The sequence below is a fragment of the Pavona decussata genome, unplaced genomic scaffold, assembly GCF_977016875.1.
Source record: "Pavona decussata unplaced genomic scaffold, jaPavDecu1.1 SCAFFOLD_53, whole genome shotgun sequence".
Lineage (NCBI taxonomy): Eukaryota > Metazoa > Cnidaria > Anthozoa > Scleractinia > Agariciidae > Pavona > Pavona decussata.
The window spans coordinates 3,865,001-3,990,000 of NW_028145475.1; the positions used below are offsets into that span (position 1 = coordinate 3,865,001).

The 125,000-nt window shown below is 38.9% G+C and overlaps 8 protein-coding genes and 1 long non-coding RNA gene across 12 annotated transcripts in view; 7 read left to right on the forward strand and 2 right to left on the reverse strand.

The window, feature by feature from the left end:
- The first annotated feature begins 3,581 nt into the window (after positions 1-3,581).
- On the forward strand, positions 3,582-4,295 carry LOC146480567 (uncharacterized). The gene is made up of 2 exons (XR_014864666.1): positions 3,582-3,828; positions 4,155-4,295. It is a non-coding gene; the product is annotated as an uncharacterized LOC146480567 (long non-coding RNA).
- Positions 4,296-26,169: 21,874 nt separating this feature from the next.
- Positions 26,170-27,411, forward strand: LOC146480568 (uncharacterized). Its single transcript, XM_085109810.1, has 3 exons — positions 26,170-26,243; positions 26,380-26,460; positions 26,880-27,411. The coding sequence occupies exons 1-3, from the start codon at positions 26,170-26,172 to the stop codon at positions 27,232-27,234; spliced, it is 510 nt and encodes a 169-aa protein (XP_084965936.1). The 3' UTR covers positions 27,235-27,411.
- Positions 27,412-28,414: 1,003 nt separating this feature from the next.
- LOC146480569 (ATP-dependent RNA helicase DDX1-like) lies at positions 28,415-34,422 on the reverse strand. The gene is made up of 7 exons (XM_085109804.1): positions 34,337-34,422; positions 34,171-34,243; positions 33,235-33,307; positions 32,241-32,283; positions 31,676-31,771; positions 30,616-30,736; positions 28,415-29,325 (listed from the first exon to the last, which is right to left on the reverse strand). The coding sequence occupies exons 1-7, from the start codon at positions 34,415-34,417 to the stop codon at positions 29,204-29,206; spliced, it is 609 nt and encodes a 202-aa protein (XP_084965930.1). The 5' UTR covers positions 34,418-34,422; the 3' UTR covers positions 28,415-29,203.
- A 9,972-nt stretch (positions 34,423-44,394) lies between these two features.
- LOC146480570 (uncharacterized) lies at positions 44,395-49,611 on the forward strand. Its single transcript, XM_085109809.1, has 4 exons — positions 44,395-44,493; positions 48,323-48,402; positions 48,535-48,615; positions 48,974-49,611. Exons 2-4 carry the CDS (start codon positions 48,329-48,331, stop codon positions 49,338-49,340), a joined length of 522 nt encoding a protein of 173 aa, XP_084965935.1. The 5' UTR covers positions 44,395-44,493; positions 48,323-48,328; the 3' UTR covers positions 49,341-49,611.
- A 2,978-nt stretch (positions 49,612-52,589) lies between these two features.
- LOC146480571 (ATP-dependent RNA helicase DDX1-like) lies at positions 52,590-79,228 on the reverse strand. 2 transcript variants are annotated; one of them, XM_085109774.1, is made up of 32 exons: positions 79,195-79,228; positions 78,372-78,423; positions 77,222-77,285; positions 76,333-76,362; positions 75,387-75,489; positions 73,731-73,778; positions 72,793-72,876; positions 72,166-72,249; positions 71,114-71,190; positions 69,343-69,415; positions 68,140-68,216; positions 67,925-67,978; positions 66,815-66,878; positions 66,368-66,441; positions 65,779-65,802; positions 65,573-65,625; positions 64,941-65,001; positions 63,881-63,952; positions 63,266-63,292; positions 62,041-62,130; positions 61,687-61,737; positions 61,486-61,560; positions 61,031-61,090; positions 59,931-59,982; positions 59,259-59,405; positions 58,535-58,626; positions 58,395-58,467; positions 57,624-57,696; positions 56,575-56,617; positions 55,986-56,081; positions 54,944-55,064; positions 52,590-53,500 (listed from the first exon to the last, which is right to left on the reverse strand). In XM_085109774.1, the coding sequence occupies exons 1-32, from the start codon at positions 79,211-79,213 to the stop codon at positions 53,379-53,381; spliced, it is 2,235 nt and encodes a 744-aa protein (XP_084965900.1). In that variant the 5' UTR covers positions 79,214-79,228; the 3' UTR covers positions 52,590-53,378. The 2 variants fall into 2 exon arrangements, with proteins under 2 accessions (XP_084965900.1, XP_084965901.1); XM_085109775.1 differs by having other exon boundaries at positions 66,368-66,438; positions 79,195-79,226.
- Positions 79,229-79,280: 52 nt separating this feature from the next.
- Positions 79,281-91,223, forward strand: LOC146480572 (NAD-dependent protein deacylase-like). Its single transcript, XM_085109800.1, has 6 exons — positions 79,281-79,800; positions 80,976-81,063; positions 81,273-81,326; positions 81,427-81,550; positions 82,399-82,514; positions 89,210-91,223. Exons 1-6 carry the CDS (start codon positions 79,332-79,334, stop codon positions 89,271-89,273), a joined length of 915 nt encoding a protein of 304 aa, XP_084965926.1. The 5' UTR covers positions 79,281-79,331; the 3' UTR covers positions 89,274-91,223.
- A 3,602-nt stretch (positions 91,224-94,825) lies between these two features.
- LOC146480573 (uncharacterized) lies at positions 94,826-97,442 on the forward strand. Its single transcript, XM_085109341.1, has 2 exons — positions 94,826-94,994; positions 96,056-97,442. Exons 1-2 carry the CDS (start codon positions 94,905-94,907, stop codon positions 96,509-96,511), a joined length of 546 nt encoding a protein of 181 aa, XP_084965467.1. The 5' UTR covers positions 94,826-94,904; the 3' UTR covers positions 96,512-97,442.
- A 1,584-nt stretch (positions 97,443-99,026) lies between these two features.
- The window catches only part of LOC146480574 (uncharacterized), a 49,088-nt gene continuing 23,114 nt past the window's right edge, over positions 99,027-125,000 (forward strand). The window contains exons 1-2 of one of the 3 annotated variants that reach the window (XM_085109805.1): positions 99,027-99,178; positions 116,285-116,717. In XM_085109805.1, coding sequence (XP_084965931.1) covers positions 99,089-99,178; positions 116,285-116,717 — 523 coding nt within the window. In that variant the 5' untranslated portion in view covers positions 99,027-99,088. Of the gene's footprint in view, positions 99,179-100,324; positions 100,973-114,951; positions 115,108-116,284; positions 117,036-125,000 lie in introns of those variants that run through there. The other 2 variants (XM_085109807.1, XM_085109806.1) reach the window with 2 other exon arrangements.
- Positions 124,283-125,000, forward strand: part of LOC146480575 (uncharacterized) — a 9,331-nt gene continuing 8,613 nt past the window's right edge. The window contains exon 1 of the mRNA XM_085109765.1: positions 124,283-124,466. Coding sequence (XP_084965891.1) covers positions 124,377-124,466 — 90 coding nt within the window. The 5' untranslated portion in view covers positions 124,283-124,376. The remainder of the gene's footprint in view (positions 124,467-125,000) is intronic.

The window sequence follows — 125,000 nt, forward strand, 5'->3', positions numbered from 1 at the left end:
CGAAAATTGTCCTTCGGAGAAAGGTAATTCTCGAAGCGCGTCCAGTAGGAGCTAAGTTTTTTCTTATCAGTGGCGCTTAAATTCCACGTGGAAACCAGTTCGATACATCGTCCCCCGGATAGCTTATTTGCTCTTCCTCCGATTTTTCTTTCAGCGGGCCGGAGAAGTTAAGTTCACATCGAGCTTTAAACTTCTTGAATGCTTGCGGAGCGTCAGGCGAATGCCAATCCATGGAAGGAATCGGTAAACCAGCGAGTTCCGCCATGTTGGTTTCACGAGCGAGTGATATAGTTTTTTTTAAAACCGACCTGGTTTGTTGAGAATACGGCTGAGATTCTCGATTCAGCACCTCAACACTTCTGACACCATATTGTAGCTCTCGATCAAGAACCGGAGACGTAGGTTGCAAACACACGCACGTTTAATAAAGTAGAAAAAGTGAAGAGAAGCGGAGTGGAATGCACACGCAGGCAAACAACTTTTATACCTACTTACAATGCAGTGGCCTGGGCACTACTGATACGATTACCGAAGGCCGGAACCGGAAACTAAGCGATATAACGACACGCTTGTCGTTGTCTTCCTTTGGTATATCTTTCTCTGCTTAACTATCATTTCTTCAGCTACTACTGAGTCATCTAGTCCAGTGACACTCAGCCAGTCATCTGGGTTCATAATATCACTTTCATCTATTAGCACCCTGGATCTATGGGTGTAGAATTGACATGGCGTGGCACTATAGCCTGTTTCATGATCAAGGCCATCATGTCCTGATCGCCCTCCTGCATAGTTGTTATCCGAGACATTACTTTCTTATTCCTCCATGTTATCAGAATTTGACTCTGACTCATCTGGAACAGAGATGCTGAGGTGCTCTTAAAGATGCTGTGCTTCTGTTTTAGCTAGTTCTGCTATGGTCTTCCTTAGAGTGTGAGCTGTTTCAATAGCATCCATTATCGTTTCCTCTTCACTGTGGATGTTTTCGAATCCATGTAACGCTTTGGCAGCTTTAGCAGACAATCCTATGCTTTTACAAGCACTGTACTTAATCAATAGACGGTCAGCATCTGATGATGCAAGGTTGCATAACGGTGACAGACTTTCTTTTTGGCATGTTAACGTTAAACTCGACCTATCCTGCTTGCATGTTCTGTTATATTAGGAACCATTAAACAACTTTAATGTTTGAGAATGCCAGGTAGTTGACACCAGGGTAGAACTCTGTGACAAAGAGTCGTTGTGATCCTTGGTGCTGCTGCGTAATTTTCTCTTGTGATTGGCTTTTGGTATTGCCTCTTTTGCTTGTTGGTCAGACAACTGGAGTTTTTCTTTATGTTTTACAAACAACTCATTACTTTGTTGACGGTTTCAAATGAATATCTTCACAAAGTTTTGTATCTTTCTTGGTCTCATTATCCTTCGTCAGTTTTTGCCTCCTTACAACCTTGTCTTCTTCAATGTCGTTTTCTGAAACAAATGTCTTTGAGCGACTTTTTTTGTTAACGTAATTGTACCCTACGTCATCAAGTCTCATTCGAGCTAAATCAAGTAGTTTGCCTCTAATATATTCCCCCGCAAGAGCCTCCATTGCAAGCTTGATCCAGTTCAATACCGAGAATACGAATATGGTCTATTAACAAAACATACGTCCGCTCGATGGCCACCTCGGCCCAGTCCAAGCCTTAGTAAGCCGTTATGGCTTAGCCATGTGTAATTTAAGCGGAAGTGAATAAAGGCAAGAGATAATTGGATATGGCCCAAAATAAAACCCCTATCGTGCTATATATGGTGAACTGGCGGTTCTTATGGCAGTGTTTGCTATTTTTAAAGACCGGTTATGACTAAGTAAAAGTTTTCGCTGATGATGCAATAACCTTGACCGAGGACGAGAAGGTAAGCGGTGTAACCTGTTCTAACTTACGCCAAGAGTTGACAGTGCTGTTCAGTGTTCAGTGGTCCTTCTTTGAGGAAAACTGGTAAAAAGGGACATTAATTACTACCTGAGGTAACTATCTTACTTTCTCTCGTATTAAAGAAAAATTCTACGGAAAATTCTCGCAATTTCAGAATACTTAAACTTTTAGCAGTACAGATCAACTGCTGCCGCGGCCCAGCAGTTGTCATATTCCTACAGTCAACGAATAACAAAGAAGTCTGTAGTCTATGAATAATAAAGATTAAGTGAGTGTGTAAAACTAGCACTCCTGTAGTCCTGCAGTCCCGTAGTCGATGAATAATTACAAGTACTGAGCGTTTAAGACGTGTGTTTCCGAAATCTTGCAGACCAGTACTTAACATTAAATGCATCCTTAATCTGTATATTCCATGATCAAAGGTTTTTAAGTTGGTATTTTGAAATGTAGCCGCATTCTCACAGTTGTCGCCTTTTTTGTTTGTTTTGATTGGTCGATGTTGTGGTCGAAGGAAGCAGTACATAACACAGTAAAGTAAATTATATTTAACGTCATTAACTCGGGGAGTGCTTGCGCAATTTTAATAATGTCCCGAGCCAGAGGCTCATGATAACGTCTTTGACAGAAATGCAGATCGAATTTAAATTTGAAAACGTTGGTTTTTGAGGAGAGTGGCAACCGGAGTACCCGGAGAAAAATCTTTTGTAGCGAAGACCAGAACTAACAAATAACTTAACCCACATATGAGGCAGAGTCCGGGAATCAAACCCGGGCCACATTGGTGGGAAGCGAGTGCTCTCACCACTTCGCCATCCCCACTGCCCTCCGTTACACAGTCACTTTTATTAAATAAAACTCTGCTTAGTCGGTGAGCATCAGAAGCTCAATGAATTAAACTGAAGAGTGGATTCTTTGTGTCATTCCTCTTTTTCTTTAGCCAGAGGAATTCGAGTACATTACGCCATAACATTACAGTGCAACCGGTGAGGGTAAAAGGCGGAAAGAGTTTGCGGAATGGTATGTGGAATGGCGTGCGGAATGGCATAATTATGCGAAATACGATTTACGTGGGGAATAAATTAACTGAAGAGCGCATCCTGTTTTCGCGCCAATTTTATAAGAGCAGCAGTTTTTTCGATGTTGCGGACTATTAAACAACCAAACAACAGATCGAGGAACATGTCTGATCGCTGGTTAGGAAGTGACAGTGAAGAAATCGATGAAGTTTCGCATTCAAGGAACTAAGAATAAATTAATTTCTAGTTGACAAAAAGAACGTGGCAGCGAGTAACCTAGACAAAAAGCAACACCAGACTGGAGAAATAACATCAGTCTAAGGCCAAAACTAATATATATATTTAGCCAAGCCTAAAAGCGGAGCTCCAATTTTTTTCATAGCATTTATAGAAATCTGCTTTTCGTATGAGCGTAGTAACCTTACCAGTTCCTCATTCTTTCTGCAGTTATATATATTTTTAGTGCATATGAAGCAAACTTCCCATCGACAATAACAATAATAATGTCTGACAGAAAGCAAAATTATTCAATGCTGATTTGTTGTAACAGAATGCATTTTTTCCTTAATTTTCCTTTCACCGCGGTAAGGAGGAGGTGATGCCCCAGTCTCGTCCCCAGAGCCCCAGCGCGTCAAAAATGGCGGCGGAAGGGGCGAATTTAGTTGTCTTTGGCTCTTTGCTAAGTTGACGAAGAAGAAGAAGTTTTCTAGTTTGGAAGCGATCGAAGTTTTCCTACGCCTCATGTTATTTTTCCTGCGTGACTGTGTGAAAAATGTTCCTTTCTACAGCAAATTTGTTGAGCTGAAGGAAAATTTTTAGTTTGATAAATGTCAAAAGTAGATGGGGTTTTGCTGTGTCGGTGGAAGGCGAAAGGTCCGACGGCTCTGTCAATCAAGGAGGTAAGATAACTTCAAATCTTTATGTATGGATGCACATCTTTGTACTGTTTGATGTTTTTTTTTTTCTGAAGGAAGAGCAATTTGCTAAAAAAATCTTTGATCTTTAATCAAGATAATGTTAAAATGGCAAGCTAATACGGACAATAGTAGGCCAGTGTTGTTATATGAATTGATGTGGTCGGTAACATAATATGCACACTACTAAGAGATCGTTTCAAACTGCGGGCCAATTGAAAATCGAGTCATTAATGGGGATTTACAAAATATTTTAGATTTCCTCGTTTTCTACTCAAATTGAGTGATTTTTTTTTTTTTTTGATGTTCAGGTTCTATTTGAGGGAGATGCACATTGGAGATGTTTGAATACAGGAGAAATATTTCAAGTCAAGTTAGCTTTGGGTCATTTTTCTATTTTCTAATACTGTACTTGTAGCTGATTAATTCAATAAATTAGATTAAAAAGCTCATTTTTTTTTTAATTTGTTTTTCCCAGGTTGATAGCTATTCCTGTACACATGAAGTTGTTTTTTTTTTTTGTTTTTGTATATGTAAACTCGAATTAGGTGCTCAGTTCCATGCCTTTGATATTGATTTAAGAGAGTCGAGATGTCTTTCTTGCTCTCAACTCTTAATCTAAGAATGCAGTATAATTTTCCCATTTGTTTTGGAAGGGATAGGAAAAACATGAACCTTTCATAACTTCCTGTCAATCACATTAATCCTTTTGCTTTGAGAGTGCAAAGTAATACTGTTTTGTTCAGGGAAACCACAGCAGTAATGCATGAGTCAACGAACCCCCCCCCCCCCCCCACCCCACCCCGGGACAAGGTGGGGATCTGGAAAAAACCTTGCTCAAATCTTGAATAATATCCCCACCCCTCGGGATCCTTCATAAACTCAAAGCATTACCTAATATCCCACCCCTGGAGTTTTAGCTAAAACTGTGGGCCCCAAAATTATGTCAAGCACAAAATATGTAACACCTTACACACCTTTTTACCTGTTTCCTACATGTAAATCCGCTAGCGTAGGTGCGGTTTTATGTAATGTAAAATTTATTTTAGTCTTTTATGTAGGTATATATACAGGTCACTTATGTTGTATTGTAAAACTCCCTGACGAAGTGCGGTTTGTCACACGAAACGTGTAGGACAAAATAAGTCGTTTTACAACTGTAAGAGTTCGCAGACGTGCTGCTCACTAGTTTTATCTAAAAAACTCTTTGACATTGCAGTCTGTTCACAAATCCCCACCCCCTCGGGGCAGCTAAATCTACTAAACGCTTCCAATGCCCCACCATCTCGGGCATGATTTTGTATCAAATCCCCTACTATTCCCTTGTAATCCCCACCTTGTTCTGGGGTGGGGGGTGGGTGGGGGGTCAGGGTTTTCGTTGACTTGTGCATAATTGTCTGGCTCTTATTCTTGATATTGCAAAGTCAACATGACAATCACTTGTGCCTTTTGCTACTTTATATACAGTCATTTCAACTAACGTTGTCGGTTCAAAGCATAAAGCTAAAAGACAAGACCGAAAGTTTACGTTGGAATCTTTATGAATAAATAATTCATCAAAATCAGTCATGCCTGGAGAAAACAATAGGTTGTAATTAGCAGTACAATGACCTGCACGTGCAGGGATGATTTTGATGAAATTATTCATAAAAAATAATCCCACAAAACATTGCGGTCTTGTCTTTTAGCTTTTTTATTTTGATCCGACAACGTTAATTGAAATAGCTGTATATGAAAACTAGTAATGATCAAAACTGGATTAGAGAGTGCATTTGTTGACCTCAATCCTTTAAAAGGTTCTCTCTCCTTTGCTAAGTTGGTGATGATATCATCTGCCCCTGCAAAATCTGCAGGGGGTGCCATATACATGTCCCAAGATCCTTTCATTCATGGCAATCAAGGTTGACTCCAATCTGTGTCAGGAGTGCGTTCTTTTGATGTAATTGTTGAATGCAATAAATGTCGTAAGTCTTTAATTTATTCAACAGAAAAAACATGTTTTTGCAGTCCCTAGCCATCTGTAGCTGGTTTTTAAAGTTAGTAAATTGTTTGACATAAAATCAAATGTGCAGTTCCAGAAAATATCCATACTCCCCCCACGGAAGGTCTTTTGTTTTGCACCCCTGCTCCCCTTAGGAAATTCCAGTTTAGCTTCATACTTTGCTTCTAAAATTTTGACTTTTAAGACCCCCCTCCCCATAGGAATTTCCGATGACCTTCTGTGGGGTGGGTATGGATTTTTTTCTGGAACTGCACAATAACACTTGGGTAATTAAATCCTCAACTGCCCCTGTCAAAATCTTTACCAAAAAAATCCATCATGCAGTTAAGGGGTCAGTTATCCCCAGCAGTTTTTTTACACGTTGCTACATGAGAATTCACTTGGAGTAAAGTAAAAAAAAAAAAAACACAACAATTAAGGGATAATGAAATTTTGTGCTGTGCAGTGCTGATCCAACTGGGGAATCAGAGAATTATATCTGGAGTGTAAATTTCTGTGTGTGAAGGAAACCACTTAATAAATTTTGCATTGCCCTAGTGAGTACATTTGGTCAATCAGTGATCAAAATCCTGGGGTATGAATCCTGCCAAGATCAAAGAGTTTTTCTTTAACTTGCATGGACCACATTTCCTTACTGAGGTAATACTGAGAAGAAAATTTAATGGTTTCCATCAGCACAAAATTTACACCGCAGATTTTATTTTCTGGTTTCTCAATTTAGGTACAGACGTTGCTGTCCTTAAAAGCAAAATCCCAATTGAAGAAGTCGATCATTAAACACTACACTGCTGCAGCCTCATCACTCAATCCAGGTTATGGATAGCACCTCATCTGAGAAGTCCCATTCATTTTTACACAGCAAGATACCTACCATGCATCATTTAATAAGCATTCTGTAAAAATATTCCTTACTTTACTTTTCATCCTCTGGTTTTTCGGAGAAAAAAAAAATGGTAGGTAGAAGAGAATGTAGGTAGAGAGTTGAGTGTGCATACAACAGTCGTCTTCTGAATTCACAAAGTGATGAACAACTATTACTTTGCTTGAAATATTGCAAATTAAAAGCATTTTATTACTTCATTCTTCAAAACAATCAGTGGTTTAAACTGTTCTTATACAAATAAAGAAGAGTTTGCATAAACCCAGTGTACAGAATGGAATCGAAAAGGAAAATGATATTAGTGTTTTTCCTTAATTGTTTCTGAAAAAGGTAAACCAGACTATGTTATGAGGTGTAGAAAGCTGTAGCACTGGTTACTGACGTTACAAAACCCATGAAAAATAAACAGTTATTATAGGGTGATCAAAAGTAAGTAAAAGAAAACAATTGACTTGGGGTATAACATTTGTTATAATGATATGTAAATCACTACAGTGGAATACCAATAGTTGTTTTTAACCTCAAAGGGAAACATAATTTTGCTCCAAAAATAGGAGGTAAAAATCTGACTGAAGCAATCCAAGAGAATTTAAAACAACTATATTTGTTCAAAGAATTGGGAGTTTCAAATAACTGAGATTGCACTATAAAAATTAATACCTGTACATATATTTCATAATTCATTACTCACTACCAAGTTTTAAAGTTTTCTTTTAATTAAAAGAGATGGCTGATAGGAAGTTTGATGTTTTATCTTTAATCACAGTTATCAACAGAAGCCAGGGTTTGGTGGCATTAAACATGGCCTGAATATCAGCCACCTCCTCTCCTCTCAATTGAATAGCTATAAGAATAATTGAGTACAGCGCTCTGTTGCTTATAAACACAGCTAGGCCCATGCATCCTGTAGCCAATCTCTGTTGTACTCTGACCATGCTAGAGCAATAGCCCTACCTGGCCAACTAATCAAATCTTTACTCAGTGAATTTTCTTTTGAGTAATAATGAGATGCCCATTCTATTTGGCTTCTGCCATCATAAACATTTTCGAAAAGGTAAGAAATTTAACACACAACTGGATCTATCGATTGGGAAAGTGCACAGAAACGTTCACACAAGAATGCATAATTTACAAGTTTATGAACTGCTTCAACAAGAACGTCCATTAACAAAGTGATTCTTGAGGCGTACAGTGTTTTCATCACATCTACAGGTATGGATCTGTGATGGTAAATAAAAAGCTTACATCAATTTCTTTTTTGTTACAATTTAAACAACAGGTCTTAATTATAAACTCTACCAGAAAAGGTTACACCCGCTGTGTGTGGCTTTTGTGCCAAGGCAGTGGCAGATTCTAAAACAATCCAGAGGGAGGGTACATAATTTATCCAGATGAGGGCCTATGATGATTGTTATTTTTTCCCTTTCATGTTTTGAAAGGCCCCCCTCCCCCTCCCCAACCTGATGATGTTCTAAATATTTTTTTTTCTGGCACCCCCTCATATGATATCCTGTAAGCCATTGTAAAATACCTTGCCCACTCCCTCTATCACCCTTTTTAACTTTAAAACCTCCTCTAAAATGGCTGATACAAGCATCTCTGGAGTATTAAAATTTTATTACATTTGCGAACTTATAATTAACTAATAAATTTCACTTTCAAAAATCCTTTACTAAAAATTAAAAGGATAAGGCTGATATTCACTGCATGACTCTAGAGAATGCAGTGGTGTTATGTTGTAAACCACATAATATCAAGAAATAGCTGTTTGCTTTGCCAAGGAATCATTCTAATATTCCTTCATGCAAATACTTACATCAATCTAGCCCCATATAACCTCACATCATACAAATTTGATTGTAACAAGATATCAATAGATTCTTTTTAGAATTCAATTCTTTTGGAGATGAAATCCAATAACGAACATTTTTTAATGTGGTCTTTATCATAAATACTGCATGCATGGACAGTATTTATGATGCAGTAATTAAGTTAATTTTTTGAGATAATGCTGTTGTCAAGTCAGGTTCAGAGATACCAAATTGTCCAGAATTTGGAACTCTAATTACTGCATCAGGATTCATCGAGCACACAAAGACAGTGGCCAGGGGGAAGCTGAAAGGACTAATTCTACAGTTGGAGATGCCATTATCTATGGCAATTCTATAAAATGGGAATTTATATGTTCTAAGATTCCATGAAAAAACAGACAAAGGAATTTAGAAGATAACTGTGACTAGCTGACTATGAAATCACAAACATAAAGAATGGAGAGCAATGCATGTCCAGAGGCCCTTACCAAACCATTATGATATGGTAATAATATGGGGAAAATGAGAGCCATATATATGGCCCATATATGGAAAGTAACTGGGTATATTAAATCAAAATATGGGTTTTATAACAAGCATGTACTTTCAACTTACTCCAAGTATGGTGTTTATATGGACACAAAATTAAAGACATCAATAATGTGGGAATAACATGGTTGACTGATTCCCAATGTAATAACCACATTATCTTTCATTTTGAGATACAATGTATATAACAGTTATACGGATATAATATGAATGATAACTATAGTTATGTCATACATGTGGAATTTATATGGCAGATGTACCCATGATCACTACATTACAAATATATCATGCCGATCACCTGGTGTCCATGCTAATCCCATATATGGGATTAAGACAAGAAATTAATGCAATCTAGTGTCGGCTGAAGACGATAAAAACCACACTCCGTCAAGCACATATTGAAAAAAAGATCAGCAATGCTTTGAATCATAATTTGTTCAAGCACAATGCTAGGTTTTACAATGAGTTAGAAACAAGAAATTTATATGGTGGAGTCACAACAACAATGTCGGTTGCTCATGACAAAGCGTTGCGCACTGACGATGCACCTGTTCTGTCAGATTACATTTTAAAGGGAATTTGCAACAGAGGGGGAGGAGTAGCCATTATTTTTTTCTTCTTTTGTTAACAGGACCCAGCTAATCATGATTACATGAAAGCATCCAAAAGTTTAGAAAAACATGTCCCCGGCTATAATTATTTTGCTAAAATTTGTGACTATCACTATTATGTCGGAGAGTTATAACTGGAATTTGACAAAGACACCTGCAAGGTTAAGAAAGAGCAGCAATGCGCCTCATGTAAAAATGGTTGGCTGGCTCCACAATGGGCAGAATTCCATGCCCTGTCTCGGATAAAGAAAAATTAAGGTAGGCGTACAAATTAAAGTGTTTTTGAATCTCCGGCTACTTCTTTAGATGGAACAGCACAACCAGTTGATGACCTAATGCCTAGAGCGCAAAAAAAAATCCTTCAATAAAGGAAAGCTGAACACAGTGAAAAAAATTACAAACTTTTCTTCAACAGTGTACCTTTGTGGTTTCTGAGGAGCCAGTTAAAATATACCTAGACAATTTAAAACATCTCCATTTCTCCAATTAGATTTGCGAAATCAAGCAACCGTCGAGAAGCGACGAAACCGAGACCCAATATATTAGTGGCATTAGAGTTACTAGACCTTACTTCTATCTGGAGTTTTAAAATCTCTTTGTGTTTTTTGAACTTGACACTTAAGTTGAGTTACTTGAAAAAACACTCCCTTCCACACACTGAGAAAAAGTTGAAAAATGAAAAGAATGGGCTAATTACCAGTCACCTACAAGAAGCAAAGGAACATGTTTTTGATGAAAATGAAATCACACTAGCTTTACACTCGATTTTAACATTGTTTAAATTAAAAGACTTAATTTCAGCTCAGTCAAAAATACTCCCACGTCTAAATCTTTGCCGTTATACCCTATTATTTTAAGTATTTGTGTTTGTTCTCTGTAAAGATTGTCACAAATAAATGCTAAAATTAGAAATATATAAGCTTATGCCAGAAAAACTTGTCAGTTTATATAAACTGTAAGTTTATGTCAACGACACTGTGTAGCGAGACGTTTGTTTGACTGACTATTTTACCTGAGAATAAAATTTCTTAAATGAAGCAAAATGGGATTAGATTAGAAAATAAAACTCCAAGGAAAATAACAAACATGGACCGAAAAAACGAGTTCAAAAGACTGCTGTAAAGTTAGCAGTAGCTAAAAGTTAAACGAGTTGCATGGTCAACACTGCAAGAAAAACAATATCTTGCAAAACGGGTGTGTAACGGCAAAGTTTTGTCAACAAAAATATACTGTTACATAAATAGATATAAATATACTCGCCTCTTTGGAGAATAAACAGTCCTTTTGTTCCATTGCTGATTTTTTCGTTCGTTTTAAAACGTTAAGTGAGCGAAAAGTTTCACTTCAAGAGGAAAAATCCAACGGTTGGTCGTGTCGGAACAGAGTATAAAATGATTTCTCTTCGGCCGCTCTTCATGATGTAGCGTTTCCGCCGCTAGTCGCCTTGCTCTTTTTCCCACTGATGGAAGGCAAAATTGGACGAGATTAGAATATAACTCCAAGGGAAATAATGAACATGGACCAATAAAATTACCTCAAAAGACTACGCTGGAGTTAGCAGTAACTTATTTTATAGTTTATAAGCTTATAAACTACGTGTCAACACTGCAAGAAATCAATATCTTGCAAAACAGCAAACCAGCAAAGTTTTGTCAACAAAATCACACGAATATACTCGCCTCTTCTGAGAATAACCAGTGCTTCTATTCCATTGCTGATTTTTTCGTTTGTTTTACAACGTTAAGTGACCGAAACGCTCCACTTCAAGAGGAAAAATCCAACGTTTCGGCGCGCCAGATCGGAGTAAGAAGGTGACGCTAAAAGCTGGAAGGGTGGAACGGCGAAATTGGGAATGGCGGAAAATCACCCCAAATTCTAAAGCAAGGAAAGACGGAAAATCACCCCATTAGAAAATAAAACTGCCAGGGAAAAAATCAACATGGACTGAAAAAAAAGATCTCCAAAGACTCCTCTGAAGTTAGCGGTATTTAGCAGCTTCAGCTTAAATTAAACGGCGTGTTAACACTGCAAGAAATCAGGAGAGCAAACCAGCAAAGTTTTGTCAACAAAATTACATGAATATGCTCGCCTCTCCGGACAATAACAAGTCCTATTTATTCCATAGCTAACTTTTTTCGTTTGTTTTACAACGTCAAGTGAGCGAAACGTTTCACGTAAAGAGCAAAAATCCAAGTTTCGTCACGCAGGATCGGAGTAAACTGGTTTCACTTCAAGATTCTGCCAGTCGATTTGTTTCTCCCGCCGCTAGACGTCTTGCTGTTTCTCCCGCTGTCGGTCACATAAATTGACTTTGTATTTTGTTCTCTTCAAAAGATCTTTTTGTTTTCTTAATTAAAGCAGTTGGCGATGCAACTTCCCGCCAAACAAACGCGGGTAGCAGCACGGCTTCACACATCTAAGTTTTCCTGTGGCTGCGTACGGGCGTACGTACGGGCGTACGTACGGGCGTACGTACGGGCGTACGGATGGACAAAAGTGACGTCATAACCAAACCAAAATTTTTTGCATTCGCGGGTTACCAAATTCTCTTAGCTATGGGGCTCCGCACGCACGCCTCCGGCGTGCGGAGCTCCGCTATTATGTGAGAAATTTTAAATTTAAACTCGGTCATTTTATCAGACTCTTCGACGGTTACAATTTGTACAACTCATGGGAAAAATATGTTCTACTTTTTCTCACCTTACATTTTCATCGAGCGACGAGTACGCAAGTCACTGTTGATCGAGCTGCTGAGCTAGCTACCTAGCTATTTAATACGGCGATTCAGGTAGCTATAGTTCAGTTACGCGTTATCGAACTAAACATATCCGTCTTTAATTAAGGTCTTTCAGTAAAGCGAAAAAGCCCTAGAGCAAAAAAGCAGATGGCAAGTGTGGTGTCTAATTATTGACACTGGTTGTTTGAAAGGTTGTGAAACTATTCTTAATTATCACAAATGCATTTTGGTCAAATTGTTGTTCATTTTCCCGCTCATGATAAATGAATCATCGAGCATACGGGGTATGAGAATTGATCTTTTACCGAGGGTTTAAAAGAAAAAAGAAAAAAAAGGTTTATTATTTGCCCCCAGTAAAGGATCAATCTTTTTCCTGAGAAGACTTCACGCTGCCACGTTATTTTTGTCAACCGAAGTCGCATGGAGTAAAGTGAACATGAAATATAATTTACTACGGATTTACTCATAGTTCCTTGAATGCGAAAACTATAAACAGTTTTCATCGCTTTCTTTACCCTCACTTCTTCCAAATCAACAGACGATCAAATCCTCGAATTGTTGTTAATATTTAGCAAGAGTCCGCAGCATCAAAAAAGCTGCTGCTCTTATAAAATTGGCGCGAAAACATGACGCGCTCTTCAGTTAATTTATTTCCCGCGTAAATCGTATTTCGCATAATTATGCCATTCCGCACGCCATTCCACATACCATTCCGCAAACTCTTTCCTCCTTTTACCCTCACCGCAGTGCAACGACTTCAACCGGAGCAACCCGAGGATTTTTAACCAATCAGAAGCCAATTCGTTCACAAAGAATTTCGACTTTGTGGTTTTCAAAGCCAATCAAATTCAATCCTAAAATTAACTTGTATTTTTCGACTGTGGGAACAGACGCAGCAGATTCAAAATTTCATTGATAAATATTTTGACGGTGAGGGTAAAAGACGGAAAGAGTTTGCGGAATGGAATGTGGAAAGACGTGCGGAATGGCATAATTATGCAAAATAAGAATTGCGGAATGACATAATTATGCGAGATACGATTTATGCATAATGACTCACAGAAATACATTAAACTGAAAAAGCGCGCCTCTTTTGGGCGCCAATTTGCAAATACAGCCTTTTTGTAACCATTCAACCGAAGAATGCATCACAAAAACCCAAACGATGGTATCTTCGAATTCAAACTTTTTTCCTTCGATTCTCATCGCATAGCCGTTGATGCAACATAGCAGCTCGTGGACTTTTATCGTTCGCGAGTGAACACAAGATTTGTAATACATTTGCATTAAAGAGGTTTGTTTGTTTACGTAACCTGATTTCCATTTCCACACGATTTACGGGAGATGTATACAACTCAATCGAAGGCTGGTTAAACTTGACATGTTTCAAGCTTTCACAGCGCCTCGCAGGAAAAAAGACGTGAGTAAAGAACCGCTTCTGTTTATTTTTGAAACGATTTATGTCACTTGTCGAGGATTTATCTGGTTATGACGAATGTGTTGTGAAAATACAAAACTGAATGCAAGGCTGGCACTACGGCAAAGGGCAGATTTATTAGTGGCTAATATTTCGACTAATAATGTGTTGTGGTTCGGTCATGCTCATTTCCGTTGTTTTACGTTTTATATTAATCAATTTATCATACACAGCCAAACACACACACACACGCAAATAAATAAATAAATAAATAAAAACGAAAATAAAAATTTAACCGCAATCTATACCGCAGAACTCTTTCCCCGTATTTTGACGTGTAGATTTCGGATTTTTATTTTCGAAGGAAGGATCTTGATGAAACAAATAAAATTTTCAACTCCACTATTTTATCAGAAACAATATCTAAGCAATTCGGGAAATATTTCCGCACAGCCCCATACATTATTTATCCATGCACAATTGTCACACTAACACGACGAGCGTGAGAACAGAGTGTGTGCCAAATGTATAGATAATTATGCATGGGGCTGTGCAGATATCTTGACGCAACTCGTACTAAAAATACTGTAAGAGACTAATGTCACTTGAGGCCTACTTTCTTGTATTGTACTGGTTATCCAAAACCGTAAAATCTCGGTTTTAGAGAGGAAACATGAAATTCAGTCCACTTTGGAGAAGAGAGGGGTAGGGGGAGGGGAACTGCAATAACTGTTGCAACGTGTTGAAATAACACCCATGCCCATTTTTAACCATGAATAGTGCATGTCCCTCTGACTTATAAGTGATGAAATCACCTTCAGCGTGTATACTTTACAGTTAGAAGAACTTGCAAATAAATCATACTGATAACATCCCAAAATATTCCTAAGATAGAGAAAGCTTCTTCACCACTGTAACAACTATCATCCATCACAATGGCTGAACAATCCAGTCACATTGTATTTTATTTTCAAAGTATAAAACGTGTTACCCCAAACATTGTTTATTCTGATCTTTGAAGTGGGTATCTAAGTAGATGTTTCAACATTATGCTAGCTTATAGTGGGGCAAAGCCTTAAAGAATATGTTAGTATTATATACTGGTTTTTCTGCTTTTTTTTCTTCTTATTTTACTTACCATTTTGTCTGATACTTGAACTGTCTCAGACAAATAAAAACTAAAATCGATCAGTTTTTAGAATTTGCTTTTAAATTTTGGCCTAATTAAATGATAATGCATCTTTGTTGTATACTGGCAAGGTTCCACATTAAATCATTTTTTTTTTTGACATTTTACAAACTGTAAGCAAGAACATTACAACATCGCTTTGAAAACGATAAGTTTGTTGAGTTGTTTTCAAATTACATTACATAACTAAGGGACCGATCGTTTATTACGTCCTATGGGGGGGGGGAGGGGGGGGCGGGCGGGCGGTGGTTTTCCAAAAAATCGAGTGTATGAAAACTTTACCCCCCAAAAAATCTTTCAAACAAAAGTTTTACCCCCCACTGCAATGACAGTTTGAAAATTTTAATCCCCCCCCCCCCCCCCTACGGTTGGCCTGGCGGTTGAATTGTTGAGAAATTCCTGGGGCCTGTTTCTCGAAAGCCCTGTAACTTACTGGGCCCGTTTTTCGCCGATTACAGAACAATTACAGACATGGTACTTGGCCAATGTTTTCATAGAATAACATGATTTTAAAATTTAGTTTTCAAAGCTGACAAAAATTGACTTCTGTTAAGAAACATTTGTCACCAAAATTACTTATCGGGCCCGGTAAGTTACCGGGTCTTTCGAGAAACGGGCCCCTGGTGACAACGCTTGGTTACATGCGGAAGTCGCTAGCTCTCTGAATCTGAACTGGCAAGAGAAACAATCAGAAGTTAGGCGAAATTCAAGTAAGGGAACGTACCTTAGAATGATGTTTTGTTATTGCTGGAGTCTATTCTTCACGGTCCTCAAAAGAAGGTACACAGAAGGTCAAAGCAGCTCGGGGTTTGAGAGCAGTACAGGAGCATTTGATGTATGGATGTGTATCAAGGATGTGGATAATTATATAGATTTTGAAGAAGCCTACCATCTCTATTCGTCTTTTGTTCAATTTTTTTGCCCAGAGAAACAAGCCTTCAGACGATTCCCCTTGGTTTATTTTTAGGTCAGTCATCAAGAATCATAAAAATTAATTTTTAAAAAAATTATGTGTACGTAAACAAAAAACAAAAAAACTCTGGTTGTATGGTTGACCTAAAAAAAAGTCATAAATAGTGAACAGCTGGGTATGTATCGGAACATGTATGGAGAATTCATACTTTTGATCCTCTCTTGCTTGTTGTTGTTGTTGCCAAACGTTAACTCCATGTGAACAGTTAGTTATTATTGCTCTACACCCCAAGGGGAAATGGGAGGTCAATTTTAGGGCGATGTAAAAATGCTTGTCCCTGACAGGGGTTGAAAATGTGCAGTTTTGTACCATTGCGGTGGAAATCTGAATCTCTCCTTTCAAAACCTCAAAGGAAAGCTTTTCTGTTCTGTGCAGTGAGGAAACTGCTTGATTATTTCAATATTTTGTTTTGGTAACCCTTAAGGAAACTACATTGGGGCCACACCTATGCCAAGAGAGTCTGGTACAATTTAGAACATTCTGTTCAACATTTTTGACGGCTTGTCCCTTCAGTTTTATGTAAGAGTCCCCCCCCCCCCCCCCCCCCCCCTTCCCTGGAGTGTAAGTGTGGTTAGATTACATGTTTGTAGAGCTACTTGAGTTACTGTTGTTGAGCTACTGAGCAATCCAATCATTTATGGGTTTACCTCTGCGAGACCTGTGATACTCACCAATCAGATAAAACAAGGAAAACCAAAAAAGTCAACAATAGGTTGAGTCTAGGAAAACTTCACAGGCTCTTGTAATGAGGCACAGACCATAATACCGTAAAATTCCGGTTACGGGTGGGGATACGTAAAAAGGAAATGTCAACGGCTTTTTTAGGGGCAAGGGGGGAAGGGGTGTTACGTGTTTATATAAAGATCAAAGATGGGACTATAGGTGGAAGAGTGGTAGGGGTTTATCACGGAATAAAATTTTCGTTTACAAATAGATGGCCCAAAAATCGAGGCGATTTATTAGCAGGGGAGGGGGACTTAAAACCGGGATTTCATGGTATGGGATAACCAGTACAATACAAGCTTATATCGATTTTTTAAAATAAAAAAAAAAGGAAAAAGAAAAGAAAGTAGATAAGAATTACGGTATGGTATTTAAATTACCGAGGCTTCAAGTGACATTAGTCTCTTACAGTATTTTTAGTACGAGTTGCGTCAAGATATCTGCACAGCCCCATGTATAATTATCTATACATTTGGCACACACTCTGTTTTCACGCTCGTCGTTTTTGGAAGTGGGTTAGTGTGACAGTTGTGCATAGATAAATAATGTATGGGGCTGTGCGGAAATCTTTCCCGAATTGCTTAGATATAGTTTCTTATAAAATGTTGGAGTTGAAAATTTGTTACATCAAGATCCTTCCTTCGAAAATAAAAAACCGAAATCTACACGTCAAAATACGGGGAAAGAGTTCTGCGGTATAGATTGCGGTTAAATTTTTATTTTCGTTTTCATTTATTAATTTATTTTTTGCGTGTGTGTGTGTGTGTGTGTTCGGCTGTGTATGATAAATTGATTAATATAAAACGTAAAACAACGGAAATGATCATGACCGAACCACAACACATTCGTCATAACCAGATAAATTCTCGACAAGTGACATAAATCGTTTCAAAAATAAACAGAGGCGGTTCTTTACTCACGTGTTTTTCCTGCGAGGCTTGAAACATGTCAAGTTTAACCAGCCTTCGATTGAGTTGTATACATCTCCCGTAAATTGGCGGACGACTCGTGTGGAAATGGAAATCAGGTTACGTAAACAAACAAACCTCTTTAATGCAAATGTATTACAAATCTTGTGTTCACTCGCGAACGATAAAAGTCCACGAGCTGCTATGTTGCATCAACGGCTATGCGATGAGAATCGAAGGAAAAAAGTTTGAATTCGAAGATACCATCGTTTGGGTTTTTGTGATGCATTCTTCGGTTGAATGGTTACAAAAAGGCTGTATTTGCAAATTGGCGCCCAAAAAAAGGCGCGCTTTTTCAGTTTAATGTATTTCTGTGAGTCATTATGCATAAATCGTATCTCGCATAATTATGTCATTCCGCAATTCTTATTTTGCATAATTATGCCATTCCGCACGTCTTTCCACATTCCATTCCGCAAACTCTTTCCTCCTTTTACCCTCACCGATATTTTGAAGCGATCGCATTTGATTTACCGACTGTGTGTACAGCTTGACTGAGGAAACAGAACTACATCAAATATGTAGACAGAAGTGCACTTGATAAGGACTTACTCGTCCTTAAAAAAGCATTAGTCAACAAAATTCCATTGAACGAAATACAGGCTGAGAATTGCCCTATATTATCAAGCGTTACAAGCGAGCTAATGTTGACATCCTTTCACTAGTGTATAAAATGCAAGACCGCATCATTTATACTGCATAATGTTATGTTGAAATGTTGAGTTTTCAAGTTGTTGCGCTGGGAAAAGTTTGACCGACAATTTTTTCAGCCGTATTTACCGCATAGTAGCGAAGCTTACAAACTGTTGTGAAGTCGGATATATTCGTTGCAGATTTCCCTTTAGATCCACATTTTTCGGCTTCCGTATTTTTATGACATTTGTTACCTTGGTTGGAATAAAGGTCATTTCTTGCTTTCAAATTGTTTATAAAATCGACCGGTCAGTAAATCCTGAAGTTTGGTCGCGGTCGCTTAAGGATACGTGTAGAGCGCTTACCATTTGAATGGAATTTTCGGTAATTCCGGGGAGAATTCAAATGGAACGGTTCATCCCGGTGGAATGTTTTCGGAAAAAAGGTAATACCTTTCGAGGTATTCCCTTTTTCTCGCTTTTACCGGAATTCCCGGAAATTTCTGTACCATTTGTTCAAATTACCAGTGACAGGCTCTTCACGGTCATACTTCGGAGAAAGAATGCTAAAGATCTAAAAGATGGCGGCAGATTTCCAAAACGTTCATCGATGCAATGTGTGTCTAAATGTAATGTTAAATCTATCAGCAACAAGTCGTACGCTCTCGAGCTCCTGATTCGCCATACAACAAAGGTAAATTAAAATTTGTTTCTTTGGTCGATAACATGTCTTCCGAATGGGTTTCCAGCAGGTATATTTGTGATATTTCCCGTAGCCGTACGTGACATGTTGCCCTCTGTATACGACAATGAGCTTTAAATTCATACAGAGAATACGTTGCTATCGTTTGCTCAAAATATCCAAGATTCGATTTAAATTTTTCCTTGCAAATATGGATGCTTCAGAAGACAAAACGATGAAATCGTCGTCTTCTTCTCCAAAAAAATTATTTTCCAAGTCGTCCTCTAAAACGTCTAACATGACGGGAAGTTCAGCCGCCATGTTTCTTGTTGATACGTACCCAGACCCCGGCCCACTGGCATCCGAAATTTCCCATCAAATGATACGGTTCAATCCGCTCCGTTTCCTTAGTGCGAAAAAGTGCAGTTCCATTTGTCCAGAAAAAACTACCGAAAATTCCATTCAAATGGTAAGCGCTCGTATTTTTATAGTGTCTGTTCCCACCACCAAGTTAAATTTAGGAATGAATTTGATTGGCTTGTAAAACTACAAAGTCGAAATTCATTGTTAACAAATCGGCTTCTGATTGGTTAAAAAAAACCTTGAGTGGCCACGGTTGCGGTTGAACAAACTGTTGTGAAGTCGGATACATTCGTTGCGGATTTCCCTTTAGATCCACATTTTTCGGCTTCCGTATTTTTATGAGGTTGTTGGTTGGAATAAAGGTCATTTCTTGCTTTCAAATTGTTTACAAATTTCGGCTGGTCAGTTAATCCTGAAGTTTGGTCGCGGTCGCTTCAGGATACGCGTGTTTTTCATGGCGTCTGTTCCCACCACCAAGTTAAATTTAGGAATGAATTTGATTGGTTTTTAAAACCACAAAGTCGAAATTCATTGTTAACGAATCGGCTTCTGATTGGTTAAAAAAACCTTGAGTGGCCCCGGTTGAAGTCGTTGCACTGTGAGAGGTCCTTTTCGCTTCGGTAAGTTTCATTTACGTACAACCGTATTGATGTTTGGCGATAATTTGTTCTGGATTGTTTGATTTAAAAAAAATTGTTCTGAATTGTTAGAACAAGCCATAAACACATGTATAGTTGGCTTGTTTTCTCTTGTTCGTGTTTATTTACGTTCCCTTCTTTACCAACGACAAGTTTATTTGTGTTTGTTACTTCGGCTGGCGTGCTTCATTTGCTAGTCTCCTCTACTGCATCTTGTTTTCTTTGTTATTTATTTCTGTCCCATACTTCAACAATGGCGTGTTTAGTTACGTCTTATTGCTTCGGCAGGCGTCGTTTAGAACGAGCTATACATGGATGTTGTTTTCTGTTATTTCTTTCAAATCCATGCGTGCATCATTTGCTAGTTGCCGGCAATGTTTTTGTCCGTTCTGTACTGATTCGCCTTCCGTAATTTTTTCATCGAACTATATATCATTTGGCTAGAACGCTTACTTAATAAGATGCAGTTTTATGATACGTAGGACTTGTACTAGGCCTGAACACTTCTTTAATGAGATGCATGCAGTTTCACCACTTGTACGAACAGACTTGGCCGCTTCCTTAATGAGATGCCTGTTGCCAGCACACAACTTCAACTAAAAATAAAAGTCATGTTATTTTCATGAAAAGTATCATACTCACCACTTGCACCAGTCGTACGACGACTACTACAAGGTGCACCAGTTGAATCTTCACTTTCACAAGGGAATTTCGACACCTCAATTAACAAAATATACTACCGTTCGCGATGGCCACCTCGGCCAAGTGCAAGCCTGTGTAAGCCGTTATGGCTTAGCCATGTGTAATTTGGGCGGATATTAAAAAAGGCGAGAGATAAATGGATATGGCCTAAAATCACTACCTGGCGGTTCTTACGAAAGTGTTTGGCTATTTTTAAAGACCCGTACAGATCACGAGACTTTTAAGTCTTTTAAGTGATCATTCTCTTAAAAGAGAATGATCACTTAATATGAAGTCTTATTTAATGCATGAACAATTCCTCCCGGGTACTTCTAAAGAAATGATTTTATGGTGAACAGTAAGGAGAACATTTATTTATTTATTTATTTATTTATTTATTTATTTATTTATTTTCAACCTCTTGCATTGAGCGAGCAAAAGGATGGTTTAAACGGAGTTGTCACGTAAGGGTTTTAAATGATTTATGTGGGTATTGCGGAATCTTTTATGGCATTCTAAGCGGGGGCCGATTACATGGTGAATTTCGGCCCGGGCTGAGATTTCAGCCCGGTTTCTTGAACAAATCTTCTTAAAACGACGTTTGCGATTACATGAATACACTGGCTGGAAATTTCAGCCCGGGCAAATGGGCTGAAAATCCTCATGTAATCAGAATGAAATTTCAGCCCGGGCTGAAAACGCTTTCCAAACTATTTTCAGTTTTTCCAAAGTTTCAATTTTCCAAAGAAAGTGTCATTTTTATGCTATTTGTGCGGAGATGAATTTTTAACGTTAAGTTTTTGTCGATTCCTACGGAGTAAAAAGTTAAGACATCAAGAAAACTTCTTTTCAGCGGAGTGATTTTTATTGTCCTCACAAATTAGCCATTTAAGTAATCTTAAGTCTTATTTGTCTAAATCAAGGAGTCCGAAATTCGGACCCTTGGTTCAACTCTGAATCCGCAGAAAATGCGTTTTTAAAAATAATTCACTTTAATTCCAGGGGTCCGAAATTCGGACCCTTGGTTCAACTAAATCCGCAGAAAATGCGTTTTTAAAAATAATTCACTTTAATTCCAGGGGTCCGAAACTCGGACCCTTGGTTCAACTAAATCCGCAGAAAATGCGTTTTTAAAAATAATTCATTTTAATTCCAGGGGTCCGAAATTCGGACCCTTGGTTCAACTAAATCCGCAGAAGATGCGTTGTTAAAAATTCTTCACTTTCAGTCTAGGGGTCCAAAATTCGGACCCTTGATTCAACTAAATCCGCAGAAAATGCGTTTTTCAAAACAATTCACTTTAAGTCTAGGGGTCCGAAATTCGGACCCTTGGTTTAACTAAATCCGCAGAAAATGCGTTTTTCAACAAAACAATTTACTTTAAGTCTAGGGGTCCGAAATTCGGACCCTTGCTTCCATTAACACTCCAAAAAAATCTATTGTGAAAAAAAAACGCTGCAACTCCGAAGATAGGACAATTGCCTTAAGCCAAACCTCAAATCTCTTTTAAATGACTTGTGCTTACGATGAAAAGTGAGTTCAGTGCTATCCGTCAACAAAATTGCAGGGTTACTTGACACACTGTTTATAAGAGGTGATTCTGCAACATTTAATAACTCTACTCTTTAAGGGAAAAAACTGTTTCCAGTTGTTCAAAGGATGAATAAGGATAAGTCATTTAATTAGACAAAGTTTCTATCAAAATGATTTGCGTACTTCAATCGATAATGATTTATCAAACAGACCACCCTTATATATTCACCCTTTGTACCACCGGCGTCTATAAAAAATTCTAATTAACAATTGATTCATGCGTCAGCGTGCTTCATCGAGATATGAAGCACGCGGGAAGTTTGGAGAGCACGAAAGATGCGTAAGAGTTGCTCGAGGCGTAGCCGAGGATGGGTTCGTTATCTGTTACTGGAGGGGCTCTTATAATAAGGAATGGCGGCCACACACACTTCCTGCACGCAGAGGGTCTAATGAGAACCAGCTCTGGACGCAGCAACTGCCAAAAACCTGTATCAAGTGCTTTGGATTTTCACTGGACGAAAATTCCAAATTGTTACCAGGAACTAAAGCCGTTTTAAGGAAAGCGTACAAGACTAGAGAGGAGAACCTAACAGGGACACAGTGATTAAATCTAATTCTATTTAACAATTAGATTATGAGCTCGAGATTTCTATCGCGTGATAGTTGATGAGGGCGAAGCCCGAATCAACTATCACGCATAGAAATCGAGAGCGAATAATCTAATTGTTTTAGTATAAATCTACTAGTCGTTCAAAACTAAACAAGTAAATTATCTATTTCCTCATCGCAGACACTTCGAAAACGCGAAGAAGCGGGCGCCATTTTGTTGAAAATCGCTACTCACTATCTATCACAGAATAGATAGCGAGTAGCGTAGCCAATCAGAGAACGGCATTCGTGATAGAACACTAGTAGATTTATACTAATGGAACTTAGCACATTTTGCATTATTGATGACATTTGAATTAGTATTCTCATGAAAGTAAATTATCTAATAATCAGTGGGCATTCTGCATCACATGGCAAATAACGTTAATCAAAAGGCACCCTGTATTTAGTGAATTGATAGGCAAGTCACATGCGAGGGTCCAAATTCAGCAATACGGCTTTCTAAATGAATGTATTTCCACATTTGTGGACCCTTGCTTTCCAAAATAAATTAAGATAATTTAAAGCGGAGTCAAATTTCGGACCCTTGGTTTCTGAATAAATTAAGCATGGTGTTTTTTTATTTTTAGCGGAGTCAAAACCAAGGGTCCGAATTTCAGACCCTTGGTTTCTGAATGAATTCAGCATGGTTTTTTTTTTTTTTTTTTTTTTTGATGATTTTAGTGGAGTCAAATCCAAGGGTCCGAATTTCGGACCCTTGGTTTCTGAATGAAATCAGCATGGTGTTTTTTGATGATTTCAGCGGAGTCGAAACCAAGGGTCCGAATTTCGGACCCTTAATTTCTACATAAATTTAGCATGGTGTTTTTTTGATGTTTTTAGCGGAGTCGAAACCAAGGGTCCGAATTTCGGACCCTTGGTTTCTACATAAATTTAGCATGGTGTTTTTTTGATTATTTCAGCGGAGTCGAAACCAAGGGTCCGAATTTCGGACCCTTGGTTTCTACATAAATTTAGCATGGTGTTTTTTGATGATTTTTAATAGCGGAGTCGAAACCAAGGGTCCGAATTTCGGACCCTTGGTTTCTACATAAATTTAGCATGGTGTTTTTTTGATTATTTCAGCGGAGTCGAAACCAAGGGTCCGAATTTCGGACCCTTGGTTTCTACATAAATTTAGCATGGTGTTTTTTGATGATTTTTAATAGCGGAGTCGAAACCAAGGGTCCGAATTTCGGACCCTTGGTTTCTGAATAAATTCAGCATTTTGTTTTTTGATGATTTTAGCGGAGTCGAAACCAAGGGTCCGAATTTCGGACCCTTGGTTTCTGAATAAAGTTAGCATGGTGTTTTTTGATAATTTTAGCGGAGTGATGCATGAAAAATTATGCATGTGGCAATGCCTTTTTTATGGTTGAAAGCTAACGTCTGATTAACCACCTATTATATCAGTTTCTGAGGAACGAATTTCCTCATCCGCTAAAAGAGAAGAATTTTTCATACCTTAAAATTACATTTTTTCGCTATCCGCAAGTTTTAACAAATTCAATAGAGACAAATTTGTAAAAATACTGCAGTCCTCAGAAATAAGAAAATTTGAAAGTCACTTTTAGTGTTTAGTTTTCACCAAGAACGTTAGATAACGTTACTTTTTGCGACATATTAATAGCTTCACGAATTTTTCTATCAAGATATACAGTTTTTGCGGAATGATTACGCAAAAAAGGTTATTAATCTTATTTTCTAGCGGAATTACAGATTTTGGAAAAACTGAAAATAGTTTGGAAAGCAATTGAAAAGCGAGGTCACCTGGGTAGAAAAGTGACGTGGGCATGCGCAATGATTTGTTTTCAATGAAACAAGATGGCGGCTACCAGGTTTCAGTGGAATAACGGCGATAAAATCGAAAATCTTATTCGGTCCTTGGCGAATTACAAATCGAAAATGGACTACCAGAACAGTGACTTCAACGCAGATAAGGTGAAGCAATATGAAGCTGTTCGGGAAGCGATGGCCCGGATATATGAGGAGGAACGACCTTCTTCCTTCTTTTGTTTGTGCTCCATCATCTTGTAAGCTGCCACCATCCTCAAAAAATGTAAATTGAGTGCTAACAAAAGGCTAAATTGCGAGAGAAGCAATGCCCCGATTTTCACAAGTCGAATATTTGACGCCATTTTGATTCCTGTTCACTCTTCCCGCCAAATTTCAAATTTGGCGCACGGGCTGAAATTCGCTATGTAATCGCAAAAAAATTCCAGCCCGCCTACCGGGATGAAATTTCAGCCCGGGCTGAAATTCGCCATGTAATCAGCCCCTAAACTTGATAAAATATATTTAACGAAATTGACTAGCTTGAAAGCGCTGGGGCTGTAGTAGTGTGATTATTTTATATCTGAACAATACGTAAAACCAGGATACGAAAAGCCAGGATGAGTTACAGCTATACACTAATAAGCAAAGAAGAGCTAATAGAACTTTGCTAGGAGTAATGAGTGATAATAAAAAGAAAACAACAGTACACGGACAGTAAGGCGCAACAAACTACTTCTTATTTCTCCGACATTTTTTTTATTATTATTATTATTATTATTTTCTTTTTTATTTTAGTCTGAATGGAAAACAATCCTTTCAGACTTTTTTTTATAAGTATTTTGAAGAGTCAAGATATATATTTAAATTTATGTTGTTTACAACTTTATAACTATGGCAATCACTATATTTCCTCAAAATAATACAACCCATGATGGCATCAGAAGAAAATTGCTAATAATAATAATAATAATAATAATAATATAATTTTATTATAAAACGTACATTCTTTAAATGATCTCATTGGAATATCTGTTGCCGCTTTTAAGAGAAGTATATGATATTTTGAGGAAATAAAGTATTTTTTTTTTTTTTAATTTTTTTTTTTTTTTGCTTTACATAACACAATAATTACAATATTGAACACTGCCTACACTATTTACAATAAATACCATACTTCTCCGACATTTTGCAGAGCGGACGAAAAACACGTCCGACCAGTAGCAGGGCACGTGGTAGTCATGCAGTCAGCTAGTTAGTTACAAGTAACTTCTGGTAAGCGTTTTAGGGGAAACTGCCAAAAAGTTGTTCCGGGGAAATTAAAGGTGAAGTTAGGAGAATGTCTAACGTGTCACTGGAAATAAATAAGTAAATTTTGGTTTCCATAGTCACCAGAAATACTGTGCGCGAATTTTGTGCTGACGCTGATGTTGTAAGTAATGTGGCAATGATACTCTGGCAATGATAAAGACATTCAGGTTAGATTTGACTATTTAATTCTCTTTTCTAGTCAACAATGAACCCAAAGGTGGTACTCGTGGTCTTGCTGTTGGCGATATTCATCAGTCAAGTATTCTCCAACGGACCGAGGTAAGTTTGGAGAAATGATAATAATTTCTGTCCACAAAACCTTGCACATTTGGTTGGCATAGTACCTGGTTGTGGTTGGCTTAGTGACTGGATGGGACTAACAAGCATAATTTCTACTATATCATTTTCTATTAAGTCCTGCAGGGGGTCCGGCTAACAACCCAGACGCAGTGGTGTGCACTTTTCTCAGAGACAACAACATCCTCATTTGCAGAAAGTAGGTGATTTAAAACTAAGTCAAAACAACTGTGTTGGACCTTGTTGTTAGTTATCACAAATAATGTTTTGTAAATTTAAAAACTGGGAAGCATTTCAAACATACTAACAGTCACACTAAAGAATTTTGTTTTCTTACATGTACACAATCAGATAGAATAGAACCACAAGTCCAGTGCAGCGTAATAAATGAACCTTGAAGTGAGTTGCTGTGCTACATTTGATTGCCGTGCTATGTTCAGAAAAAAAAAAGTGAATAACAGGTTACATTTCAGTGTTAAGTGTTTGGGGATAACGTCTGGAATATTTCGACCAACATCACCGCAGCATTTATTTATTTATTTATTTATTTATTTATTTATTTATTTATTTATTTATTTATTTATTTATTTACTTACTTATTTATTGATTTTTCTATTGGGGTAAGTTGTCATGGAGTTGTACTACACAACCACCCATCAAGGAGGCCAGAGATGATCACTTCGGAGGACCTACTTACCTCATTTGCAAAAGGCGTTTTAACAAAGGGATGGACTGGTACGATCTCAGACCCAAGAAAGAGGACAACTCTGGTTACTATCTTTACAATGAGCCTACGGCAAAAGGGCGGTTTGCACTCGGGCTGCATCCCGGAATAGAAAGCTTAGGCTGCGTAACAGTCAAGGCGCCAAATCGCAATCAAGACCCTTGCTGGAAGAAGATTCGTGAGGTTATTGACTGCGGCAATATGCTTTACCGTGGTACAGACCACAGCGGCTTCCTGTTTGTGATATAAAACGTGTTTAAGTACGACTGAAACACGTCTACAAGTAGTTTCGGCATTTGCCATGTAAGGGGAATCTAAAGCGGTTGTAATTTTTTTCCTTTCTGTGCCATTTACGTGAGTGTCACACTTGTAATAGGCTTTGATATGATGTACAAGGCGCATATTAAATGAGAAATAAATAAAACAATCTTGTCTGATGACATGAAAGGTCTTAGTCGTCGTATTTTGAAATGATAGATAAAAATTATTCATTTCTCTCACGCTTTTGTGGTATATAGGTGTTGATGATGGCGTTTCGACTGCTAAACGGCTAGTCTCACAGTTGATCTTCATCAGTCGATGATGTTGACTGGCTGTGTATCAAATACGACACCATCGCCAAATAAAGACCAGCTGTCTGTTGATCGTGAAAAATCAGTGAGAAATCAAAGATTCAGTGATCCCTTGTCTGCAGCAGACAACATGAGTAATTTTGCTCAAGAAATATTGGCTTTATTCGTAGATTTTCCGCTCTTGGGAAGTGCAAAATCTAAAAAGAAATTCCTAATTGAGTAGAACCACCCTGTAAGCACTGCCATTTCCTAAAATTGTTCTAAATGGTCTGCGACCTTGACAAGCAAGCAAACAAAGGTTAAAGGTTTGTAGATTTAGAAGGCAATTTTTTAATCTCTTCAGCAAAAGAAACGAAGGGAAACATTTGAAACAAACAAAACAGGAAGGCATATAAGATCAGGGGCAATTGACTTTGCTCGGAGTTGCATCATTCTAGGTACCCACATTTGTTTTCACAAACTGCTGCTTATGATAAAACCTTGACTTTTGATAAATTTGAGTATAGTTACAAAGTCATAATTTTGCCTCACAATTCAAGAGACTGAAAAACTCAACTTCTTTTGATTCGATAAGAACTCTAGTATGAAGAAACTCTGAAGAATTTAAGAAATTTACCACTTGCCCCAGACGTGTTTTAGACCTTGCAATGCATTACAATGAATGACTGCCAGTGTTTGACAAAAAAAAAAAAAAAACCGAACAAATTGACGAGAGGGCCAACTGCGTAGTCAAGGCAGATATGACGGGAGTTTTTAAAATTTTTCTCTTCTTGACGTAAGAGATTTTTGTTCAAAAGACAAGAAAACGCCGGAATTAAAGAACCGGAACTTTGGAAAGACAAAAGTATACTTGAAAGTTAAGATAACAGAATGTTTATTACCTTTAGTTGAGATAATAAATTTTCATTGATACATGTGTCTGATGTATGTGCCTTTAGGCAAAATGCTTTGATCCTTAACAAACATTTCACAGGACAAGAAGGGATCCAGAGGCTGTTTGGCTGGGACACCATTTCCACCAATTTGAGGCATATGCCAAACGACACTGATCTCCACTAGGAGTGCCTTTTGTCGATAACCCTATTGGAAACTATTCTTCACCATAGCTGTTCCTAACCCACGCATTCGGTAACTTTTACTGAAATTGGCACATTTTATTTCAAGTTTACGACTCACTTAGTTCTCAAAATATAACGCAATGTTCAATAATTTGTGGCAATATCTAATTTTTTTACAAGTTTGATTGAGATCACAAGTCGGTTAATTTACGAGCAAGTAAGAGCAACAAGGGTCTTTTCGTGCCAATAAAGTACACCATCCTTCTGATTAGGCAATATGTTACTGCTAAGGCAAACAGAGCACACCTATCTCGTGATTAAAAGCTGACCAGTGTAAGCTTAAACTCACTTGATTCTTCCTTTGATACACTTACAACTTGTCAATTTTCCACTGCCTTGCTCCTGGACATCACTCTTGTACAACGAGGCGTGAAAGGATTATGGACTGAAGCTCATTCCCCAGACTTTCCTGCTTTTCACTGTTGAAATGCAACGAGTGCATGACCACAAGACATCCTTTTTCACTTGATTTTCCTTCACTTGACGGGTAAAATCCAATTCAAAGCCATTTGGCAAATTATCCCTGCGCTAGTGCTTCATCCAGTCCCGGTGTTGTAAGCTGAGGAAAGATGTCTGGGCTTTGAATTCCATTTCTGCCAGTTCTCTAACGGATGGTGCCAGTTCAGCTGTGTGCGTATCAAACATGGACCCTGAAGAGTGAAAAATAAAAGTCAGAAATATGTGACTTGGTGTCATTTTAAGAAGCACATGGGAAGTTTGTCTTTGTCAAATTCAAACTGAACATGACTGGACACATTTAAAGTGCACAAAGATAAAACAATACAAATAACAACAGTAATAATAATCAATAAATCAATTAACAAATAATGATAATAATAATAATAATAATAATAATAATTTTATTATTCCTATAGCGCAAAATTCATTAATATATGAGCTAAGACGCTTTACCAATTGATAAAATGAAGACTAACTAATAGCACCATTATCTACAATTAATATAAAACTTGTGTAATTAAGAGGAAGAGAATAAAAATAAATAAAGCGATAACGTTCCCACGTCGTGTATCTACTAAAAGTACAACAAAAATATTAATGATATTTAAAATCAATAATGCTGCCAAAAAAAACCTCCCTCAGCTTACTAGCTGCTTATCTTAACAAATACTTTATGACAGCATACTTGTCAGATTTATGGTGGTTGATGTAAAACAATAATATCTTTAAACTGGTTTGTCGAGGCATCTTGAGAATGTTGGCCTTTGAAGAACAGATAATGCACAAGGGCATTCTTTTGTCTGTGCAAGAATTTAAAGCCATACTGGAGGCTTCGTGTTTGAAGGACTCAAGGCACAAGAAACTGACACAAAAGATGACACGTTTCGTTTTTGTTTTGGATCGAACCAACAGAGGAAAAAAAATCCTTCGTACTTTCCTTGAGTTGGCTCAGTTTAAATTTGGAACTCGGTATCTTTCGAAACTCATGCTGATGGCCAGGTTGTCTGTTAAATTAGAAGATATCTGGAAAAATCTGGATTCCAAAGCTAAACTGAAATTTAGGCTCTTTACCCACTTGCTCTTCATTTGTTGTTGCTCACACATTTCTCTCGTGAAGCGATGTCATCATCTGTCAGGCTGCCAAACGTAAGTGTATGCAGTATTGCTGGCTTTAAAAGAGCTTAATCGAACAAAACGCATATTCCAAGAGGACTTTTATCTTCCAAAATGGCAGAACATGATGATGTAATTGGAAAACTGGGGGAAGGGTTGGGGGGGGGGGGGGGGGGGCAGTGGATCATCTGAGTTATCCAGGCTTGGTGATTACCAACATTTTTGTCAGTGGAGTATTTCACACCCAGTGATAAATGAAAACAAGTGGCAGACAAAAGAAAATAATTTTGATATAAGAGTATTTTGCAGACAGATTCCCATTTTCTCAATGATGCTGTTTATGTGTGAAGACTCTATCAAGCACTAACCTTTCCCTCCGCGTTTCTCCCCATAAGCTACTTTACCGTCAAACTCGTTGACGGGAACTTTCATGGTCGGTTGGATGGTTGAGATTGTCTCCCCCAGGTGTTCCTCCACATCAGCTAAGTGCTATTGGAAAAGAAACGTATGGAAACATAGAGTGACACTATGTTGAAAATTGGTTCAGCTCCAAAACCATTACATTTCTAAAGGCTTTGTTAACTGGCCTGGATCAAGTTTCTGTAGCATGAAGTGGTCAAGAACAATACTAACAGCTATACTCCCCTCAAAACTCGCACCCACGTCCATCGCAGGGTTCACTAGTATTCCGGTAAGTTGTCTGTAATGCTTTAATGGTACTTATTTTGAAGGTGGTCCTAGCGTGGTGCAGTCGCAGTACTACAGTCACACTGTAACATTCTTGCACAAAGAGTGTTGCACAGCCTTAGTGTTGCACAGTTGCAGTGTCGCACAGTAGTATCACTATACAGTCAGTCTTGCCAATTGTATCGTTCTGCAGTCATAGCAGTGTGTAGTTCTAGTGTAACACAGTCGTAGCATTGTGCAGTCGCAGTGTTGCCCTGTCGTGGTGTTAAGCAGTCGTAGTGTTGTGGAGTGGTAGTGTTACACAGTAGGAGTATTGTGGTGTCGTAGCATTGTCCAATCGTAGTGTTGCATACTCGTAGCATTGTGCAGTAGCAGTTTTGCATAGTCGTAGCATTGCGTAGTCGAAGTGTTGCAGAGTCGTACATGTAGCATTGTGCAGTCGTAGTTTTGCGAAGTTGTAGTGTTGCATAGTCGTACATGAGGCATTGTGCAGTCGTAGTGTTGCAGAGTCGTAGCATTGTGCAGTCGTAGTGTTGCATAGTCGTATATATAGCATTGTGCAGTCGTAGTTTTGCATAGTCGTAGCATTGTGCAGTCGTAGTGTTGCAAAGTCGTACATGTAGCATTGTGCAGTCGTGGTGCTGCTCAGTGGTAGTGTTGTGCAATGGTAGCATCATGTAGTCGTGGTATTCTGCAGTAGTGAGGTGCATGGTGAGTTGAGATATTCAAATTATTTCCTACCTGTTTCTCGTCATACCAGATGGCACAGCCTCCCTGGTCCTTTAGTCTTGTGTCGTTACATCCTTTACCCCGGCTTGGACACGAGTGATACCATACCTATAGTGAATACAAAACGGATGTTTCAATCTCTGTAGAATCTCCTTTCTGATGAGTGAACAGGCTCCTTACTGGCAAATAAAGTTGGCAAATACTGACAACCAGGGCACACGGCACAAGGGTATACATACTAGGTCCACAGAATCTGCAGCCCTCATCAAGAGCAACATGGCTTGCTCTATTTCACACTTATGAGTATGTTCACAAGGTAACGATAAGAGCCAGCCCCACCTTGTAGTATTTCAGATCAGACTAATTTTGGTGTTAGCAATGGAGTGCTCCGTTACTAACTATCATTTTAGGATTAATTGAAAAAGAGAATGACCGGCGTGGTATGTAAAGGCCTGAAAAACGAAAGACTAACGTGTTGATATGATCGCAGCAAAACGGGTACAAAACAGTTGTTTTTAGCCTCAATAATTCTGTGTAACACGGTGTTGAGCATTGGCATAAATGTGATGAAGGTTACCTTTTCTTTGACAACCGAAACCAGTGATATTGCCAAACCCATCCTACAGGGAGGAAAGCAAAGCTTAGAATATTAATTCCCTTTTAACACACAACAAAACTATAGGAAGCTTTTAACATGTTTGTTGTATCCTACATTTTTGCAGCGCTATGTTAAGTAATTGTGAGTCAGTAATTTCAATATCTTAAATCACTAATGTCAACGTTCAATGTCGCATGACGTTATGCACTGTTGAACATTTCATGACAGATGTATTTTTTCAGTCAGTGACGCAGGCATGTTCGGAAAAAGAAAATCCGAATTCTCCCAACAGGAGTCGAACGTATAACCTTCCGATTATTAGTTCGGATGCTCTACCACTGAGTTACAGGAGACTCGTGGGAGCTAAGGCCATTAAACTAAATTATTCTAACAAACATGCTGCAAGCTGCTAGGATTTGAATGCCGATGCGTAGTATATGTGAATGAAATCTGCCTCATCCTTTCTTGATCTGGTGTTATATTTTTTTAAGCCTGATGAATAAAGGATAGTTGCATTTTTGCAGTCAGTGATACAGGCACAGCCTGACTCGGAAAAAGGAAATCCCAATCCGTCTATCATTTAGCGATTATCAACTGCTGAACAGTATGTGTCATTGGTTCAGAGGTAACGAAATTTGATGCCAGAATTTGCTTTTGCATCATTCATCATATTTTCAAGGATTTCTGGAGATGTAAGAAAAAAAAATAATGGTTGTGTAATGCATACAATAAACGAATCAATGACAAGTAACAAAGACCTGAACTTCTTCACTGCTTCCTCTGGAACAGACCATTATTAATATTATGAGGAGGGATGAAAATGTCTTATTGTCTAGGAAAACGTACTGAAGGCCTCATACACGCAGCTGAAGAATCAATAAACTTATGGCACCCTCCACTTTCATGATCAAAAAGAAAGATGCTCTTAAGATTTTTTACCTGTTTTAAAGTCCACACACATTTCTGACATTACCTCTCTGCTCTTCCAACTCGTCCAATTCTGTGAACATAGTTTTGTTTGTCGTCTGGAAATGTTACGTTCACCACTGAGACGGGGAAAGAAACAATCAAATTGAGTTGTGAGTAGTGACGGGTACATGTATATGTCAATGGTAGGTATTCACTCCCCATGGCATGTTTAAACACGAAATTCCGGTATAAAAGGGGTTTGGGAGCCGTTTCTCAAAAGTTCCGGTAATTTACCGGGTCCGATGAGTGTATTTAGTGAGAAATGTTTCTTGACAGAAGTCAATTTTTGTCAGCTTTGAATACCGTAAATTTTAAAATCTTATAATTATATGAAAACATTGGCCAAGTATCATGCTTGTAATCACTGTGTAATTGACGAAAAAAACATTTAAAAAATAGACTTATCGGGCCCGGTAAGTTACCGGGACTTTCGAGAAACGGGCCCCAGACCTGGCTATTTTCACCTTCAGTTGTCAATAAATCATCAGAGCCTTAACAACTGACAAACAGCAAGAGCCTTTTTCTACGACCCTCAATGATAAAATTGGCTGACGAATAAACCTTGTTACAGTGGAACCCAGGTTTGACGTTCTTCGGTATAACGATATTCCCAGTATAACGGTCAACATTCTTTTACCCACAAATATGTGAAAGGAAGGAGGGGCTTGTCCTTTTATAGAAACGAGAACGTCTTGTTTAAAACTCCATTTATTATTTTTTCATATACCATGCACTTATGACTGACAGACAGATGATGGACGGATTATAAAACTAATTCAATAACTGGTTTACAACCGTGAATGAGAAAGCTTAATGATGGGAATGATCAGTATGATGTATGCGATATCAGGCCTTATGATAGCCTCCCACCGGACGTCCTTAGGGGTTCGTCTGCGTGGGAGGCTAGCCTTATGATTTAGTAACAAAAAGATGCTCTTACCATATGGCACACCGCTAATGTCAATACCTCTTGCTGCAACATCAGTACAAATAAGGAATCTAACTTCACCTTCCTGGTAAAGAAAAGAACTAATAATTACTCCAAGGCTTTAGTCAAGACAATGAAATAACAATATTTGAGCACACCTCCTTAACAAAAAATATACCTTGAAAGCCTGCAAGTTTGCTTTCCTTTCCTGTGGAGATCGGTCGCTATGGAGACGCACACAGGAATACTCGTTGACCATGGCTTTAGGTCGTGTGTGAAGGTACAAGTGAGGAGTACATTATTAATAACATTAGAGTTGATAAACAGTTTCTCAGGATGGTACGTAAACTTGATGCATCTGGCTTAAGCTTAAGCTGCTGAGTCGTGACAATTTTTGGTGTGCCCGCGAATGGTAACTGACCTGGAGAGTCCACAAGTGGCTACCATGTCAAATCTAACGAGAGCGGATGACAGTCCACAAGAACGAACGGTAGTGGGAAAGTTCAAACTCGATCGATTCACAATCACAATTGGAGCGGATTCAAACTCTTTCGGAGCGCAGGAGGGTGCATGAAAGTAAAGAACAAGGAATTTTAATGAACCCTTAAGCAGATTCAACTCAACAACAGCGCTAGGAAGATTCTTGTCATCCACCGACTGCTTAAAATCATTTTGAATTACTAACTGCAGAGAACTATATTAATGCATTAAATACGATTTCGGCACCCGCTTTACTGACATTTATAGGTATGCTGTGCATGTTACTAACTTTTTGGCGAAAAACTGATCAGTTACACCGTTTTAATGTTCTCCATTGATTGAAAAACTGGTTACAGTCAGCTGTGATGCAGCAAGTTCTGAAATGGTATTCCAGTGGCTTGCTTTATTGGGCATTTTTAAATTGTCATGAAACCTTATCTTTATAGCTTACTTAACTTACTTTGTTCTCATTTATGCTTTATTTCCTCACCCTTACCTCCACCTTGAGAGATCAAATAATGTTCCGCATTGTCACAATCCAGTTTTGTGCGACAAAAGATGATGGCTTGGTCCATTTTGTGTTCATTGATGGCCGCCGCTAGATATTCCACCTTCAGAATCCTCACAGCTTCAGACAGACATTCTGATGAGAAAATGAGAACAAGAAACAAATGTTAATAAAAATCATGGAAAGGGTACAGTGACATCAGCGTTCATCTACAGTGTGTAGCTATAAACAAAAACAATTACTTCAGAAGATTTTTAATAATCTGTCTGTGAAATCGAGGTGCAAGTGACATTTCTTGTTCTCCCAAACTTACACGAATGTTGGCATCAGCAGTTAACACTAACATTTTGAAGAAAGCACAAAATTTTGCGCACTTCCGGTTTTGACATTTTTTATCCATAAATGTGATTTGCTGTCTGCGCCTAAATATTCGTGGTATATTTAACAATTATTCCACGAGTGTGCGTTGGATATGAGATGGTAGATAGCCAACGAGGCGCGTAGCGCCGAGATGAATATAATAATCCCATATCCAACAAACGCAGGTGGAATAATTGTTTTATTAAAGAAAATCAAGATCTAGATCTAGATCTTGCTGATTTTGCTTTGCAAGAACTAGCAGAAGACAATTTAATGATCGCTTTTGGTTTGTCATGGTATAATAGGTCATATACCATGTTGGCCGCTAAGCCAATCAAATCCCTGGAATTGCGTTAGACAACAGTCGTGGTTACACACACCTTAGGTTTGGGGCCTTCCGGAGGGTAAATGGCTTGCGTTCGGTTTAGCTCAGGTTTGATGTTACCCTTGGGGATGCGGTTACACAGTAAAAGAACTTCCCTCAGGGTAAAATATAATTAGATATGATTTCACACTGACCATGCATGCAGTTGGGTGGGAAACGTACAGATCGACATGCATAACACAAATCGAGATCTTGTAAGCTTAATTTCGGTGATTTTCCTGCTAATTATTCGACAGTCCTCCATAAATAGAGCAAATTAGAGCATAGAGCAAGTTTTTTTGCGAGAAGACAGCGAAGAAGGCGCAAAGAAATACCCGTTGTACATAGTAGGACTCTTCGGTTTGACTAGCGTTCCTATAAACAGATAAACAAAAAGATTACAACTTGATCAACTTCGAAACTGATAGTCTGAAGAAGGAACTCATGAAAATAAAGAAAGAAATACTCACAGTTATGCACGAAACCCTGCCATGTCACCTTGTGCTACCAGTGCAGTAAGCGCGAAATTAGCCAAGCGTATCAGAGGTCAACTCAGAGCATAGCAGGCGATTTCCTGTGTTAGCTACGTTCTGCATGATGATTGGCCAAGCCACCTCAGGGAGCAGATAAACCGTACTTTTCAGTTCAGGACCTGTCATGGGAAGTTCTTTAGTTCTCTTTGATGTATCCATGGAAATAACCCAAAGGCAGTTTCGGTCTGGGAAAAGCGGTTACACACAAAAACATCCTTACCCGTGGGAAAATGCTAGTTACCCATGGGTAAAAGGGCTAAGTGTAACCACAACTAATAATACCTTTTAATAATCAATATTAGTGCGAAATAAAACAATAATTTACATGCCTGGACTTTTACCACCAGATTTTACGTTGTCTCTAGCATGGTAGCATGGATACCATTCCTCAAAAAAAAAAAAAAAAAAAAAAACCAGCAAGAAATAATTTAGTATAATATTCTGCTCTGGGTATTGTTATTCATGAAACGTACATAAGGTATGGGGAATCGCTCTGGCTTGGGACAAGCCCAAACCAGACGAAGAGTCTGGAAGATAAACTCCAAAAAAAACCCGGATTCCTCGCTGGGTGGGAGGGCGGGTCGCTAGATCTAACCCAAACGGTGGCCTAGAGTAGAGTGCAAGGGGTGGGCCCAACGTGGTCCTTTATATTCATAATTTACATATCCCCAGGGCATATTATTAATATATGCATAGTGGATGGAATTAAAGATCTGATTTAAAGCCCATAAATTCCCCTGAAAACGATAAAATTCTTGTTCTTCCTGCTGACAAAGGAAATGCCACTGTGGTGATGTATAACTGGAGTACAGGGAGCAGATATCGTCCATGCTACAGGACACAAAGACGTATTTACCTGTGACCGATAACGGCCGCAATCCAATTTCTAGCACAGAGACCAAAAAATGTTGGGGCACCTAACGGAGGAAGAGTATTTCAAAATCAAACCCAGTGATCCTGTGCCGGCTGTATTTTATGGCCTTCCAAAGGTGCAAAACGTTCAGTTAACAGTAAAAGACAACCACTACACCTTGGCCAGTCCGTCCACGTCGATACCCCTTAGACCTATCAATAGTAGGATGGGGTCCCTTACGAACATCGTTTTCAAGTACTTAGCGGATTTGCTCAGCCCCCCACGTTCCGATCACAAAAAAAGAAATCGTATCTTTCGACGTCGTATCCCTGTTCACTTCTATTCCTGTCGATTTAGCCTTAGAAGTCATCCAAAGCAAGCTGGACTCAAATTACATCTGGAAGGACAAGACAAACCTGATCAAAAACCAAATTGTGGAGCTGACGAAGTTTGTACTGCACAACAGCTTCTTTTCTTATGAAGGGACCCTGTATCACCAAATTTTCGGCTGCACTATGGGCTCACCCGTGAGCGTTGTTATCGCCGACCTGGTAATGGAACTCGTCGAGGGTCAGGCTTAGTCAACATTCCCGGATGCCCGCCGCTGGTGGTTCAGATACATTGACGATTCATAAGCGTATATAAAGTCGACAGAGCTTGACAGTTTCCATCGCCATCTTAATGCAGTCAACCCACACATCCAGTTCACAGTGGCTATAGAGCGCGCCACACCCATGGGCGGTAAACCCACTACCGCGTTCCTGGATACCAATGTATCCACCCTCCCGAATGTTGAGGTTGAGGTGCAAGTCTACCGAAAAGCCACCCATACGAACAAGTACTTGGCATTTGATTCACACCACCCTGCGCAACATAAAAGATCTGTCGTCAGCACGTTGATGCGCCGCGCTGACGCCATCCCTTCTAACGAGGCCCTGAGAACAGAGGAAACATCCCACGTCCAGGACAGCCGACAGATCAATGAATATCTCACCAAATTCATTGAAAATGCTGCCGAACTAAGGTCTGGTCCACTAAACCACCATCCTGACCCTGCTGGCCTTGTCGTGGTGCCCAATGTGCAAGGGGTATCGGACAGGGTAAAACGCACTATGCAACAGTTCAACATAAAGACTGCTTTTAAGTTAAGCCCATACAAACACTTGCTTCTGTCTTCAAAAAACCGAATGACCGTCCACCGGAAGAGAGAATAGAGGGCATCGTTTACAGGGTTAAGTGCAAAGACTGTGATTTTTCATATATTGGAGAGAAGAAGCGTGTCTGGGCTTCAAGATTTGTAGAACACGATCCCGCGCGTGCCGCAAGTAAAGAGTCGGCAATCCGATAACACGCCGAAAAAACCACGCACGACATCCACCCACGCTACGACGAAATTCTTGAAAGGAATGAGACTAATTAGAAGCGCAGAATTTTTCTGGAGTCTTTACACTCAAACATTGACAAGAACTCTTTCAACATATGTGCCTCTGTTAAGATCTCTTGGGAGCCGAAATACTTAGTTCTGAAACTTTCTTGGTCTCATTTCCTTCGTCAGTTTCTTGCATCTTTACAACCTTGTCTTCTTCAGTCTCGTTTTTTGAAACAAATATCTTTGAGCGACTTTTTTTTCTTAACGTAATTGTACCCTACGTCATCAAGTTTCATCCGAGCTAAATCAAGTAGCTTGCCTTTGTTTCCATAGGTCTGCATCTTCGAGGCACAGTTTAAAGGCAGCATCATTTAATACACTCTTCTGGTATTTAGTCAGCCTATCTCCACCTGTCTCCTGCTCCTACTCCTTGTGAAATAGTCCATTTCCGAGTTGCTTTGAACCTCATTATGAAAGCGATGCTAAGTGCAACGTTTTTATTATGAAAATTAGTTTTCATATGCAAACAAAATTAATTTTCTTATGAAAAGCTTTGTACTAAGCCTCGCTTTCATAATGACGTTCACAGCAACTCGGAAATGGACTGTTCTAAAGTTACTGTTTCATTCATTTCTTGCTGTTTTTTTTTTTTTTTTTTGCGTTCGTTACTTCGGCTGGCGTGGTTTAGAATAAGCCATGCTGCATGTATCATTTGTTAGTTTCCGTTCTGTACTGATTCGCCTTCGGTGATTTTTTCATTTGGCTAGAACCCTTACTTAATAAAATGCAGTTTTATGATACGTGGGACTTGTACTAGGCCTGAACACTTCTTTAATGGGATGCATGCAGTTTCACCACTTGTACAAACAGACTTGGCCGCTTCAACAACAACAATTTATTTTTACTAATCCAGAAAAAAGTTGCTTGTCCCGCAAATAGTCACAAAGCTAGTCGAGGAGAGACAAGACGAGTACGAGAACATAATGGAAAATAAAAATTACAATAAATTACAAAAAAAGCTGGAAAAACGGGAAAGGAAAAAAAAAAGAAACTTATCTTTTACATAATAACGCAGATTTAGATAAGGGTATGCAACAAAATTAAAGTAAATTTAATGTAATTTTTAAATTTACTTTAATATTAAAATATTATAATAGAAAAGAGATGAAAAGGGAAAAGGAGAATCATTATACTAATAAAAGAGAAGGACATGGGTGATCAGTTTTTCATTTGGTCAATTATCGTTTCCACTTCAATATAGGAGTCTACAGTTTCAAGTATATGAAAAAACTTTCCTTTTAGGGATTCTTTAAAAGATTTTTTTGCACTTTTTTTAGAGTTGCAGGTATCCCGTTCCAAATTTTGACCCCAACACGCGAGAAAGCATTTTGTGTGGCATTAATGCGAGATTCCTTTGTATAGAAATGATCAGAGGTAGAGGAACGCGTTTTTTAAGAATGGACACTAGAAATTCGAGGAAACAGATTCAAAATACTTTTTGGGGGCAGTGTTTTCGTTTATATCAAACATGAGGTTGCAAACTGATTTATAATACAAGAATTATACTGGTGACTGATATTTTTGCTTTAACGAAAAATGGTATGGCATGGTCGTTTGTTTCAGCAAAATATATTAGCCGCAATGCGCGCTTTTGAAGGACAAGAATTTGATCAAGGAAGGTTTTACATGCATTGCCCCAAGAGATAAGACCATAAGTTATGTAAGGTACGATTAGAGACTGATAAATATTTAGAAGAGTGCAAGTAGGAACAATATGCCGTAACCTTGCGATTAGCCCAATTGTCTAAGTTATTTTTTTGAAACGGAATTAATATGTGTCTTCCAGGACAAATTTTTATCAACTGACAATCCAACATATTTAATGAAGTTTTTACGTTCAAGAGAAACCTTTTTGTTGTTTTCTTGTTTTCTTGGCAAAAATATAGATCTGAGGGTGATAGTTCGCTTCCTTAATGAGATGCCAGCACACTACTTCAACCCCCCCCCCCACCCCCCCAAAAAATAAATAAACGTCACGTTATTTTCATGAAAAGTATCACACTCACCATTTGCACCAGTCCTACGACTTGTGTGACTCGTACGCGTTGCGCCCGTTCAATATTCACTTTCATAAGTTGAACAAGTGACATTGACTGGAGGTTATACAACTTTAATGATGGAAGAGAGACCTTTATCAGGGAATTTCGACACTTCAATTAACAAAACATGCGTCCGTCCCCGATGGCCACCTCAGCCCAGTCCAAGCCTTTGTAAGCCGTTATGGCTTAGCCATGTGCAATTGAAGCGGAAGTGAATAAAGGCGAGAGATAATTGATTATGGCCTAAAATCGAAACCACATCGTGTTATATATGGTGAACTGGTGGTTCTTATGGAAGTGTTTCGCTTTTTTTAAAGACCCGTTATGATTAAGTACAAGGTTTCGTTGATGATGCAATAGCCTTGACCGAGGAGTAGCCTGAGCATGAGAAGGCGAGCGGTGTAATCCCCAGAGCCGCCTGGTCCTCTTAGCCGCTGGAGGTTGGGCACGAGGACCAAGTGACTCTGGGGACACAGGATTACGGAAATCCTAGAATCTAGGACTTCCGGTATTCATGTATGAAGTATTGAAGTGTCATTAAATTTAGTGAGAATAACATGGCGGCTGCCAGAGGCGATAAGTTGATACTGGCGAATGTTCTGCGTCTTCTTTTTTCAGAATCGATTTCTCTTCGTGAGCAGCTTGGAAACGCAATTAGAATTATTGTCGAAAAGGAGAGGGAATGTGTAAGGTGTCTTTGCCTTCGGCAAATCCTTGATATTTCAGCTTTTGCCCTTTGTTTTGACTCAATAGTGAGCTTACGCAACAGGACGGCTGAGGGAAGGGGACGGTGAAATATCGTTGTGTGACCAACATGACATCTTTGTACCTTCACATTTTTAGGCGATTTTCGACTAAAACTGGTGTCCTCTCATCTGTGACAACCTGAAAACCACGAGCGGTAGAAATGTTACAATCTAGAGTCATGAATACTTGGCCGTCACGTTGGTCACACAAGGACAATTTGCCGTCCCACCACATCAGCCGTCCTGTTGCGTAAACTCGCTAATATGGCTGGAGGTCAGTGACTCCATCATTTTGCAGGGGCACCCAACGACAGGCCTTAAATTTCCCATATCACGAAAGCTCGAGGTGAAAATTCCCGTTAAAACATTGCAGGGGATTAAGGGCCTTCCGAACAAATAATTTACCGAAACGATCTGTTGGGTGCCTCTGATTTTGGTCGCATCGCCGCGGAATCAGGTATCAAACTTGACAGCATGAAATTACCATCTGTAATGATTCTTTGAGGCGAATCGTTAAACTTCTCTGCATCCCAAATGGAAGGAATATTAAGTGTATTTAAGCTTATTTTATTGAACAAAAAATTAGGAAGGTTTTGGACAGTGTTGAGATTAGGGAAAAGATCAAAGCAGCTGTAGTTGATGAGGCACATCTCACTGCAGAATGGCAGCAAGTGTTATTCTACTTCTCATCACAATAAACATATAGATACTCTAGAACTATATACTTTGTGATCAACATAAATCACACTCTACAAACCTGTGAGGGTTAATCTGTCATTATATTTAAGTTGTACAATGTTATGCAAATCATTAATGGGAAAATGACTACAATACGTTCGCATTTTTCGGATGGAACTGGCGTTTTGAGGGCTCAATTTATTGGCTCTCAACAGTGCGTTTTATTCACAAATCACATCCCTTTAGCTCATGAAGATAAAATGAAATAATAATAACTTAAAAACGGGTTTCTTGGAGCAGGGCCCAGTTGTTCAAAGCCCGATTAAGCTAATCCTAGATTAACGAGAACTTTGATTCGAGTTTAATTACTGAACAAAAAAGATTTTTCAAAAAGATTTTTGTCCCTCAGTTTTGACGTTGAATTTTCTTTACCACTAGCTTAAAATTAGATTTTAAAGACATTTTTAACGAGCGAGCTGGAAACCTCGGTTAGCTTTTAATCGGGGATTAGCGTTAATCGGCTTTCGAACAACCGGCCCCAGATCAATAAATGTTAACATTGACAAAAAGAAATGTGATTTCAAAATGGGTGTAATAAATTACTAAATATTGAACTTTGCACTCCACTCAGTTCTATTAACAATTATGCTTTTTAATAATTTTAATACATGAATGCCATAAGAAGGATAATCTGTGCCCATACTGTTATACACAGATGACTGATTATCAGATAAACTAGAAACACTTGTCAGTTCAAGTTCAATGTTCCTCCTAGACAAGAAGTCCATCTCTAGTATTTATACCTGCAAATAAACTACCAACAGATTCATTAGGTTGGATTATACATCTCTGCTATAAATTCAACCATTTCGACCTCAGCACACATCAACTCATTCACTTATTATATTACGCATTGACATTTGTGTGTTTAATCATGTTATGTGTCTGTAGCCTTCAAGAGACTTATTTTGAGTTCATTGGATTCAATGAGTGTTCCAAATATTAAGTAAATTAAAAAGTTGTTCTAAAAAAGACCAAATGTTGAATGTAATTTCTATTATGAAACAATTTTAAGGAATTTTCATATTTTCAGTGACACACTTTTTATGTTTCATAGATAATTCTAGCAGGTATTAGATTTGAAGGGATGACAGTGCACATGTAAATTTTTTGTGTTGCCCTCTTCCACTTTCAATTAGGTAATTTCCCAAATTCCGCCGTCATCCCCTCCCCCTCCCACCCCGAGAAAAAAACCAAAACAATCAGAAAATGGATGTTGCAAAACAACTGCATATTAAACATTATTAATAATTAATAATATTCATAGGGAAATAATTATTTTTAGACCTGTTTCTTGGTATGCTAAGTGCCATGTTTCCTAATGTACCTATAGTTGTACTGACAGTAACAGCAACAGAGAAAACAAGAGATATAATTTCAAATTCCTTAGGGATGGTGGATCCTGTCATCATATCCGCATTGCAGTGAACTCAAACAGAAAGAACATATTTTGCACTGCTGCTAGATACCAACATACATGAAATAGAGACCCTCTTGCCGCCTTAAGACGCAAAGCTAAAGGAGCTGAGAGAGATGTCCCTTACTGTACTTTATTCCAAGTTAGAAATTTGTGGGGAATGCTTCAGCCATTTGTGATCGTCACGTGGGCGAGAAGCAGTTTGCACCGATAGGCTCGGGAAATTTAGCCATTCAATGGCGTAGAACTGCGAGCTCCTTCACTTTTGTCTCAGCCAACGAAAGCTCCTGCGAAGATAGACTCTTTTTCATTAAAGACTGCAATTCGTAAATGTTTTTTATCTTGTGACAGAGTTTTTTTGGGGGGAAATTATCATCGAGCGAAACTCCCCTTCCCGATGAAAACTCTAAAAGACTTTTGCCAACTCCACACCGTGTTTCCTTCACGAAATTATTGACAGAGTGGTTTCTTATTAAAACCGTTTGATTATAACACCCTGACAGATGTTTAAAAAAATGCCAACGGCTTTTTCGGAGAATCGTTAGTGATTTTTTAGCGTCCGCAGTCGTGCTGCATTTCTTTTGTTTTTCGCGCCAGGCCGCTAGTCGCCCATCCACGCTCTGCCGTTAACATTTTCACTTCCGTTTTAGATTTCTTTTGTTTGGAGACTAGCCAATCAAGCCCTGTGTCCCCAGAGCCCCATTTCCCTCGTACGAAGGCCCCGCCGGCTAAGAGGGACAGGAGGCTCTGGGGACAAAAATGGGTGTAACCCGTTTGAACTTACGCCAAGAGTTGTCAGTGCTGTTCAGTGTTCAGTGATCCTTCTTTGCGGAAAACTGGTAAAAAGGGACATCAATTACTACCTGAGGTAACTATCTTATTTTCTCTCGTAGTAAAGAGAATTTCTACGGAATATTCTCGCAATTTCAGAATACCTAACAAACTTGTAGCAGTACAAATCAACTGGTCCAACTGCGGCCGCGGTCCCGCAGTCGTCGTAGTCCTGCAGTCAATCTTATACAATAAAGAAGTCTGTAGTCTATGAATAATAATGAAAGATTAAGTGAGTGTGTAAGACTAGCGCTCCTGCAGGCCTGCAGTCCCGTAGTCGATGAATAATTACACTGAGCGTCTAAGACTTGTGTTTCCGAATTCCTGCCGACCATTACTTAAGATTAAATGCACTTATAATCTGTATATTCCATGGTCAAAGGTTTTTAAGTTGGTATTCTGAAATATAGCCGAATTCTCACAATTGTCGCCGTTTCTGCTTGTTTCGATTGGTCGATGTTGTTGATCCTTATTTGATAAAGGAAGCAGTACATAACACAGTAAAGTAAATTACATTTAACGTCATTAACTCGGGGAGTGCTTGTGCAATTAATGTCCCGAGCCAGAGGCTCATGATAACATGTTTGACAAAAATCCAGATCGAATTGGAGTTTGAAAACGTTGGTTTTTGAGGGGAGTGGAAACCGGAGTACCCAGAGAAAAATCTCTTGTAACGAGGACGAGAACTAACAAATAACTCAACCCACATATGAGGCAGAGTCCGGAAATCAAACCCGGGCCACATTGGTGGGAGGCGAGTGCTCTCACCATGTCACGCCATCCCTGCTGCCCTCCGTTACACAGTCACGTTTATTAAATAAAACTCTGCTTAGTCGTTGAGCATCAAGCTCAATGAATTTATGGAGTGGATTCTTTGTGTCAGTACCCTTTTCCTTTCGCCAGAGGAATTCGAGTACATTTACGCCATATCATTATAGTGCAACGACTTCAACCGGAGCCACCCGAGGTTTTTTTTAACTAATCAGAAGCCAATTCGTTCACAAAGAATTTCGACTTTATGTTTTTTCAAAACCAATCAAATTCTATCCTAAAATTAAATTGTATTTTTCGACTATGGGAACAGACGCAGCAGATTCAAAATTCCATCGATAAACATTTTGAGGCGATCGCACTGATTTGATTTTCCGATTGTGTGTACAGCTTGACTGAGGAAACAGAACTACGTCAAATATGTAGACAGAAGTGCACTTGATAAGGACTTACTCCTCCTTAAAACACATTAGCCAACAAAATTCCATTGAACGAAGATGCAGACTGTGAATTGCCCTATATTATCAAGCGTTACAAGCGAGCTAATGTTGACATCCTTTCACTAGTGTAAATGCAAGACCGCATCATTTATACTGCATTATGTTATCCGGTTGAAATGTTGAGTTTACAGTTTACCTGATGTGAAGACACAATTCAAGTTCTTGCGTTGAAATGTCTGTAACTTTACCTTTAAACGGGAGAATGTCTGGTCGCTAGGAAAGTTTGAACGACAATTTTGTCTGCCGTATTTACCGCCTAGTATATATTCGTTGCGGATTTCCCTTTAGATCCACGTTTTCGGTTTTCGTATTAGGTTTGTTGGTTGGAATAAAGGCCATTTCTTGTTTTCAAATTGTTTATAAATTTAAACCGGTCAGTAAATCCCGAAGTTTGCATGGTCGCGGTCACTTCAGGATACGTGTATTTTTATAGCGTCTGTACCCATCACCAAGTTAAATTTAGGAATGAATTTGATTGGCTTTTAAAACCACAAAGTCGAAATTCATTGTTAACGAATCGGCTTCTTATTGGTTAAAAAACCTTGGGTCGCCCGGGTTGAAGTCGTTGAGCTGTAACGGGCTCAATCATCCCTTTAATGAGAGGTCGTCCTTTCCGCCTCGGTAAGTTTTATTTACGCACAAACGTATTGATGTTTGGCGATAATTTGTTCTGGATTGTTTGATATATAAAAAAATTGTTCTGAATAGTTAGAACAAGCCATAAACACATGTATAGTTGGCTTGTTTTCTCTTGTTCGTGTTTATTTCCGTTCCCTTCTTTACCAATGGAAGTTTATTATTTGTGTTTGTTACTTCGGCTGGCGTGCTCTTATAACGATCCAGACATGCATCCATCATTTGCTAGTCTCCTCTACGGCATCCATTGTTTCCTTGTTTCCTTTGTTATTTATTTCTGTTCCATTCTTCAACAATGGCGTGTTTAGTTACGTTTTTTGCTTCGGCAGGGGTCGTTAAGAACGAGCTATACATGGATGTTGTTTTCTGTTGTTATTTCTTTCAAATCCCTTCTTTAGCAATGGCCCTTTTTTCTGTGTTCGTTACTTCGGCTGGCGTGGTTTATAACGAGCCATGCGTACATCATTTGCCAGTTTCCTGCAATGCTTTTGTCCGTCCTGTACTCATTCGCCTGCCGTGATTTTTTCATCGAACTATATGTCATTTGGCTAGAACCCTTACTTAGTTAGATGCAATTTTATGACACGTACGACTTGTATTAGGCCTGAACACTTCTTTAATGAGATGCATGCAGTTTCACCACTTGTACGAATAGACTTGGCCGCTTCCCTAAGATGCCAGCACACCTGACTACTTCAACGAAAAATAAACGTCATGTTATTTTCCTAAAAAGTATCACACTCACCACTTGCACCAGTCGTACGACGACTACTACAGGTAGTTGAATCTTCGCTTTCACAAGGGAAGTTCGACACCTCAATTAACAAAATATACGACCGTTCGCGATGGCCACCTCGGCCTAGTCCAAGCCTGTGTAAGCCGTTATGGCTTAGCCATGTGTAATTTGGGCGGAAATTAAAAAAGGCGAGAGATAAATGGATATGGCCTAAAATCACTACCTGGTGGTTCTTATGGCAGTGTTTAGTTATTTTTAAAGACCCGTACAGATCACGAGACTAAAGGGAATGACCACTTAATACGAAGTCTTATTATGCATAAACAATTCCTACCGGGTACTTCTAAAGAAATGATTATATGGTGAACAGTAAGGAGAACATTTATTTATTTATTTATTTATTTATTTATTTTAAACCTCTTACATTGAGCGAGCAAAAAGATGGTTTAAACGCAGTTGTCACGTTAAGGTTTTAAATGATTTATGTGGGTATTGCGGCATTCTAAACTTGATAAAATATATTTAACAAAATTGACTAACTTGAAAGCGCTAGGGCTACTTGTAGTAGTGTCATTATTTTATATTTGAATCATAAAAAACAAGAAACACGTAAACGCCAATACGTAAAACCAGGATACGAAAAGCCAGGATAAGTTGCAGCTATACACTAATAAGCAAAGAAGAGCTAATATAACTTTGCTAGGGGTAATGAGTGATAATAAAAAGAAAACAACAGTACACGGACAAGTAAGGCGCAACAAACTACTTACTAACCGAATTAGCAAAGGATGCAAGGAAGCCGATTTTAGCGTAAAAGGGACATTTTTGATTCGTTTGGTTTTTCGCTATTCTTATTCATTTCAATTGTTCAGCTTCGAGCAAAAAGGTGGCTTATTTCTCCGGCATTTTGCGGAGCGGACTAAAAACACGTCCGACCAGTAGCATAGCACGTGATAGTCAGTCAGTCAGTCAGTCAGTCAGTCAGTCAGTCAGTTACAAGTAACTTCTGGTACTGAAGTGTCAAAAAGTTGCGCAGGGAAAATTAAACGTGAAGTTAGGAGAATGTTTAAGGTGTCACTGGAAATAAATAGATAAAATTTGGTCCTCATATATAGTTACCAGAAATACTGTGCGCGAATTTTGTGCGGACACTGATGTTGTAAATAATGTGGCAATGATGAAAACATTCAGGTTAGATTTGACTATCTAATTCTCTTTTCTAGTCAACAATGAACCCAAAGGTGGTACTCGTGGTCTTGCTGTTGGCGATATTCAACAGTCAAGCATTCTCCAACAGACTGAGGTAAGTTTGGAGAAATGATAATAATTTTTGTCCGCCAAACCATGTACATTTGGTTGCCAAAGTAGCTGGCTGTGGTTGGCATAGTTACTGGGGCTAACAAGCATAATTTCTACTGTATCATTTTCTATTAAGTCCTGCAGGGGGTCCGGCTAACAACCCAGACGCAGTGGTGTGCACTTTTGTCAGAAACGATAGCATCCTCAATTGCACAAAGTAGGTGATTTAAAACTAAGTCAAAAAAACTGTATTAAACCTTGTAGTTAGTTATCACAAATAATGTTTTGTAAATTTAAAAACTGGGAAGCATGTTTTCTTACATGCACACACTCAGATAGAATAGAAGCACAAGTCCAGTGCAGCGTAATAAATAATGAACCTTGAAGTGAGTTGCTGTGCTATGTTTGATTGCTGTGATATGTTCAGGACAAAAAATGAATAACAGGTTACACTTCAGTGTTAAGTGTTTGGGGATAGCGTCTGAAGTATTTGGACCAACATCACCGTGGCATTTATTTATTTATTTATTTATTTATTTATTTGTTTATTTACTTATTTATTGATTTTTCTATAGGGGTAACTTGTCATGGAGTTGTACCACACAACCACCCATCAAGGAGACCAGAGATGATCGCAAAGGAGGACCCACTCCGCGTGGAGAGTACCTCATTGGCAAAAGGCGTGCTAACCAAGCGGTCGACTGGTACAATCTCTACCACAAGAAAGAGGACAACTCTGGCTATTATCGTTACAACGAATGTACTGCAAAAGGGCGCAATCAAATAGGACTGCATCCAGGGATACAAAGCTTAGGCTGCGTAACAGTCAAGGCGCCAAATTACAATCAAGACGATTGCTGGAAGAAGATTCGTCAGGTTATTGACCGCGGAAAAATGCGTTACCGTGGTTCAGACTACAGCGGCTTTCTGTTTGTGATATAAACGTGTTTAAGCACGACTGAGACACGTCCACAAGTAGTTTCGGCATTTGCCATGTAAGGGGGGTCTAAAGGGGTTGTATCTTTTTCTTTTTTTTTCCTTTTTGTATCCATTAGGTAAGATAGGCTTTGATATGATGTACAAGGAGCATATTAAATGAGAAATAAACAAAAATCTCTTGTTTGATGCCATGAAAGGTGTTAGTCATCGTGGTTTGACATGATAGATCAAAATTATTTAATTTTCTCACCCTTGCGTAGCATATAGGTGTTGAACATGGCGTTTCGACTGTTAAACAGCTTGTCTCACAGTTGGCCTTTATCAGTCAATGATGTTGAGTGGCTGTGTATCAAAATGTCGACACCATCGTCTGATAAAGACGAGGCCCAGTTGTTGAAAGCCTGATTAAGCTAATCCTGGGTTAACGTGAGCTTTGACTTGAGTTTAATTACCAATCAACAAAGATTCTACAAAGAGATTTTTGTCCCTCAGTTTTGACGTAGACTTTTCTTTACCATTAGCATAAAAACTGGCTTTTAAAAACAATTTTATGACCCAGGCGCAAACCTCGGTTAACTTTTAATCGTGGATTAGCGTTAATCGGCTTTTCGAAAAACCGGGCCCGCTGTATACCGGTCAAACACTTGTGATATACAATCGTGAGACAAACGATTAATTTTCATCTATCAATCTTCTGTCTGTTGATCGTGAATTACTCTGTACTGAGAACACGAAAGAGTCAGTGAGAAATCAAAGATTCAGTGGTCCCTTGTCTGCAGCAAAGAAAAGGAGTAATTTTCCTCACGAAATACTTCCTTTATTGGGAGATTTTCCACTCTTGTGAAGTGCAAAACCTAAAAAGCAATTCCTAATTGAGTAGAGCCAGCCTGTAAGCACTGCCATTTTCTGAAACTGTTTCTAAATTGTCCGCGACCTTGATAAGCAAGCTAAATAAGGTTAAAGGTTTATAGATTTAAAAGGCAATTTTCTAATCCCTATGGCAAAAGTCACGAAGGGAAACATTTGAAACAAACAAAACAGGAAAGCATATAAGATCCTGGGCTTGGCAGAAAATGGGTGTTTGTGACTATTCGACTTTGCTCGGAGCAATTCAATTCAATTCAATTCGATTTTATTTACACTTATTCAACTGAAATACAATATATTTTTCTAATAAGAAAATACACATGCAGAGCATTATATTTAAGTGATTTTACCTTCTAGGGAAGAAGTGCGTAGTGGCCAAAGGAGCAAGGCTTTCGTGTTGGCCACTACCTCTGTGCAGTTACAAAAATGGGGGGAAGTAGAATTTATAAAACTGATTGTAGAGCTCTTGGGAGAGGAAAATGCATCAGTAAGGGAAAAAGTGTTTACAGTATATAGTATACGTTAAATTAATATATATTATTCATGTTTGGCTGTCAAGTAGCAAAAGTTTGTATTTCCTCTTAAAAACATTGTAAGGCAGACACTTAACTATACTATTGGAATTGTCTCCCAGGTTTGTGATGTCACTACTCTAAACCGTGCTAAACCATAATTAGTTTTAGAAAATGGTTTGTACAGGTTTTGACTAGTGGCAAATCTGGTATTATATTTATGGACATCAGAAGCTAGGGAAACGAGATCATGGAGTGCAGGGGTGTTTCTTTTTTATTGTATTGTAACTTATGCACAAGGGAACCAATTTTCAATTACAAATGTTCTCTAGCTTAAGGATTTCTAATAGAGTAAAGAATGGTGTTACATTTTCTCTCTGGTCTGCAAAGAAGATGCAGCGAAGGCAGTTATTATGGCTTATTTTTATCTTTTTTAATTTGGTTTGGCATGCAGTACCACAGCTTTTTAACCCGTAATTAAGATAAGGATATATGCGCGTATAGTATAGCTGTTTAAGCGTATCTAAGTTTGTATAAAATTTCAATGTTTCTTGTTATTTTGTTGTTAATGTACTGGAGCTGGGTATCCCGTCTTAGACAATCATCGATAAAGACGCCCATGTATTTGATTTGAGATTTTTGTTCTATGTCACAAGCCGATACTCGAACATCAACTTTCTTCCTCGGCAAAGCTATTAACATATAATGGGTTTTCTTGAAGTTAATTGATAGCATATTTGCTGCACAGTCTTTTCAAACATTTCCAAGTTCTTCATTTATAACTGTTTGTAATTGTTCTGGGTCTTTTGATGAATAGAAAATATTTGTGTCGTCAGCAAAAATTTCAAAAAATCAGTTTCTTTGAGGATTCAGGTAGGTCATTAATGTACAGCAAAAGAAGTAGTGGCCCTAAGGTGGAACCTTGAGGCACACCACATGTAATGGTTATCAAGCTAGATTCTGTATTACCAACTTTAACATACTGTTTACGATTGGTTATATAGCTTGAAAACCATGCGTGGGGGAGACCTCGAATGCCATATTTACTTAGTTTATCTAAAAGAATCTGGTGATTGATTGTATCGAATGCCTTTGAAAAATCTTAAAAGATAGCGCATGTTATTTTTTCATCGTCAATTGCTGATTTGAAGTTTTCAAGAGTTTCCAGAATGGCATATTCGGTTTTAAATATCCTTTTCGGAAGAAAAATTGGAAGTTAAAAAGCAAACATTGTTTTTCTAAGAAGGACACAAGTTGCTGATATACTAATCTTTCCAGAACTTTACTAAATGTAGAAATAACTGTTATAGGCCTATAATTCCCTAGCTTAGTTACTGCACCACTCTTACATATGGGAGTTACCTTTGATATTTTGAAAAGTTCAGGAACTTTCCCCGTTAATATTGACTCATTATATATTACAGTGAAAGGTTTGGAGAGAGGCTCACTTGCGAGTTTAATTAGCTTGTTGGGAGCTGCCCACATTTGTTTTCACATACTGCTACATATGCAAAAACCTTGACTTTTGATACATTTGGGTATAGTTACAAAGCCATTAATTTGCCTCACAATTCAAGAGACCAAAAAACTCAAGTTCTTTAGCTGGGATAAACTGAATTTAAGAAATTTACCACTTGCCCCAGACGTGTTTTAGACCTTGCAATGCATTACAGTGAATGACTGCCAGTGTTTGACAAAAAATACCGAACAAATTGACGAGAAGGCCAACTGCGTAGTCAAGGCAGATATGACGGGAGATTTCAAAATTTTTCTCTTCTTGACGTAAGAGAAAAAGATGATTTTTGTTCAAAAACCAAGAAAACGCCGGAATTAAAGAACCGGAACTTTGGAAAGACAAAAGTATACTTGAAAGTTAAGATAACAGAATGTTTATTACCTTTAGTTGAGATAATAAATTTTCATTGATACATGTGTCTGATGTATGTGCCTTTAGGCAAAATGCTTTGATCCTTAACAAACATTTCACAGGACAAGAAGGGATCCAGAGGCTGTTTGGCTGGGACACCATTTCCACCAATTTGAGGCATATGCCAAACGACACTGATCTCCACTAGGAGTGCCTTTTGTCGATAACCCTATTGGAAACTATTCTTCACCATAGCTGTTCCTAACCCACGCATTCGGTAACTTTTACTGAAATTGGCACATTTTATTTCAAGTTTACGACTCACTTAGTTCTCAAAATATAACGCAATGTTCAATAATTTATGGCAATATCTAATTTTTTTACAAGTTTGATTGACAACACAAGTCGGTTAATTTACGAGCAAGTTAGAGCAACAAGGGTCTTTTCGTGCCAATAAAGTACACCATCCTTCTGATTAGGCAATATGTTACTGCTAAGGCAAACAAAGCACACCTATCTCGTGATTAAAAGCTGACCAGTGTAAGCTTAAACTCACTTGATTCTTCCTTTGATACACTTACAACTTGTCAATTTTCCACTGCCTTGCTCCTGGACATCACTCTTGTACAACGAGGCGTGAAAGGATTATGGACTGAAGCTCATTCCCCAGATTTTCCTGCTTTTCACTGTTGAAATGCAACGAGTGCATGACCACAAGACATCCTTTTTCACTTGATTTTCCTTCACTTGACGGGTAAAATCCAATTCAAAGCCATTTGGCAAATTATCCCTGCGCTAGTGCTTCAACCAGTCCCTATGTTGTAAACTGAGGAAAGATGTCTGGGCTTTGAATTCCATTTCTGCCAGTTCTCTAACGGATGGTGCCAGTTCAGCTGTATGCGTATCAAACATGGACCCTGAAGAGTGAAAAATAAAAGTCAGAAATATGTGACTTGGTGTCATTTTCAGAGGCACATGGGAAATTTGTCTTTGTCAAATTCAAACTGAACATGACTGGACACATTTAAAGTGCACAAAGATAAAACAATACAAATAACAACAGTAATAACAATCAATAAATCAATTAACAAATAGTAATAATAATAATAATAATAATAATAATAATAATAATAATAATTATAATAATAATAATAATAATAATAATAATAATAATTTTATTATTCCTATAGCGCAAAATTCATTAATATATGATCTAACGCACTTTACAAATTGATAAAATGAAGACTAACTAATAGTACCATTATCTACAATTAATATAAAACTTGTGTAATTAAGAGGAAGAGAATAAAAATAAATAATGCGATAACGTTCCCACGTCGTGTATCTACTAAGTACAATAAAAATACAGTCGAACCTCTTTATTGCGGACACCAAGGGGACAGGAAGAAGTGTCCGCATTATAGAGGTGTCCGTTTTAGAGAAGTAGGCTTTATATGGATTTCGGTCTCTAAGGGACCAAGTGAACTGTCCGTAATAGGGAGGTGTCCGTATTATACTGCTACTACTGTTACTACTGCTCCGTATTATACTGCTTATTTTAAAAAATACTTTATGACAGCATACTTGTCAGATTTATGGTGGTTGATGTAAAACAATAATATCTTTAAACTGGTTTGTCGAGGCATCTAGAGAATGTTGGCCTTTAAAGAACAGATAATGCACCAGGGCATTCTTTTATCTGTGCAAAACTTTAAGGCCATACTGGAGGCTTCATGTTTGAAGGACTCAAGGCACAAGAAACTGACACAAAAGATGACACGTTTCGTTTTTGTTTTGGATCGAAGCCAGCAGAGGAAAAAGAAATCATTCATACTTTGCTTGAGTTGGTTCAGTTTAAATTTGGAACTCGGTATGTTTCGAAAGTCACGCTGATGGCCAGGTTGTCTGTTAAATTAGAAGATATCTGGAAAAATCTGGATTCCAAAGCTTAACTGAAATTTAGGCCCTTTTCCCACTTGCTCTTCATTTGTTGTTGCTCACACATTTCTCTCGTGAAGCGATGTCATCATCTGTCAGGCTGCCAAACGTTAGTGTATGCAGTATTGCTGGCTTTAAAAGAGCTTAATCGTACAAAACGCATTTATTCCAAGAGGACTTTTATCTTCCAAAATGGCAGAACATAAAGATGTAATTGGAAAACTGGGGGAAGGGGGGGGGGGGGGGGGGGCAGGGGATCATCTGAGTTATCCTGGCTTGGTGATTATCAACATTTTTGTCAGTGGAGTATTTCACACCCAGTGATACATGAAAATAAGTGGCAGACAAAAGAAAATAATTTTAATATAAGAGTATTTTGCAGACAGATTCCCATTATCTCAATGATGCTATCAAGCACTAACCTTTCCCTCCGCGTTTCTCCCCATAAGTTACTTTACCGTCAAACTCGTTGACGGGAACTTTCATGGTCGGTTGGATGGTTGAGATTGTCTCCCCCAGGTGTTCCTCCACATCAGCTAAGTACTATTGGAAAAGAAACGTATGGAAACATAGAGTGACACTATGTTGAAAATTGGTTCAGCTCCAAAACCATTACATTTCTTAAGGCTTTGTTCACTGACCTGGATCAAGTTTCTGTAGCATGAAGTGGTCAAGAACAATACTAACAGCTATACTTCCCTCAAAACTCGCAACCACGTTCATTGCAGGGTTCACTAGTATTCCGGTAAGTTGTCTGTAATGCTTTAATGGTACTTATTTTGAAGGCGGTCCTAGCGTGGTGCAGTCACAGTACTACAGTCACACTGTAACATTCTTGCACAGAGTGTTGCACAGCCGTAGTGTTGCACAGTCGCAGTGTCGCACAGTAGTATCACTGTACAGTCAGTCTTGCCAATTGTATCGTTCTGCAGTCATAGCAGTGTGTAGTTCTAGTGTAACACAGTCGTAGCATTGTGCAGTCGCAGTGTTGCCCTGTCGTGGTGTTAAGCAGTCGTAGTGTTGTGGAGTGGTAGTGTTACACAGTAGGAGTATTGTTGTGTCGTAGCATTGTCCAATCGCAGTGTTGCATACTCGTAGCATTGTGCAGTCGCAGTTTTGCATAGTCGTAGCATTGCGTAGTCGTAGTGTTGCAGAGTCGTACATGTAGCATTGTGCAGTCGTAGTGTTGCATAGTCGTACATGAGGCATTGTGCAGTCGTAGTGTTGCAGAGTCGTAGGATTGTGCAGTCGTAGTGTTGCATAGTCGTATACGTAGCATTGTGCAGTCGTAGTTTTGCATAGTCGTAGCATTGTGCAGTCGTAGTGTTGCAAAGTCGTACATGTAGCATTGTGCAGTCGTGGTGCTGCCCAGTGGTAGTGTTGAGCAATGGTAGCATCATGTAGTCGTGGTATTCTGCAGTAGTGAGGTGCATGGTGAGTTGAGATATTCAAATTATCTCCTACCTGTTTCTCGTCATACCAGATGGCACAGCCTCCCTGGTCCTTTAGTCTTGTGTTATTACATTCTTTACCCCGGCTTGGACACGAGTGATACCATACCTATAGTGAATACAAAACGGATGTTTCAATCTCTGTGGGATCACCTTTCTGATGAGTGAACAGTCTACTTACTGACAAATAAAGTTGGCAAATACTGACATCTAGGGCACACGGCACAAGAGTATACGTACTAGGTCCACAGAATCTGCAGCCCTCATCAAGAGCAACATGGCTTGCTCTATTTCACACTTATGAGTATGTTCACAAGGTAACGATAAGAGCCAACCCCACCTTGCAGTATTTCAGTGGTGGTATGTACTTGAAAGCAAGATCAGACTAATTTTGGTGTTAGCAATGGAGTGCTTCGTTACTAATTATCATTTTAGCATTGACTGAAAAAGAGAATGACTGGCGTGGTATGTAAACGCCTGAAAAACGAAAGACTAACGTTTTGATATGATCGCAGCAAAACGGGTACAAAACAGTTGTTTTTAGCCTCAATAATTCTGTGTAACACGGTGTTGAGCATCGGCATAAATGTGATGAAGGTTACCTTTTCTTTGACAACCGAAACCAGTGATATTGCCAAACCCATCCTACAGGGGGAAAGCAAAGCTTGATCAGCCACAAAGCTTAGAATATTAATTCCCTTTTAACATACAACAAAACTATAGGAAGCTTTTAACATATTTGTTGTATCCTACATTTTTGCAGCACTATGTTAAGTAATTGTTAGTCAGTAATTTCAATATCTTAAATCACCAATGTCAACGTTCAATGTCGCATGTAGCCTGTGAGCATCCGCCCCCTCCCCTCAAAAAAATTGGGAAGAGAGTCTCTCTTCCCGATTTTTTCATCTGGTGTTGTATTTTAAGCCTGATAGATGCATTTTTGCAGTCAGTGACACAGGCAAATCCTGACTCGTAAAAAGAAAATCCCAACCCGTCTATCATTTAGCAATTATCAACTGCTGAACAGTATGTGTCATTGGTTCAGAGATAAAGAACTTTGATGCCAGAATTTGAATTTACATCATTAATCATATTTACAAGGAATTCTGGAGATGTAAGAAAAAAAATAATGGTTGTGTAATGCATACAATAAACGAATCAATGACAAGTAACAAAGACCTGAACCTCTTCACTGCTTCCTCTGGAACAGACCATTATTAAAGGCCCACATTCACCCAAGATGTATTGCGCGCCGAGGAACAGTTTTCATATATGAAAACCCTCCCATTTTATTTGAGCGCGAGTCGAATTAGAAAGCAATAAGCGATCACGAATATTCTTTCCCTCCAGCACGAGTCGCCTAGGAAACCCGCATGAACCGCTTCAGTTCGGACAGCCAATAAGATCACGCGTTTGGGCAATACAGCATTTCAAAACAAAAACAATCGACCGCAATGACTCTTGGGTGAAGGTGGGCCTTTAACATTATGAGGAGGGATGAAAATGTCTTATTGTCTGGGAAAACGTACTGAAGTCCTCATACATGACGCTGACGAATCAATAAAGTTATGGCACCCTCTGCTTTCATGACCAAAAAGAAAGATGTTCGCAAGATTTTAATTTTAAAGCCTACACATATTTATGGCATTACCTCTCCGCTCTTCCAACTCGTCCAATTCTGTGAACATAGTTTTGTTTGTCATCTGGAAATGTTACGTTCACCACTGAGACGGGAAAAGAAACAATCAAATTGAGTAGTGAGTAGTGACGAGTATTTAACAAATCGACGGCAATTTTCTACGGTCTATACCCTTATAGACTCTTTAATAACTCTTCAATAAAAAACTGTTTGACATGGCACAGACTAGAGAAGACAAAGGGACGCTGAAGCCAGGGACTGTGACATCCCATTACAACGTTATAAAATGTTCAAAACTCAAGTGCAACCGCGAGTCGCAGGCGAGTGATTTTACTGCCAAGTCTTGAACATTTTATGGCGTCATTTTATGGTCTCTAATAATACAGACCATAGAAAACTGCCATCGATTTGTTTTGTACAATAACATGGAAAACGTATGAGCGGAATTGGGTTTATTTTCCGTTGAGAAAGCGTACGCGTTACATCTGACGTCATTTTTATTGTCTGCACTCTCATAGACAATAGCTACGAGCCAATCAGCGTGCGGTAATTATGACAGTTATTGTGAAAATGTCAATGATCGGTATTGACTCCGCACGACATGTTTAAAACTCCATTATTTTACTGTTCTTTCATAAACAAAACACTTATCACTGACAGCCACATGATGGATGGATTTTAAAATTTTTAAAACCAATTAAATAACTGGTTTTCAACCGTGACTGAGAAAGCTTTATGTTGGGACGATCAGTATGTTGTTTAGTAACAAAACGATATTCTTACCATAGGGCACGCCACTTATGTCAATACCTCTTGCTGCCACATCAGTACAAATAAGGAATCTAACTTCACCTTCCTGGTAAAGAAAAGAATTAAAAATTACTCCAAAGCTTTAGATGATATCTTCTTAAGAAAAAATTTACCTTGAAGGCTTGTAAGTTTGCTTTCCTTTCCTGTGGAGATCGGTCGCTATGGAGACACACACAGGAATACTCGTTGACCATGGCTTTAGGTCCTGTGTGGAGGTACAAGTGAGGAGTCCATTATTAACAAAATAAAGTTGGTGATCAGAAACGGTTTGTCAGGATGGTACGTATATTGATGTGTCTGGCTTAAGCTGCTAGACCATGACAAATTTTGGCGTGCGCGCGAGTGGTAGCCGAATGGGAGAGTGCACGAGTGGTCATAATGTCAAATCTATCGAGGGCACAAGAAAGTCCACATGAGCGTACGGTTGGGTGAAAGTTCAAACTCTGTCGATTCACAAGGACAATTAATTTTGAGGAAAGGGCGGTGCATGAAAGTAAGTAGTCAAGCAAGAACAAGGAACTTAAACAACAGCTCAAGAAAGATTCTTGTCATCTCCTGACTGCTTAAATCGTTTTGAAAAACTAACTGCAGAGAAATATATTAATGGCTTAAACACGATTTCTGAACCCGCATTAATGGCATTTGCACGTATGCTGGGCATATCACTAAATTTTTTTTTATGAAAAACTGGTTACAGTCAGCCGTGATGCAGCAAGTTCTGAAATGGTATTCCAGCGGCTTGCTTTATTGGGCACTTTTAAATTGTCATGAAAACTTATCTTTATAGCTTACTTAACTTACTTTGTTCTCATTTATGCTTCATTTCCTCACCCTTACCTCCACCTTGAGAGATCAGATAATGTTCCGCATTGTCACAATCCAGTTTTGTGCGACAAAAGATGATGGCTTGGTCCATCTTGTGTTCGTTGATGGCCGCCGCTAGATATTCCACCTTCAGAATCTTCACAGCTTCAGACAGAGATTCTAATGAGAAAAGGAGAAGAACAAACAAATGTTTATAAAAAGCATGGAAAAGGTACAGTGACATCAGCGTTCATTTACAGTGTTAGCCTGAAGCAAACACTATTACTTCAGAAGATTTTGAATAGTCTGTCTGTGAAATCTAGGTACAAGTGACACTTCTAGTTCTCCCAAACTTACGCGATTGTTTGCATCAGCAGTTAACACAAGACAAGACAGAATTTGCGCATTTTCGTTTTGACATCTTTTATCCATAAACGTGATTTGCTGTCATTATTGCTTAACGAAACGTCTCAATATTCGATAGGCCATTTTCATGATGGCGTCAATTGACTACAACTACCAGAATTCATTTCGTTTTCCTTTTCAAATTTATATTTTGCAATCCCAGTGGAAAGCAAAGGACAATAGCTCTAATTAGCATGAGAAAACAAAAAACTGAAGGATTCTGGTAGTTATAGTCAAATGACGCCATCATGAAAATGTCCTAATCAATATTAGTACCAAAAACAGCAATCATTTACATACCTGGACTTTGACCACCAGATTTTACATTGTCTCTAGCATGGATGCCATCCGTCTAAACAAAACCAACATGAAAGAATTAAGTGGATGGAATTAAAGGTTTGATTTAGAGCCCATAAATCCCCCTGAGTTTGTATTTCAGAGAATATAAGGGGAATATAACAGTAAAAAGCATTCTATACCCTCACCAGGTGATAATTGCCCCTTTATTGATAGCTTAAGGACGGTGCCTACTAATAAGGAAGTATTTTGTGTGGCTTATAACTATGCGGGGAAAGCAGATCTTAGCAAGGGCTATTGGAATCCAACAAGAAAATTGGGGGTAACCACGCATTTTCTAGAGATAATTAAGCAACAATTATTCTAAAAAACAGTATGATACAAAGTAATGTATTACGTTATATTTCCAAATTGAAGTTTATCATCTCTGAAAAATGCATGGTTACCCCCAGTTTTCTTTTTGGATACCAAGAGCATTTGCTAAGTTCTGCTTCCTCTACATAGTTTTAAACCACGCAAACATAACCTTCTATTAGTAGCAACCGTCTATAATCTAATCACACGTCTAATTCTAATCACATATAAAGCTCTCCATGGCACCGCCCCAAAATATACACGTGACTTAATTACATTGAAGCCCAGTTCGGAGACCGAGCAAGGAACACAGTAGTAGTAATAGTAGTAGTAGTAGCAGTAGCAGTAGCAGTAGCAGTAGCGGTAGCGGTAGCGGTAGCGGTGGTAGTGGTAGTAGTGGTAGTGGTAGTGGTAGTGGTAGTAGTAGTAGTAGTGGTAGTGGTAGTGGTAGTGGTAGTGGTAGTGGTAGTGGTAGTGGTAGTGGTAGTGGTAGTGGTAGTGGTAGTGGTAGTAGTAGTAGTAGTAGTAGTATAACTACCCCGTAAACAACCCAACGAGAAGAAAGAGTTTTAAGGGGTGCCTTCTTAGTCTTATGTCAGATACAAAAGGATAACGTAAAGTGGCCAGTAAATAAATATCATGAACACATCTTCCACATTCAGTGGAAAACACCAGAACAATTGTTAGACAGAATAGGCACGTCTAATAAATTGTTAAGTTATCCCATTAATAAAGCAAACTCAATGTACCTTGACTCTTTTCTTCAATTTTTGCCAAGAAGTGTCCATCCTGGGATCCACGTGACAAACCTACAGAAAAATATACCCAAGCAAAAATGTCAGGGCCAAGAAGGATCCTACAGCAAGGGGAGTCTACGTTTAACGCTTTTTAAGTTTACTGGATTCAAAATAAAGAAAAACAACGCCCATTGATTGTTCGACACTCCCTTGCATTTGTATGACAAGATGGCTAAAAGAAATCTGTTTGTCGTTATTTCTAAAAACCTTTCTGATAATATTATACTTGCAACGTTTGTTCCAATTTGTTGATCGCTGCTGATAGCAATTTTATTTAAAATAGTTGATTTAGTGCCCGCAGTATATTTATTTTATTTTCAGAAGGCAAGGGTGAACGCTTATTGGAGAGGTGGCATCAGTGACCTTCCCATTTATCGTCTATCTGACAAAATACAAGCTACATTTACCACATGGTGAACTGTGTCAGGAACAGAATCTTGTCCTTTGAGATCCACCCAGGTAGGAAAATGCATGATCTTATCCTAAGAGATCAAAATGAAACTCTGTTACACACTGATCAACTAATTACTAATTACCCTAATACCGAACCAAGTGGAGTAAAAAGAGGAACAGAGTTCTGTGCGTATGTGACAGTTCTCGTTACTTACTGCTAGCTTCTTGACTTCAAAAGAATGAAGCGTTGCTGAACAAACGATCATCTGTGAAAGAAGAGGGAATAATGACACCAGATGTTATCAGATAATGAAAATTAATATTGATGAACAGCCAGGTGTGCTTGAGCACACTTTTGTTGTAACTGATCCGTACGAAACAACCACTGTAAAATAACTATATGCTGCATGTTATTAGATTTGCATCACATCAAGAAACGAGTGGCAATTTATTGCGCAGCTTGTCCCTACATGGCTTTAGAAATCCTTCAGTTGTGAAGATCCTTTAGCCTTCATCCGTTTATTCTGATGTCTGGAAACAAACGTTGCTTGCCGTTAGTTTCCACTGACCTGCAACCGTTTGCCATCTGGACTAGTTTTTGGAATCTTGCTGAAGATCTTTAAGATCAGATCTTGGTTTCCTTGCGCCAGTAAACCATCCTGTAGAAAAAGGAAACAAATATTCTTAAACATGACTAACTTGTTAAACATAAGTTGGAAAAAATATCTAACAACAGCTTAGCCTTGTGGCATTCTACACCGCCAGCGACCTTAGGCAAGAGAAGGACAGGAAAAATCAAATCCAAGCTTTTGAAATAAAGTGGTGACAGCATGCTGGGTCAAATACTTCAAGATGGAAACCAATCTGCAACTCCTTGTGGTCTGTTTAGACCGCCTATTTTGAATATATTGGAAGGAAACTTAATTCTGATTGGATAGCTGGGATATTTAGAAAAAACTGAGTCAGATTACGTTGCAAGAACATTTCTGGCATTTCGTTGGACAATGTATGATAACCAACTGCCATTTCTGATTCTGAATATCTTACCGCGTGGGGGAATTTTGCGCCTTCATAATTGAGCAGGACATAACATCTAACCGAGGGGCCGACATGGATGTTATATGATAAGGCGCCTTCACACGGCAAACAAAAGTGGACAAACTCTAAACAATGAATAAGTGAATGACCATCGCAAAACTTTATGTAGGAAACTTAAACTTTTGTACTTGCGAAAAGAAAGTCTGAAAAAATTCAGGCTTAAACATTTCGAATATATTCTCTTCATCCGCAATTCAAATATATGTATCTCATATATACCACTTCCAAACTATAAACAGTTGGCAAACTCTTACTTTCACATGTCAAACCTATACAAACATAATATAATAATAAAGCAAAAGATGGTGTCTCATACGAGCCTCGTGTCGCAGTGGCATGCCAGAAGAATTGCGGCTTCCTGTCTGATATTATATATAAGCTTATATTCTTCAGTGGCAAAAACAAAACAGAGAAAAGGGGAGAAAAAGTTTTGAATCTCACAGATGAACTTAAATGCAACTGTTTACTCATCTTCAGTCACCATCTTGACAGTTCGTCACAAATGGTATAAAATCATGTGACGAGAGCGTGACATTATTTTGATTGGTTAAAAGTGAATAACTCCTAGAGACAAGTTCGATTTGTCGTCAACAGTTTGCGAACTGCTGTTGCAAAGTTCACACGTAACAACTCGAGTTTGCAAACTTTTGTTTGCCGTGTGAAGGCAACTTTCCACTCTACTGTTCGTGTACATACCGCTTCGTCCAGAATGAAAAAGCGGACCTGAAATGAAAGTGGTAATGATATTAATTAGGCATAACTACTGACTAATAGGTTGTAACATTCTCTGCAATATACTGCACCAACTTAAGAAATGGTAAAACAAGCAAAATCGCAGTCAAATTCCGCAATCGAGCAAAATCAAAAGATCCAAATTTCTTCCACAAGTAAATTATGTTAGATGTTATTTGGGCGATCTGTGTTGAACATGTTTTAATTAAAATATTTTGAATCTAACCTAAAAATAGTATAAATTTTGATCCATTAAAAACTTTTAAAAAACTAAAGTTTTGCCTTCGACAGGTGGCCATAATCATACATTAAGAGCAAGGCAACGAATTGTTTTTTCTCCTGTTTCTGGGTAGTGTTCACAATCTGGGTCAACGTCCACCTGTATTTGTTATGAGCATACAGTGTATGTACAACTTTCTCCGGAACAGGGGTGACTTCTCTTATGTGGTGGACTACAAAAAGCATTGAAAACAGCTGACCGTCTGAACTTCAAGATGTATCGCAGGGGGCGGAAAATTTGCTGAGTAAATACTTATTCGAGAAACTATTAAGCCAGAAAAACAAAGTGGGTACAGTTACCTGTGAAAGATTAAGTTTGTCAGTGGAAATAAAATCATCCAGTTTTCCTGGTGTGCCGGTCACTATGTCTACCTAAAGAGAGTGAAGCATACGGGGATTAAACCTCGTCATTGGGGTCAGGGTGAATGCCAGTCTCACAGCAATCACTTTCGAGTTGAAAAAACTGTTTGAATTAATTTTTTCAAACAGACAATGTCTGTGGACTTACAAATATCTGGACATATTTTGGCGTTGTTTACATATCTTTGGGTAATTTTTATCGCAAAAGCCATGTGAGAATAACGATAAATAGGAAGAATAATACGTCTCGTTTTAAACACAATTCGACCCACCGTAAAATCCACGAGAAAACGATGTAAAACTACAAAAACTCGGCAATTCAAAATAATCGAAAGGAATATTCGAAATATTCGAGAGCGAAATATATTTCGAGTTGCCGTGCTTTTATACATGATTTGAAAATTCATTTGATTTTACAGTGAGTCAAATAAGCGGCGAAGACGTGATGTGTTATTCTTCTTATTTACGTTTGCCTAATTGTGTTAAACGAAAAACATCTCCACAGAGGAGCACTGAACATGTTTCACCTTAATTATGTTTTTTATTATTCATATGTCTAACTTGCAATCAGTGGAACTAGCAAATATCTGGACATATTTAGGCATTGTTGTCTACATGATAGAAATGAGTTTGAATCACGTAAATACGAATAAGACATCTTGTCTTTCTCACAGCTTTGACACACTGTCACCTTCATTCTTAATCTGTTTGTTACAATTCATATGTCTAACTTGCCATCAGTAACCACAAAGTCTTCCAAACGGTAACAGCCGACGTGGAAAATAACATTGGATTACGTTGTATGCACAGTTGACAATAAAGCAACTCAGCTCGTAGAAACATCTTAAGGTACCATTTAGGTATGTGCTAACAGCTCCCAGAAGAAATCTAATATTATATTAAAGTACTTAGCCATCTTAAGTATACTTGTAATCAGATGAAAAGGTTTTTACAGATGTTTGCTCAGTAGTTAAGCAAAAAAAAGTGGATGCAGTCTTACCCCATCATTTAACATCTGCACTTGATACTTAACATTCTCTCCACCCATTAGAAGCACTTCCCTAAAAGTTCATAAAGTATCATTTAACATTGTGTACTGACATGTATGGCAGGGATTGTATAATGATTATTATCTGTTTTCAAGAACATTACTGTAAAATTCATTAATGGAGCTTTAACAAACACAGCTTTGATTATGAGGATTTGTCAATTATCGCCACCTTAAGACCTTGAATCCTGGCATACCGCGAAAACTGTTGACGCTGACAATAACTCATGCCCACTCCCTAATCAATACCTTATTCTTCTTAACAAATGTTTTTGACACTTATCACCTGTATTGTACATTTTTGTATTTATCAGTCCTCGTTTCATATTCTCTTCATATTTTATCTGTTGAAGACAACAGGTCGGTTGTCGAAAGCTCATACCTTTTCAATTTTTAACCAGAGAACGTTTTAAAAATTTTAATCATCATGAATCCTGGTTACGGCGCTTCAATTTTCTTAAACACGGCGTTGTTTGCATACAGTCATTTCCAGATTTATACTTGCACAAATTTATGAAAAGCCAGGTTTCGTATAACCAAAGCAAATAGGTCAGCATGATGGTGTATCTGACGGAATAACTTACTTTACTTGTGGGCTTGGCAGGTGCTTCTTGAATTTCGATATCTGATTATGAGTCTAGTTATCAAAAGACAAATGCATGATAGGGTAATTAGAAAATTTATAATCAAGATTAAGACTGAGCTCTAAACCGATTGTAACTGATAATGAAAATGATATCAGTAACAGAAAAAAGGTAAAACAAATCAGTTACATACACCTCAAACCTACCTGTTGAGCAAGTTCTCTGGAAGGCTGGCAATGAAACAAAGAGAAAGAGAGTTCGTGGGTAAAAACGTAAAGTAAAGGAAAAGTAAAGTATTTTATTTATACATGGTTAGATTTAAAGCTAGAAGCTTGTGAGGCTGGTAATCAAACAAATATTTTAAACAGAACAGAAACTCTAGTAAATCTCAGAAACTCTTTGGTAGATAGCTCTTGTTTGGAATCATGTAGTGTATTGTTTCCAACTACTGAAAGCAAAGTATGAATGGGGTGCAGAAGTCAGTACACAGCAAAAGTTCCGTTGTAGATTCCAAAATAGCCCTTTATCTGCCTTATTAAAGAGAGGCAATCTACAAAAATTAGAAACTGCCTTAGCAAAGAAAAAAGAAGGGGAGAAACTAGAAGGCAGTGCAACCAAGACATACATGTAAACAAGTCATCCACTTCCTATAAATTTGAAGTCTCGTAAGATACTGTAATCGTGCTACAACTTGACTGGACACCAACGAGCCAAATGAAAGTTGGTAAATAAGAGTTTTACTTGAGACCAAAGGAAAGAGATGAACAAGAGCTACTACAACATTAAAACACACACCTCCATTATGATTGCTGAGGGGCTGCATCTGTTACTAAACTTGCCAGACTTGGACTGTGTAGGTGCAGATGCTGCTGAATTAGTTGACAGGAGGTAAATAAACAAACAAATTGAACAATACAAAACACAGCACTGTTACATTTACACAGGGCTGTCATTAAGAGGCGGGGGCCAGGGATTTCCCCCGGTTACTAAGAACGTGGCCCAAGGCTATTTTCATAGGAAAATAGAACAAAAATAGAACCAAAACAAATTCCTAGCTGTTTGATTCCCTGCCTACTTGTTGTATTTATCCAGCAACTTGAAATCTTAGTGACAGCCCTGTAATTACATGTCATTTATTAATTCTACACGTCATGACAACAGTGAAATACAATTCAAGTCACACAGATCAGGGCAAAATCACTACAGATGGAAAAACTGTTTTGATACTGCAAAGGCACTGACCTCCTTTGATATTTGAAGTGGACACTGCATTAGACGGGGCTTTGGATAGACCTACATATTCACCCTGAAAAAAAGCAAAAAAAAAAACAAATGCAAAATCATAATTGAATGGTTACTGGGTTACACAGTGATATTATGGAGTAACATACTAAAAAAATGTTGAACTCGATGATCCAAAATTAATACTTAAACCTCTGTCAGTACGTTTTTGGTGCAAATGCTTAATTTCTCGCTTCCCAATCACACTGGTGTATAGTACAATGATTTTTCGTTGTGTACTGGTGTAATTCTGTATTGATGTCCCATATTTGACATTCACAATCAATGTACCATTCTTACATGAGTCAGTCCTTATTAGTTCCAAAGGATGCACAAGGACCCACCATTTCACATGAACGCATTATCATTTTCAATGAACTTGCAAGTACTGTAGAGATTGCATAATGAGCATAATTTACGGTTAATTAAATGAATCTATTAATGATTATTCCTATTAATTTATTTCATGTAAAAATTATTATTGGCCAAATTAGTTACCACAGTAATAATATCATGCAAAATAGCATTGTTTTCTTACTTCATGAGAATCAAGTTTTCAGTAAGATAAAGCAGAAAATTGAGAGAGCATAAAAATCTTGTGGCATAAATTCAAACAATTTTGTAGCCTTATAATTTATTACACCAAAAATTATGGATAAAGACAGACTAGGCCAAGCCTTGTAAAAGCTTGTGGTATTGCATCTAATTCTGGCCTGAGTCAAAAATATGTGGCTATCTTGAACACTCAAAGGAAACCAATTATTATATGGTTTTTTTTTTTTTTTTTTTTGGGGGGGGGGGGGGGTTATATCATGGGTATTTTAAAGCCTTCTTTTTTTAGAAATTGGCAGATTTGAGTTACTGGGATTCAGTGAGTTAAATGTAACTTAGTAATTACTAGACTCTCCTCTATCTGAACAAGTTTATGTACCGTAACTATAAAATAATTATGTTCAGAGATGATGATCTCAAATTCTCACCACTACATGTAATTTTGCTAATTGGCATACAAGTAAATTATCTAAGGATCCTTTTCTGATGACGCACAAAAAAAATTAACAACACTTCTACCTTGGGAGGGTACTTAAATGGAGAATCACCAAAATTGAACAACATCTCTGCATTCTGTTTGAGAAAAAGAAAAAGATGGATCAAGGGAACTGGAGGTAAGACAGAAGCAACATACTTGGTGAAAATTAAACGCTCTTGAAAATATATAACACACTCAATCAAGCCATCAACAAAAGTAAACAATTATAATTACATTATATAGTAATTTTTTTTACCTTCAACACAACTGCAGCAAAAATTGTACTTCCTTCAAGACTATAAGGAATGTCAAAAGCTTTGCCAAAATCAACTCCTATATTGTGAAACAAAAATTTATATATATTTGAAGAAAATTATTTATGTAGACAAATGAACTGAGGACCGGTAAATAGACACGTATTGTAACTCCACTAAGAAGGATTTCATCAAGAGACAGCATGTCATGCCTTAATGAACTTATCATTATAAAGCCATGTGCAGAGGAAGGGGAAGGGCTGGGTATACATGTAGGTAAGGCATTTCAACCTAGGTACATATAACTGGAATTTTCTGTACAAATGCCGCACTCAGCAGGGCATTTGCGAATGTTCAAAAGAGTAAAAAAAATGTCATTGAAAATTTGTTAGAAAGTTCATGAAGTGATCAAAAGTCCCCTTTACAGGCAGAAAATGAAAAGCTTCCCCTCCCCTCCCCAACCAGTGGCTTCACATCAATTGAGACAGCCATGTAGGTGCATCAGTGTCACAGGCTTCACAGCCAGTGGCATTCAAGCTTAACTAACCTATTGTTGAAGGAAATAAAATTAATTAGTCTTGAGCTATTACAAGTGAACTGAGTACAACCTTACCAGGAGTTTTATTACTAAAGATTAAAATTAAGCAGTAGGGATATTCATGGTTTCTATAGGCAAGAAAAAAGTTTTAATGTGGCTAAATGTAATTTAGGCAAGGTTAAAGTCAGCTCAATGCTGGTCAGCGGTCGCCTCTGGTCACGGCTCAGGGGCGACCTTTGTATTCTCTGCTGGGGGGTGCCCCATGGTTCACATCGCATTTGCTTGCTTGCTGGCCTGTGAGATAGGTCATTTTTGCCTGCAGTATTGTCTTCACAAGAATTTATAAACATGGTTGAGATACTTAAAAGTAGTTGGCCAAAAGCATATTGACTGCCAGCCAATTTGGCCACTGCCTAGGGCTTAAAAAAAACCTGGCATGGTGTGGTGTGTAGGGTGCACAGGCTTGGAGCTCCAGGGTTCGTTAATCTCCTTGGTGCAATGGGCCAGATTTGTGTGACTGTTATGATAGTGTATTACTTACTATACTACAATATGTGGGCCTCAATTTCATCTGACTTGTGAATATACAGTTTTTCATGTCAAGTGGTATCAAAAGAAAATCAGTATTATAATAAAATTGTCTTATAACTATCTAATTTGAGTTTACCATTTTTGCTGAATTTCACAGAGCCATTATCCAGATCAAGATAGCATCCAATGGTGTCATTGATTCCAAATGGCTGCCATTTGAAGTAAATCAAATTAAGTTTATAATAATTAGTAACGATTATTGCCTGAATGACTTGTCATGTATGCAAGGGGCAGAGCTAGAGAATTCAAAAACAGGTGGCTGCTGTGTCATACAGTACATGTAGGTGTGATAACCAAGAGTACAGTGTAGGTGTGGGGGCACAGCCCCCCTATACTGTTTACCTACGAAAAAGTAAGGAACAAAAATAAAAGTTCTGATTTGATTAATAATTAATATCTTAAAAAAAAAAAACATAAAACAAACTACAGATCAGAAAATACCATACTACTGACAAAAGTGAGGAGGAGGAGGACAGCCTTCTCCTTCCTTCTCATTCCCTCACCTAAAACTAATCATTCTTAATTTATAGAATGATTCTAACAATGTCCATGTAGCCCACAGGTAGGCTATGTATAGGCCTGGGGTAAGTAACTTGTTAAGTGTGACTGAACACAGTTTTCATATGTTTCATAGGTTCAGTTAGTGATGCTGTTAAGCACACGCCAGGGCTGTGGTATGCAAATACAGCATCGATAAAGCGATCCCTCAATTTTATATGAAATGGATCACAAAGTTAAGTTTTATTCTTAAAATAACTCAGTTTCTCATTTGTGAACCCTTTTTCTTTTATCTCCCAGCAAAAAATGTGAGTTCAGGAAGAGCTAAGCCTTTTTGCACGCTTTTCACATTTGCTGTGAAAACCCAATCAACAGCCACGCATGTCTATTTGACCCATAATTTGTGAATGGTTGTTTTTGTGGAAATTGACTTTTTCTAAGGAACAGCTTGTAAGAATTTTCATGAAATTTGGCAAGGAAGAAGTTCTCTAAAAGTGTTACTCACCTAGAAAGAAAAATCTAAATCTGACAGAGGGTATCTTCACAAAACATTAAAGTGCAAAAACAATAATTACAGCAGATCTCTGTTAAAATTATATGAAAGCAGCATAACTATCCAATGTCAGTATTTTGTGAGTTTTTCTGGATAGAAAAAATGGGAAAAAATAATGTAATGAGTGCATTTTCTAAAAATAAAGGAAACCTGTTATTCATGGACGTTTAATAGCTCGCTGTGTTACCATGGCAATGGTACTTAGCTCAACAAGAAGTATCAAAATACATTTCATTTCTTCTTAGTTAATTTTGCACCATGCTAATTTTTGGAACCCAGAAGTACGTAGTACCCAAATAACATTTACTAACACCTGTATGCTAGAAAACTGTGTTCACCACCTTAAATAATCATGGACTCAGGAAGTTCCTGGTGATTGAAAAATATCTTCAAGGAAGCATAGACATACTCTATCAACCACGTTAACAAATTGCCAGAAATTATCTGGCAAACGTTTATTACAAGACAGTCACATACTATATCTGCCAGTTAAGAATTAACTGGAGATAAGCCTAGAGTTCTTGGATGAAAATCACTCATTGTGATTGACAATTAAATACAAGATTCTATTTCCAGAAACTAAACGAGAGAGCTTGTTAATTTTTCAATGGTTGGGAAGATTAATTCTGCATGCCTTGGACTTTTCCTCTTCAGGTTACTTTCTACATGTATCTCTGTCCAAATCCAATTATTAAAAAATACCATTACTGTACATAATATTCTGAGTTCATGAAAAATTACTTGATACTCCATGTTCATGTTGCATGTAAGTACCAAATATAAGAATGACTTCTACCTCTCCATAAGTGTCAAACTGTCTACCAAATGACTTCTTTCCAGTTCCACCAAACCCAAATCCTTGTTTATCCGTTCCTGAAAATCAGCATCACAATCATGATAAATTAACATGAATACAACAGCCAGGAAAGTACAAAATTAATCAAAATGAAACCATGCATTGTCAGTGTATATAGTTACACTACTTAATTTAGACTCACTAATCATATACTCTTACATTCCTGGGGACATCCAAGGTTGCTATCAACGTTTTGAGGCCCTTTAAGGGTTAATGAAATGCTAGCAACATGCTATAGAAATAATAGAACTACATGCACATGTACTACAGGGATTCACAGGGATGTCACCAAGAGCCGGATGATGGTGAATTTCACCATCTGAAAGAGATCTTATCACTGGCTGAACTTTCAACAGGACACAAATACTTGAGCTAGGTTAATTTTAAAGGTGTACAGTACAAAAGAGCCAGCTGGGTTTAAGAACGAGCCTGTTGAGGTTTTCCTTAACTACATCCCTGGATTCAGGACACTGAGAATAGGCTCTGGGAAATCAAGTGCCAAATACAACCAGCACATTAAGGCCATAAATAAATGTGCTATTCCTAATGGGACCTCATTTTTGGCTTTGAGGGTTTACAGTATCATCATAGGAAGGGTTTTAAACAATTTGCACGTCCTCTACAGAGGTTGGCCTGTCTATAAAGGCAGAAATAATTAATTTTTCTCTTTCTTTACCACTGACAGGTATGACTTTTAAACACAATAACACAGGCTTCTTTCCATCACAAAACTATGGCAAATCATGGCTAAATGAAATTCAGTGCTTAGTTTATGATGATGGTAAGCTCATACACTCTGTAGCTTGTCAGAGTTTTGCAGTAACCCTGGGGCCACCTCCTCTGAAGTACTATTAAAAGATGATTTTAACAACTGGAATTTTGTAATGAGTAGGGCTACTCCTTTGTTCCTTGTATGATTAAGGATCTTGGACCTATTGGAATTTCCAGAAACAGGATGAGCCATACTTTTTGTAGTGATCTAGTCATCTTACCAAGATCCAGTGCTGCCAGATCTGTGGCCCATCCCACACGGCAAAGGCCTTCATCAGTTACAGTAGCCTCATAGTAGTACATTCCTGGGAAGGACAAAGAAATGGTTCATAACATTAACTTACAATGTAATGTTTTAAGACAGCTCGCCTGGGCCCGGTTGTTTGAAAGCCTATTAATGCTAATCTATGATTAAAAGTTACGTGCGGTTTTCATCTCGCTCATTTAAAATGGGTTCAAAGGCCAATGTCAAGGGTAAGGAAAAAAAAACTTTAAGTTTATACTGAAGGACAAAAATCTTTTGGAAGAATCTCCATTGATTAGTAATCAAACTCTAATCAAAGTTCATGTTAATCCAGGATTAGCTTAATCGGTCTTCGAACATCTGGGCCCTGTTGAGCAAGTGAGGATATTATTTGTCTGTACGCAAAACTGACTTTTCCTAGACATGGCAGTAAGATATGATGAGCCCTTTCTTATTTGTAAAGATATCAATTGCCGATCAGAGACAATTATTACCAATCAATGGATCTAGTATTAGTCCACATTTTTGCTATTGATGAAAAGATTGTTTATAATTAATTTTACAAGCAACATACTAAGACTTCTTATATACAGTGTAAACTCACCATGCTTGACTCCTAGGGTGGAGCGACATCCTTGCCATCTGAAATGGTTCCGGGCCTGGCATAGAAGACCTTTCTCATCAATGGCTAAGAAAAGATATAATTATCAACAAGTTCTGAATCAAAATCTACTAATCCTCCTTACATGTATAGTTTCTGTTTTTTGATGAGATACTGTACATGTTAAATTAACAATACATGTATTCTGAAATTATGCATAAAACATTGTATTGTAATATTTCTTTGTGTGCGAGTGTGCGATTTCCTGAAAAGCCTAAAATCTCATTGGTTCCGGGAGCAGAAAGAATTTTCATCTCTCTTGACCACAGTCATGGTAACCAAAACTGCCCAGTATTGAGCACTAGACTGAGCAAAGTTATTTGTCTTCAGTGTAGTAGCATTGTTTGCAGAGGTATTACTGATTTAATAATATTATGAGGCAAATTTTTGGAAACAAAGCAACAATAATAATTGTGATGCGCAAAATTTCCAGTTTAACTTTCAAGTCTTCTCGATATGGAAGTGAAAAAACAGGGATTTCCCCACCTACATGTAAGAATAGAATTAATAGAATAAAAAATTAGCAGCCTACAGCTACCGTAGGTCGGTCCGTAAAGAAAAAATGTGACACAAAGTGACACAGGCATAATTGGAAAAAGGAAATCCAAGAGCTCCTATCAGGAGATGAACCTAAGACCTTCCGATTACTAGTTTGGATGCTCTACCACTAAGCTACAGGAGACTCGTTGGAGCTAAGGTCATTATAGTGAAAAAATGTGCCCTCTATGTGGTGTGGAACACAGCACTGCTTTTACCTATACAGACCTCCCAGATGGTAAACAACCTTTATATACATGTACATGTACCACTTAACAGTATCTTGAAACATTTTGTGCAGAAAATTAAATAATAGCATGCATATAGCTTTGCACTTCACTTACCAAATTCTTGATCTCTATCATAGAGGCTCATTTTGAAAGTTGTTGGTGCTAATGATTAAAAAAAGGAACAGCAGTTTTAAAATAACAACTGTCACAATAACTGTCACCTTTTTAGTTTGATCGTAGTACAGACAGAGTGTTTACAACAAACTTGAAAAATACTAACAATAATTAGTGACATTGGATACAGAGGCTCTGATGTTACTTAACAACTTAAGGGCAGTTTTCTATGGCCTATACTCTATATAGACAAGAAAATTATGTCATATTTAATGTTCAAAACTCAAGTGCCAGTGTACAGACCACAGAAAACTGCCGTCTTGCTGATTTGATTTTAACAATATCACAGAAAAAGCACAAGTGGAATTGGTTTTATTTTCCATCGAGAAAGGGTGTGGATTACATCTGACATCATCGTTATTGTCTCTACTCTTATAGACAATGCCTAAGAGCCAACCAGCACATGGAAATATCGACAGTTATATAATAATTGTAAAGACATGATTTTATTCTTCAGTCTTCTGATAATGGCACTGTTAGCTTAATCCAGTTTAGGCCCATAAAGAACAGTCTAATGATAGCTGTATTTTGTTAACAGTAACACAGGCATACTCAGAAAAAGGAGATACAAATTCTCCCAACAGGAGTCAAACCTACATGACTGAATGACCTTCCAATTACCACAACATAGTAAACAAAACTGTTTGGATGCTTTACTACTGAGCTACAGGAGACTCAAGGGAGCTTAAGGCCATTAAACTAGGTTCATGGGACAAACATCCTGCATTGAGTGCTGATGACTGGTATTTGTGAAAGAGATGTGATGTTACATGCATGTTTTAAGCCTGGTGAATTTTAATGACACAACTTGATGACACATACAGTAGCTAGTTTTCAATAAAATTATGCAGTTTGTTTGTGGTCTGATGTCTAATTGAGATAATACAGTCACACACACTACATTATTAATAACTAATTACTTCCTCCTTAAGCCCAGGGGGAGGAAAGGTGTATTCACTTATGCCTGTATACAACCTAACTGAGACATCAGGTATGTTTGCCTCAAAGGAGACAGTTTCAGAGCCACTTCAGCCTGAAATGAAGTAAAATGTTTTGCTTTGACTTCAAGATCTCATGTAAATATAGATCCTATAGATTTTTTTTTACCTTACAATTACCCCTTTATACCCACATATCAACATGTTTATTTCTGCTCACAATTCTGCAGGCTAATGGCTGGTTCACACTGGCGTTTGAACTGGTTGATCAGAATCAGAAGCAGAAGCAGGAGAATCAACCAATCACATACTGTCAGTAGCTCATTTCCAATCCCTTTGTGTGAGATTTAGAAAGGAAAACACGGCCGCCTTCTGCCATTTTGAACAAATTCAAAGCTTCCATTTCTGCTTCCTTTTTAGTTAGTATTGACTTACACTAGGTCACAAAATTCTTGTGATTCTGAGTCCCATTGTGATTACATTTCTGTTGCTAGTATGAACCAGTCCAAATAACATACAGATAGGACTGAACACTGAAATTAATACCCAACATTTAAGTGGAAACTTCAACTGTCAAGCTAACCACAAGAACACTTCACCTACAATAATTATATTCTTTATGAAATCTAGCTTAGTTTACTTAATTTGAATTTCATACCAATTGGTGCAGCTGCATTAGCTGCAGACCGAGCAGTCTTGTGGCCACTGAGTGTATCTCTTACTGTTTCATGTACAATTTGAATCACTGGCAGTGAAAATGCCTGAAATACAACCAGACATCAATAGTGTTGATTCTCTTCAAGCTTTCAAGACATGCAAGATTTAACTTAATATATTATAAATTAAATAATGATTATTGATTTTAAGTTTAATACAATTGTAAATTATATAATGGACTGAGATGTACATGTAATATAGACAGTACAAGGTTTTGTTAGTGAAATAATGGGCATGCCTGTGGTTTAAATGCAATATTCAAGAGAAGCCCTCCTTAAATCAACAGCTCAAACACATTGATCTAATTAAAACTCTCAGTATATAAGCTCTCTTGTAGAGATGCATTCTTTTATTGTTCTTGTATATAAGTTACTCTTTTCATTTACATTTCTAATACTATTAGTGTTATATATTTATTTTAAATTCAATTCTGTAACTGAAAGAGACCTGTTCTTTACTAAGTGTGGTACATGAGATCAAATGCCAATGTATCCAATGGCTTGGGAAGGTATGGGATGAACCAGGACCGTACCCCCAAAACAGCTCTTAGATGGACTCCACCTGGTAAAAGGAAGTGGGAAAGGTCCAAGATAACCTGGAAAAGGACTTTCATGGTGGAGATGGAGGACTTCTCTCCAAGGTTTTAACTTGGGGCAAGGGCCAACATGTTGCAAAGGACAGGGCCAAATTCAAAGTAACCATCACAGCCTTGTGTCCCACCGAGACGAAGAGGATTATAAGGACAGCTGTAAGTAAGTGAGTTCTTCACTAACAACTCCTCTTTTACACTGTCCCTTCCTATTTTTAAAATGTCTCTTCCTCCATTCCCACCACTATGACTAAAGAGGGGAACAAAATTATTGTTAAAAAACAAAACAAACTCATACCCCTGTCTTTCCACTTCCAGTCTCAGCAGCCTGCGATTGAATATTACAACAACAACAACAAAAAACAACACTCAGAACTGTTATGTTTTGCAGTGACGATTGTTCAGATTATTTAAATTTTCATTAATATAATTGGGACCAGAAAAAGTGTCTGTATTACAGAGTGTCCAAGTTATTAAGTGGGTTAATTTTAAGGTAAATGTATGGGGTAGAACCAAGAATACTGCCTATAATAACAACGTGTCTGCATTAAGCAAGTGTCCATAAAGCAAGGTTCCACTGTACCACACATAACCAACAAAGAAACATAAAAATTTATAAAATAGACAGTTTAGTGAAGCTTGTTAAAGGTCATCATACTTGTAAATAAGGTTGTTACTGACGGCACCGTCCATAAATAACATTTTTATTTAATTTCTTACAAAATGCAACAATTTGTCTTTGTTAGAAGTACATGCATTCAATTACCAATTCTTGCCCCTACCACCCTCCCCCTCTACCAACAGCATGACAACAAAACAGCAGATAGCTCAAAATTGACAGCTCATCATTGTATCACATAGGTGTGGATCATGATTTTTCGACCACTTTACTTCTGGTTTTCAGGCAATGGTGTTGACTGGCTGTGTAACAATACGAGGCCAGTAGCATATCAGTCCAAACATCGCGACCCATACACATACCGACATGGCACAGTCAATCGTATTGTCATTTCAGACCGCAATTTATTACTTACACTTTTAATGACATCAAAACAGGCAAAATAAAAAAATCACAACTGTTTTGCACTGACCCTTCCTACTGTATCCAGAGACTAAGCAGCCAACCAGAGTGTGCAAAAGAACTCTGAATACCCAGGATCGATTAAGGTAAAATAACTGTTTCTTACCATAAGAACATCTCCACCTCCCAGAATCAAAGGAATGGCTTCAGCTTGTACATCAGTTGGCAAACTTGATAAAGAACAAAACAAATTTTTTGTAAAAAAAAAACACAAACAAACCGATGTTTGTCACCTGAACCTTAAGTTTAATGGTTTATCCCCCACAAGTCTCCTGTAGCTCAGTAGTAGAACTAGTAATCAAAAGGTCATAGGTTTAACTTCTGTTGGGAGAACTTGGATTTCCTTTTTTCCAAGTATGCCTGTATGTGTCACCGTCTGAAAAATACATCTATCATTTACTCACCAGCATTAAAACATAACATCACATTTCTTCATGTACATGTATACCACTCATTGAAATTCAAATCCTTGCAGTATGCAGGATGTTTGTCATATAAACCTAGTTAAATGGCCTTTAAGCTCCCATGAGTCTCCTGTACAGTAACTCTAGTCAGTGATAGAGGATCCAGACTAGTTATCAGAAGGTCGTAAGTTTGACTCATGTTTGGAGAACTCGGAGTTTCTCTTTGCGACTATGCCTGTGCCACCGACTGAAAAAAGTACAATGTACATCTACCAAACTGATACTTGTACTTGTACAACTGTAGGTCTAATTTCTACAGTTAAACCTGGACTGCTTCTCGCTTGTAAATTGTTACTGGAGCAAAACAAGGAATATTTAAAGAAAGTGTACATATCAAGGCTGATTTTGACAGTCCACCTTTTGCTTACAACTGTCCTATGCGATTTCTGTAGTGGGTGCTGCTCATCTTAAACAACTTTTGTCATTCAATGCTGTAAACCCTACAATTGTCATATGTTTCAAAATCCTACAACAGTTTATGTGTGGTGCATGTATCTTCACCGTAGCCTTCCTCGCAGACCCTCTTTTGGCTCATCACACAATCTTTCCTCCCTAACAAGTCTCATTGGGGCGGAAAGATTGCCTATGGAGCCAAAAAAGTCTGTAAGGGAGGCTATCTTCATTGCAGTTGCTGGAACTAATAACTGGCTACAGACTATTAAGTGACAGCCCTGAATTATATATAACAGAATCCAAGGGAAATTATGGGTTTCTTCTTCACACAAAAAAGTCTGAAAGTCAGCAATGACAAAATTTTCAAGTTTTGTCTCCATCTAATTTCTGGACACTTACAGCCAGTCCATGTCTTCCACCGCCTTACATATCTCAGGCAGAAGACCAAATTCTGAAGAAAAATAAGTAAAAGGAATGGTTCATCAAATTTAATTATATACCTTTCTCATCATACTAATTAGACTTTTAAGGCTAACGGTCAACGAGTTTAAGTATTAAGGTGGCTGGAACTGGTTTCAAGCACTTCGCAGTACTTATCCTTTGACAGATCAAAACTACCATTCTTTATTAGTAGATACAACAATTATGGTATCAAAACAAATGCCTGTTGATGACGTCTTGACATAAAAAGGTTACCATGGCAACAGTATAGCCTATTAAATGCAACCTTCATTTTAGCTTCAAGTGGTTATAACTCAAAAACAAGCCTGGTGACCCCTATCTTTTATATGGATCTGTGCTCAACATATCGAGACACGAAGTTTTGCAAAGTTAAAGAAAAATCCGTAGAAAGGGTAGGGGTTCTTAAAGCTAGCTTGACATCTGAGACATCAAGGTAGCTTCAGAACCCCTTTGGGGGCCGCTTAGAACCCGATCTCAACAATTGATGCAAAACCCTGCTTTTTCCAAGATTAATAATATCAAAGAATGTGGATGGATTACTAGTAAATAAATAGCGACGCACTTCACAGAACTGGTGATTTCACCACATTTTGTACACGTGTTTCGAATATTGGTGAAAATTACGCTGACATTTGAACAACATCACCTTCAGAGATTTTCAACATACATCTAAATAGTATTTCTTTAAAATCATTGAGCTTTAAAGGTTTCAGTGATACAAGTAATCAAATAATTGTTAAAATCTATTGGACCTGCTTACCTGAAAAGTGACCCGCCATTTTGATTTGAGAAGCGCGCGCAAAGGGAAACTGGACATAGTAGTGCCAGTCTTCCCCTGATTCGTAACAAACGCCTGGCAGAGATGGCAGAGATATCGGTGCAGTCGCTGGGGTGTAAATGATTGGATTGCGGAAGATAAAGTGGACAGGTGGACCGCAGTGGTCAAAAACAATTAACAAGTGTAGAAGTATCATGGCCGAGAGCTCCTTTCACACGACCAGTGAGGATAAAGCAGAATTCCGAGATCTGCTCCACAAAGCTCAAAACGTTGTTGTACTCACTGGTGCAGGTGCAAGCGCTGAAAGCGGGGTTCCAACGTTTCGAGGCTCTGGTGGTCTGTGGAGGACTTTCAGAGCTCAGGAGTTAGCGACTCCCGATGCATTTGCAAGGAATCCATCACTAGTTTGGGAATTTTACAGCTACAGGAGGGAAGTTGTCTTGACAAAACAGCCAAACAAAGCACATTATGCCATTGCAGAATTTCAAAAGAGGATGAAAGAAAAAGGAAGGAGTGTCACTGTTATCACACAGAATATTGACGAGCTTCATCAAAGGGCTGGCACAGAAGGCGTGATAGAACTTCATGGTTAGTTCTATGTTAATGACACTAGGTCCTGTATTATTCCGCGGGTGTTATAATGTTGCATGGTCGAAACACCGATTCGCACAACCAGTGACTCACTAACCTGCGATCAGGTTTTTTTTTATATAATTTCATTTTTTTATTTAACGCAGGTTAGTGAATCACTGATCAAGTGTAAATCCTCATTCTTTTACAATGACATCATGTCATTGTTATTAGACCAATATTCAGAAATTCTGAATTCTCAGTGAATATTTGCATGCACAACATTATGTTCTGCATGCAATAGCAAATAGTCAATTTGATTATAAGTAAAGCCATTTCAAAACATACACTGTATGTAATCAGGTAACTCTCATTATGAACAATATTATACTTAACAGTTATTTAAACCTTCCCAAGTTCAAAATGTAAATATTGAAGTAGCAATATAGTTTTGTAAGAGATGATGTCACCACTAAACAATGTTAAATTTTAATTTATTGGGAAGTCAATCTTATACTCATGCCATTCTTTGATCTGCCTCTTGGTCCTTTTATTTTTAGCATCTTTGTAATCCAACTCAAATTTCAATCAATTCATCTACAATTCAATCAACCCTTGCAAACGTTTACACTGTACATTCAGTAGCATGTTTAATGTTGTGTGCCCTCACTTTTCATTTGGTAAACTGCTTTCATGTACATTATCACCTTTTGTTCTGTTGCAACTGTCAATGTATGAGTCAGGTTACATTCCTTCTCTCTGTGATATGTAATGCTCATTTCAGCCCTTTGGTTTGATTTCTTGGTTGTATCAATTTGCTTTATTTATCAATAAAAAAAAAACTTTCGTTAGTGGCGTGATATTGAAATTGATGTTGAATTTCAACAGTAAGGACCAATATTATTATTAACCCTTTCACACCTAGTTGCGATTAATATATAATTTCTCCTTACTTTATTGACACATTTTCAACCAGGCAGGTGATTGGAATAAAGAAAAACATCAACCAAGTGATCTTGTTTGATGTAACACCAAATTATGTGAACTAACTAAAGCAAAATGTAATTGGCAGTCAGTCAGGAGAATTAGCATTCAGATTGTGGGAGTGAAAGGGTTAATACCCTCCTTACGTAGGCATTGATGTTTAGATTTTCCTTTATTTTTATTTCTTTCTTTGTTTGTTTTTATATCAGGTACACTGTTCAAGACTAGATGCACTGTATGTAGACATGTAGCAGAAGACAGGAACAGCCCAATAGTCCCAGCTTTAAAGGGAAAAGGGTAGGTTGCAGTACTCAAACAACAAACTGCTTGCAGCCTATATCTGTCGATTTAATTCTGTCATCAACAGATCATTCAGTTTATCATTGCCCTATAGAAAGAATTAAATCACACAAACAGAAATTATACGTTAAATGTCATTGTATAAAGTGAACCTCTTTATATATTTTTGTTGTCCTTAATATTCTTAAAATCTTATTTCAACTTAGGGCCCCAGATCCTGATGCTCAAGATGCTAAAATTCCAGAGGCAGAGTTGCCCAGGTGAGAAGAAAGCCATTGATAGCATGATGTATACCCTCAGCTGGCTTAAGTCCTGCAAGATTGATTATGAAACATTTCAGTTATCATTGTTGTACTTCAGGTGTGGACAGCCTAGTTGTGGAGCACTAGTCCGCCCTCATGTGGTGTGGTTTGGAGAGGATCTTGATTTTAATGTACTGACTGAAACTGATGCTGCTTTGGAAAAATGTGATATGTGTCTTTTGGTAAGGATAACATAGCATAACATAAAACATAACATAACGTAATATAACATGCTTCATTCAAAATGCAAGACTAGTATAACACTGAAAAATCTGAAATAAAATAAAAGGAGAGGAAAGAAAAGAAGAAAAGGGCATCTTGAAAGGAAGGATAAGAACTTTTTTCCATTGCAGTTGGGAGCTTAAGTATACAAAAGCAAAAAAGATACTCAGGGCAATAAATTTATTGCATATAATTGGCCAATTACTTTAAAAGAAAAAGTTGAGAAAGGGTCTGTGTAAGCCTTGTCTATGTGAGTTCAAAACATGCCTAGGGCTAGCTCAATAAATTTGTCATTGGTGAGGCTCTTCTGAATGGTGGAGCTCACATGATTGCATTACATATTAGCACAATTTGGAACTGATACTTTTCCTGGGTTGGCCTACTCCTGCTTTGAACAACTTGGCCCAGATGTTTTTTTAAAAATTGTTGCCAGCTGAGAACTGTTGAGAAAAATGTTTCAGAATGGTACTTTTGGGAGGGCGGTCAGGTAATCCTGTAATATGTTGTGCATATATCCATATCTCTCACAAAAAGGTTTTTGCCCTGGATTGGACTCACCCATTCCCACTCCACCCCTCTAGCATTAAGCTTTTGAGCCACCCCCACTCCCCCCTCAGTGAGGGTGGTATGGGTATTTTCTGGAACCACACAATGAGGCAGTATCCCATCTGGATATGGTGAGGAGTACCTTAATAAAACATTCTAACTGGTCATTTCGTGGCTACAACAATCAGGTTTATCTTCGGAAGTGTTGGCCATTTAACCCTAGTCTAACCTTGTGATGAGTACTGTGCATTTTAATCTTCAGGTTGGCACCTCCTCAGTAGTTTACCCTGCAGCTGGATTTGCTCCAATGCTGGCTCTTAAAGGAGTCCCAGTCGCTGAGTTTAATATGGAAGAAACACCATGCACAGGAGCATTCAGGTGAATCAAGTCTCATTCAAACAAACTGCACAAAATTTAAAATTATTGTTTTGAAGAAAATTGTTAAGTTTAATTGAGCAAACCTTACCCACAGAAAGCACTGCTCAGTAAATATTATGGATTTGAAAGGCTTAACAATTTTAAATTCCCTGTGGTTAATGTCTTCTGGCCGGCAAATCTCACTAGTGGCAATATAATACTGATTAACGCGCCTACTGTAGTTAACTTGGCGGCACCTTAAAGGTCTCAAGCAGGTGTATTGCGCAGTTTTTAAAGGTACCTAAAACCTGCAAACTAAAAACATATCTCAAAAATTAAAACCAAATTTTCAACGAATGTTACAAATTGCAAAAAAGCCTGAAAGTTTAGCGTATTTGTTAGCAATCTGAATCTAAAATAATGTTGATGTATAAAGATAAAAAACGGCAATTTTTGGTAAAGATTTCCACATAGAAATACATCATCTATGTAACTCTTAACGGGAAAAATACTACAAGTGATATTTATTTATTTATTTATTTATTTATTGATTGATTGATTGATTGATTGATTGATTGATTGATTGATTGATTGATTGATTGATTGATTGATTGATTGATTGATTGATTGATTGATTGATTGATTGATTGATTGATTGATTGATTGATTGATTGATTGATTGATTGATTGATTGATTGATTGATTGATTGATTGATTGATTGATTGATTGATTGATTGATTGAGCACTGAACCTTATATAAATTACTCATCTTTTGCTTAGAATGAAAAGTTTAAAAACAGTTCTCTAGCCTAGCTATCTACTACTGGCCCTTTAGTTTATAAATAAATCGTTTGCCAAGGTTTACTAAAAAAAACACCCTGCGATCTCAACTGAGGGCTGAAAGAAAGAGAGCGAGAAAGATCCTGTTAAATCAACGGATCTTTAAGTAATTCTGGTCTTCGAGGATTTTCTATTTGCCATCTTATCATTAACAAGCGGCACCAAAGATGTTATCAGCACTGCATGGGGCGATAGTAGTTGCACCCCAGCCGAAAAGTCCAAAAAAGTCATTTGTTTGCCAAGTAGCAAGCAACAAAGATGTCTGTATGCCTCTTATCTTTCTATTTTGTCCGACAAAATTGCGAACGGCGCAGTTTACACGAAATTGGACGGTGACATAGACGCACTGTATCAGTTAACATTTCGATCGTGATCAGTTTGGATGGTGAACAAACATATTTTTTTCTGGCAAAAAAAAAATATGCGCAACCGTCCTATGAAGAGATCACGGGGCACCTGATATATATTGTTAAGTCAAAGTGCACTTGTCAGAATTCGTAACAGACTCCGTTCGATGCGTTGAAGATTTCACTCAACTTGTTATTTGGTTTTGCATCCGACTCTTCCGATGAATATGCGAGCAAGACTCCATAACGCAAAAAACTTTGTTAACCATGCGAGAATTCGAAGTATAAGGCTGGTTGTACACGAGCAAGTTTTTCTTTGATAAGTCTTCTCCATGCTTTACACACGCCGGAACAAGTCAAAATTCTCAAAAAAAAAACTAACTCGTCAAGGAAAACCCTCTCGCGTACAACCAACCCAAAACGTGTAATTGGTAATGTAAAACGCTGGTATACATGTGCAAGCCAAATAAACAAAGATTTCGGACAGGGCTCTTGTTTTGGTTGTTTTGGTCATAGCTAATCAGTGACTGCTAAAAAAAACGCAACTGAGCTGTGTCATGTAAAAGAATTGCGGTAATATAACGGGAGCCGTGATTGGTTAGACACGAGACATTAGAGAATAAACTTCACTGAGCATACACTGTGGTTGCATGAAAGCCATGTTTGTTTAATTATACAGAAACACATTGCACTTCCCTAAAGTTATTTTCTAAAGAACACAGAAAACACTATTATTACAAACAAGTCCTTAGGCTTTTGCGGAACTCAAAACAGAAGCAGAAACGCTTACCTGCGACCGAGCACGTTTCCATCATAGTTTCTTGTTCTCTTTGACATATGCTCATCTTTCTATTGAACAATTAGACGGCAAACTCCAGTTTTCTATCGACCGATAGTTCGCTCCGAACCAACTTTCCGGCAAAGTCGGTAGAAACCGAGAGCGAATCGTCTGATTGTTTCAGCAAATCCCAATGGCCGATCTATTCAACGAAAAAATTCAGGGGAAAAAGTGGTTCAGTTCTAGCCATTTTGGTCTACGAGTTCGGCAATTTTCCTCGCATGCGCTCTTAAGACAGTTTTATATGATTAGATCACCCTTTCATAGGCCATCATATTGCGGGTTTACTGAATAGACGGTCACCAGGTTGTGCTAAACTCTATAAAATGATGACGTTATTTTGTATTTGTTACATGTTACATGTTCACACACTCATTACGTCACGATACATAGTTTTTGTTATTTGTAACTGCTTTGAGTTCACATTTCCTCAATACAAACACCATCGTGTTTGTGCCAAGATATGTAAATACTCAGGGTTTCCAGTCCTTATCAATGACTATTTGGTCTGCCTTAGAGGTCGTGCTGAGCTTTGTGGATCGCTGCGATTAAATCCGACTTAGTACAGCGAGCACTCTGGCGTTACACGGCAATGCGCCTCTTGGTTTTACTTGTCATGTCTCTGCCGTGCCGTACTCAATTATAAGTACATCTAGATCTGTTTTCAGTTGAGTGGACCAAAGTAATTACTCTGGCCGATCACAGCAAACATAAACAGCCGATCGAACCAATCAGAATTCGAAGCAAATATATGTAACCGGCGCCAAGCGCGGGAAAATACTTGCAGGCAAGTCACGATTGGTTCAAATTTGCATCTAATTGATCCAGAAAGTGGCGCGAATTTTGCTGGCCAGTCGCAGTACGTAGTAAAGTAAAACCAAAGCAAACACGAATTACTCTCGACACTCAATTGAAAACCGCTGTAATACACTTTGTTTTGCATTTACTGAATTGAATTTGACGTCGGAAATCAAGTAGCCCTGCAGTAGGGTAACATGTTAGAGACAGCTTGACACGGCAGTAACATGACGGTTGAAATAGACTCACTTATTGATTTGTTATCTAAAGGAATCAAGAACAATAAAATTAGTTGTTTCTCTGCCTTCACAAATAGAATCGTAGATTTTTTACTTTGTTTTAAACCAATGATTTACTATACTTTAGACCAATTTTTTTGTAGGAATTTCGGCAATTAAATTAGAGTATTAAGTTAAAACAGTTTTTAAATAAGTAATTGCAGTATCAGCTCAAGATATCATTTTACCACTAGAAGAGAAAGTCAATGTTCATAATTACATTTGAGTTCGAGATATCGAAAGAGTAAATAACTAAACAAGTCAAACATGTTAAGGGTTCTTTTAGGCCAGCAACTGAATAAGCTGAAGAACTTGTTCAGGCAGACTTTGTAGTTCAGGGAAGAGATCATATTCAGCATCAGACTCGTCATATGAGTCAGAATCAGAGACCAAAGGGACATCATAATCTTCATCTTCAGGTAGCGAAATTGTAAGCTGTTCCATTAGAGACACGAGCTCTGTCATAGAGGGTGTGGTCTGCAATAACTCCTGGTCCGTTTCCATTGACTCTCCAGCTGGTTCCACAGTAAAAGGTGTGACTGGTAATGGTCGCTTGGCATCCATAACTTCTCCTAGCACATTCTGTCCTGTAGCTGATTCTTTGTCTGGAGATTGCAGTGGTAGGCTTGCATTCAACAGTCCTTCGAATGGAATCGCCATTTCCTTTGCTGGCTCTTGATTTGCCACTTTAGAAAGCTCTGGTTGTCCAACGAATCGTGCGTTATGGCGCAGTTCTACCCCGTTCAATTTTCGTTGCCTTAAGATAGTACGCGTACGTGAATGAGGTCCGTTTTGGGATGCCCTTTCCTTGATAATTTTTCTCAACCGTGTGAGCACTGAAGTCTCGCGGTGATGTTGAACTGCAACTCGTTCCTTCCGTGGCTTCTTTGCTTGAAATTCTGACACTGATATTTGATTGGAACAGCCAACGCTCGCGGGTTTGCTTCTTTTCTTTCCTTTCATAGCAGTGGATGATCTCCCGATTTTTTGAGGGGCCTCGACTTTCTTATCTGCGCTGACTTCGTTGGAACAGCCAAAGATTAAAGCTTTGCTTCTTTTCTGTCCGTTGTTGACATCGAAGGATGAATGCTCAATTTCTCGAGAAGCTGCGTTCTTATTTACGTCAATTTGATTGGAACAGGCAATACTCGCAGGTTTCCTTCTTTTCTTTATTTTGCTAACTGCGGAAGAGCGCTCGATTTCTTGAGGGTCCACAGCTTTCTTATCTACGCCGATATGATTGGAGCAGCCAACGCCAGTAGTTTTGGTGCTATTCTTCTCTTTGTTAACATTCAAAGAAGCGCTCTCACTTCCTTGAGGTGACAATTTCTTTGTATGATTACCACCGGCCTTGCTGGCAGAACCAACACTCGCAGCTTTGCTTCGTTTCTTTCTCTTTTCAACGCGCAAGGAAGAGCACCCAGTGTCTTGATTGATGTTTACGTCAACTGTCTTGTCTGCGCTGTTTTGAGGAAGTCCTGTCACTTGGGAGCTTGGAACACTTGTTCCTTCATGCAAATTCTCTTCTAAGCTTGCATTTGTAACTTGACCGGAAACTTGGCGTGTTGCGCGCAGTGGATGACTGTGATCTCGGCTTCCATTTGCGGCTTGAAGTTGGTCAGCGCCCTTTGCGTTGTCATTGGTTACTGGATAAACAGAAGCACCAATCTTGGTGTAGTAATAATTTTTATAGTCCACGCTAGTAAGAGTAGGTTTACCAGTAATCCCAGAAGAGATTCGCAAAGAAGTGTATGGTCTTTGGTGAATGAGGTTTCTGGAGAAAAAATCTCCAATCAATAGACGTTTCGCTGTGGAAGTCGTTCCATTTTCACTGCAGATTCTGGTTGTAGTAGTTGCTTTCTTCCCGTTTTCTGTCTTGGGCCTCAGGTTGTTCGTCTTTTGACGGCGTTCGTGTACATCCTCACCTTTAATGAAGGCCGCAAATAATCCCCCTTCATCCCAGACGGGCCTCTTGTTTTCTTCGTAAATTTCATTGAACAAATCCAACTCGCGGTGAACACGAGCACACAGTTTCTTCACAACACATAGGAGTGTTATCACAACACAAATTACTGCTGTGACAACAGAAATCACGGCACACGGAATCGCTAAAGCTGTAATAATTGCACAGTTGAGTATGATAGACCTTTCACGATCCATCTTCGCATGCTTCCGTACCTGACTTTCTGAACAGACTTTGTTTATCTCCTTTATGACGATTTTCCATTTTGTCTGTTTCGTCATACTTTACAGCTCGCGCACAAATTCGCACGCGCGCGCTATTTGTTAAACATTGTGCGATCAAATTGTGTACCGTTTTTATTTCTAGAGACATTTCGAATCGCGTTTACGGCCAACGACAAATGTGAGATTCGCGTTTGTGTTTACTTGAAAAAAATAGTACATAGATGAAAATAGTGCAAAATAATTGTGGCCTTTCATGCTAATGCAAAACTACTCAGTTTTTCTGAGAAACTGACAACAGCGAGCGGCAAATGAAGGATAAGCAAGGTCCCGTGGTCATTTCTACCGTTTGCCGTAAACATTATTCTAATATCTCTCTGATATTTTAAGTTCTACTGTTAAGGGAAGTGATCCTGCAACATTCGTATCCGTTCAATTTAGACTTGTTTTTAGTCGCAGAAAGATGTCAGTTGTGTGCATGTCGTGCAAGACCAAAATGTACGCATAAATAATTGTGCATACTGTAACAGTGGACTTATAAAATAGATTGTCCAGACACAAGCTTAGATGATGAAGACATTTTTACTGCTACTACTACTACTACTACTACTACCACGACGACGACCACAACCACGACCACGACCACGACCACGACCACGACCACGACCACGACCACGACCACGACCACGACCACGACCACGACTACGACAACGACGACGACTACGACTACGACTACGACTACTACTACTACTACGACGACGACGACGACGACGACGACTACGACGACGACGACGACGACGACGACGACCACGACCACGACCACGACCACGACCACGACCACGACCACGACCACGACCACGACTACGACTACGACTACGACTACGACTACTACTACTACTACGACGACGACGACGACGACTACGACGACGACGACGACGACTACGACGACGACGACGACGACGACGACGACTACGACTACGACTACGACTACGACTACTACTACTACTACTTTAGGAATAGGAATACCGGTACATACAATGATGACAATAAAGCCCTCATGAGAGGCTTTTGGAGAACTTTACTGGAGTACGAAATGGCTCTTGAATTATGGTGTGTCAGCGAATTTACTTCAAAAGATAAATCTAACAGCTATTCCTCTTACTCTTATTCCGGAATAGGGTCAATCAAACGCAACCTATATTACAGTTTTCCCTTCCCTTTCCTATACTTCACTGAGCTCATGAAATCCGTACCCTTTATATACCTCCAGCCTGAAAAAAAGGTACCCCTATTGGGCGAGGTCATCCATATAGTTCATTATAGTATTCCCCGCCCCCGGCTTCCCCATCCCTTAATCTAACCCTTGGGTGTATCTTTGTTGTCTCCTATGTAGCTCTTCAAATTTGACAGGTGTCCTTTCTTTTTTACAGGTTTCACTTTCAGGGTCCAGCAGGTGAAACCCTGCCTCCGTTACTGGCTGACAAAACAGACTAAACAGCTCTTAGGTTTAAGATAATGTTGAGATCTGGTGTGGATAATACATTAATCTGGGCTTTAACTGGTAATTTTTTAACTAAATTACATTCGGCAAAAATTATTATCAAAATTCCAACCCTTCAACCACAGGCAGACCACCCTCTGTTTGTGGGGTGTAATTATTGTTTGGAACTTGATACTTTATATTCACGCGACACGATCGGTTGAAATTTTTTAATGAGTGGAGATATTTACCTTTATGTTGAAATAAAGTCTCAAAAAAATGTTTACCGTTGAACGGTGCTCCCGGCCGAAGGCCGGTACTAGAGAGAGTAACCCTCTCCCTAGTACCGGCCTTCGGCCGGCAACACTGTTGAACAATAAACTCGCCAGAGAAAGGTTTCTACGGCTCGGAATGGCAAAAAAAAAACCACGCGTGACTTAATCAACATTTCCTTGAAACTTTATTTCAACACAAAGGTAAAAGGCGACTTTAAATGTCTCCCGACTCAGTAAAAATTTCAACCGATCGTGTCGCGTGATATAAAGTCTCAAGTTCCAAACAGTAATTACACCACACAAACAGAGGGTGATCTGCCTGTGGTTCATACACGTAGACAGAGAGAATTTTTGCTGCAATGTGAGTATCTGTTCCAAGGGCACACTTCTAGTGATGATCTACCTTAATTAGCAGCTACTACAAAATAATGTTTTAAGATCTGAGATATTTTGGATCTGATTAACCAGAAATGTAACTAGTATATATTATATTACAAGAAAGCAAGTCCGATGTCATATTAGAGACTGGACAGCTTTTATCTCAAAGAACTTTAGCAACTGCCAAAAGGTAATATCCTCTGGCGGAGTCGGGGAGCATAATATTGTCCACCGAGCCCTTCAATTATTGATGGTTTGCATGTGACGTCATGGCGGCCATGTTGGTTGACAGGAAATAATAATAATAATAATAATAATAATAATAATAATAATAATAATAATAATAATTGATTGACTTTGACTAGTCAATTGACTTTCCTTTAGGGAATAGCGTAAAAGCTTCATATAGTTTTTGTATTAAAGAACTTTTATATTTTATGAGATTTTTATATTTTATCGCTAATTTTTTTAACTCAGCAGTTTTCTTTTTATAGTTCCTTAAGATCGCATAGGTTATGCTGCGCGCCCTATGTGGTTCTATTTTACCATACATACGTTTTTTAACTGCACATAATAATGATAATACCAATAATTTTATTATTGTGTCACAAAAGGAATGTAGCTGAGGGGAGAAGTCCCCTCTACTAATAGTGGACACCTAACTAAATAGCCTATTTTAACTCTAGCTGAAAAAGAAAGAACTGCAATATATTGAAATTTACATAGTCAACCATACTAAAATATTAAAAATAAATACATCAATTGTAAAACTCATTTCAACGACAGTCATTCTCGGCATAGGTTGCAACCTCGACAGTCACTGACATTTGCAGCTAGGGCAGTATGGTCCTGATTGCGTATGACTCGTATGACTCTTTTAAATTGCTTCAGAGAGGGTTGATATCTTATTCTAGGAGTGAGATCATTCCACAGTTTAGGCCCAAGGTAACGAAGTGAGTGAGATTTTTCTCCTCTGGGAGTTCACTGCCATCTTTATGCAAACTTTTTGAGCAAATTTTCTTTTGTCTTGTCCACCAACATGACGGCAATGCAAGCCACCTATACTCTAGACTTTTTTGGTTTGTTTTCATAATCACTGCACTGTAATTATTAACCACCTATATTTGTATTACAAATAAGTAAAAACAACTCAATGCATCAACAGTAAACCGGCTGTTTGTCTACAAAACACATGCCACACAACCTGGTGAATGGACAGTGTACCAGTTAGTAATATTGTCATGCCGTACTGCTAATTGTATTTTTGTCCAATGTACATTAGAGCGATTTTCAACGAAGTGTCGAAAGTAATTACTCGTTGCTTTGGTTTTGTATCTCTACACTCTGTGATTGTGTAACAAAACAAGTGCCACTTTATCAACCAACAAAAAGCAAAACCAAACCCAATCGTTACTTGGTCTCGCGCATTTTCCCGCGCTTAGCGCTGGCTACGTGTATTTGCTTCGAGTTCTGATTGGTTCATTGCGCTGTTGGTCAGAGTTGATATTGGGTTTGCGACACTCAATGAAGACCCTTTCACTAATTTACAGCTTATCATAGGTAACCAAAGGCGGATCGGAACACTTTCAGCTTCAGTTGTAGTTCTGAATAGCCTGAACGAAAGCTGTAAAAAGCCGACTGTTCTCGCAGGCTAAGTTCTGAACAGCTAAAAATTATTAATGAAAATAAATCAACTGATGAAACTTTATTTAAGTGATCCAAATGTACCTAAATTAACAGAGGAATGAAACCAATCTTGGCGAATCCTAGTTTTCCTCGATAACAACAGTTCTGATTCGTTAGAAAAACGCCGTCTTACGTAATCCAAACGAAAAAATAAGAAAGAAAGAAGTCAGTAAATAAATAATTTCTTCGTAGACATTCTTGTTGTCGTCGCCGTAGTGTTTTTGTAAGGTCCCTGTTATCTTGGGTAGCGCACTCCAGCTTGCGCCATTCAAGGAGTGAGGTCGAGGATACTCGGTGGGGTTACATAGTGTTTGCAGTGATAACGGAGTCAACGATATGTGATGAGAACAATGACTTCACAATACACCTTTCCACACGCGTTTTGAATAAGCCATTTCCGAGTTCATTTGCTCTAATCGAACCTGATTACGAAAGCGAGACTAAGTTGAAAGATTTTCCTATCAAAGTACTAGTTGTTTTGTTTGCTTAGGAATGAAAACTATCTTCATAATAAATTCTATACACAAAGCCACGCTTTCATAATGAGATTAGCCTAATTCTTTGAGGAAAGTGTAAGTTTGTCCATGTAAGTTTGTTCCATGGCGTTAGTTTCTTTTTTAACTCCGTATCGCCCCGTTTATTTTAGGACTATCCCACAGCCCGCCTAAACATTTGAGCATATCCCTATCCCGCTTGCGAATTTTTTCCTACTTCCACCATGAAAAATCTCTCATCTCTCGTACCCATACCTTAAGGTAGCGCAGGACCCTTGCGTCATTGTTTACGTATTTATTTTAAGATGTCCACGAATCGTGACGACTGATTCCGACAATACTCGTGATATTCATGACAAGATTCTTTGACGTTCTTAATTAATTTATTCAATGTACTCTGTTTCCGAACTTGGAAACAAAAACTGCTTTTCAGTAATACTAGTCTTAGTAGCTAAAACATCACAGTAACGCGTGATCCGACAGCAAAAAGGCCATCGTCATATATTTCCATAATCGGTCAACATTACTAAAAGTTTTCATCACACCGACTTCAGAAATTCAGACATGAAGGAAGTAAGGTTAAGTAATAAACACCGAACACAAAAATGGCTAATTAGTTTATTCATAGGAAAAGGTCCCGCACGACCGTAAGCTTCAAATTCGGCTTCAGATTTTAGGTTTCACCCCGCATCCAGCCAAACCTATGTTTGTTGATCGGAATTCGGGGTAGGTTGGAGTAAATTGCTTTCGTTAGAATAGAGAGACAACTTACAGAGCCAAAAAAAAGCAACACTCCTTTGGTCTGGAAAAGTAAGTTTTTCTAATTATCGAATAGAATACACTAGTTGCGAATTAAGAATTGCCCCCAAAAAAATAAACTTGAGTCGTGCTGAAATTTGATTCTCGCAGGATTCTCGCTACATTTTGGACAGATGGGCGAATTTGATCCGCTCGCAAGGACATCTACTTGTTTGCGTAAGATTGTTTAGTTATAAAACTGCAGAGAAAACGAAAAGCTTTCCTTAATGAAAAATTTATTCAGATGAACCTTTGCTTACGCCTGAGAAGGGAATACGTCCAAATTTCGCTTTGAAGTATGCAACAAGGAACCGGTTCGAAAGAATTACGTGTCAATTATGAAGCTAATTTATTGGCCCGTGAGGCGCACGTTTTACACAAGTTTCGCGTAAAGTTGCTGGGAATACGAGGAATCTGTCAATTAGAATAGTATTACAGTACAAATTCATAATCAAACCTGCAATATATTTTTTGTGGAGTCCCAGAGGTGCTCAAACATTTGCAAGAAAGCTAAATCCGCACCAGTGATTTCCATTGTCGAGCGTTCCTTGGAAGTTCTTCTTTCGATTTACCGATTCATAAAGGTTTGCCGTTTCCTTCAACTTAAACTACACTAGTTCAGTTCATCTTATTAATCCGGGAGTCCCGGGTGTGTGTGTGTGTTTTTATTTTTATTTTTTTTTTCCGATAACGGAGATGCCCGTACAAATACCTGCGTTCTTGAGAAACTGTGGGCTCAGGCTAAATTGTCACGTGACTCACATGACGGTTGCCGCATGTTTGTTCGAACGATTGCACAAGCTCGAATCCGGTCAGTTTATCGCCGCTTTATAAGTGTTTTTTCGAGCCATTTTCCTCTTCAGAAGCCCCCAGTCTGACATCATTGAGCAGGAATGAGGGTAGAGTCAGGTCTCTGAAAGAAAGCAGAGCCGAGAGGTTGTTTCATGTTGACTGAGTCGCCAAATATGCTGTGTAGCAGACATGGAGGCCCACGAGTGAAGTTGTCTCTCTGGCCGTTTTGCGGATAGATTCCAGAACCTTCCAAGGCAATATAAGCGAGTTTGGAGTAGTGAAAATTTCAATGGATTAGATATTTTGTTGTAGTAGTACTGGGTGGCTCGACACTATGAAATGCAAAGAAGAGGAGTTCTACGCTCGCACTATTGCTGAATTACCCAGAATTCTTTTCGCGCGTGAACAAGGCAACTTGAGATACGCAAGACTGGCTCTGATAAAATGGCTTTAGTATAGCCCGCGGAAAACGTTGAGAGGAAAGCTTTCAGTTAGATAGCAAGGTCTCACCTTGAGGTTTGCTGTAAATGTAGACTTCTAGTTTTCGAAAAAATATTTCGACAAAAAATTGACGATAAATAAGTGTAATTTTTGGTGTTGTTCTTTGGCCGAAAACATGTCATTTTGGACTTTGTTACCAAACAAACGACGAAATGCAGCGAAAACCAGGAGGTGTAGTTCATTTGCGTAATTAGTGAGCTAACGAGTGAGTGATACGTAACACACCTGCATAAGAATCCTCACTAAAACTCGTTCCTATGCATTGCATATCCACGAGTTAAAATTGACATCAGATGTAACACGCGCACGTTTTTGTGCGAAAACATTAAGCCACTTCCGTTTGTATTTTTTCCATGTTTTCATAAAAAAAATCGACGGCAGTTTTCTATGGTCTATACATGACAGTGTAACGCCTTGAGTTTTGACCATTTTTTGACGTTATTTTATAATGTATGAGTAGAAAATTGCCGCCGATTTGTTAATTGCAAAACAGTGACTCTGGCTAGTCTCTAGACTCTTTCGACTTGCGCCGGTCACAGCACTCAATGACGTCACTCGCGCATTGCGTCTGTAATGTAGTCACAAACTCTGCTCCACCAATCAAAACGCAAGTTTTACCATGTTAATTGTATAATATCAAACACAATGTCGCTGAGAGCGAGGCCGCTTTGTCGAACTCCAAATTTCCTTTTTAATAGTTGATCTTGCTCGGCTACATAACATGGGAACGAGCGAAAGCAAGCAAGTTAGTCACTCGAAGCGGAGGCCTACGACTTCCTCGGGGTTTCTTGGAAGGGACAGGATGGTCAGGGTAAGGAAAGCATTACTCTGTTACTACAAAATTGTGAAGTTCGCTCGTTTGCATGTAACAACCTTCGACTACGATAGCGGAGCAACTAGGCTTTGAACTGGGTTCCTTATAAACCTTGCACGCCTTCGAACGACCTCATAAAGTTCCTCGGAAAGATTGTTCTGTAACTTTGTTTCAGCAATCATCTGATATGTTCAGTTGGAAACTATACACTTTCTAGCCGGACCATGACAAATCAGGTGTGCCAGTACAATCACTAGCGTCCGTCAAACGATGTTTACTGCCAGCTTTCGGAGGTTCGTCGTTTTACTTGTTTCGGAGAAAACTAAGTGGTTTGTTGTCCTTGCATTTTCCTCGAAATCGTACCTGGAGTTTTAAGCGGGCTAATTAAAGACGAAAAATTAATATCAGTTTTCAGTAGGGGTGAGAAAAAATGTCTGTAAAGCGGGTTCCATATCGCTTTCATTTATATTCCGGTTTTTCTCGGAAATTAACCGACATAGCAAAGTAGTTAAACTACATTCGTCGTTTGCAGTAATCAAACTGATGATATAACTTCAGCTGTAATCTGACCATTTTTGCAGCGTTCTTGTTCACTATAAGTCTTAATCAAACGGCAAACGCAACATACACAGTAGCTGTGTCGTGTCGCAACGATTTGTTTTAAGGCGGTCAAACGCAAAACATGTTATTTTGAAAAGCAACGGTGCTTGAAAAAGCCCCGCGTGGCGCTTTCGCAAACGGAAGCCTTTCTTCCTCGAAATTAAGTGACCCTCAGTTACGAAGCGTCTTCTCGTCATCTTCTCATCGGATTATCCCTTATGCTGGGTTGCCTAAATTTTCCTTTAGAATTTTGCGATAGGCTCGTTCGAGTAATGGTGCTCTCCCGCAGTTTCTATCCTCTAATTTAATGTGCGAGATAAGGAAGATCTTATTTACATGAGGAACACACACTGTTCTAGTAAGAAAGACATCCATGAACATATGAAGAAGTGAAAAGATCTTAATAGAAGAAGGAGGTGGGAAAAAATTATTTTTTCTTATTTAATGATCCATTGCAGCATTATTCTGATGTGATAGAATTAGAAGAAATCAGCAAAGTAGCTATTGGACGAGAGGAAGTCAGTCGATGTGGAAATGAAGGAAGAGCCGGGAGACGTTACAAGGACAACGAAATCACTTATGAAGAATACGAGTCGATTGAAACAACAAGAAAAATTCTTCGCGCTGCAAGGGCATTCATACCAGATGCTCAGGAAGATGGAGCTGACATGAAGAATGCTGCTTTCATCCTGTCTATACCGGGCAGAGATTTTGTGATCAAGGCCGGGAAGGGAGACTGGGAATACGTCTTCGAGGAAGAGGCAGATGGCGTAATATATGGTCGATGCGTACGGCAACATTGGTTACGTTACATGTATAACAAGGCTACGAATGCCTTTGATCGCCTTTTCTCCTTTGTGTCCAAGCATTTGCCAATAAGTGGCTCTAAAGGTCCTCCGGCCCTGACCGATTGAAAACTCAGCTAGGTTAAGTTTGTGCTGTTCACCCTCTTATATTAATTAGAGCCATGATATAGTGATTTGAGGAAATTTATGGCTTTAGCGTAGTATGACGCACTATTACACATACAAAGCACAAACTGTTTAGCCGGTAGAAGCGTATGTAGTTTCATTTAACAATATTATGTGTCACACGAAGTCTTCGGCTTGATATATCAGGGACACCCAACTAACCTAACCATTTCAGCAATATGCTTTAATGTCCTTCCCTGTGTTTCCAGATCATTTTTCTCCCCTTTGAAACACAAATAATACAGATGCTTTTACTGAAAATTTAACTTGCAGACAAATTGAGGGAACGGAATCTTCTTCAGTCCTCTAATTTACTATTTACTAGCTGTCGGTTGGCTTTAGGAAAATGCCAGCTGACCTTTCTTTAGCATTCTTATCGACATACTCGGGAGGAATTACTTTTCCAGTACTAGTGTTACGAAATTTTGAGCTGACATTTTTCCATAGAAAACTTTAGATTTTCTTTATAACTAAAACCGAATTTCGGAGGCGTTAAAGGCCTTCCGAACATATCTCCACCGAAATGAACCCTGATATATTAAAACATTCAAATTTGTGGTTGTAGTCTTTATTCTACATAGGCGACATTCAAGAATGTGTTCTTTTGTATTCAGTTATCGGATGGGTTTAAGCAACAGCCTTTTCCTATTTAATTCTACACAATAGTTGAGTTATGTTCTAGTGCGTGTTGCTTCAGTCTGAAACCGCCGTTGTAATCTTCAAAATTGTCATTAGCAGTGCGAAAACTGTTGTATTTTGAGTTTCAGGAAGTAGTCTAGTTCAGTATAATTATAATGGTCTTCAGTATACCTTGTGAACTTTGAAGTGTCCCGGAAAAATGTGGTTGTTGTAAGTATACTTCACAACGTGAAAAGTCGTGTGTCGCGGTCCTGAAATTCTTCGGCGATATATGCTCCCGTATTCGTGAAGTAAACGAATATATTCGGAGGTGGCGTGCTCCCTAATACGTGACGCGCCCAATGAAAGTCAGGATCCGTATTTTCCCTGATTCGGACTTTGTTCTTGTTAAGGAAATTCGGAGCCTTGAAATCAGTCTCCAGTTTGTCCCGTTTCGCCAAGAACAAGGGGATGTCAGATCGAGAACCCTCTATCGAATGTTAGTTCTTGTCATGTAAATCCACTGCGTTGTCCGTGTAAAACAGTCGGTGAGTTCGACACCACTGAACTTCATCGCTAGTTATCCCATGCTACTTTAACATTGGGGTTTAGTGAACAGGATACCCAACAGTTCTTGAGTACCAGTGTTTTTCCTGCTTTCTTTTACTTTTTTTTTTTTCGCAGAAACGTGATACAAAGGTCTCTGGTATCTCCATCATTTCCGTTCTTTATAGTGAAGTAACGTTAAAAAAAAATAAATGAAGGACTGGGAACATGACCGTCTTATGACGAACTTTGGCCTGGTTTTTCAGTTTGCTCAAAAAGCTACCTGCAAATTTCGAAGCACATTGCACAGTCTTGAAAAGCCGTTTCGTTATAACACCCATTTTGGGTGTGAAATGCAAATTTCAACAACGTTCAGTCGTGGCAACTTGTTGACTCAAGTTGCCCCGACCCATAATATCACCCCACTGCAAAATAAGAGCTTGGTTTTTTTTTTATTAGGCTAACAGGGTTTATTCCAAAAACTAAAAGAATTTAATAGGGCGCGATCCATTCAACCAAAATTTCCGGAAACTCCGCTACGGAATCAAATGGAACGGCAATTTTCGAAAAGGTCATTTCGAAAAATTTGGACAACCTTGTCCTACTTCCCGGAAATTTGGAAATACCTGGAATTTTCTGTTCCACTGGGGATTTCATTTCCGGATTAAAAACTCGCGCAACCTGGCACTTTCTATTCCAGCATTGATCGGCGTTGTTTACAAAATGCAGTGTGCTTCTCCAATTGATCAGTTGACGGGTGAGTCGAAAACAAAGAAGAATGACTACCAGCCGGGAGGAAAGCCGGACCCGAGGAAGCGGCGGAAATCGAGCCTAGTAAAAAACCCGCAATCGCATCGATACTATTTATTGCATGTATTTTAAATCTAAAATATAGTTGGTCGAAAATTCTGTGTCTAACACTATGAAAAAGAACTTAAAATTCTATCGATTCTTTAAAAGAACAGAATCATCCGTCGAGGTCGCGTACGATTACTGGCCCTTTGAAGTGGAAAATACCGTCCCATTAGAAAAAGGCCCATGCATTGTGTCAGCTGTTTACGCTCTGATCTTTTTGATTGACAACTGAATGTGAGACTGGGCAGGGCTAGCTTTCCACGCAGTCGTTTTTAGGAAACTCGTATTACCTCCTCCCCACAACGGAGGTAGTACAAATCCCCTAAAAACGACTGCGTGGGAGGCTAGGCCAGAGCAGGCCCTGTTGTACCGGAATTTCCTGTTTATTAAGTGAATGCCGTAGGTCGAGAGCGAGGCTGCATTAATGAATAAATGAATTATTAATGAATTTTTGTCGACCAAATTTCCTTTTTAGTAGTTGATCTTCCTTGGCTACATAACATGGGATCGAACGAGAGCAAGCCAGTTAGTTACTCAAAGCGAAAGCCTACGACTTCCTCGGGGTTTCTTGGAAGGGACAGGATGGTCACTGTAAGGGATGCATTTCTCTGTTACTAAAAGATTGTGAAGTTCGAGGGTCGCTTACATGTGCTAGGCTTTGAATTGCGTTCCTTATAAGCCCTGCACGCCTTCTATCGGTCTCATAAAGTTCCTCCAAATGTCGTTCTGTAACTTTGCTTTTGCACTCATTTGATATGTTCAGGTTGCGGACTGGCATACAATCTTGACAAGCTGGTGTTGGTTTGCCGATAACCAGCGTCCGTAAAACGACGTTTACCGTCGGTCGTCTGTGGGAACTCTTCGATCATTTGTTTCGTTATATTGTTCTTATTAACTGGTGTTTGTATGAAGCAGGCTGTTGGGAGAGAAAAAATGTTATCAAATTTCATTCGGGGCAAGAAAAACTGACAGAAAAGCAGGACTTCCTTTGCCCTGTAATTTCTATTTCGGTTTTTCTCAGAAACCGACATATCAGAGTTAAGTTAAACTTCAATCGTTGTTTAATTCCAGATGTTTACTGTTAGCCTTGGAAGCTCTTCAATCATTTGTTTCGAAGAAAACTGGTTCTCTACGCCAAAATATTAATATCAGTTTTCAGTTGGGGCAAGAACAACTGCTTGTAAAGCGGGATTCCATTTTCCGTCTTTAACTCTTTAATGTATTCAATTTTTCCCGGAAACCGACACAGCAGAGTAGTTAAACTTCAATCGTCGTTTAAGTCCCGATCAAAGCGGAAACGCAGCATACGCAGTAGCTGTGTGGTTTATACACCGAACCGTTCCAGGGCTAGCCAAACACACGAACATATGTTACTTTGAAAAACAGCAAAAAGGCTTTGTTCGCAGTTGTTCAGCAAATCATAGTGAAGTCTTTCTTCTTAGAAATTAAGCCAGCCTCAGTTACCGAGCGTCCTCTTAGCTTGCTATCTTCTGATCGAGATATTCTTTACAGGGTTGCCTAGATTTTCCTCAGGAGTTTTTCAATAGGCTCGTTCGACTACTGGCGGTGTTTTCCAGTTTTTGCCTCCTGACGGGCGAGATAATGAAGATCTTATTTTGCATGAGGAGCACACTACTGAAAGGCATCAGTACATGAGCATTTGTAGACGAGAACAGATCTTAATAAAAAGAAATAGGTGGGCAAAGACATAATCTCTTATTTATTGATCCATTGCAGCATTACTATGATGCAATATCAAAAGGTAAGGGAAATCAGCAAAGTAGCTATGGGAAAAGTTGAAGTCAGACGATGCGGGAATGAAGGAAGCGCTTGGAGACGTTACGAGGACAACGCAATCACCTATGAAGAATACAAGGCGATCGAAACAACAAGAAGAATTCTTCGTGCTGCCAGGTCATTCATACCAGGTGCTCAGGAAGATGAAGCTGACATGAGGGACGCTGCTTTCATCCTGTCCATAGTGGGCAGAGATTTTGTCATCAAGGCCGGTGATGGAGACTGGGAATATGTCTTCGAGGAAGATGTATATGGTGTAATATATGGTCGATGCGTACGGCAAACGTTTCCCCGTTACATATATAATAAGGCCACCAATACTATTGGTCGCTTTTTCTCGTTTGTGGGCAATTTGTTGTCACTAGGTGGCTCTGGAGGGTTGCTGTCTCTGACCGGATGAAAACCCATCATGGCTTAGTCTTATTGGTCACCATCTTAGAGAATAGCGTTCGAGTAAAACGATGAGTAAGCGGTAGAACATAATTGTTTGTTTCAATTGACACTGACATTAGTAAAAAAAAAACCTCATATTGAGTTGTTGTTTATAGTTTACATCTAAGCGTTTGTAGTAAAAGTGTGTCACACGAATTGAAGTCTTTGGTTTGATATATCAGGGGCACCCAACGAAACCATCTCAGCAAAATACTAAAATGTCGTCCCTATGTTTCCAGATTGTTTTGTACCCTTTAACTTTAACTTGCAGAACGTTTTAGGGAATGGAATTTCAGTTATTCCTCGAATTTACTAGCTATCGCACTGCAAAAATAGTTGAGTTGAAACGCCCCCCCCCCCCCCCCCTTAAATTGAGTAGAACGTTGCATCAGGGCAGGGCTAGCCTGCAAAGCAATCGTTTTCACAACGGAGAAATAAGGAGCTTAAGCAACGGCGACGGCAACGGCAACGCCGCAAAACAATAGGTTTAATAAGCAAAAACAATCGCTCTGCGCGTTCGTTTTACATTTTGGTACATTTCTATACCGTCCTCTGCAAAACAAAAACGTCAAATGACCACATGTAAGGCTCTGTGGAGAACGTGAACGCACGACAGTCCTACAACTACCTCGGGCTTTCTTGGAAGGAACAGGATGGTCAGAGTAAGGAATGCATTTTTCTGTTACTAAGAAATTGTGAAGTTCGCTCCAGTTTGCATGTTTATAGCGAGGTATCTAGGCTTTGAACTGCGTTCCTTATAAGCTTTACACGTCTTCGAGCGGCCTCATGAAGTTCCTCGGAAAGATTGTTCTGCAACTTTGTTTTGGTAATCATCTGACATGTTCAAGTTGCAAACTATACATACCCGAATGGATCATGATAAATGTAGGTGTGCCAACATAATATTTGGCGTCTGTCAAACGATGTTTACTGTCCGCTTTGGGGGGTTCGTTGATTCACTTGTTTCGGAGAAAACTCAGTGGTTTGTTGTCCTTACATTTTCCTCGAGATCTTACCTGGTGTTCGTATTAATCGGGATAATTACAAAGAAAAAAAAAAAATAATATCAGTTTTCAGTGGGGGCAAGAAAAACTGTCTGTTTAGCGGGATTCCATCTCGCTTTAATTTATATTCCGGTTTTTCTCGGAAATTAACCGACATAGCAAAGTGGTTAGGCTACATTCGTCGTTTTGCAGTAATCAAAGTGATGATTTAACTTCAGCTGTAATCTGACCATTTTTTGCAGCGTTCCTGTTCACTTTAAGTTTTAATCAGTCAAACAAACGCAACATACACATTAGCTGCTGTATGGTGTTTGTTGTATTTGACCAACCTCTTAAATGCTTGATAAACTCGACGATTACATGATAACATTCCTTGAGAGAGAATTCCGCTACTCACGACGTACAAGATAAATTCCGCTACATTTAGAAGTAATAGTTCCAGAGTTCCCTCGAGAGTCACATTCAAAATAAGAATCTCTCCGAGAAATCTGATTATAAATGATCACGTGCGAATTTGACTAGTTCCAGTTCCTACTCGTTCTCAACACACTCCCCCCTGATTGACGGGGTCAATCATCAGGCGAAACTGTAAAGATAACTCTTTAAACTCAGTCCAATGTTCAAAGTTTTAATCTGAAAGTTAAGACGCAGTAACCACAACTGGAATATCTTCATCTCTGACTACACAAATGTTCCTCGCTCTGTCACACTGGACAGCTCCCATATCAGCTGCTCCTTCATCAAACACATTAACTTCAAGAGGATAGAGCTTCTGAATTGGACGCTTGATGCGAATCCTGCGTAGAGATTTGTCTACTGTCGCCACTTCAGCGGAGCGAACAACGTCGTCTCTTCCTCGCAACAGCTTCTCTACTTTCCCCATTCTCAACTGCTGTCTAGGTGTTTTGTCTGCATATACGTGCACAAGGTCACCAATTTGAATCGTTCTTCTCGGTTCTCCTTTAAGTTTCTGATACTCTCTGATGCCAGTCAAGTATTCTTTCCTCCAACGATTTCTGAAGTGGGTGAGGAGACTCTCCAAATATTGTTCCCCTCGGGCTAGAGTGCTCGACCAATTACGAGATGAGAAGGTGTTAGTGGAGCTTCTGACAACTCATTGTAAACGTAGGTTAACGGCCTGGAATTTAACACTCCTTCAGTTTCAATCAGGGCTGATTCCAGTTTTTCATAACTAAGCTTTGCATTTCCTAGTACTTTCTTCAGGACACCTTTTCACAAGTTTGACGCAGATTTCGAAAAACCCGCCCCACCAGCTCGCAGTGGGCACATTAAAATTCCAGTCAATGTTCTTGTTAAGAACGAACTTCTAAACTTCTGAATCTTTGAAAGTTTTCCCGTTATCTGAGATGAACAGGTTGGGTATCCCTCGTCTTCCAAAGAGACGTTGAAGCACTCTTAGAAATGACGTGGCGGTCAAATCCGGTGTGAGTTCAAGGTGCACTGCTCTGGTACTTGCACATGTAAACTGAGCAATGTAACACTTGAACATGTCTCCCTTGGACTGGTAGATATTCTTAACATAAAGGGGTTCTCCAAAGTCTACACCAACTTTGGAGAAGGCCAGATCATCTGAGACTCAAATTGAAGGTAATGGCGGAGAAGGTGGGCTACTGAAAGCTCTCCCTTGTATCTTCTTACATGTAATGCACTTAGAGAGTACATCCTTGACAGCTTGTCGTCCTTTGATTATCCAGAACTGTGACCGAGTTTCAGTGAGAGTTTCTCTAACCCCATTGTGTTTCACGTTTTTATGACTTTGTGCAATTACTAATTTTGTGAACTAGTAAGTAAGTAAGTGAACTTTATTTAGACAGGGTGGCCCAATCAGCTACGGGGCTGTTATCCTGAGGGGCCCTGTATACACCTAAAATAATTATTATTATGGTATGAGAAAAAAATTACAATATATATGACTCAAACACTTTTGGGTTAAAATATCATAGGATAGAAAAAATAAATAAAAACATTTGCACACTAAGAAAAAAATCTATGCAAAAACGTGTTTCATCATTAGTCGCTTAAAAGCCTCCAAGGACGCTGCCCGTTTGTATGTTTCAGGTAACGAATTAAATAAAATCGCTCCGGAGTATCTAAAAGTTCTCTTCCCGAGGCTAAGTTTGGGTCTTGAAGGATGAATGTCTTCACGCCGACGTGTATTGTAACTATGGAAACTGTGGTTTCTATTAAAATAATCAGAAAGATACTGAGGCACTAAATCATTAAGACATTTGAAGACTAAGATAGATTTGTTCCTTTTCCTGATAGTTTCTAAGTTAGGCCATCCTAGTGTCTTGAGAGCTTCGCTGGTGTTATCTCGTCTGACAATTATACGTGCAGCTCGATTTTGTAGGCGCTGTAATCTACTCTTGCACTCAACAGACAATTCACCCCAGACCGTGTCGGTGTAGCACAGGACTGGTAACACGAGACAGTTGTATACGCATTTCGCTGCCTTAAGCGTTAAACATGATCGGATGCGGCCGAGTAGACCCAAGCGTTTGTTAACCTTGGTAAACACTTTACTAACATGCTCTTTCCATGAGAGGCATTCGTTTAAGGGTGACCCCTAGGTAGCAAAAATTTCTCACCCTTTCGATGTCCCTGCCATGAAGCTGGGTCTTAAAAGAGTTTCTGTTTAGTACCAAAGAGCATACATTTGGTCTTCGTGAGATTTAGAACAAGCTTGCTGTTTTTCATCCACTGTTCAACTCTTTGGAGGTCTCCTTGGATTTCCGTCATGATGCAGTCTGACTCCGAGCCAGTGGTATATATGACGGTATCATCTGCATACATGCTGATAGTGGATCGCAGTAAGCACTGTGGGAGGTCGTTGATGTAAAGCACAAAGAGTAAGGGGCCTGATAGTGAACCCTGAGGTACATCATAATCCAAGGAAAGGCTAGATGATAGTTCTTTCCCAAATTTTACTCTCTGTGAGCGGGTGCAGAGATAATCCAGGAACCAGTTATAGCTTGGGCCTCGAACTCCACAGTGTTCTAATTTATGGAGAAGGCACTTGTGATCGACGAGGTCGAAGGCCTTTTTTAGGTTAATAAATACAGCCCCTGTCATTTCCTGTTTGTCCATGCGTTCCAGAATGAAGTCTGTAAGATACGTAACAGCAGTTTGTGTAGAATGTTGTTTTCTGAAGCCTGACTGATGTTCTGATAGGACATTGTTTGTAGTTAGGAAGGAGACCAGTTGTACTTGAACCGTACGTTCCATTATCTTTGAGATAAGTGGAAGCACGGAGATCGGGCGGTAGTTGTTTAGATCATCTTTTTCCCCGGACTTGAAAATGGGCGTCACTTTGGCCTCCTTCCATTCCTGAGGGATAATACCCGTCAAGATTGTTAGATTTATGAGATACGCAATCGGTTTGGCTATTTCGGGTGCTGCGTCCTTTAGAACCCTAGCAGTGATTCCATCGAGACCGGTGGCTTTTGATGATTTTAGCTTGCACAGTTCCTGTTTGACAAACGTTGGGCTTACATCCTTTAGAGTAAAATCCCGGTCTACTCTAGGTGTAAATACTCTAGGTATCGGGGTGTGAGAAAAATGCTTACATAAACTACCAGCAATGGTTGTAAAGAACTTATTAAAGTTTGTTGCTGAGAGGTTCTCAGTTTCATTTGTAGTTTTTGATTTCCTTGGCAGGATCTGGCTGAGTGTTTTCCACATTTCTTTCGAGTCCTGTTCATCAGAGAGGCGAGTGGAGTAATATTTGTTTTTCTCTTTGCGGAGTTTCAGATTTACTGCATTACGCAATCTTTTCTATCTGCTCCAGTGAACCTCGTTGTTTGTTTTGATGGCCTTTTTGTGTTGGTATTCTCTCTCTCGCATCAGGTTCTTTATTTCGGGTGTTAGCCACGGCAATGACTTCCCGCGCACCCGGCGCGTGACAATTGGGGCATGTTTGTCAACTACAGTTAAAAACATATCTTCTGCTTTCTCGGTAACAGGATTGGAAACTTGGCTGAGTATGGGAGTGAAGAATTCTGAATCCTTCCCTTGCATCTCAATACTCCATCTTCATCTTTAAAGACTCCTAACTGTTCCCAAGTCGAACTTGATCTCTCCCTTTCATCAAGTTTCCCTTGAACGTCTTTGTACCAGAGAATTTTTGCGACATTCATTTCCTGTGAACTAACATTTGAATGCATTTCTGGAACTCTTTTAATCCGTCTGATGAACTTCAATACAAGGGCAGTTACTCTGATAAGCTTACTGAGACTGCTAAATCTCTCTGGTTAGACGACTTCAGAGATGTTTTCAGGGGCTTGAACCAATACGGTCATTACTTGTGAGATTCCATCTGCATCTTCTTTCTTCAATTTCTTTGTAGTTTCTTCTGAGAGGGTGCCTTCACTAACAGGAAAATTAGGTGGGCTTGGCCATTGATCCTCCTCCTTCTCTAGAAATGGTGCCTCTTTCCACCATAGATCATTGGAAACAAGATCGGGACTCTTGGCTCCTCGCGAGGCAATGTCACTTGGGTTAAGTGCAGAAGGGCAATATCTCCAATGTTTTTTACTCAACAGACTTCGAATCTTTGTTACTCGATTCGACACAAACTGCTTGAATTGTTTTGACTCTCCATTAATCCACCACCATACAATCTGAGAATCAATCCAATTGAACACAGAATCAATCTTGATGGTACAAGCCAATGCCTTGTACACAGCCGTCATCAGGTTTGCTAGAGTCAATGCTGCCATCAATTCCAATCTAGGAATTGTCTCTCCCTTCAAGGGTGCCACCCTAGTTTTAGAGGCTAACAGCTGGAATAGCTGACATTAGAGGTTGTCACCCGAATGTATATGTTTGCACCATAAGCAGTCTTACTCGCGTCTGCAAAACCGTGTAGTTGAATAGACTTGACATCTTCTGCTTCTATCCCAGCTAGGACACAGCGAGGTACACTAATCACTGAAACTCTCAACATGTCTTCTACTACTTCTTTCCACTTTAAACAGAGTTTTTCTGGCAGGGCCTCATCCCAGCCAGTCTTGAGCTGACATATCTCTTGAAACATACACTTCAAGGGCAACATAACTGGTGACAGCAAGCCTAATGGATCATAAAATCGAGCAGTGATGCTCAACAGTTTCTGCTTTGTCAGAGTTCCATCCAATGCTTGCGTAGCAAAGGTTGTAAGATCGAACTTGGAGCTGTCCTCTATCCTATCCCATGGAACTCCCATCACTTTGACAAGGTCTTCTTCGAGAACACTAGACTTTGTCACAGAAGGAATGGCTTCCGAAGGTGTCTGAGTTGATGATGACAGGTTAGCTTCCTCCGTCTCAATCAACTGATTAAGCTCTTCGCTGTTCGATGCCCATTTTCGCATGTTGAAACCTCCTTCTCTGAATCGCAACTTCAATTTTCTGTAAAGTTCGAAGCAGTCCTTTGATGAATCCTTTCCAGATGCAAAGCCATCCACATACAAAGCTCTTACAACAGTGTTCACAAAGTCTGGATCAATGTTCTCATACTTGCTTAAGTGATTTCTCAGGGTTACAATCAAAATGAACGGTGAACAGACAAGGCCAAACACTAGCCGTGTGAATCTAAGGATAATGACTTCGAGATTCAAGGAACTGATGTCACTTATCCACAAGAACCTTAACAAATTTCTCTGTTCAGGATTCACTTTAACATTTAAAAACGCTTTCTCCAAGTCACCAATCAATGCAACTCTGTGGAGACGAAATTGTAGGAGAATGTCAAAGATCAATGGTGTTAAGGCTGGACCAGGGAGCAGACAGTCATTTAGACTTGGTTCATTCTGAGATTTAGCGCTAGCATCATACACTACTCCTAGTTTGGTAGTGGTTCTGTCTTCCTTCAAGACTTCCTTATGAGGAATGTAATGCACAGTTCCTGGTATGACTTCTTGATCACGACTCTTGTCAACCAATTCTACAACACCAGAGTTCAGTTGGTCCTTGATGACGTCATCATACTGTTGTAGTATGTCAGGCGTGGACTTCAATCTTGCTAATGAGGAGCTGAGGTGTTTCTGTGCTACCAAGTAGTTGTCTGGAATTGTAGGGTGTTCTTCCTTAAAGGGAAGAGAAACTTCATAACGGCTACCATTGAACTTTACTTTGGTAAGATAATCTTCATAGAATTCTTTTTCTCTATTCTTCACTCCCAGAGTATTATAGTCCCAGAACTTGTTCAGTTCTTCTTTCAGAGAGACATCAACTGACTTTAAGTCTTCTTCAACTACTTGACACTCTGTCTTCATAACATGCGGCATGTTAACACTTGATGAGCTCTGCAATGCACCTGCTATGTTAATAGGACCACTAAAAATATAACCCAGCCTTGTACGAACCGCTACAGGTCCATGCGACTCCCCCCGTACCACATGGTTCTGGACAATGGACCAGTAATAATCAGCACCAATCATAATATCTACTTCAAGATCTTCATCGCCACGGGAATAGTCAGCAAGGGGTAAGCCTTGTAGATGAGGGTAATTTTGCTGTGCAATCTCAATGGTCTGGTTGGCTATGGGTCCACAAATCAGTTCAACGTCATAAGCATTGAGAAACACTTTCAACTGATCTTGGCATTCCAGTGCAAATTGAACAATGTCACATTTCTTCAACGAGGCTTCATTTTTTCCAAACGTTTTTATCAGAACAGTTTCACTTCCAAATGAGGGCAGGCTTAACTTGCTCCTCAACCGTGTACTTATGTAAGACGTTTGAGAACATGAATCAAATAGAACCCTCACATGGCAAGAATTTTCTCCATTAGGATTTCCGACCCTAGCTCTGGCAGTTTGCAGCAAAACAGAATTATTCTTAACATCTTGAGTGAAATACAAATTTGTATTCACAGTTTGTTCCTGATTGGTTCTTCTTGTTTGCGTGAACTGTGGTGAAACGTTTTGCACGCCGCATAGCGATACATGATGTTTCCCGCCACAACGATAACATCTCGCTTGGCAATCTCGGCTCACATGACCACTCCTCAAACAACCAAAACATCGCCCCTTTTGGCGCAGAATTCTTTTCTTCGCTTCTGGCTCCGTAACAACAGCGCATCTTGCCGAAGGATGCGGTCCACTGCAGAAAGTACACCACATTTCCTTATGTTGTTGAGGCCTGTCGTTGTATGAAACAAGTGTCGACGACGTGGGGGGTCTCTTGTTTTGACCAAACCGTAATCCATATCCAAACTCTCGTTTTTCCTTCGTTTTCGACTGATCAGTCACTGGACCGAGAGCACACCTTTCTCATATCTGTAACTCCTCTGCAAACGACTTTAATAATGTGTCGAGGTCCCACTCGTCGCTCATACCACGACTCAAAATCAAACGCGACTCTTGAGGAATTTTCGCCATGATCACTGGGGTTAGGAATGTTCCGTATGTGTCAATGGAAATTCCAATTCCTTGCAAACTTCGAACAGCCGACTTTGATTTGTCCAACAATTGCCGCAATTTTTTAAGATCACCAGTATCACTCACTTTCGGTAGCTGCATTAACATCTCGATGTGTTTAGAGATGATAACTTGTTTGCTTCCGAACCGATTGTTTAGGAGATCGACCGCATGGTTGTAATTTGAGCTTGTGAGAGGTAAACCAGAAATGGTTTCGGCTGCAGCGCCCTCCAATAATGATTTGAAATTTGTCGACTTCATTCAGATCCTCACTCGTGTGAATTGCGGACGAAAAGCTGTCCCAAAATGTTGTCCATTCTGTAGCATCCCCTGTAAACTTAGGCAACGTGAGCTTCGGTAGCTTTGCCTTGTTTGTGCCCTTCGCGCCATTTTGAGCAGGGAAATTCGCCGATGGCAATGTTACCGTTTCTTCGACATCATTCGCTTCCTGTTTAGGAGACGACAAACATGAGGTTATCAATAAGATTGTTTCTTGTAACGACGTGTTAAACCCGCAGCGCTCCAGGATTTCTTTTTCGATTGCGTCGGCTTGCAATAATTCTGCGATTTCTTGATCAAGGAATGCAATTTCCTTCTGATGTTTTCCCAGGTTGATCTTTTGTGATTTCAGCTTCAGTTGGACGCTTTCTAAATCACCCTTGTTGAGTAACTCCTTCACATCGTTCATAACTTTACGAACGTGAACTCTGAACCCTGAGCGCTCCAGAATTTTCTTTTTGACATCCGACATGGTGAAGGACACAACACACGCGCTCTGTTCTCCTTGCTTTCATTCCCGGGTCTCGGCACCAAAATGTTGTATTTGACCAAACTCTTTAATACTTGATAAACTCGAAGATTACATGATAACATTCCTTGAGAGAGAATTCCGCTAGTCACGACGTACAAGATAAATTCCGCTACATTTAGAAGTAATAGTTCCAGAGTTTCTTCGAGAGTCACTTTCAAAACAAGAATCTCTTCGAGAAATCTGATTACAAATGATCACGTGCGAATTTTGACTAGTTCCAGTTCCTACTCGTTTATATTGTACATACACTAGCTTGGCAAAACATTATTAAACATTAAACATTAAACATCAAACAAGCATGCAACAAAACCTTAAAAAAAAAACAGTGTTGCAACGATTCGTTTTCAGGGTGGTCAAACACAAAACAAACGTACTGAGTCTTTCTTCTTCGAAATTAAGTGACCCTCAGTTACGAAGCGTCTTCTCGTCATCTTCTCATCGGAGTATCCCTTACTGGTTTTCCTAAATTTTCCCTTTTTAGAATTTTTGGTAGGCTCGTTGGAGTTACGGTGCTCTCCCGTAGTTTCTCCTCCCTTATGGGCGAGATAAGGAAGATCTTACTTACATGAAGAACATATGAAGACGTGCAGATCTTAATAAAAAAAGGAAGTGGGAAAAGAATTGTTCCTTTTTATTTGATGATCCATTGCAGAATTATTCTGATGTGATAGTATTAAAAGAAATCAGTAAAGTAGCTATTGGACGAGAAGAAGTCAGATGATGTGGAAATGAATTAGGAAGCGCCTGGTGATGTTACAAGGGCAACGAAATCACCTATGAAGAATACAAGGCGATCGAAACAACAAGAAGAATTCTTCGTGCCGCTAGGTCATTTATACCAGATGCTGAGGAAGATGGAGCTGACATAAAGAATACTGCTTTCATCCTGTCTATACCGGGCAGAGATATTGTGATCAAGGCCGGTTATGGAGACCGGAAATACGTCTTCGAGGAAGAGGAAGATGGCGAAATATATGGTCGATGCGTACGGCAACATTGGTTTCGTTACGGGTCTAATAAGGTTACGAATACCATTGGTCGCTTTTACTCTTTTGTGGGCACTTTGTTGTCACTAGGTGGCGCTGGAGGCTTTCGGTCCCTGGAGTGACCGAATGAAAACCCATCATGACTTAGTTTGTGTTGCTCACCCTCTTAGAGGATAGTATTCGCTTAAAATTATGAGTAAGCGGTTAAGAACATGATTGTTTGTTTCAATTGACACTGGATACTTTTTACAGCTGTCATCCTCTAATGAGTTTTAAGCTTGATTGATGACACTGGAAGACATTGTCTTTGTCTACAAGCATTATCTCATATTTGATAACGGAAAATAATTTCTCAAAAGGCAGCCACTGTGTTGAAAATGTGGCATCCTATCAGCTAGAAACTTACAATCACTCCAGTGGTGAAAATGCTACCCTGAGCAGTGAAACACATCCAGGTAGCTTCCAGCTGCTATCATTGATTGCAAAATACACTTTTGCAAATACTAATGAAAAGGATTTAGACATACAGGATAATTGAACATAAAGGCATAGTAAGAACCTAGCAACCCAACTGTTGCATTCACAAGACTGCTGGTACAAAGGAACAAATAATTTGTTTGTTAGCAGCTAGGTGGAACTCAGACTGGGGGATTAATTTCAAGGCTTCCCTCCTTGATGAGAAAAGAGAGTAGGTGTTCCCTTGACAAGCCCAACTCCCTCACTATATTGATATGATTGCATATCCACGAGTTCAAATTGACATCAGATTTAACGCGCGCACTTTCTTGAGCAAAACCATTAAGCCACTTCCGTTCGTATTTTTCCATGTTATCATATAAAAAATCGACGGCAGTTTTCTTTGGTCTATACATGGCAGTGTAGCGACTTGATTAGGAAAATGCTAGGCGACCTTTCTTTAGCATTTTTATCAACATACACGAGAGGAATTAGTTTTCCCTTGCTAGTGTTACGAAATTTTGAGCTGACATTTTTCCAAAGAAAAGTTTAGATCGGTTCAATACAACTATAACCGAATTTCGGAGGCGTTTAAGGCCTTCCGAACACATCTCCACCGAAATGAACCCTGATATATTAAAACATTCAAATTTGTGGTTGTAGTCTTTATTCTACATAGGCGACATTCAAGAATGTGTTCTTTTGTATTCACTTCAGTCTGAAACCGCCGTTGTAATCTTCAAAATTGTCATTAGCAGTGCGAAAACTGTTGTATTTTGAGTTTCAGGAAGTAATCTAGTTCAGTATAATTAAAATGGTCATCAGTGTACCTTGTGGACTTTGAAGTGTCCAGGAAAAATTTGGTTGTTGTAAATTTACCTCACAACGTGAAAAGACGTGTGTCGCGGTCCTGAAATCCTTCGGCGATACATGCCCCTGTAGGAGGTGGCGTGCTCTCTAACACGTGACGCGCCCACTGAACAGTCGGTGAGTTCGACACTGAACTTCATCGCTAGTTATCCCTTGTTACTTATTGGGGTTTAGTGCACAGGACTCCCAACAGTTCTTGAGTACCAGTGTTTTTCCTGCTTTCTTTTCCTTTTTCTTTTTCGCAGAAACGTGATGCAAAGGTCTTTCCATACAAAGGTATCTCCATCATTTCCGTTCTTCACATGTAGTAACGTTACATTAATAAATGAAGGACTGGGAACATGACCGTCTTATGACGAACTTTGGACCGGTTATTCATTGTGCTCAAAAGGCTACCTGCTTTATTTTAAGGACATTGAACAGTCTAGAATAGCCGTTCCGTTAAAACAGGTCTAACAGCGTCAGCCTAACCTCACCCATTCTGGATGTAAAACGCAAATTTCAACAACGTTCAGTCGTGGCAACTTGTTGACTCAAGTTGCCCCGGAAAAAAATTGCCAGAAGATTTCATAATATCACCACACTGCAAAATAAGAGCTTGGTTTTTTATTCGGATAACAGGGTTTATTCCGAAAACTAAACGAATTTCACAGGGCGCCATCCATTCAACCAAAATTTCCTGAAATTCCGCTACGGAATCAAATGAAACGGCAATTTTTGAAAATTTCATTTCGAAAATTTTGGACAACCTTGCCCTATTTCCCGGAAATTTGGATACTCCGGGAATTTTCTGTTCCATTTGGGAACATTTCCGGATTAAACACCCACGCAACCTGGCACTAGCTCGGCGTTGTTTACAAAATGCAGTGCGTGTCTCTACTTCACCACAGATGATCTAGAATACTTTCTACAAGCTCTTTGCAATCGCATCGATACTATTCATTGAACGTATTTTAAATCTCAAAATAAAGCTGGTCGAAAATTCTGAGGCCTAACATTATGTAAGTTAACTTTTCAAACTCGTTAATAATTCATCAAGCCCAAACAAAGCAAATCACTACCGTGAAGGAAGTTTAGAAATGTGATCTTAATTATCATAAAATTTTGTGAACTTTTGCTTCCAATTTCTCCAAGAATTATCAATAGCTTGAGAAGTAATATCAAACACTCGAAAGAGGGTTTCCTTCTATTTCCAAACACGAAAAGAAACTTCCTTATCAACCAACGATAAATATTTACGACAATGATAAAGTTTCATATTCAACATTAGAATGTAAAGATCATGTGAAATATCTTGGCATACTCATTGACATGAATCTAAACTGGAAAGTTCATATATATTTAACTGCTCTAAAAATTAGCAAGGCCATTGGCATGATAGCTAAATTGAGACATTTTGTACCCTTCTCTATTCTTGTCAAGCGATATCAATCTCTTATTTCCCCCTACCTCATGTTTAAAATTAGTTCGTGGGGTCAAGCTTCTCAGTCTAACTCAGAAAAGCTTCTTCTCCTACAAAAACGAGCTCCTGACGTTTGATGAACTTTTCTACAAAAAGTGAACACGATATTCCTTACTTCGTAAACCTTAACATCTTACCTGTTCATTTTCTCTAGGTCGAATCTGTTTCCTGTTTAATGTATGATATCCAAAACAAACGAGCACCTGTTCATATTCAAATTTATTTAAACAGATATACATTCCTACAACACCAGATCAGCAACCGCCGACAAATTTTACATCATGTCTTCACGTATTGATCAACTAAAGAATTCATTTTCTCGATTTGGCGCACGGCTATGGAATTCTTTACCGGATAATATTAGAAAGTCTGACAACAGAAAATTATTCAAAAAACAAATAAATGAAATACTAATCACGATTTTAAAAAAAGAAAACGCTTACCTTACACCTTCTTCAATTCTTGAAATAATGAAAAGCTTGTAAATTTGTAACAATCCTTTAATTTCTATCAGCTCGCGAATCCTTTTTGCGTCACTTGTTTGTTTACTACTTATTTAACTTTTATTTTAGTCAATTTGCATACACCAAATTTATTTGCATTAAGTTTAGTATAGACATACCTACCCGCCTCGACTAGCTTCAGCTATTTGCGGGTAGGTATATAACCAGCTTGTAACTGTCTGTTTCAATAAAGTGTTGTTGTTGTTGTTGCTGTAAACACCTCGGTGTTTGGAAATCGGAGGAAACACTCTTCCTCGTGTTTGATATATTACTTCAAATTCTATCGATTCCTCGGAAGAACAGAAACATCCGTCGGGGACGATTACTGGCCCTTTAAAGGGAAAAAATACCGTCCCATTTGACGAACAGACATTTCGGAAATCCTAATCGGAAATTTTGGCCTAATGGATTGCGCCCATAGAAAAAGGCCCATGCATTCTGTCAGTTGTTTACGCTCTTACCTTTTTGATTGACAACTGAATGTGAGACAGGGCAGGACTAGCAGTCTTTTTCCCAACTGAGGTAAAACGACTACGTGGGACGCTAGGCCAGGACAAGCCCTGTTATACCGGAATTTCCTGTTTACTTATGTATTAAATAAATGCCGTCGAGAGCAAGGCTGCATTAATGAATCTTTGTCGAATTCCAAATTTGTTTTTTTAGCAGTTGATCTTACTTGGCTACATAACATGGGATCGAGCGAGAGCAAGCAAGTAAGTCACTCAAAGCGAAAGCCTACAACCTCCTCCGGGTTCCTTGGAAGGGGCAGGATGGTCAGGGTAAGGGGAAAGCATTTCTCTGTTACTAAGAAATTGTAAAGTTCGTGGGTCGTTTTGCATAAGAGGGATATGGCTACGATAGCGGGCTTTGAACTGCGTTCCTTATAAGCCTTGCACGCCTTCGATCGGCCTCATAAAGTTCCTCAAAATATCGTTATGTAACTTTGCTTTTGCACACATTTGATATGTTCAGGTAACAGAGTGAATGCTGGCCTATAATCATGAAAAACTGGTGTTTGTTTGCCCATAACAAGCGTCCGTCGTTTACCATCGGTCAGCTTTGGGAACTCTTCGATTACTTGTTTCGGAGAAACTGGTTCTTATTTCTCCTTACATTGCCCTTATTAATAGGTGCTCGTCTTAAGCAGGCTCTTGAAAGAGAAAAAATTAATATCAGTTCTCAGTCTGGGCAAGAAAAACTGTCTGTAAAGCAGGACTTCCATTGCTTTCTATTTCGGTTTTTCCCAGAAACCGACATAGCCGAGTTAAGTTAAACTACAATCGTTGTTTAATTCCAGACGTTTACTGTTAGCTTTGGAAGCTCTTCGATCATTTGTTTCGAAGAAAACTGGTTCGTTGTCCTTACTTTGTAAGCGGGCTACTATACGTCAAAATATTAATATCAGTTTTCAGCTGGGGCAAGAACAACTGTTTGTAAAGCGGGATTCCATAACCCGTCTTTAACTCTTTAATCTATTCCATTTTTCCCGGAAACCGACATAGCAGAGGTAGTTAAATTTAAATCGTCGTTAAAGTCCAGATCAAACAAACGCAGCATACGCAGTAGCTGAGTGGTTTATACAACGAGCCATTCCAGCAGGGCTAGTCAAACACACGAACATATATGTTACTTCGACAGCAGTGCCTTAAAAGGCCTTGTTCGCAGTTGTTCCGCAAATGAAGTCTTTCTTAGAAATGAAGCGGCCAGCCTCAGTTACCGAGCGTCCTCTTAGTTTGCTACCTTGTGATCGAGGTATCCTTCACAGGGTTGCCTAGATTTTCCTCCAGAGCTCGTTCGACAATTGACGGTGTTTTCCAGTTTCTGCCCTCTAATGGGCGAGATAAGAAGATCTTATTTACATGAGAGCACACTACTGAAAGGGACGAGAACAGATCTTAATAAAAAGAAGTAGGTGGGAAAAGATATACTATTCTCTTATTTAATGATCCATTGCAGCAATACCGTGATGTAATGAAGTGCAAGGAAATCAACAAAGTAACTATTGGACAAGTTGAAGTTAGACGATGCGGGAATGAAGGAAGCGCTTGGAGACGTTACAAGGACAACGAAATCACCTATGAAGAATACAATTCGATTGAAACAGCAAGAAAAATTCTTCGTGCTGCAAGGTCATTCATACCAGATGCTCAGGAAGATGGAGCTGACATGAAGAATGCTGCTTTCATCCTGTCTATACCGGGCAGAGATTTTGTGATCAAGGCCGGGAAGGGAGACTGGGAATACGTCTTCGAGAAAGGTGCAGATGGCGAAATATATGGTCGATGCGTACGGCAAACGTTTACGCGTTACATATATAATAAGACCACCAATACCGTTGGTCGCTTTGTCTCGTTTGTGGGAAGGTTTCTGCCACTTATTGGTTCTGGAGGTCTGCTGGCCCTGACCGGATGAAAACCCATGATGGCTTAGTTTGTGTTAGTCACCCTCTTAGAGGATAGTATTCGAGTAAAACTATGAGTAAGCGGTGGAACGTGATTGTTCGTTTCAATTGACACTGACATTAGTATTAAAAAACGTCAAATTGAGTTGTTGTTTTAAGGGTGATGCGTTGTTAAAACCAACACAAACTGTTTATAGTTTACATCTAAGCGTTTGTAGTTTAATTTCACATTATTAAAAATGTGTCACACGAATTGAAGTCTTTGGTTTGATATATCAGGGGCACCCAACGAAACATTTCAGCAAAATACTAAAAATATAAAATGTCGTCCCTGTGTTTCCAGATTGTTTTGTACCCTTTAACTTTAACTTGCAGAAAGTTTTAGGGAATGGAATTTCAGTTTTTCCTCAGATTTACTAGCTATCGCATTCGGCAAAAAAAGCCGAGTTGAACCACCCACCCCCCCCCCCCCCCGACCCCAAGAAAAAAAATTGAGTAAAACGTTTCATCCACAATGACACCAAATAGTGAGTAAATTGAAGCTTTGAGTAGAATGTACTCGACGGTATGAGTGAAAAATAAAAAACTCATGTGTGAGTAAAACAACTCAACACTTGAGTAAATTTTACTAAAAAAAAAGTACAAGTAAAAGCACCAAATCGCAGTGCATCCACAATAACAGCTTATTTTGAGTAAAATGTCAGGTTACGCACTGTTTGAGTAAATTAGACTCATCGTATTGGGTAAAATCACTCAAGGGAATGTCATCAACAATACACTTTATTTCGAGTAAATGCCACTCAGAAGGAAGAGTACATGAAACTTTCAGGAAGTTTAGTACTACTGTAACTACATTATTATTTGTTCAATGAAAAAGCTCTATATGACTATAAAAAGAGCATACATGGACATACTAGGGTTGCCACTCGTTGGGACAGAAAAAAGTTCCTGACCTTTTCCTAATTTTTCACAGACCAAAGACCAATTTTCGCTGACCATCCAAGACAAATCCTTGGGCAATAAAGGCAGCAATGAAGCCACAGAAATAAATTCCTTAATAGAATTTTTTTGAAGCACACATTTATCAACAAGGATTAACTTTTCCACAAACCTAGTGGCAAACCAAAAAAAGTAAAATTCCTTGACTTTTCACTGACTCTCAGACAGAATTTAGAATTTCCCTGACTGAGTACCTCGAAAAAAATCTGTTTTTTCCTGACTGTGGCAACCTGAATAAGCCACTGACATTTCTCAAACCAGCAAAATACATGGTTGAATGTACCACTGGGTAACTATAAATAAAGGGTATGTGCCATGCAGTGGCTCCTGAGATCCTCTACTTAATTACATAGGCTGTTGACAAGGCATTTGTTCTAAATTTCCAAACTGAAATTATTACACAATCTCAATGTTTTAAGTCATACACCTACATGCACTTCGGATACTTTTATAGCTGTCATCCTCAAATGAGTTTTAAGCTTGATTGATGATACTGGAAGACATTGTCTTTGTCTACTAACATTTCATCATATTTTAGTATAAATCTACTAGTGTTCTTTCACGAATGCCGTTCTCTGATTGGCTACGTTACTCGCTATCTATTCTGTGATAGATAGTGAGTAGCGGTTTTCAACAAAATGGCGGCCGCTTTGTCGCGTTTTCGAAGTGTCTGCGATGAGGATATAGATAATTTACTTGTTTAGTTTTGAACAACTAGTAGATTTATACTAAAACAATTAGATTATTCGCTCTCGAATTCTATCCGTGATAGGTGATTCGGGCTTCGCCCTCATCAACTATCACGCGATAGAAATCTCGAGCTCATAATCTAATTGTTAATGATAACGGAAAATAATTTCTCAGAAGGCAGCCATCGTGTTGAAAATGTGGCATCCTATCAGCTAGAAACTTACAATCACTTTAGTGGTGAAAATGCTACCCTGAGCAGTGACACATACCCCCATCCTAATCTCTCATCCTGAGCTATTTAAACGTTAAGCTTGGGCAATCCATCAATTTCAGTCTCGAAAGTGATGACAGATCCAGGTAGCTTCCAGCTGCCATCACTGATTTGCAAAATACACTTTTGCAAATATAAATAAAAATGATTTAGACATACAGGATAATTGAACATAAAAGCATAGTAAGAACCTAGCAACCCAACAGTTGCCTCCACAAGACTGCTGGTATAAATTAAAGGAACAAATAATTTGTTTGTCAGCTGCTAGGTGGAACGCAGATTGGGGGATTAGCTTCAAGGCTTCCTTCCTTGATGAGAAAAGGGAATGATTGTTTCCTCGACAAGGCCAACTCCCTCACTTTATTGATATGCAATGCATATCCACGAGTTCAAATTGACATCAGATTTAACGCGTGCACTTTCTTGAGCAAAAACATTAAAGTGCACCTAACAGTAGATCTTTTTATTTGACGAAATAAATCTACTTTCTTTCTAAAGTGTTCCAGCGAAAAAATTTTTTGATTTGGTTGAATCCTCGATTTTCGGTGCTTCAGCGAAGGTTTGAAAATCGCGCCATTTTTGTTGCGCGGCCGTGTTTTGGCGGGGAATGGATCGAGCTGCTCTGTGACGTCACGCCAGGGACGAAGGCTCTCTCGCTTTCCAGTCTTTCTACTCATGTTTTGCAATTACATCAGTGATTACATGACCTAATATGCCTTCCCGATGTGTTGTTGGAGGCTGTGGAAACGAACCAAATCTAGAAAAGGGGATAGGTCTCCATTTACTACCATATTATGGTGACGATCGTCCCGTTGCCTTGAAGAGACAGAAACGATGGGTGGATTTTGCAGAACTCAAGCGAGCGAAGTGAGAACCGACGGAATATTCTTATATTTGCTGGGCTCATTTTGAGAAGGACTGTTTCACAAGACAGTTCCACAATTTACCTGGCCAAGTAAAACCATCCTGGCCACATTTAATAAAAGATGAGATGGGATTCACTGTCTGGCCAACAATTCATGCCGTTGGAGCCCCAGTCGATGTGCCTCAGTCTGACCGAAGCAATAGGAAGGTGAGAAAATCTTCGATTCTTTGTATATTATCCAATGTTGTGAAACCAATTTCTTCCCTTCATTCGATCCTTTCGTCTTACTTTCGTTTCTATAGGTCTTAAAGCACTTGTAGTGTTTAGAAAAAGATGTATTGGTGATACGCTATATATATTACTGAAAAAACGTTTTTAAGCTTCAAAACATCAGAGGAAATGTCGCTGCGGGCGAATTTTTCGAAAGCGCTTAAAGACTTCTGAAAAATTATTTTGACTTCAATTCGCTTGGCAGAGTAAAAAGAAAGCATCCAGCAATTAACTAAATTGTTCTAGTATTCAGATCAAACAGTGTTAGCGAAGTAGAATCGGAATTATAAAAGAAATCGCCGAGCACGCTGTTTGTGTCCGCGCCTCGCTAAGGAAAAATTAATTCACAACAAACAGAATTATCACACTCGAAAATTCATATCTCTGCGAATTCGTATTCAAATGGTTTCCTTTTTGGTCTCTTTCGAAAGCTGAAGACAAGTACTGGATAGAAAAAGGAACATTCCTGATGCGATGTATAAAAGAAAACTGCTTTTCACCTTGTAAACACGAGAGAAAATGTCACAACGGGCGAATTTTTCGAAAGCGCTTAGGGACTTCGTAACTTTGAAGTATTATTTTGACTTCAATTCCTTTCGCCGAGTAAAAAGAAATCACCCAGTAAATAACTTAACTGTTCTAGTATACAGATCAAACAGTCTTAGCGAAGTAAAATCGAAATTGTAAAAGAAATCGCAGAGCGCGCTTTTTGTGTCCGTCCCTCGCGAACGCAGAATTAATTCACAATAAACAGAACTATCACACTCGAAAATTCATACCTGCGAATTCGTGTCCAAATGGTTTCATTTTGGTCTCTTTCGAAAGCGTATACAGATCAAACAGTGTTAGCGAAGTAGAATGGAAATTGTAAAAGAAATCGCCAGGCGCGCTGTTTGTGTCCGCACCTTGCGAATGCAAAATTTATTCACAACAGAAAGAACTATCACACTCAAAAATTCATGTCTCTGTGAATTCCTGTCCAAATGGTTTCAGTTTGGTCTCTTTCGAAAGCTTAACATTTGTAGTGTTTAGAAAAATAAGTATTGCTGATGAAACAATATCAAGTGTTTCGAATCTGGCTGTCCATTCCGGGTCGGCACGAGGCTCATCCGTATTAAAACAGGTCTTCTTCGAGGTTGCTGTTATCGAATGGGTTTGCGCTTGCTGAAGCTTCTTGTCGATAAGCGTCCATTTCGATTTCGGAGATGTAATTCATTTCGGAGTCATCCGAATCTTCTAAATCCTCCTCGATCTCCTCAGACTCTTCGGGCTCCTTGGACTCTTCTAATAATCGTAGAGAAGAAGACGAACACATTCTGAAACGGACTATGTGGAGTAAATCGCAAAGAAATAAACCGAAAAAGAGACGCAATCGATATCGCGTGGTCCCTGGCGTGACGTCATAACCATCGCTCGTCCCAGGCTTCCTAAAACGCGGTGGTGCAACAACACAACCTCGTTCCCAGGGTCTCTCTTCTTCCCGCCCCAGCGAGAAAGAGAGAGAGAGACCCTGGGTGAAGCTGGTCACGTGGCACCCAAAATCTGGGTGCTTGACACAATTAGCCGTTAGGGAGGGGTACTAAAGTATGCAGTTGTTGCTTTCTCAGAAGGACGGAGAAGCCAGCTACGAACTTTACGACAACAAGCGATTTTACAACCAAGCATTTCTACATCGCACACTCACTTAAGACCTGGAAGAGGTTCACGTTTCTTCCACTCAGGTAGAGTGTTGTCAATCCAAAAAAATTGTTCTAAAAACAGTCGTTTCGGGACGCCAGAGGGAAACCGACAGACGATGGGGGACGCTTGAGTCAAAACCTAAACAGGCATGGTGATTAGAACAGAAGTATCGCTGGCTTTACGCCTTTTAGCAGAGCTCCAAATGGGGTGAAATGGGAAAGAATATCAATTTTAGTATTGCCGAATGGAACACCGAGAATTTTCGGCGATAGAATGTGAGCAGGCGAAGTGCTCAGAAATACCAACGGACTGAAGCAAGCCGCGTGTGAATATAATTCAAAGGTATTTTTCATCTTAGTTTATTCCCCATGTCCTTGACTTTAAGACGTAGTTAAACGAAAAATAATGAGCTCAGAGTGCTGATTGTGATCGAAAACAATGTATTTATTCACAGGAAATCGGTGACCAAATATATATTCAATATTTTGCTTCGCGAATTACATGTAAATAAACAGAATACTGAACAAGAAGAATGTATATTTTCTTGAGTGATGAATTATTAATAATGCTGTTACTGAAAGGATTTTTTATGAACTACATTTCATTTTATAGAGCAAAAGATGTACTTATTACCGCAGTTTAAGCTTGAATAAATTCTATTTCTGGTACAATTCATGGAATCAGTTTCAACTAGTGTAGAGTTGTAGAGTTTATGATCAACCTCTGCTTCATTGATCGTTTGAAATTCCCTAGATTGTACTTAATATACGATTTTTGCAGACGGCATGAAACTGCGCCAAATCTCTCGCATTTTGCGCTTAAAAATCTCTGATCGACTCTTGCGATTAAAATAATTGAGCGAGTATACCCCGACTGGGGAGAAGTTTGTCGTGTGCTGTCACGTGACCAGGTTCACCCAGGGTCTCTCTCTCTCTCTCTCTCGCTGGGGCGGGAAGAAAAGAGACCCTGGGAACGAGGTTGGCAACAACACAGTCCCAACTTCAAGAGCGCATAGGAAATCGACGATTCAACCAATTCAAAAAATTTTTTCGCTGGAACAGTTTAGACAGAAAGTAAATTTATTTTGTCAAATAAAAAAATTCTGCTGTTAGGTGCACTTTAAGCCACTTCCGTTCGTAAAAAAAAAAACAAATCGACGGCAGTTTTTTTTATCTATACATGGCAGTGTAACGACTTGATTAGCAAAATGCTAGCTTGATTTTCTTTAGCATTTTTATCGACATACACGAGAGGAATTAGTTTTCCCTTACTAGTGTTACGAAATTTTGAGCTGACATTTTTCCAAAGAAAAGTTTAGGTTTTCCATACGACTAAAACCGAATTTCGGAGGCGTTTGAGGCCTTCCGAACATATCTCCACCGAAATGAACCCTGATATATTAAGACATTCAAATTTGTGGTGGTAGTCTTTATTCTACATAGGCGACATTTAAGAATGTGTTCTTTTGTATTCAGTTATCGGATGGGCTTAAGCAACAGCCTTTTCCTATTTAATTCTACACAATAGTTGAGTTATGTTTTAGTATGTGTTACTTCAGTCTCAAACCGCCATTGCAATCTTCAAAATTGTCATTAGCAGTGCGAAAACTGTTGTATTTTGAGTTTCAGGAAGTAATCTAGTTCAGTATAATTATAATGGTCATCAGTATACCTTGTGAACTTTGAAGTGTCCCGGAAGAATTTGGTTGTTGTAAGTATGCTTCACAACGTGAATTGACGTGTGTCGCGGTCCTGAAATTCTTCGGGGATATATGCTCCCATACTGATTCGTGAGGTAAACGAACATATTTGGAGGTGGCGTGCTCCCTGAATACGTAACGCTTCCACTGAAATTCAGGATCCGTATTTTCCCTGATTTGGACTTTGTCCTTGTCAGGGAAATTCGAGGCATTGAAATTCTAGTGCTTGTCCCGATTGTCCAAGAACAAGGGGATGTCAGATCGAGAACCCTCTATCGAATTTTAGTTCTTGTCACGTAAATCCACTGCATTATCCGTGTAAAACAGTCGGTGAGTTTGACACCACTAAACTTCATCGCTAGTTATCCCATGTTACTTCAATCTCGTAACCAGAGTCTTCCGGCTTTTTGGTCAGCGGGGCAACGCCGGGAAGACTCTGGGGACATCGAAAAAATTCAATTTTTTTGATTGGCTCTTCCGTAACGGTTTCCATTGTTTTACCGCAGAAATCCTGCGGTGATAAAATTCGATGTCCCCAGAGTCTTCCCGGCGTTGCCCCGCTGACCAAAAAGCCTGAAGACTCTGGGTACGAGATTGATGTTACTTTAACATTGGGGTTTAATCCACAGGACACCCAACAGCTTTTGAGAGCCAGTGTTTTTCCTGCTTTCTTTTCCTTTTTTTTTTTTCGCAGAAACGTGACACAAAGGTCTCTGGTATCTCCATTATTTCCGCTCTTTATATGAAGTAACGTTACATTAATAAATGAAGGGCTGGGCACATGACCGTCTTATGACGAACTTTGGCCCACTTGTTTATTGCATGTATTTTAAATCTTAAAATATAGTTGGTCGAAAATTCTGTGTCCTAACACTATGAAAATGAGCTTAAAACTCTATTGATTCCTCGGAAGAACACTGGCCCTTTGAAGTGGATAACACCGTCTCATTTGACAAACGGAAATTTCGGAAATCCTAACCCATAGAAAAAGGCCCATGCATTCTGTCAGTTGTTTACGTTCTGATGGCTGATTGACAACTGAATATGAAACAGGCCAGGGCAGGCCCTCTTATACTGGAATTTCCTGTTCGAGAGTGACACTGCATTATTAAATGAGTTTTTGTCGAATTCCAAATTTCCTTTTCAGTAGTTGATCTTCCTTGGCTACATAACATGGGATCGAGCGAGAGCAAGCCAGTTAGTTACTCAAAGCGAATGCCTACGACTTCCTCCGGATATTTTGGAAGGGACAGGACGGTCACGGTAAGGAAGGCATTTCTCTGTTACTACAAAAGTACGAAGTTCGATCGTTTGCATGTGAGGGATATGGCTACGATAGCGGGGCTACTAGGCTTTGCACTGGGTTCCCAGAAACGTTCTACGCCTTTGATAGAACTTACAAGTTCCTCAAAATATTGTTCTGTAACTTTGCTTTTGCACTCATTTGATATGTTCAGGTTGCGGACTGAATGCTCGCCTATAATCATGACAAACTTGTGTAGGTTTGCCGATAACCAGCCTTCTAAAACGGCGGTTACAGTCGGTCATCTTTGGGAACTCTTCGATCACTTGTTTCGGAGAAACCGAGTGGTTCTCAATTTGTTCTTACATTGCCCTAATGCCCTTATTACCTGGTGTTCGTATTAAGCCGGCTCTTGAAAGAGAAAAAGTTAAGAGCGGCTTTCCACAAATATCGACCAAGTGGTGGCACAAGTCAAAAAATCGATTTCGTTCATATTTTGCTCATAGGTAGTCCCTAGTGAGAAACAAACTGAGCTGTAGTTAGTTTTTCAAAAT

Coding starts and splice junctions, on each gene's coding strand:
- LOC146480572 (XM_085109800.1), top strand. CDS start 79,332: ATGATTGGATTGCGGAAGATAAAGTGGACAGGTGGACCGCAGTGGTCA. Junction 81,551..82,398: donor AATGTGATATGTGTCTTTTG/GTAAGGATAACA, acceptor TTTAATCTTCAG/GTTGGCACCTCCTCAGTAGT. Junction 82,515..89,209: donor CCATGCACAGGAGCATTCAG/GTGAATCAAGTC, acceptor TCTTTTTTACAG/GTTTCACTTTCAGGGTCCAG.
- LOC146480571 (XM_085109774.1), bottom strand. Junction 65,626..65,778: donor CCAGAGAACTTGCTCAACAG/GTAGGTTTGAGG, acceptor TTTGATAACTAG/ACTCATAATCAGATATCGAA. Junction 56,082..56,574: donor TTTCGGTTGTCAAAGAAAAG/GTAACCTTCATC, acceptor TATTCACTATAG/GTATGGTATCACTCGTGTCC.
- LOC146480573 (XM_085109341.1), top strand. CDS start 94,905: ATGGGAACGAGCGAAAGCAAGCAAGTTAGTCACTCGAAGCGGAGGCCT. Junction 94,995..96,055: donor GAAGGGACAGGATGGTCAGG/GTAAGGAAAGCA, acceptor GATCCATTGCAG/CATTATTCTGATGTGATAGA.
- LOC146480569 (XM_085109804.1), bottom strand. CDS start 34,417: ATGGTCAACGAGTATTCCTGTGTGCGTCTCCATAGCGACCGATCTCCA. Junction 34,244..34,336: donor CAAACTTGCAGGCTTTCAAG/GTATATTTTTTG, acceptor TTTCTTTACCAG/GAAGGTGAAGTTAGATTCCT. Junction 31,772..32,240: donor TTTCGGTTGTCAAAGAAAAG/GTAACCTTCATC, acceptor TATTCACTATAG/GTATGGTATCACTCGTGTCC.
- LOC146480568 (XM_085109810.1), top strand. CDS start 26,170: ATGAACCCAAAGGTGGTACTCGTGGTCTTGCTGTTGGCGATATTCATC. Junction 26,244..26,379: donor GTATTCTCCAACGGACCGAG/GTAAGTTTGGAG, acceptor TTTTCTATTAAG/TCCTGCAGGGGGTCCGGCTA. Junction 26,461..26,879: donor AACATCCTCATTTGCAGAAA/GTAGGTGATTTA, acceptor ATTTTTCTATTG/GGGTAAGTTGTCATGGAGTT.
- LOC146480570 (XM_085109809.1), top strand. CDS start 48,329: ATGAACCCAAAGGTGGTACTCGTGGTCTTGCTGTTGGCGATATTCAAC. Junction 48,403..48,534: donor GCATTCTCCAACAGACTGAG/GTAAGTTTGGAG, acceptor TTTTCTATTAAG/TCCTGCAGGGGGTCCGGCTA. Junction 48,616..48,973: donor AGCATCCTCAATTGCACAAA/GTAGGTGATTTA, acceptor ATTTTTCTATAG/GGGTAACTTGTCATGGAGTT.